The following is a 125,268-nucleotide window of genomic DNA, read 5'->3' on the forward strand; positions in this document are numbered from 1 at the left end:
TGCCTTGCTCTGCCAACGCCATCTTTCACGCTGGCTCTTCTTGTAACGGGCTCTCCGCTGCCATTCTCACCACGGGGACAGCTCTCCCCGTGTCGCCTCGATCCATGGCCCAGCCCTCCACTGTCTCTCTTTCAAACGCCAACTCCAGCGCTACTTCTAGTGTCTTTGGCCGTTGCAGCATTACTTGCTCTCTTAGGCCTCGCGGCACGATTGCCTGGATGAAGTAATTTCGGGCTAACTCATCCAGTGCTTCTGGCGGCAGCCGGCTGTATACGCGCCGGCTGAGGATCTCAATGTCTGTTGCCAGCGCCCGCAGCGACTCCCCTGGTCGTCTACGCCTGTTACACAGTTCCGCGACCACGATGCCTTCTTCTTTGCATTGGCCGAAACGCCTCCTCAGGGCCGCCGTCACCACGGCTAAGTCTTTTGTATCTGCCATTGCCGCCACACACGTTATAGCTTCGCCTTCGAGGGACACCACCAGATGACTGGCTCTCTCTTCCCTCGACCAGCCATTCATGTCCGCTGCTACGTTAAACATCGTGCAATATGGCTCCCACTCGCCTTTACCGTTGTATTTCGGCGGCGTCACTTCCTTCTTTCCCCGGCGGCCGCCGTCCCGTGTCGCCTCGATCCGTGCCCCGTCCTGGTCACTGGCTCGCAGGCTAGCCTCGCCGGGCCGCGGCATAGCCTCCATGGCTACGGCGGCAACGTCAACAGGCTCGGTCTTCACTCTCACCAGCCCCAGGTTTTCCGCTCCCTCTCCCGCTTCGCTGACCCGCGGGCCAGCTTCTCTGGGCCGTAGGATAGCTTCCGTGGCTACGGTGACAGCGCCGTCTAGCTCGGATTTCATCCTCACCAGCACCCGGCTTCCTACTGTCTGCTCCGCTTGGGTCGCTGTAGTAGCGGCTGCGTCTACCCAGTCATCCTCCTCTTCGGACGCCAGGCTGTCTGCCCCGGCTCTTTCTTTTCCCGCCTCTCGTTTGATTCTTCTCCGCTCTTTCTTCAGGAACTTGTTCACCATCTCGCCGATTCTGGAGGCAATATTCACCATTTAACTTCTGACGCCAATGTAGCGTTCCTGGTATTGAAGAGGCAGAGGCTTATTGCTGGTACAGGGTTCTTTATTCACAGTTATTCATATTTACAACTCTTGGCGGTTGTCACGCTCATAGCTAGCAGCTTCTCTCTAGGCGGTATCCGGAGACTGCCCGCGCATGCTCAGTCTCCCCCGGAAGTCTCCCACCAGCATAGTGTTCCCCCCAGTAACACTCCCACACATCAGTTCCTATCTGTAGTCGAGACACTTCCATTGCTCACCACTGTATGTGTAACACTGATTCGCTACAATATTGTGGAAACTAAGCAAAATTTTTCGTTTTATTTTTTTCAAGATAAATAGCTAATGAAAAGGACCCGAGGTTCAACTCCCGTTGAGTTACTGTTTAGAGAGGCTGATTATAGGGGCCAGCGCTACCGCAGCTGACCACTGCACATGCAGGAGATATGAAGCAGAGAGGGTGATCATGATGACTGGACTGCAGAGACTGGGACAAATAGAGGCCAGTGTGAAGGCTATAATGGGATGTGTGGGAGTAGTGGAGGGGAAGAAAATAGTGGTCAGTTTTTTGAGAGGAACTGGACTGTTAAAAAGACTGTAATGGAATAGGGGAACAGTGGATGTATTAGTCCAGAAGGAGGCGGTAATGCAACATTTTGGATGCCAACCGCCGTAAAACTAAACAGAAGAAGAAGAAGAAGAAGAAGAAGCTGACCACTGCGAGGTTCTTTTGGCGCTGTAACGTTTCCAAAAATCAAAAATGGCGGAGGCTGCTGGGCGCTGATGTTGCAATGGGGCAATATGGAGCTGCCATTTCTTTCCATAAAAGTTCTTTGCCATGGGTCCTTGCGGGAGGAAGTACAGTCGCGTCCAGAAAGGCGGTGAGCAGCAGCTAGCATGTCAGCTAGCAGCGTCCGCATGCATAACCTCTTCTATAAAAGCCTTAACAACAACACACGCTATTTGCACAACATTGCATTTAGCTGAAGCGTCGAGAAGTTTCCTCCCAACGACACAGATGTGACTTTATGTCCGGCTTTCCCTTCTCCCATCCCCTGAGCTGCAGCTGCAGCTGTATCCGCCCCGGGCTGGGCTGTGTTGAGTTAGCTTAGCTTAGCTTAGCATGCTACTCATGGAGGAATTCCTACAACTTCCACCTGAAGTTTGGATCTGCATCTTTCGCTTCCTGACCACCGAGGAGAAGCACACCGTCCGCCTTTGCTGCAGGTAACCTTAGCTTCCCAAAGCTCATTGAAACCCTTGAAAATTTCTGAATTTGAACTCGAAAAACTCATTCAAGGCCTTGAAAGTTTTTGAAAGTAGACATATAGACATGATCATTAAAAGTGCTTGAATTTATATATTTTGTGCAAGAATGGAAATTGTGATATAGTGTTATATATATATATATATATATATATATATATATATATATACACTTAACATGTAACTAGACATGAAACAATATGAAAATTTCACATCACGATTATCGTGATCAAAATGATCATGGTTAAGGTATTATCACGGTATTCGTAAAATAATTGCTGAAGATGTTCAAAAAGTACTGAGACTTACTGAAATAATTTACAAAGCAAATGCTTATTATAATAATACGTTATAATAATAAATTTTGCTTGTTATTATTATTATTATCATCATCATCCATCATCTCACTGTCTTGTCTGTCTCTCTCTCTCTCTCTCTCTCTCTCACACACACACACACACACACACACACACAGTCACACAGTCTACCTTCTGTGTTGGATTTGAGTAGATGCAATGACTCAAAGTTTTGAGAGAGAAAATCGTCAATTTTAGTTTTAGGCAAAATCGAACGGCCCTAGTGTGAACTAGGGCTGGGCGATATGAGCAAAATCTCATATCCCGATATAGGTCATATAACGATATACATCACGATATAGCGTATTTTCTGTAAATTTATAGTTTATATAAAATGACCATATGGCCATTTATTTATGTAGCGGTTAAACCAGTTAAAATTGACAATGTCAAACTCCACAAACTGGATACATGCATTCAGAATACAGATATGCATGGCTATTCTATACAACACAAACAAATGTATAATTAGTCGCAGGGCAGTAGAATGAAACACAAACTGAACCACACCAACAGCTCAATTTTTAAAGATTACATGAGAGCAAAACGGGTAGAATAAGTTATGTATAGTAGTTCAGTCCAGTTCTCTGTTTGTTTATAAAGGAACAAAAATGCTCCACTCCAGAATTTCCCGGTTATCCAACACAACTCTCACCCAAGGAAGCTAAAGCTAGCTAGCGCAAATATGGATCAAACGTGGACTTAACACAGCGCAAATGCCTGGGTAGTCTAGGCGGACGGAGTGGAGGTAGTCTTGCAGTGCCAGCCGTGGAAGCTTGATGACGTCGATGATGGGTCTGACTACGTGAGACTAGAGTGGAGCTAACTTTTCCCTGCTCTTTCTACTCACCGGCTGATTTGTGCCACTCATAACATTGTTGACAGAGTCTGGTGCATGTGTAACCTGACGCTGCCAGATGGATGAGTTCGTTCACATTTGTTTCACAACCAACATCCATCTGGGTTCGGCCAAGCTACATTGCTGAAGAGGGCGGTCACTTTTTTCAAGCTACTAGGCAGGTGATTGGATGGACCGTCTGTCTGTCACCGTCTGGGCTTGCCAACGCCAACCACTCAGATCGACTTCCCTTCATGACGTAGCAGCGTGTGACTTGCGTGAATGGCTAACGGCTAGCCATTCACTAGCCTTACAGCTAGCTGATGGCTGCTAATAAGTTCCCCCAGCCTAGCAACGGTCTGAAGGCTATCTCCCCAAATTCTACAACAATGTCTTGTTTACTAACGTTCATAGTTGATAACGTTACAGCAATACAGTTACGGTTTTGTACTCACTGTAAGATCAAGTGTTTAACGTTTATGTTAGCTTATTGTTTTGAATAGAATGTTTGACTAGCTCACTGGACCTAGCCTCGGTAGCCGCCGCCATGTTGAATAGTGAAAGAACTACAAACGCACAGGCGCCTCTCGGTGGCGTCACACCCGGTCTCGCCTAAAGCCCGCCCGTAGCACACGCTGATTGGTTCGCCTGGGTGGCGGCCGATTTAAACTCCAATCTTGAGCCGGATCCAGACGGAGGTGGGATTGTGAATTTGTGGAATAATGCCGCCCCCATCTGGCGGAGTCAGGCTAGTGCATGTGTGCACATGAGTAAAAAAGAAAACAGAATGATGAAAGCACAGCGTCGTCCAAATGACGGACAATATTGCCATAAAGAGTGTGATTTGCGGCACGGCGATATAAACGATAGAGCTTCATATTAAACGAAATACATTTTCTATCGTCCAGACTAAATATATCGTCATATCGCCCAGCCCTAGTGTGAACAAGGGCGTAGCTTAGGGCTGTTCGATAAATCGATTTTGTAATCGAATGAATTAGTTAGGACGATGTTAAAAAAATGAAAATCGTAAATTCAAATTTTTTAACTAGGGTAATTACGTTACGGTGGGGCGGCTCTCTGTCATATGCGTGCTGTAGCAGCGTACATGACACTACTCGTCTTTTCTCCCCGCTGTAAAGTCTCTGGGAGGCTGTGACTACTGCTGGCTACTAAAGACAGCAGCAATGAACTTATTTCAACCCCTCCAAAAAGCAGTGTGTGAGCACTGAGCAGCGTGTTGCACTGCAGGGCGGGCTGTGCAAGATAACGATTACCACAAAACACACACGCGCGCGCGAACAAAGACGTTATCACTGGACGCTGAAATTTTGCCATTAGTTCACATAACAACACGTGAGGCCACCGAGTAACGTTAGGACTCACCTCCAAAAGCGCAAATCCACCAGTGTCAAGTGACTGCAGTTAGCAAGCAACAGCCAGGAAGTTGTGCATAGCAAGTTTGGCTAAAACAGGAAGTTGGGTTGTTCTGCCTTCAGAGTAAAAGCGTAATTTGTCACTTATGAAAAAAAGGGGAGAAAAAGAGCTCTGCAAGGCAACAAATGTTTTAGAGAAGTATAATAGTATAAAAAAATCGAAATCGAAAATCGAGTTTTGAGAGAAAAAATCGTCAATTTAAGTTTTAGGCAAAATTGAACAGCCCTAGCTTAGCTTACCTTGCATTCACTGTAAAGTATTGGGTGATGGTCACGGAGATGGCTCGTAAGATTCAAAGTGTTGCCCTCCATTCGCAGCAATTTTCTTGTTGCATGTTCTGCAGACAGACAGGGTTACCATATTCCACCAAGTGTCCCTCGGCAAATTTGACCACACATCAGATCTAACGTTAGAGCCTTAGATATACCGTAATTTCCGCACTATAAGGCGCACCTGAGTATAAGCCGCAGCAGCAAAATTGACTGTTTGTTACATATATAAGCCGCACCGGACTATAAGCCGCAGGTGTTTTAATGTTTAATTACCATATGTAAGGGTTCGTGCACAGAGGGGATTGTCAGGAAAGAGATGGCTGTTTGAGGAAGCTCCCATTTATTAACATTTCAACAAAACAACATAACACAACACCACCTGTGTTTTTTTTTACAGTGCACACAGTGTCCGCGGTGTGGTGAAAAGAGGGCAAGAGAGGAAATTAAAACAGAAGTGGATTTATAGTTAGAAAGAGTGCTAAAGAAGAGAGAATTCCGTTTTTTATTTTTTTATTTTTTATTTTAGTTACTCACAGTACTATTGACCAGTCCAACTCAAAAGATATTCGGCAGTTTCACTTTGAGCTCTCGTTCCGCCGCTGTCCATTAATGGTTATGACGAGTCTCGCTGGGTACAGTACGCCAAAGCGATATCCATTGACTTTAACCTTTTCGATGATGCTGTTGTATGTTGCGCGTTTCTGTTGCACCAACGCGGAGAGGTCCTGCCGGACGAAAAAGCGCGTACCCTCCCAGGTGAGGGGCTTCTTCCCCGCAGCCTGGAGGATGAGTTGACGGTCGGGCCAGCGGAGTAGGCGGATGAAGATGGCCCTCGGTGGCAGGCCGGGGTCTGGACGTGGCCGAGGCGCCCGGTGTGCCCTGTCCACCTCTGGTGGTTTCTCGCCTTCCTTCAGGTCCAGGATGTAACACAGGATTTTGCCAAGGAAAGCGTCCATGTCACCAATCTCAGCTCCCTCTTTTACATTGATCAGGCGAATGTTATTTATTTTACTCCTGCTGATTAAGTCATCAACCTGCGTGTGCAGGGTTTCGATTTGTTTTTGCATTTTATCCATTTTCGGACTCACTGTGTTGTTTTTGTCCTCCAGTGTGCTGATGCGCTTTTCCGCATTAGAAACTCTGTTCACGGTTGCCTTATTTTCTTTAGTGAGTGAGTGGATGGACTTCTGCACGTTTTCAAACTTGTTTTCAAGCTGCTCAAACCTCTGAGCGATGTCGGACTTAATCGATAGTGTTTCACGGAGTAAAAGTTTAGCCCAAGCCGGTGTATCTCCAGCCTCCAGCAGGTGAGTCATTTCCTCATTCATGGCGGTGATTGCTTCGTCTTTTTCTTTCTGCTACTGGTTTTCAGTCTTGTGCTTCTTCCAGCAGACATTCGCCCCACTCTTTAAAGTTATTCAGTTGGTTCTGGTCACCTTATTCATTTTAGATCAGATCGCTAAAACATATTGTTTGGTCTGGTGGAGCAGCTGTCTAGCTGAGCGCCATGTTCACCGTGCGATCACGTGATGCCGGTTGATTTCCGCCAAATGATGTGCAGATGAAGCTGTGTAACCTGTAAAATCCATAGATTTTGGAGGTCCCCGAGTGGCCGTTTGCTGAAAAAATCCATAGATAAGCCGCACCGTTATATAAGCCGCAGGGCCGAAAAATGGGGAAAAAGTCACGGCTTATAGTGCGGAAATTACGGTACTCCCGAGTTGAGGCAGACACGGACAGCTGCGGACACCGGCACAGACGTGTAGCATAGTAGTTCTGTTTGTATATACTCGTTTCTGGACTTCGCGGACGGGATGAGCACATGAAGAAAGAAACCGGTAACCGTTTCATCTCTACGTGTAACACACCACAGTTGAGAATACTTCACACATTCAAGCTTCTCTCTCTTTAACAGTTGTTTTTGAGCTTCTGTAAAGCCTGCTTGTTCTCATTATAAACATTCTCAGTGTTGTAACTAAACAGGCGTTAACTGTCTCAAACTATGCCATATTGGCTCCTTGAATTTGAGGGAATTGGGCCCGGAAAGTGCTTGAAAATGTTTAAGTGATGTTTAAGAAGGTTTGCAACCCTGCAGGTACCTGCAGCTGCTGATCGACCACCCCTCCCTGTGGAAGGACTACACGGTGATCCTGTCCGACGTGCGGCGCTACAACTCGGGCTTCTGGAACATGCTGAGCAGCCGGAAGATCACCCGTGCGGCTGTCAAGCATCTGCGGCGCAGAGAGTGGCGGAAGCTTGGGAAGTACTTCGCTAACATGAGTGCTATTGTGTTCGTGGATGGCGGGCGGCTGTACAAGTCCAAGTACCTCTACCACCTGACTAACTTCGCCGGTCTGAGGGAGCTGGCTGTGCGGAACGCCACCTGGTACAAGTTCAAGTTTGTTTATTTATATAATCCCTTAGCCCTAGCCTCGACGCGAGACTCAGCCTTCATTCTTCATTTGGAGTCTCGAAGTAGCACCCCAATTGCAGGCTCCTCTAAAAATGGCCGTGCATCTTCATACATGTAGCAATGACAATAAAACAGTTGCCTGCCACACAGGGCTCCAGACTAACTTTTTACACTAGGTGCACCGGTGCACCTTACTTTTTAATTTAGGTGCACCAGCACATAATTTAGGTGCACCCACATTTTTCACCACGCCTTTTGGCACCGCAATAATACGTTTTAAGCGTTACCTTCTTTGTCATGTTGTATACATATTGGCAAATTATTAAATGATACGCTCAAAGATTTTCATGTCAATAAATGTCTGTTAAAGTAACTATCACCAACTGAGTTTAACACAGTGAGGATTGAGCCTATGGCCCACTGATGGAAGCCTTTGCATTTTAAGTATTGCAGCATTTATGAACTGGGTGTCTGTGATGTGATTATCACCTTACATTATGCTCCTAAGTTGAAAAAGTTAGGAGCACATTTAAGGACACAATGATTACTCTACCATTCTCATGATGCACTATGAATTTCTTACCAGAATGACTCAATGCAGCTCATTGCTATTGTCATTGAATTATCACTAACCATTTATTTAGTCATCTGTAGTTTGCCTAACATTATGTAATGGTGGTCATGATTGTGAATGTTCACCTTACTGTGTGATTAGTGTAGTGACATATGGCACAGTGTGCTGTGAAATGATCTCACTGTGCACTACAGACAGTGAAAAACCATAGCAGATAGCTGCTCTTACAGTGTTTCCCATACATAAAGAAATTTGTGGCGCACCGCCACAAAAGGATGTTGACCAATTATTATTATTATTATTTTTTTTACAGTGCACCTGAACGCAACATGCAAGATACCCGCTGAATAAGTGTCCAAATGTTCATGTCATTCTGGCCAATACTTCTGTTATAGCATTTCAGTCTGGAATATGGAATATCTTTCAATAATCTATGATTTAGTTGCTAAATTGTCAAATACCGCCATCTGCTCGCTACCCAGGCACTTATGAATGTACTTAACCTAACTAACTATCCGGTGTGCACAACATTGTCAGCCTAAACTCCGGCTGACACCCCAAAAACCTACAATCCGCTACAGAAAAATGTATATTGTTTGTTTATTAACTGGCCCCTCGCCTTCTATCATTTCACGAAAGTGGCAAAGCAAGTTGAGTATCCCTGACCTATAGGGAGAAAGTTAGTTTGTCATTGTAAACCCACAGCACAGTAATGATGACATGTTCTTCATAGATCTAGCCTTTTAATTTTGCTCTTGATCTTTCTCAAAGTACACCAAATTCATGCATTTTACTTTAAAATGTAAAAAAAGAATCTGGCGGGGGGGCATGCCTCCGCACACCCCTAGGGGGTCTGCGGGCCCCCACCACAAATACTCAAAATCCTGTGGGAAACACTGTCTTAGATGGTCTAACATTAACAGACAGTATTGTCATATTGTCAACAACACATTTTAGTGATCTTGAATTACATGTTGGGTAACGTTAGTAATCCCAGAATTTGCTTGATCGTTAGCTAGCATCCCGCTAGCGATGCTAACAGTAGACACTAAGATGTCATTGTCATGCCAGCCAACCTAACGTTAGTCAAAACTCGTCTGCTGAAGCCGTAGCTTTGTCTCCCGCGTACAAAACCACCATCTGACACATTTTAATTCCATCTGTTTGTGACTCCGATTCCGGTACGAGTGAGTCTGGCCGGCCGGTCACACCAGTAATGGATGGCTGGCTGCAGACCGTCCTGTCTTGTACTAGTGATAAGGACGATACGACTTCCAGTCGGATTTTCAAAATAAAACGATTCTGCCCAACTCTAAAGCACTCAGAAGCAATTGAGAACGTTTTATTTTTGTCTTTCTATGTGAGAGATTTAGATTGACAGCGCTGCATGCTGTCGTGGCACAAGAGCTGGGCGAGAGAGAGAGAGAAAGACGCTACAAATTCCAATGTGCACCAGTGCGTATAAATATTTTCATAACACGCACTGGTTGATTTTAAGGTGGGAAAATGCGTGTAAATACACACACTCTGGAGCCCTGCTGCCACACAAGGTTGTTGTCCGTCGGACAGGAGAATCGGTGTTCCGAAGTATTGCGTAGTTTCCAATACCGAGCCCTTCTAAACATGCCAGAATCTGTAAGCGTCTTTGACTCCTTGAAAAGCGCTATATAATACTGCATTCAAGACAACTCGGAGCACAACTTTCAATTCAGATGTCTTCTACATATATTAAGCTATTTCTGTGCCAAATTTGGCACTTTTATCACTAAATGAACAATAGCCACACTAATAGGCCTATAATGTACACATAATATAATCAAGTGACTAATTACTTTGTAAAAGTCCAGATAATTTTGAAAGAGTATTTTTATTTGGTTCTTCTCAGGCTTACTAGGATCTATATTATGTCTGGTATTGCATGTAGGTCCAATGGGATAGGAAATGTTGACAAACCCCTGGTCGCCATTTTGAAAAATGCCTGCCACGGCCACCAGGGGGCGAATTTGTGATGGCCCAATATCCTGTTTTGTTCAGACTCAGAGTATATCTATAAACACATCTGCAAAATTTGGTGCTTGTATCACAAAATGAACGTTTGGTCTCATATGTTGAGCTACAGCTGGCAGCCATTTTGGAAAATGGTCATAAAAATGCCATGTCTTCTACATTAAGCTATTTCTGTGCCAAATTTGGCGCTTTTATCACAAAACGAACAATAGCCACACAAATAGTAATGTAATGTACACATTACCGATTACTTTGTAAAAGTCCATATCATTTTGAATGAGTATTTTTATTAGGTTCTCAGGCTTACTAGGATCTATATTATGTCTGTTATTGCAAGTGGGTCCAATGGGATAGGAAATGTTGACAAATCGATGGTGGCCATTTTGAAAAACTAGGGATCTCGCGCACTACGTGCGCTCGATTCCTAGGCTCGGCCGCTGGTGGCCATTTTGAAAAATGTCTGCCACGGCCACCGGGGGCAAATTTGTGATGCCCCAATATCCAGTTTTGTTCAGAATATATCTATGAAGTATGAACATATGTGCAAAATTTGCTGCTTGTATCATCACAAAATGAACGATTGGTCTCATATCTTGAGCTACGGCTGGTGGCTATTTTGGAAAATGGTCATAGAAATGCCAATCTGCAATGCCCCAATATCCAGATGTCTTCTACATATATTAAACTATTCCTGTGCCAAATCTGGCAGTTTTTATCACAAAATGAACAATAGCCACACTAATAGGCCTATAATGTACACACATAACATAATGAAATTACCAATTACTTTGTAAAAGTCCATATAATTTTGAATTACTTTTTATTTGGTTCTCAGGCTTACTAGTATCTATATTATGTCTGGTATTGCATGTGGGTCCAATGGGATAGGAAATATTGACAAATCGATTGTGGCCATTTTGAAAAATATCTGCCACAGCCACCAGGGGGCAAATTTGCAATGCCCCAATATCCAGTTTTGTTCAGAATATATCTCTGAACACATCTGCAAAATGTTGTGCTTTTATCACAAACTGAACGATTGGTCTCATATATTGAGCTATGCTGCCCCACTTATAGCTGACCATGCTAATGTCTGTCTTAGCTTAGATTTGCTGTTTATTCTTTTTTCTATTCTTTTACTTTATGTTTTTGTATTTTAATTATTGTGTGTCATGTGATGTATACTTTGTCGTGGACCCCAGGAAGAGTAGCTGTCGTCTAGGCGGCAGCTAATAGGGATCCTTTTAATAAACAAATCAACATAGCCAGATGTAGGCCAGCAGCCAGCTGTCATTTGACACCAGAATCATCTAAATCTGCCTGGACAGTGAAATTCTATGGTAAAAATGGCTGAAATGGCAGCCATATTTTAATATGGCAGCCATTTTGAAATGTAAGTGGCATAAATCTGGCTTATCTGTGGTCATAAATGTATGGTTTGATAGCAAGAACATTCATATTGGACAATTCTACACAAAGTTGCACCCAAAATAGTATTTCCGTTTCCGTTCGTGAATTTTGTGTGGCTAATCCCCAAGGAATATTTGTGCTAATTTTGTTACTTCTTTCCACTTGTGAACAATTTTACATTAGAAAGAGGGAGACGGCTAGCCAGAGGTGGTCGAAAGACCAACGAATGGGGAGAAGAGGACAAGCCCAGCGAGCACAAAATGTTTTTTCAACGTTGATTTTTAGTTTAAATCTGGGTGATATTGGGTTTGAACGTCTAAGACCTAATTTCACCCTCTTTTCAACCGGCTAAAATGCGGTTACAACGTCAACGTGTCAAAAAACACAATTTGGTTAATCATATTGTTAAAACATTTGTTGTAGCTTGATATAGAGGCAATATTGATAGTGTGTGAATTGGCATTTGTCCAATTTATTGTCTAACAGAGTTGAAATCTGGTCTACACGAAAACTACTATTTCAACGCATTTTATGTCGCATGAAATATCATAAATATGGGACTATATAGGCTATGTGGTGCCAGCAAAAAGCTTCCAGGACACAAATGGTTAATACTTTAGTGCAATACTATAAAATAATGAATTGAGTTCCTGCAGCAACGCGCATGCGCAAGTACTTGCTACTAGCTGTGACTGTGACTGACTAGACCAGGGGTGCCCAAACTTTTTTGACCCAAGATCTACTTTTCAAGTAGCCAGCCTCCCGAGATCTACCAGTCCAGTTTCAACATCGCAAACGCACACACATCGTTTCCAGCCTGCAGTAACTAACCTCACAACACTTTCTCGTTGTCCCACAACCACTTGACATTAGGGCTGTGAATCTTCACTGGCCACATGATTCGATTCGATTACGATTCAGAGGGCTACGATTCCCCCAATACATGATTTATTTTTTCTCACTTTACAATACAATTGCATTGTATTATGATCCATAATTAAAATAAACAACTGCATGTACTTCCATTATATTTTTATTTTATTATAAAAAAAATAAAAAAAAATCCCCTCAATGCCATGCGATCTACCACACTACCTTCGCGATGATCGACGTATTGGGCACCCCTGGACTAGACCAAAGCAAGTCTGCAGCACCGGTCTGCACCAAGTGCAGAACGAGGTGTTCTGGGCACGCTATGTTATTGTAACAGACTGTATAGGCTACAAGGCTCTGTGTCCCCACTGAGTTGCCGGTGTTAAATTAAGTTATAACCTCTGAAGCCCTCCAGCCTACAGACTAGCCTACATAGACGCACACACACAGTCAACATAATTTTAGTCTCTTACATAATATAATAGTCTGATACACATGATATAAAATTTCTCGGTAGTTGTACGGTTGGGAGAAAAAGCAGTGCCGAATGAAACTGCTGTTTTGCGGAAAAGTAAAGCGCTGAAAATTGTCAAAATAGAGCGTGCATGTACACAGATATCGATTTGTTTAGGTGGGCGTTGTTTTAGGTGCTAAATTACGTTTTAGTTGTTGACCCCCATGACTTACAGAGAAAAAGCTGGTGAGGCTGCTGCTCTGGGTGCTGGATCTCGTTCGACGCTGCGCCCCGCTTCAAGACCACTGTACCTAATTAAGTTAGTGTATCTTACTAGCTGATAGGACCCCACTTCAAACAAACCGAACTATCCCTTTAAGGGTAGGGAAAAATATGTCATGTGCTGGCGAAGTCACATCACTGACTTTGAAAGATTGCATAGCCAGTGGCAGTGATGAAGAAGACGTTAAGGTTTTATTGTCTGTTTTTGAATATTGTGCCAGAGAGTTTCAGTGTGTTTTATAATATAACTAGTGCAGTGCCCGTTCCCCCCATGTACCGCCCCGTGGGTGCTCCCCCCCTACACACTGCACTCCGTGAGCTCCCCCTAAGCGCACTCCCCAAGTTCAACTGGTCTACATCAGTGTGCAGCAGAATTGTAGATGTCTTCTGGAATAAACAGATGGGCCACTTTCACCTAGATCTGTTGGTGGGTTCTTTGTGAGCAGCAGTTTCCTGAAATGAGTGATGGCATGAGATATCTAAGATTCATTCAAGAAGCAGATAACATAAAAGCCTGTCTAAAGCCCTTTTCCCACATGCGTACCGGAAAATTACCTGTAAGTCAATATCTGACATTTCCCTGAATTTCCCTTCACACCTCAGCGTTCGCATGTGGGAATCTTAAGTCAAATAGCCGGTATGTTGGGGGGTGGGGCGGGGGGCGGGGGAGAGTGGCCTGGGGTCTGTGCTGCAGGCCACTCAGGCCAGTCAGAAAAAAACAACAAACAAACATGGAGCCGGCGTCCACTCTTTTGATAATATTGCTGATGCGCTTTTTCCTCAAACGTAGACAGCGACGCAGACAAATTAAGGCGAAAATGGAAAGGGATATACTGTACGTGCGAACAGAAACAGATTCATGTTCGCTGTCTTCTCCGCTCAACATCGTGCAGAATATGAAGATAGACTAAACCGGGGACAGATCATGACAGTGTTATGTACCTCTGCGCTGCTGCGTGAGACTAGAGCCGTCTGGAAGCGAGAGAGACCAGGAGGGAATTTATTTTGGGAAGATGCTCTGAACAATTTTGACGACGTGGAATGGAAGCGTCATTTTCGCATGTCCCGGTGTACGTTCGACTACGTGCTGAGTCTGGTCCGACCCGCACTAACGGCCGGAACACACATCTTGCGTGTGCTGTGCGTCTGCGTGGCGTCTGCGTGTCGTTTTCATTTCGGCGCCCATGTTAACAGGTTACAGCAGCCACACCACCGGCATCAGACGCGCGTCTCAAGCGCGTGTCTTGCGAGCGTGAGACGCGCGTCATCTAGAGAATAGAAGCGAAGCCTATTTTTTCCTTTTACCGCGCGCGTGTCTCTAGCGTGTCTCTACACAAATAGACACAGAAAGACATTAAAATGATATTTTACAGGGGCAGCCACAGCCAATCAAGGCTCGTTTTGATTTGAGACGAGAGGATGAGCTGAGCTCACAGCTGCAGTTCTCCTGCCCTCTGAAAACTACATAGGCTACAACGTGGCTTCGTTCCTCCCCTCCCCACCACACACACACAGACACACACAAGTCATACTGCCTCGATTCTGAAGTGAGCCCAAGCGATCTTCAGTTAAAATCATCATTGTATTGTTTATAGCAAATTTAATAAAAGGTAAACTCTATAGGAAGATAGTTGGCAGACAGGCAGCAGCGCAGCAGCTGCACGCACCAGCCACGCTGCCTGTGTGGATGTCGCGGGCGTGCCAGCCGCAGCAAGCACACCACGCACACGCCACGCACATGCAAGATGTGTGTCCCGGCCGTAACACGCAAGATCACCCGGTGGCGAAAACCACTGGAAGCGCGTTTGCGACTGGCAATAGTCATTTGGTGGTACGCAACATCAGGGGAATATCGAACAATCAGCTGTGTATTTGGTGTTGGACTGTCTACTGTATGCACTGATAGCGGAAAATGACTGGACCCCTTTCTCACCTGTCTGACTATCGCGGCATAGCGCTCTTCTGACTGGCTCAAAACTGGTGAAATGGCCGCGACGACGGGCTCGCGCTTATACCGGCACGGCGCCTTTCCCACATGCAGGCACGTTGCGGTCATTTTGCGGTACAAAGCGCATGTGGGAAAAGGGCTTTAGTTTAAAGCCCACTCACCACGGCAAGGTGCAGGCTCAGAGTGGATGGGATCAGACCAGACACAAACAGGACAAGACAAACCCAGAGAGGACTCATACGTATAAGCCGCTTTCAGACATGCCTTGGAATTCGGGAGTCATCTAGAGGGCATCCGGATGGTGGTATATGTATGAACACATTTTGGTGAGCTATGCGCGCTCCCGCGATCTTCCTATCCGCAGGTAAGTGTACCTCCAGCCCTAATATCGGAAGCGGATTGTCCATCCCCCCCCCCCCTCCTCCAGAGCTCCGTGAAGTAGCCAGCTCAGTGAGTGCATGAGGACAGAGACAGAAAGCCAGCGTGACAGATTATTATTATATAAATAGTCGATGTGAATCAGCGAGCAAAAAAAACATGTTGTTTCAGTTTTTCCAAATGAAGCTCAAACCTGCTCCGTGTGCTACATGTTGCTGGATTGAAAGGCTCATGGCTCTGATCTGATTTCATTTCTGCATAGCTTCGCACAGCACACACATTTAATGAGCATTTTTGGACGCAAGGGTCGTCCCGCTTCCCTGTATTGGACATCGCTAGGTAGGGTATCTGGATCTGGTTGCGTTCATGCCTTTGATTTAACGTTTAGACAGCGTTTGTTAACTCATTGAATGCCATGGACGTCCTTCGACGTCCAATTAAATAGTGACGTAGAGTGCCACGGACGTCCTTCGACGTCCAATGCGTTTTTTGACGGTGGGACGTCGATCAAAGCCTTCCGCAGCTCCTGTACAACTATAGTAGCTATTGAAGGTGTATAACCTATTTTACGGACTCATTAGGTGGCGACAGTGCTTGCTCGGTGCAGTCCAGATTAGAGACAGGTCCGAGAAACAGCCTAAAAGCCGTGGATCAAAGACAAACCGATGCATGCTCCCAGAGCCATTTGCTCTGTCGCGGGAGCTGACATTGGCTCCGAACAGGAGTCAATCCGCGCTCACAACTGAGCCCCTCTGTCCCTGTCTGTCTGTCTGTCTGTCTGTATAGTTTCTCCACCCGATTAGCAGCCAGGAAAGCAGCCCCTGACGCCAAACCATTCAGCAATCCGGGTTGGCTCTTCCCTGCTGTGGCGCTGAGAGCCGACAGCAGCACACAAACGCAGCACTCCGAAAATATAATGGTTGCGTGAGGCTGTGTGCAGTGTGGGGAGGAGTTTACGGGGGGAGGGGGGGAGGGGGGTGGTGCACGCAGGGCATCACACAACAACTACGTCACTACATCAGAAAATATTATCTTCAGACTCAGTGAATGTGCTTGAAATGCTGCATTTCACAAAAGGCGGATTATCTCAGCTAATAATTTGAAAAGCCTGAAAACGCTGAAAACAACCTATCTTCTCCGGCTCATAACTAAAGAACGGAAAATGGTATCAATAAACTTTTTTTTGCTGATGATACAATAGAGCCAGCTCGTTCTTGTGCGTGTTCGGTGTTTACATAGTAATATCACACAATATTCTGTGGGCCTCGAGAAATCACTGAAAACGCTCTGAAAACTCTGGCACTGGGAGCATCCGTTCTCCAAAAGTGGCTGGCACTCAATGAGTTAAGATTCACGTGCAGAACCGCAAATTCCAACTAGCGTCACGTCAGGCAGTATAAAACGAAAACTTCCGGGTATAACCTTCGCAATAATGGCAATTAAATAAAGTAAATGCACGTGTAATGTTTTTTTGTGTGTGTGATCCGAAAGATACAGAACAGAGATAAACTGGAAGAATATCTGCTCCCTTCGAAAAGTCCATTTTAACCCATAGTGAGTCGACCGTTCGGATTTTTTGTTACCAAGTAATACAACATTTATTTTATTTTGAAGGAAAAAACGTCTAGCTTCCTGTATTCTGTATAATTCTAGTAGGTTTGATGCATTTTAGGACTGAACATAGCAAAGACCTGTTTTCTACGACGCTGAAGTTGGCATCCGATTCGCAGCTCCCGATTGGAATTTTCCAGTCCACCTTAAAAAGTGGAATAACGCCTCTAGATGGCGTGGTTCGACCATTTTCAAGCGAGTTCATGAACTGGAAAACATAGGTATATAGGAGGGATATGTTTTGAGAATACATTATAGAATGAATCCTGCATTTTGTTCATTTTTAATGTTGCATGCAATTCTTATTGACCTCAAAAAGGTTCTCCTATTGGTGTAAACAGCTGGAAAAAAGAGTTGATTTCACAGCTTTTGCCCATCTAGACTGCATAAAACCACGTCCAACTCACAGACCATTACACTTGTTCTTGTCAAATCTGGCCTAGATTATAAAGGGGACATTAGACTCTCATTGTGGCACAGTGTTTGATTTGTGAAACATATCGCTGATTTGTGAAAATGCTATGATTGCAGTTTTCAGCTGATTTGGATCATCTAGACCACACAAAACCACGTCCAACTCACAGACCATTACACGTATTCTTTTCAAACCTGGCCTAGATTATAAAGGGGACATTAGACTCTCATTATGGCACAGTGTCTGATTTGTGAAACATATTTCTGATTTGTGAAAGTGCTATAATTGCAGTTTTCAACTGATTTTGAGCATCTAGACCGCATCAAACCAGGTCCAGCTCAAAGACCATCACTCTAATTCTTTTCAAACCTGGCCTAGATTAGAAAGGGGACATTAGACTCTTATTCTGGCACAGTGGCTGATTTGTGAAACATATTTCTGATTTGTGAAAGTGCTATAATTGCAGTTTTCCGCTGATTTTGAGCATCTAGACCGCATCAAACCAGGTCCAGCTCAAAGATCATCACTCTAATTCTTTTCAAACCTGGCCTAGATTACAAAGGGGACATTAGACTCTCATTCTGGCACAGTGTCTGATTTGTGAAACATATTTCTGATTTGTGAAAGTGCTATAATTGCAGTTTTCAACTGATTTTGAGCATCTAGACCGCATCAAACCAGGTCCAGCTCAAAGACCATCACTCTAATTCTTTTCAAACCTGGCCTAGATTATAAAGGGGACATTAGACTCTCATTATGGCACAGTGTCTGATTTGTGAAACATATTTCTGATTTGTGAAAGTGCTATAATTGCAGTTTTCAACTGATTTTGCCTATCTAGACCGCATCAAACCAGGTCCAGCTCAAAGACCATCACTCTAATTCTTTTCAAACCTGGCCTAGATTACAAAGGGGACATTAGACTCTCATTCTGGCACAGTGTCTGATTTGTGAAACATATTTCTGATTTGTGAAAGTGCTATAATTGCAGTTTTCAACGGATTTTGAGCATCTAGACCGCATCAAACCAGGTCCAGCTCAAAGACCATCACTCTAATTCTTTTCAAACCTGGCCTAGATTAGAAAGGGGACATTAGACTCTTATTCTGGCACAGTGGCTGATTTGTGAAACATATTTCTGATTTGTGAAAGTGCTATAATTGCAGTTTTCCGCTGATTTTGAGCATCTAGACCGCATCAAACCAGGTCCAGCTCAAAGATCATCACTCTAATTCTTTTCAAACCTGGCCTAGATTACAAAGGGGACATTAGACTCTCATTCTGGCACAGTGTCTGATTTGTGAAACATATTTCTGATTTGTGAAAGTGCTATAATTGCAGTTTTCAACTGATTTTGAGCATCTAGACCGCATCAAACCAGGTCCAGCTCAAAGACCATCACTCTAATTCTTTTCAAACCTGGCCTAGATTACAAAGGGGACATTAGACTCTCATTATGGCACAGTGTCTGATTTGTGAAACATATTTCTGATTTGTGAAAGTGCTATAATTGCAGTTTTCAACTGATTTTGCCCATCTAGACCGCATCAAACCAGGTCCAGCTCAAATACCATCACTCTAATTCTTTTCAAACCTGGCCTAGATTACAAAGGGGACATTAGACTCTCATTATGGCACAGTGTCTGATTTGTGAAACATATTTCTGATTTGTGAAAGTGCTATAATTGCAGTTTTCCGCTGATTTTGCCCATCTAGACCGCATCAAACCAGGTCCAGCTCAAAGACCATCACTCTAATTCTTTTCAAACCTGGCCTAGATTACAAAGGGGACATTAGACTCTCATTCTGGCACAGTGGCTGATTTGTGAAACATATTTCTGATTTGTGAAAGTGCTATAATTGCAGTTTTCAACTGATTTTGCCTATCTAGACCGCATCAAACCAGGTCCAGCTCAAAGACCATCACTCTAATTCTTTTCAAACCTGGCCTAGATTACAAAGGGGACATTAGACTCTCATTCTGGCACAGTGTCTGATTTGTGAAACATATTTCTGATTTGTGAAAGTGCTATAATTGCAGTTTTCAACTGATTTTGAGCATCTAGACCGCATCAAACCAGGTCCAGCTCAAAGACCATCACTCTAATTCTTTTCAAACCTGGCCTAGATTACAAAGGGGACATTAGACTCTCATTATGGCACAGTGTCTGATTTGTGAAACATATTTCTGATTTGTGAAAGTGCTATAATTGCAGTTTTCAACTGATTTTGCCCATCTAGACCACATCAAACCAGGTCCAGCTCAAATACCATCACTCTAATTCTTTTCAAACCTGGCCTAGATTACAAAGGGGACATTAGACTCTCATTATGGCACAGTGTCTGATTTGTGAAACATATTTCTGATTTGTGAAAGTGCTATAATTGCAGTTTTCCGCTGATTTTGCCCATCTAGACCGCATCAAACCAGGTCCAGCTCAAAGACCATCACTCTAATTCTTTTCAAACCTGGCCTAGATTACAAAGGGGACATTAGACTCTCATTCTGGCACAGTGGCTGATTTGTGAAACATATTTCTGATTTGTGAAAGTGCTATAATTGCAGTTTTCAACTGATTTTGCCTATCTAGACCGCATCAAACCAGGTCCAGCTCAAAGACCATCACTCTAATTCTTTTCAAACCTGGCCTAGATTACAAAGGGGACATTAGACTCTCATTCTGGCACAGTGGCTGATTTGTGAAACATATTTCTGATTTGTGAAAGTGCTATAATTGCAGTTTTCAACTGATTTTGAGCATCTAGACCGCATCAAACCAGGTCCAGCTCAAAGACCATCACTCTAATTCTTTTCAAACCTGGCCTAGATTAGAAAGGGGACATTAGACTCTTATTCTGGCACAGTGGCTGATTTGTGAAACATATTTCTGATTTGTGAAAGTGCTATAATTGCAGTTTTCCGCTGATTTTGAGCATCTAGACCGCATCAAACCAGGTCCAGCTCAAAGACCATCACTCTAATTCTTTTCAAACCTGGCCTAGATTACAAAGGGGACATTAGACTCTCATTCTGGCACAGTGTCTGATTTGTGAAACATATTTCTGATTTGTGAAAGTGCTATAATTGCAGTTTTCAACTGATTTTGAGCATCTAGACCGCATCAAACCAGGTCCAGCTCAAAGACCATCACTCTAATTCTTTTCAAACCTGGCCTAGATTACAAAGGGGACATTAGACTCTCATTATGGCACAGTGTCTGATTTGTGAAACATATTTCTGATTTGTGAAAGTGCTATAATTGCAGTTTTCAACTGATTTTGCCCATCTAGACCACATCAAACCAGGTCCAGCTCAAATACCATCACTCTAATTCTTTTCAAACCTGGCCTAGATTACAAAGGGGACATTAGACTCTCATTATGGCACAGTGTCTGATTTGTGAAACATATTTCTGATTTGTGAAAGTGCTATAATTGCAGTTTTCCGCTGATTTTGCCCATCTAGACCGCATCAAACCAGGTCCAGCTCAAAGACCATCACTCTAATTCTTTTCAAACCTGGCCTAGATTACAAAGGGGACATTAGACTCTCATTCTGGCACAGTGGCTGATTTGTGAAACATATTTCTGATTTGTGAAAGTGCTATAATTGCAGTTTTCAACTGATTTTGCCTATCTAGACCGCATCAAACCAGGTCCAGCTCAAAGACCATCACTCTAATTCTTTTCAAACCTGGCCTAGATTACAAAGGGGACATTAGACTCTCATTCTGGCACAGTGGCTGATTTGTGAAACATATTTCTGATTTGTGAAAGTGCTATAATTGCAGTTTTCAACTGATTTTGAGCATCTAGACCGCATCAAACCAGGTCCAGCTCAAAGACCATCACTCTAATTCTTTTCAAACCTGGCCTAGATTAGAAAGGGGACATTAGACTCTTATTCTGGCACAGTGGCTGATTTGTGAAACATATTTCTGATTTGTGAAAGTGCTATAATTGCAGTTTTCCGCTGATTTTGAGCATCTAGACCGCATCAAACCAGGTCCAGCTCAAAGACCATCACTCTAATTCTTTTCAAACCTGGCCTAGATTACAAAGGGGACATTAGACTCTCATTCTGGCACAGTGGCTGATTTGTGAAACATATTTCTGATTTGTGAAAGTGCTATAATTGCAGTTTTCCGCTGATTTTGAGCATCTAGACCGCATCAAACCAGGTCCAGCTCAAAGACCATCACTCTAATTCTTTTCAAACCTGGCCTAGATTACAAAGGGGACATTAGACTCTCAAATTGGCACAGTGTCTGATTTGTGAAACATATCGCTGATTTGTGAAAATGCTATGATTACACTTTTCAGCTGATTTGGAGCATCTAGATGGCATATAACCAGGTTAACTTCAAACACCATCACTCTAATTCTTTTCAAACCTGGCCTAGATTATAAAGGGGACATTAGACTCTCATTATGGCACAGTGTCTGATTTGTGAAACATATCGCTGATTTGTGAAAATGCTATGATTGCAGTTTTCAGCTGATTTGGAGCATCTAGATGGCATATAACCAGGTTAACTTCAACACCATCACTCTAATTCTTTTCAAACCTGGCCTTGATTACAAAGGGGACATTAGACTCTCATTATGGCACAGTGTCTGATTTGTGAAACATTTATTCTATTTGTGAAAACTGAAAAAGAAAATGTTGATTTCACTGGTTTTTTTACCACCCAGGTCCAGATCAAACACCACTACACTCAGACGAACAGCTGCACCTCCAGTCATCAGTCCGTCAAGCTCCTGAACTTCGTGGATGACACCACCCTCAGAGTTGACCATCTGGTGACTTGGTGCAATCAAAACAACTTGGAGATTAATGCTCTAAAGACACTGGAAAGATGGTTGTGAATTACATGAGGAACATAGGCCCACCTACCCCCATCACCCTGGTCGACTCGCAAGTTCATAGTTTGGAGTCCTTCCGCTTACAAAGCTCAAACCCCCCCTCTTATTCCCCAACCACAGCAGGCCTCAACAACAGGCTAGAAACCTGACACGGAACATTAAATTACAACATTAAATTATAAAGTAGCTGCAGCTTGACTGCATATGTTACATGAACATACAATAGCCTATTGTTGCTTCCCTCACAAGAATATTTTTACTCTGTCCTTTTCATGTGTATACCATGCACCTTTCGAAGTGGAAATTACAATTGCCCACTCCAGACCCTCTTAATACATAATGTATAATATGTAATCTAGTCCAGAGTCTAGTAAGAGTTCAGGAGCTTGACGGACTGATGACTCGAGGTGCAGCTGTTCGTCTGAGTGTAGTGGTTTTTGATCTGGACCTGGGTGGTAAAAAAAAACAGTGAAATCAACATTTTCTTTTTCAGTTTTCACAAATAGAATAAACATTTCACAAATCAGCCAGTGTGCCATAATGAGAGTCTAATGTCACAAATCAGCCACTGTGCCATAATGAGAGTCTAATGTCCCCTTTATAATCTAGGCCAGGTTTGAAAAGAATTAGAGTGATGGTCTTTGAGCTGGACCTGGTTTGATGCGTCTAGATGCTCAAAATCAGTTGAAAACTGCAATTATAGCACTTTCACAAATCAGAAATATGTTTCATAAATCAGACACTGTGCCATAATGAGAGTCTAATGTCCCCTTTGTAATCTAGGCCAGGTTTGAAAAGAATTAGAGTGATGGTCTTTGAGCTGGACCTGGTTTGATGCGGTCTAGATGCTCAAAATCAGCGGAAAACTGCAATTATAGCACTTTCACAAATCAGAAATATGTTTCACAAATCAGCCACTGTGCCATAATGAGAGTCTAATGTCCCCTTTGTAATCTAGGTCAGGTTTGAAAAGAATTAGAGTGATGGTCTTTGAGCTGGACCTGGTTTGATGCGGTCTAGATGCTCAAAATCAGTTGAAAACTGCAATTATAGCACTTTCACAAATCAGAAATATGTTTCACAAATCAAGACACTGTGCCATAATGAGAGTCTAATGTCCCCTTTGTAATCTAGGCCAGGTTTGAAAAGAATTAGAGTGATGGTCTTTGAGCTGGACCTGGTTTGATGCGGTCTAGATGCTCAAAATCAGCGGAAAACTGCAATTATAGCACTTTCACAAATCAGAAATATGTTTCACAAATCAGACACTGTGCCAGAATGAGAGTCTAATGTCCCCTTTGTAATCTAGGCCAGGTTTGAAAAGAATTAGAGTGATGGTCTTTGAGCTGGACCTGGTTTGATGCGGTCTAGATGCTCAAAATCAGCGGAAAACTGCAATTATAGCATTTTCACAAATCAGCGATATGTTTCACAAATCAGACACTGTGCTATAATGAGAGTCTAATGTCCCCTTTGTAATCTAGGCCAGGTTTGAAAAGAATAAGTGTAATGGTCTGTGAGTTGGAGCTGGTTTTATGCCGTCTAGATGCTTGAAATCCACTGAAAAATGCAATTATAGCATTTTCACAAATCAGCAATATGTTTCACAAATCTGGGAGTGGACCATAATGAGAGTCTAATGTCCCATTTGTAATCTAGGCCAGGTTTGAAAATAATTAGAGTGATGGTGTTTGAGCTGGACCTGGTTTGATGTGGTCTAGATGCTCAAAATCAGCGGAAAACTGCAATTATAGCACTTTCACAAATCAGAAATATGTTTCACAAATCAGCCACTGTGCCAGAATGAGAGTCTAATGTCCCCTTTGTAATCTAGGCCAGGTTTGAAAAGAATTAGAGTGATGATATTTGAGCTGGACCTGGTTTGATGCGGTCTAGATGCTCAAAATCAGCGGAAAACTGCAATTATAGCACTTTCACAAATCAGAAATATGTTTCACAAATCAGCCACTGTGCCAGAATAAGAGTCTAATGTCCCCTTTCTAATCTAGGCCAGGTTTGAAAAGAATTAGAGTGATGGTCTTTGAGCTGGACCTGGTTTGATGCGGTCTAGATGCTCAAAATCAGTTGAAAACTGCAATTATAGCACTTTCACAAATCAGAAATATGTTTCACAAATCAGCCACTGTGCCAGAATGAGAGTCTAATGTCCCCTTTATAATCTAGGCCAGGTTTGACAAGAATAAGTGTAATGGTCTGTGAGTTGGACGTGGTTTTATGCAGTCTAGATGGGCAAAAGCTGTGAAATCAACTCTTTTTTCCAGCTGTTTACACCAATAGGAGAACCTTTTTGAGGTCAATAAGAATTGCATGCAACATTAAAAATGAACAAAATGCAGGATTCATTCTATAATGTATTCTCAAAACATATCCCTCCTATATACCTATGTTTTCCAGTTCATGAACTCGCTTGAAAATGGTCGAACCACGCCATCTAGAGGCGTTATTCCACTTTTTAAGGTGGACTGGAAAATTCCAATCGGGAGCTGCGAATCGGATGCCAACTTCAGCGTCGTCTGTTTTCTTTGTAGTGCTTGAGACTCGAGGAAATCGATGCATCTGGGCGTGAGTTGTAGTGTTGTTTAATTAATTACTAACGTTATGCACAAACGATTATATGCTGTGAACGTTAGGCAGTTATCGCCCATTATGTATTTTTAGCAACTTGTTTTCAGACTGCATGTCGTGATAGTTTGTTGAATGTTGAATGCCAAATTTCCCCCGCCCCCGCCCCCTCTCTACTTTACAAACTCTGTGGAGGTGCTACTCATGTGTGAAAGCAACATGCCTCATGCCTGAAAGGGTACACTTCACGTATCATCCGGGGCAGGCTCAGTGGGAAGCAACCCTCACCTGATCCGGAGTTCATGTCTGAAAGTGGCTATACAGACAGATAGCCTGGGTAAACCCAGCCTCCACGTGACCTATGTGCTATCAGTCACGAAGACTTTAGGCTACAGGCATAGCCTGTGACGTCACATTGAAGGCTGGGTTTACCCAGGCTAAAAGACACACCTTAATTGCTTATTGATATTTTTGTCATTATGTTAATACTTTAATCCAGTGGGCGGTTCAGTCCGGTATCACACCAGTGCTGGGTTCCTGTTTCAGAGGATCCAGGTTTTGTCCCACATTACCCCCCCTTACCCCCGAAAAAGTGTCTTAATCAGAGCTAAAAAAAAATATATATATACAGTAGATAAAATGTATTCATAAGATAATGGGAAAATAAGATCAAATTAAAATAGGAAATACAATAAAGTACTTACACAGGGTAGGCAATACAGGAATCTAAGTTAAAATTAGATTAGTTAAGACATGAAGATAAGAAGCGCCATAATTGACCATGAAGGAAATACTTGAGCCATTAACAACATGCTGAATGGAACCGAAACATAGGGTAGATTTATTTTTTGGTCCCCTGATGCTTCATCTCTCAACTGGACATCTCTTAATCAGAACTAAATAAATACTGTACAGTGAAATATACTGAAAATGAAATAAAATTTGAAAAGAAAGGAAAAGTTAGATCAAAACAAAGTAGGATAAAAAGAGAATAAAGTACTTACACAGGTCAGGCAACAAAATAAATAAGGTAAAGTGAGATTAATGAAGACACAAAGATCAGAAGGAACATTATGGAACAGAAACACAGGATAGAGATTTTAATTGTTATTGCAAAAAATTGGTCCCCCATTTCCCACCTTTTTCTCCCAATTAGACAACATTTCTCATAACTAAATATATACAGTAAAAAATTAAGATAGAAAGATAAAGGTAAAATAAGATAAAAATAGAATAAAGACTGAGTACAATTGTAAACACACTGTGAATGTAATGCCTTTCACTGTAAAGAAGACACTGTTGGTGTTGAAATGTCAGGGAGTTGATGTGCACCAAATAAAGATCGTAAATAAATAAGAAAGATCCCTGTGCTTCAGAGGCCTCATACGGCAGGCCAAGTAAAATCAAGCTACCGGGATGGCTGACACTGCTCAGCAGTTCACAAACCGTAATGTGAAGAACAACTCTTAGACATTAACAACCCCAGACACTTCAGGAGGACAATACTGCTGGCTTGTATCAGCCCGCTCAGCAGTTTTTCGGGAGGACAACACTGCTGGCTTGAAACAGCCCGCTCAGCAGTTCACAAACCGAATTCTGTATAACTCTTAAGCCCTTTTCCCACATGCGCTTTGTACCGCAAAATGACCGGAACGTGGTCTAATGCCTGCATGTGGGAAAGTCGTTGTGCCGGTATAAGCGCGACCCCGTCCCCGACATTTCACCAGTTTCGATCCAGTCAGAAGAGCGGTATGCTCTTAAGGGGACGCAAGTGGAAACGGGTCCAGTCATTTTCCGCGACAGCGGTCCTTCAATCATGGGCGAGGAGTAGCCTACACACGTTGCTTAATGTTCCAGCGGGCATAATCTAATCATTCGCGCACATTAAAGCAAACTGGCGAAATGATCTTGTGATAGCCTAATAAGAGCAGTATGTCAGCTTGCTGATTTCCGAAGGCAACCCCGGACACATCAAACGAAGCCAGTCTGTAAAAAGTGCTTCAACGCGACGCAGGTGAACGGATAAACATCGAACCAGCAACTATTTCTCTCAGACACGGATCCCAACTTCTTCAAAGTGCATCATCTAATCATTCGCGCACATCAAAGCAAACTACTTCCACATTTCGCTTTGTGCATTTGCTTTCTCTACATACATACAAGCGTTGAGCAGCTTGCAAGCCTTTCTCGCTGTGTCTGTCCGTGGCTGCTGCTCTCGAGCAGAGAGGGGAGGGGGTAAATCGGCTGTGTTTATTACGCTGGCGGCTTGACGCTGCTCTTAAGTCAAACGAGTGTGATTTATTGTGTGACAACTGACAAGCGAACTTATTTCGAGTTTTGCCGACCCCCCAAATAAGCTCCCCCCTCCCCCCGCCCCCCCAACATACAGGAAAAGCCTGCGAGCCGAAGTGTGAAGGGAAATGTCCGATATTGACTTACAGGTAATTTTCCGGTACGCATGTGGGAAAACGGCTTTAGAAATACCTAGATGCTAACACCTTAAATTACTTCAGGATCACAATGGGCCACTAACAGTATAGAAATTGAAATACATCTAGATGCCAACAACTTCAGACACTTCAGGAGGACAGCACTGCTGGCTTGTAACAGCACACTCAGCAGTTTTTCAGGAGGACAGCACTGCTGGCTTGAAACAGCCCCCTCAGCAGTTCACAAACGTTCGCTACCTCAGTTTTGTCAGGACCTCATCATAAACAACATCGCTGCTGGCTTGAAACAGCTCGCTCAGCAGTTCAGAAATGTTACCTACCTCAATTTTGTCAGGACCTCATCATAAACAACATTGCTGAGAAAGCAGCGCTTCTTTGTTTCTTCATCAAGAGCAAGAATGCGAAGCCCGCTTGATCTCCAAACCCTTTTGGCCGCCACGTAGAACTGACCGTGGCTGAAGAAGTCTCTTTTGCAGAAGACCCCAACACGCTGTAGCGACTGCCCTTGAGACTTATTCACAGTCATGGCGAAGCAGGGTCTCACCGGAAACTGCCGATGGGTCAGAGTAAAGAACACCTTATCAGATGGGCATAGGGGGATGCGTGGAATGAGTAGTCTGCGTCCAGCGTTGACACCAACCACAGATTTTACAACCAAGACATGGGGCAGGATCTGCTCGATGAGATACCTCGACCCATTGCAGTGTCCGTTTTGCTGGTCGAAGTTTCGAAGTAGCATGACCACCATTCCCACCTTTAGAGTGATAAACAATCAAAATTAGATTTTCTTTTGTCTGCCTATTTGTTTGGTGGAAAGTTGTTCTTGGACATGAAGTTGATTCAATGTGAGAAAAAAGTAGCTTTGATGTAGCAAGCTGCTTTTTCCACGTTGCTCGTAGCTTAGCTTGCTACATTCTCTGGGGATAGCTTCAATGTAGTTTAGCTATATTTAATCGAGAGTAACTGATAGCTTAGCTTACTACATTTTCCAAGTAGCTTGCCCATCACTGTATGTCAGCTAGCTTATAATGAAGATGTAAGAGTTTCTATCATTCATTCTCTTCGCCCAGTTATTCCTGTTCAATCTCCACAGGCTTATAGAACATTTAGCAAAAATTCAGCCATAAATTATCTAATTACTCAATCAGCTACAACAACCCAGTCTCACATCAAATTGTGTATTAACAATAGCAACATTGGTCCACAGTGCAATTGCTGTAAAATTGTTAGATAGCAACGTTGTTGTTGTTTTTTCCGCCGGTGTACATAGAATCTCAACATAAATTTGAGTGTTGACTGTAACCGCAATATAAATGCACGTTTTGCTGTTTGTTGTCCCTATTTTTTACCTTAAAAAGTAGTTGCCACTGATGGCAACCAAAGGCCAAGAATTTCTTGCCAATTTCTCAAAATGTTTGCCAATGGCAACCTGGCAACCCTTAGGGTGCTTTCCCACTTGCACCCCGGTACCGTTCCCGAGTCCCTAAATTGACCCCAGTTTCAGAACATTTGACGAGTGTGAACGTTGCGTACCGTTCCGTTGTGACAGGATCCACTTGAAAAGGTGGTCTGGGGAGTGCTTTGGCGGGCCCAGGCACGGAACACTTGCAAGTGTGAAAGTCAACCGTTCCGAACCACATAGACAACAAACGGGCGACGATAAACTCCAGGCATAGTTGATAATGCGAGTGCACTCTGTTCCGTTTCCGAGCGCGGAAGAAATGTTGTAATGTGAAAGCTGACCAGCGGGGGAGAGGGTCAGGGGGGCAATCGTTCCCGAGTGCGGAACCGAACGGAACGAAAGCAATCGTTCCCAGTGAGAAAGCAGCCTTAATGTCAAACCCTGTTCCAGTATTGATATGTTGTCCCACCCCAAGGTACGAGCCGCTGCTGGGCCAGACTCTGACGGACTTCGCGCAGCACCAGTTGACACACCTGAGTGTGTGCAACGTGCGCCTGCCATGCACGGTGGCCTTCATCGAGTCGGTGTCTCTCCTGGTGAACCTGCAGTACCTGCTGTACCACCAGCAGGGGGATGGCTACGGGCTGCTGGACGGCGTGCGCCCCGTGCCCCGCGACGCCTTCCACAACATGCTGACCAAGCTGAAGAAGCTCAAGCACCTGTCCTGGGGCATGAAGGGAGAGCCCAATGTCCCACTGCCCGACGACTACCTCAGCCCCACCAACCCGTACAGAGGTGAGCCACAGTCCCTTTATAGAATCCCACAGGAATGAGTCTGGAAGACCTGGATGCTAGCACTTCCGGTTCCTTGGGGATTTTGGTTAAATGCTTGAAATAAGGTCTCTGCGGTCAACAAAAGTTTATGAAACAGTGACGTTTGTGTTCAGCAAGATAATCTTCACTAGTGAGGACCACTTTTATGACTTTTGAAGCATAAATGCGATTTTATTAAATGACAATTTTCACAAGATGCTTCAAAAGTGAAAAAACGTCAGCGTGTGGTCGTGTTTAAAACTAACTTCACCGTGGTCCTGTTTAAAACTGTGTGCATGTGCGCGCGTGTGTGTTTGCTGCTCCAGAGAGTGAGTTAGCAATGGCTACTCATGTGAGTCCCTCACTAGTGGATTACTCATTTTCCCGGACTTTTCCTCAATCCTCTGGACTTCACCCTCCCCTGACTGCACTCATTCAATTCCCCTCGGTACCGTGAGTAGCTCAACAACCCCTCCGTGTTTACTGCTATTGCTAACGTTACATCCCACTCACTCACCCCCTCCGTGTTTACTGCTATTGCTAACGTTCCCCACTCACTCACCTGTCAACTATCGCTATGGCTCCCCTACTAAACCCTCTCACCCTTCTGCGGCATGGTACACCCTGGTCTCCCTACTTGTCTCTCCCCCCCCCCCCCCCCCCCCCCCCCCGCCTTCACTACTCCCCCCATGAACTACTATTTCTTAATAAATACTTACCGGTTTAGTTCACCATTTCATCCCCATCCCCACGTCCCCAACTCCTCAGAGAAATAACCTTCCCTAACACAAAATCAATTGACCCCTCCAACTTTCAGACCTGCTTACCAAAGCTCTCACCCTGGACCCAGCCTCCACCTCACCTGATGATCTCACCAATTTTCTCAACAACACACTGTCTGCCTCGCTGGACTCACTCGCCCCCTGAAAAACTAAAACCGTCTCCTTCAACACCTCTGCACCCTGGTTCACACCTCACCTCCGCACTATACAAACTGGCCGCCAACTGGAACGACTATGCAAGAAAACTTCACTCACTGTCCACCTTGAAGCCTATAAACTCCACCTTTCCACCTACAAAGAAGCCCTCACTGCTGCCAAGTCTGCCTACTTTTCCACCAACATCAATGACCCCAGCCATAATCCTAAAACCCTCTTCACCACTGTCAATAACCTCCTCAAGCCCCGTACCGACACCCTCTCTACCTCCATCTACATCTGACCTGTGCAATTCTTTCCTTCAGTTTTTTTGCAGACAAAATCACCACTATTCATCAGTCACTGTCCCCCGTGTCTGACCCAGCAGCCCCCATCCCAGCCCCTCTCCTCTCCATCCCTCTTGACCTCCCTACTCCTCCCCCACACTGCCGTCTCTCCCGGTTCACTCCAGTTGCCCCCTCCACTAGGGCTGGGCGATATGACCAAAATCTCATATCCCGATATAGGTCATTTCATATCCCGATAACGATATACATCACGATATAGCATATTTTCTGTAAATTCAATTTATAGTTTATATAAAATGACCACATGGCCATTTATTTATGTAGCGGTTAAACCAGTTAAAATCTTGTCAATGTCAAATCCCACAAAGGATACATGCATTCAGAATACAGATAAGCATGGCTATTCTTTACAAGTTGCAACACAAATGTATAATTTGTTGCAAGGTAGTAGAATGAAACACAAACTGAACCACACCACCAGTTCAATTTTCAAAGATTACATTAGAGCAAAATGGGTAGATTAAAAGTTATTTATAGTTCAGTCCAGTTCTCTCAGTTCGTTGATAAAGGAACAAACATCCTCCACTTCGGGATTTCCATGTTACCAGTTCAGTTCACTCAACAAAAATACTCCACTCTGGGATTTCCTGGTTATCTAACAAACACAACTCAAGGAAAGCTATAAGCTAAAGCTAACTAGCTAGCTTTAGCAAGCTAGACATTTGGTTGTCTGCTCCTCAATGGATTTCCTTGGGATGACAAGAGGATGAGAGAAGACATTTTGCCAGGTTTAACATTACGAGACACGCAAATATCAAACAAGGACTTAACACAGCGAAAATGCCTGGGTAGACTAGGCGGATGTAACTTCTCCGTGCTCTTTACTCACCAGCTGATTTGTGCCACTCGGCTTGTTGACAGAGTCTGGTGCGTGTGTGGACGTGAGTAAAAAAACAAACACAGAATGACGAAAGCACAGCGTCGTCCAAATGACGGACAATATTGCCATAAAGAGTGATTTGCAACACAACGATATAAATGATAGAGCATCATATGAAACGATATTTTCTATCGTGAAAACGATATATTTCGTCATATCGCCCAGCCCTACCCTCCACCATCTCCAAACTCATCAGTTCATCCAAACCCACAACCTGCTCCCTTGACCCCCTTCCTCCTCGACCTGAGTGCAGCCTTCGATACCGTGAGCCATACCATCTTGCTGTCTAGTCTCAAAGCTCTCAGTATCGAAGGCACCGCACTCAGTTGGCTCCAGTCCTACCTCTCCAACCGCTCTCATTTCATTTCCCTCCACAATCACTCCTCTGCCCCCTCCACAGTCACACATGGTGTCCCTCAAGGTTCTGTACTCGGCCCACTCCTCTTCATCATCTACATCCTCCCCCTCGGTCATATCCTCTGCCACTTCAACCTCAACCTCCACTGCTATGCCGATGACACCCAGATTTACCTCAGAACCAAATCCCCCCACAACCCACCCCTCTCCCATATCAACTCCTGCCTGTCTGCAATAAACGTCTGGATGCAACACAACTTTCTACAACTCAACAGTGACAAAACTGAACTACTCCTCATTGGCTCCAATCCACCCTCAGCAAACTCAACAACCCCTCACTCACCATCGACTGCACCACTGTTTCCCCATCTCCTCAGGCACGCAACCTTGGTGTGATCCTCGACCCCACCTTTTCCCTTGAGCCCCACATCCACCAAGTCATCAAATCCTCATTCTACCATCTCCGCAACATTGCCAAGATCCGGTCCTCCCTTCCTCATCCTGCTGCCGAAACACTCATCCACGACTTCATCTCCTCCCATCTCGGCTACTGCAACTCACTTCTCTATGGCATCAACTCCACCCTCATCAATAGACTCCAACTGGTCCAGAATGCAGCCGCCCGACTCCTCACCCACACCAAATCCTGGCACCACATCACCCCAGTCCTACAACAACTCCACTGGCTTCCCGTCTCTTCCCGGATCACCTACAAAATCCTCGTCCTCACATACAAAGCTCTTCACCAACTGGCCCCCCCACATCTCACCAACCTCCTCTCCCCCTACCAACCCTCCCGGGCCCTCAGATCCACCTCACCAGTTTCGGTGACAGAGCCTTCTCCAGGGCAGCTCCCAAGCTCTGGAACTCTCTCCCCCGGGACATTAGAGAATCAGAGTCCCTCACTGTATTCCAATCCCGCCTCAAGACCCATCTCTTCTCCTCTGCCTTCTCTTAAGTTCCCCCTGCATATCCCTGTGTGTCTTTGTCGTGTGTGTCCATTGTCTGTTGCACCTTCGTCGCCCCGCCCTTTTAGGGTTTAGTGTAAAGCATCTTTGAGTCCTTGAAAAGCGCTATATAAATCCCATATTTATTATTATTACTACTTGCGACACAGGGGGGACTCGCATGAACGCAACACACCATGGAGCGAGCGGCCGGATCGATTTCACAACACAGAGAGAGGGCATGGCTTCCTTCACAGCATCACTCACCTGTCTCATTACATATTAGGCCTGGGTATCGCTGCTGATTTCCTGATTAGATATGATTCTGATACACAACGTCCAGATTTTCAATTCGATAAAATTCAATATCGATATTTATGTTACAATACCAATTTTGCTTGGATATGAAAGACATTCTTAAAGAAATCGTCTAAATCAGTGATACTCAACTTGCGGCCCGGGGGGGCAGATGCGGCCCGCGATAGGGTGCCAAGTGGCCCCCTGGCCATTTTCTAATTCACAATGAAAACTATAAAGTTCGAGTGAGCTCCGGCGAAATTCTCAAATATCAACACCACCACCACCACCACCCGGGTACTTATACCCATATGCATGGCCGTAACTAGCTATGAGGACGGGGAGGTCCGGACCTCCCCTAATATTTCAGAGAAAAAAAAAAAAAAAAAATTTTTTATAAAACAATCTGCATGGAAAAGCATGAAAAACACGGGATCGCTTTTATTTTGAAACAAAAGGCAGGTCAGGCAGGAAGTCATCTGACGCCGCGTCCGCGGTAACTTGATTCCGAGAGAGCAGCAGCATGGTGGTGAGTGATGACTGTCTGTCTGCCTGGCGAGATAATTGAAGGTGAGCGAGCTGCGAGACAGTGAGCGAGTGAACGACAGACAGTGAGTGACACTGACAGATTTTTTAGCAACAACCAAGAAAGTAAGTGTCTAGTCTGTCTCTTAAGTAATGTTACCTGTGTGACACGTTGGGATGCTACTGGCTAATCATGCATGTTGCCAATTGCCAAGCTCCCGAAGTCAGGTATGCAGGTGGCTATATGCATGGTTTCAGTTTCATGACCCAATAAGTAACAAAAAGAGGTGGTGTAAAGTTAAAAACAACATAATATATTTTATTTTATTTTTCAATCGTTCCTATCAGGAATAAATAAATGTCCCTCTGTATGTTTTTTTTATTATCGATGATGACTTTGTGTGTTGTGTACGGCTTGGGTTGTGTACCTGTGTTTGTAGGTGTCATTTTGATATGAATTTGGCTAAAACAGTTTGTGTTTGTTAGTTACAATTATGTTGACAGGAGAGCTGAGCAGGTGGTGACATGAAAGAGAATATACTGAATAATGACATCACAACAGTATAATCCTATTGTTGATTTAAAATGATATATTACTCTAAATATGGCTAAAAAAGGGGGAAAAAACCCTCAAATTTTTTTCGGCGCCGCCCTTGCGGGCGCCACCGAATCCGCCTCCCCTTGCTGGACCTCCCCTATTTCGGAACTCTGGTTACGGCCCTGCCCATATGTACTAACTAACTTAACTTAACCTATCCTGTGTGCACAAAATTGTCATACTAAACTCCGGCTGACACCCAAAATACCTACAATCCGCCACAGAAGAATTTATATTATTAATGTTTGTTTATTAACTGGCCCCTGGCCTCCTGTCATTTTTGCAAAAGTGGCCTCCGGGAAAAGCAAGTTGATTATCCCTGGTCTAAATTGTACAAGGAACCCTCCTACCTGCTGCATTATAAAAAATAATGTTTACAGATGTTTACCAGATCTTATTGTATTAAGAACCAAACCACGTGAGTCTAACAGGGTTAAAGCTTCAAGTATCCACAGGAAAAGGCATTATATTAAAAGATCGATATTGTGATTTATGAATCGATATCAGTTCCTTCAAATGAATATCGATTCGATATTGATATATAATTTTTTAAAGCCAGCCCTACTAGATATATAGTAGTGGTTTGCTGACATCCAGTAGGGCTGAACATGGTATTTAGTGCCTTTTAAAACATTTGTCCTCTCCTCCAGGTCTACCTCAGTATGGGGGCCCGGCCCTGACCAGTCTGGAGCTGGTGGATTACCCAGAGACCATGCTGCCGCACAGCGCGCTGAAGAACCTGTCCTCGCTGCACTCACTCACCATCAGATATAAGTACATGAGAGACGGCATCGAGTGTCGCCTCAAGTCCTGGCTCAGCCCGCTCTGCCAGCTCACCACGCTCACCATCATCGGTCAGTCAGATGTGTTAATTTTCTATAAAAACGGTTCACTGAAATGTGTTTTTGAAAACATCTGATGCCTGTAATAAGCCATGCAGCTGCTGACTCACTCTTTGTTTTGGATTTACGTTAGTTTAAAGTCCCTGGAAACCAAACAATGTTTTGAGTTTGTCACACCCCAGGAAAATGTATTAAATACCCAATTGAATGTCGCAAATTATGTAAAATTAGGAGCACCAATCTCTATGTTCTCAATGCGATTCAACTATGCTGTTCTCTGCTTCAGACTGTGTGTGTGTGCGTGTGCGAGGAGTGGGCTTCCTCAGATACTCTGACTCTGTTTTCCTCCGAGACCCATAGACGACGTAAAATCATCGAAAATAGTCCACCAACAAAAAACATGAGCATAATGTGTTTAATGTACATACAAAGAACTGTCGCGATCAGACTTTTGAAACGCGCATTTAAAGAAAGCGATGTGTGTCTCCCTGGAGCTGAGGTCTCTCCTGACTTAATCTCTCCAGACAGACTTTCGACTTGCATCGAAAATCTGTCGGCAGGCTCCATCAAAAGGTGTGATCAGACAGGTTTCATTAGAACCCGACTAGCATCAGACAACATGCGTTGCTTGTTGCATGTCATCCATGCTGCCAGAGACATCGACTCACCCTGTGCTGTTTTATCTTTAGATGCCGAGAAAGCATTTGATCGGCTAGAATGGGACTATATATGGGGCAGTGGTGGCCCAATGGTTAGAGAAGCGAGCTTGTGACCGGAAGGTCATCGGTTCAATCCCCGGGACCAGCAGGATAAATCTGGGTGGGGAAAGTGAAAACGCAGCGCTTGCCCCGCCCTCATTATCACCACTGAGGTGCCCTTGAGCAAGGCCCTCAACCCCAACTGCTCCAGTGGAGCTGCTCAGTGGCCAGCAGATCAGACTGTGGTTGTACTGGTCAGCTTCCAGGTGTGAATGTGAACAGGGCACTCTCAGTGAGACTCCCCCTGTATAAATGAAGGTAAAACAAAACAAATATATGGATGGTTCTTGAGAGGTTTGGTTTTGATTCAGATTTGATAAAACTCACTCAGGTACTTTATGGTAACCCCTCTGCTATGATTGTCACAGGCAATAACATCTCCACTCAATTTCCCATCTTAAGTTCTTGCCGTCAAGGCTGTCCTTTTTCTCCATTTTTATTCGCTCTTTCGCTAGAACCCCTAGCTCAGACAATTAGACAACACCCTCTCATCTCACCTATCATATTCAATGACACTAGTCACCACATTGCTTTGTATGCAGATGATATATTGTTGTTTATAGATAATGCAGCCCATTCTGTCCCACACATTCTAGAGACCTTCAGAGATTTTAGTACTTTATCTGGTTATAAAATCAATTGGTTGAAATCCTCGTTTTTGCCCTTAAACTCAACATTTGACCCGGCATCACTTCCCTCTCACATCCCTGTAGTAAAAAGCTTTAAATACTTAGGGATTGAAGTCTATCCATCCCTAGCCAACATCACTACCAATAATTTTAATGGCATTTTTAAACGTATAGACAGGTGGTCACACCTCCCTCACTCACTGCAGACCCATGTCTCTTTTATTAAGATGGACATCTTGCCTCGGGTGAATTCATTTTCGTCTATGTTACCCCTACCTCCTCCCACTAATTATTGGGACAAAATACACTCACTTGTCTCCAAATTCATATGGGGGGGAGGGCCTCCCTGGCTCAAGATGTCTACCCTGCAACGGCGCAGATCTGAGGGTGGTCTTTCCATCCCAAATTTCAAACACTATTTTTGGTCATTTGTACTTCGTCCCCTCTCAACATGGTTCAATTCAAACTCATCAGCCTCTTGGAGACCTGTGGAGGAGAGGCTTGCCTCCCCCCACAGGCTACAGGAAAATATCTAAAACAGCTCAAAAATGGCATTTGAATAGCCCAATTTTTAATAACCACTCACTACTTACTGGGAACGCACCCTTTTCTTTTTCTGCTTGGAGTGATAGAGGCATACATGTCTTTAAAGGCATTTTTGGTGAAAATAGTCTCCGCACTTTTGATGATTTACGCAATACATATAACCTGCCTGGATTTCTCTTTTTTTTCCTGTATCTTCAGTTAAGGTCTTCTATAAGGGCATATGGTGTTCCTTGGAACACACAACCCACTCCTCACGTTTTACATAACATTTTAGATAATGAAAGTCAAACCAAGAGCTTAGTATCTACATTGTATTCTTTGTTGTCTTTGTCTTCTTATAAACCCCTGCAAGTTCAACAAGTATGGTCTAGGGACCTGAATCTTCCTATTGATGATTAATCTATTCTATGGAACAAAGTATGGGGGTCAGTGGTGGAATCCTTTAAGAACCCTGATCATCAACACATACACCTAAACTTTATTCATAGAACTTATCTTACGCCAAGAAAACGCCACACAATGAAAATGATCCCTTCCCCACTGTGTGACCTTTGTCCTGATGGTCATATAGGAACCTTTATGTACATGTATTGGGAATGTATTGATGTAGCATCTTTTTGGAGTCAGGTGGCCTCCACACTATCAGATGTGATGGGAACTGTAATTCCATGCTCACCAAGAGCTATGCTTTTAAATGACTTCCAATTTTCATATTCTGGAAAACGTGTGGTGTTAGCAGGTTTGACAGCAGCCAAAAATATGCTGGCTCTTCGCTGGCAACTGTAGTGGCAAAATAAATGAAATGCCTTGTTTCTCAGAAGAGGAAAAAACTAATCTCAGACACTCAAAATGAGTGCCTGAGATGTCAGCTATGCGTGTATAGATCATAATTAAACAGAGTCAACAATGATCAACAACCAATCAATAAGCAGTCAATCAATTATTTTACTCTCACACAACCTCCTCACACACTTACACACACACACAGTGGTTGAACTCGTATCTTGATATAATTGTTATTGAGCTACCTGTGGCCAGAATGCATGGTGCAAATTAGAGCACTATCATACATATATGCATATAATAAGATAAAAGAGATAAGAGGGTGAAGTATTTGTTTACTTTTGCTTATTAATATAATGCTTTAACAACCTATAATTTGATATAAATATGTTGCTTCTGTAACAGTCCGTATATATTTGTTGATTTATATTTTGTGTCAAACAAGTAAATGTCTCAGGAGATTGGGGGGTCGCCACAGGGAGGTTATGAGGGGAGAGCGAGTTCAAACTTGCATAATGTGCCTGTATGTCTTCATGTCCACACATGTATGTAGCCTATCTACATATACTTATATAATGGATGTTAATATCTTGCTCCCCTGAAAGAAAATAAAAAATATTTGATCACAAAAAAAGGTGTGTAACAGCGCATCCACGCATGCTGCGCTTTACCCGATCAAAATGAAGTGAACGTGACCGGTGTGTTGTCAACACTTACCATTTTCAACGTATAGCAAGTTGCTACTTGCTACTAGCAACGAGCTAGAGTTGTTATTGTTGTTTCATGGCGACGGCCGGATTTGAGAGCGACACCCAGAGAGCGGAAAAGAAATGCGTTAATGGGCAGAGCCGGTCGGTTGGAGCCAATGGTAGAGCTTGCAGGGAGCGGAAAGCGATTTTCTTCCGTGCCTCTTGAGTTCCTGTTGCACCACATTGAAACGGGGCTGCCCCCAGAGGTTAGAGAATGGGTTCCCAGATTGCTCCTGACTTGCTTCCTCAAATGCTGGCCGAATCTCAGCACTTTGCAACGGCCTTAGCTCAGACTGAGACTCGATAGAGGCAGACTGAGCAGGCTGTGGGGGCACAAAGGTTTTGTAAGAATGGACAACTGGAAGCTACTTTATGATTGGATATGCCTTTATGACGGGATAAGCTAGTCAGTTTTGAGCCATAAGAAACACTGCCCACTTCAAACCCTGCCTCAGCACACAGTGAAAACTGGGAAATGGCGATATTTAGGATTTGGGTTGAGGCTAATCTCTCATACTTTTTTTAGGCTTACAATTAGTCAGATAATACCCTAAATAGTTGGAAGGTTCTGGTGCATTTTGCTTGCCAGGGTCTTTAAAAGTTTGTACATGAAGTTCCAGAGGTGGTGAGTTGCACTGCACGCACCTGATTTGTGTAAAGTAGACTTTAGCTCAACTTTATACAAATGAGGAGCGGCCACCCTAACAAAGAGTGTAGAAGCCAAGAGACAAAATCTGTTGCCTTATTGACAACAGCGCTGCTGCCATTTTGGACTGAAAACGCCTCCTTGCTCCAATGGGACAACGGCACAGAACCATGACAGAGAGACACAGCATGACCGGGAAGAACACAGGCCATTTCAGTAGAGGTATTTTCTACTGCACTTTTTAGGCGGGACGTTTTACTGCCGTCATTATGGTAGTCTCTTTCAGGCCAAAATTGCCAAGGCATAGCTCTGCTCCTGTGCGTTGATGTTGCAATGGAACGATCTATTTGCTTTCACTTCTTGGCAATGTCAGTTCTTTGACCCTGACGTTCCGTCTCTCCAAATGCATACCAGAATCTACAAGAATGCATTGCACGCCCGCCAACATACACAATGAATGGCAAGTGTGGAAATGACGGGTCCTGCGGCTGCTGCTGCTGCGGGCAGAGCAGACAGCGCTGATATGCCAAAATAAACTAAATGGGTTTTATTTTTATATTACAAAATAAAAACAAACGTGTCGGTGGGCAAGTAATGTATTTGTCGTATGCCCAACCACCGTCTAACACCAGTTACCGCCACAAGCTTACAGCTGGAGACCTATGGTATGCTAACTACGTTACTGCATTCTGAATGTCTGTCTGGTAACGTTGGTGTGTTATTGGAGTAGCTAGCTAGCTAAACAGCCCCATGCTCTCCCTCCATTCTTTACATGCGTAAAGTTAATTTATTCAAAGCAGTTCAGTGTATTCCTAAAAAAGATGTCAAAGTGTCATGTGCTGTGCTGCATCCTCTCCAGGTGGTAACTCTCTGGGGGCCTACACGAGCACCATCCCGGCCTCTGTGACGCGGCTGACGCTGCGCGTGGCCATCACGCTGAAGGACATGGACTCCATCGCTCCCAAAGTCCCCGGCCTGCTACACCTGGACATCGAGCAGAACCGCTCCAGCGGGAGTCTGTGTAGGAGGATCCCCATGCTGTTCCCCCAGCTCAGGACTCTCAGGATACGGTGAGAATGTTTGGTCACCCATACGCCTACAGCTCAGTGCAGCATACCACTGAAAAGGCCACCTCCCTACTGAAGAAAAACGTTTCTATTAATAACGGGAAGGGGGTTGTCACATGTTATGCTCTATCACCACCATCTCACTACTATAATAAGGCGAGGGGGTGCGCGGCACGGGGCCCACAATTGCTCATCTGCGCATGCATGAAGCGCATGCCAGTTGAGTGGGAAATACGGGCGAGAGCCACTTAGGCTACATGACAGTGAGGCACGCTAGAAATGATGTATATTTACATTTAGATTTTGTTATTTAGTTTAGTTGATGCTTTTGTGAAAACGTAGGTTATGTTCAGTTGTTGAAAATTGTTTGTGGTGTTTTTATTATTACTAGAAATATCGCACATGCTCATTTCTAGCGTGCCTCGCACGCTGAACTTCTGCTTCCGCAGAACAGAACCCCCCGGCCCCCGGCCACCTTATTATAGTAGTGAGATAATAACCAGAAATATTGAATGCTCATTTCCACCCCAGGGATGGGAAAAGCCTGCTGTAAGCTTCTCTTCTCTCTTGTCCCTCAGGTTTTGAAAGCCTGCTGTAAGCTTCTCTCCTCTCTTGTCCCTCAGGTTTTGAAAGCCTGCTGTAAGCTTCTATCCTTTCTTGTCCCCCAGGTTTTGAAAGCCTGCTGTAAGCTTCTATCCTTTCTTGTCCCCCAGGTTTTTCCGTCGGGAACCGGAGAAGGATCTCCTGAGCCTCCACCGGCTGCGGCACCTGGTGCAGCTGGAGCTGCTGGTTGAGCGCTCCTACATCCTGAGGGACTACCTGAACGGTCACCCCTGGCCCAGCCCGGGCGTCCAGGACCTCATCGGCCAGCTGCGAGCTCTGTCCCACAACCGCATCAGCATTATCACCACCATGAGACAGAGGAACGTGCTGCGAGACTGCGACTGCATGTGGGAGGGCGACTGAGATGGGGAGACTGTGAAAAACCCAGTGGGACGCTTTTCCTGATTTGAGAAGAGGATGGAGTCGCCACCAGAGCCTGAACCGGAGGTGGAGCCATGCAGCAAAAAAAAGATATATATGTCAGAATTGTAGGATCGAATGCTACGATTTGAAAGTCGCAAGAGGCGCTTTTCTTCTTTGAAGGGAAAAGGTGTTAAAGACAGCCGCCTAAATAAGGTGCACTTATGTTTTCTTTAATAACATGAAATACCCTGAACATAATAACCGCTGGATAGTGTCACAGTTATCTTGAGGTTAGAGAGGCAGGAGTGTGACCCAAAGCTTGCTGGTTTGAGTCTCCACATCATCTGGATGAAATGTGAACGACAAATGCAGTCACCCTTGAGCAAGGCATTGTAATGCCCAACTGGTCCGGTGGAGCTGCTCAGTGGAAACCAATAAAAGGCTGTGGTTGTACTGGGCAGCTTCCCAGTGCGACTCTGTGGAACTGAGTGAACTTCACGTCGCTGAAATTCTGCTCAGCCAGACCGTTTCCTCCAAGAAGAAAGGTTGAGAACCAGCGGGTTATGACATGCCCCTCTTCAGGCTCTTGTGATGTCACTGTCTCATCCTTCTCCTTCCGTTTGGCTCGGAGGTCAGAAATGTATGGCTTTCTAGCAGCACTGTCTGCAGCAGCTGTACCGTCACTTTAAACAGCTGTCCCAGGTTAGTGAAGATACTGGAGCACAGAGGAGCTTAATCTGAACAGTCAAACCAGTTCTTTATACAAAGTACATTTTCCTCCTGTAAATAATTCCCTGTTGTCTTTTGAACTGCTTTTACCATCTAACTAAAAGCTTTACTAGTGCCTAGGGCTGCAGCTACTAGCAATTTTCATTTTTGAATAATCAAAATTACATCAAATATTCAAATAACTACAGTATCATCATGACCATCCTTCAGAATGTCAGAAATCTATTGTCACTTTATGACTGAATGCACAAAAGTTCCATAGACAGTGTAATCTGTCAGCTAAACATGATGGAACCAATAAACCAAAATGAGGGGGGGGGGGTCACATGGACATCTTGAAGGAATAGGAAAAAACAGTTTTTCCATTCAATTTGTTGAGATGACTGGATTTTGCAGAGCACTCACTGCACTTTCAATCATGTTTCGTGCAGTAGTAATGTTTTTTTTGCCACTTTTCCCCTGCCAGAAGACTGAGCAGAGAAGTGGATCAACATAAATGCATCGGCGCCCTCATGTGGTACAACTCTAGAATTGCACGCGTTGTAATGTAATGTTATGTCATTTGCCAGACAGTCTATGGAGGGGATTCGGATCGGTCACCCGGTGATGGGTTGCAAATCAGACTAGAAGAGCACTGGGGGGGGGGTCCTTGCCCAGTGGCTCACCTGGTAGAGCGCGTACCGCAAAGGCAAGCCTGGAACCCGGGTTCGAATCTGACACGTGGTCCTTTGCCGCATGTCATCCCTTTATAACTGGGAACTGGTAATCTTACGACTTCAAAGGTCATGAGCTGGGACGGTGACATCACCAGAGCTGGTATTTCCCATTCCAAACTCGTAGGCGCCTCAGCAGCCCCGACCTCAAAAATCCAAGATGGCTGCGCCGCGCAACAACAGTAGTTATAATCATAGTAATGTTGTTTAGCACTTCTGTTTTGTTTGTGTCTCATTAAATCAGCTGTACACACAGCACTGCATAACAGCTATCTGTGTGGACATGAGGCTGCAGTGTTTGTATCCGCAAAATGCCATGTTATCAACTGTTATTGCTAACAATGGCTAGCCTGGCTAGCGACTGGATCTGACCAATGAACAGTGAACTTCCCAGCTCAAGTTTTCTGCAAATGGAATGCTAACAAAACGGATGTGACGTCATTTAGCCTCCACATCCCAGTTATTTTGCAATAAAGGAATGCGCCACTACTGTCCTATCAATTAAAGGCAAAAATGCCCCCAAAAATGTATCTCTTTAGAAGAGCACTCGGAGAGCGAAGACTTCTGCTAAGGCCAATTGTGTGTGAGGCATGTTTGTGAGTCAGATCCGGATCCACTCCAAAATGTAATGGGTTCTTCCATGGCCTGTGCTACAGACTTCCACCAAGTTTCATGAAAATCGAGTCAGTAGTTTTTCCATAATCCTGCTGACAGGCAGACAGCACGGAATACATATCAAGGTACCCGCGGGGTCTTGAACGTATTAAAAAAGCACAGAATTTAATATTCTCAAAATAAGGCCTTAAAAGTATTGAATTTTGTTTACAAAGTTCTTATAGTTGTTTGTCTTTCTTCTAGGGCTGCACAATTAATCAAATATTAATCATGATCAAGATTTTGGCTTCCCACAAGCATCAAAACAAGAAAATTGAGATAAAACGTGTTGCATTCCATTCAACAATGTTGCTCTGGTTTTGCCTTGTGTTGTAAATCCAGCAGCGCACCCCTTTCCCTCACAGTGGTTCCTCCAAAGCCCAAACATGCTGTGGTACGTGTGGTTTCAGCTCCAGTCCAGAACAGAGACCCAGCACGTTTGTGCGGTCAGGAGAAGTGTTGCCAGATTGGGCGGCCTTCCGCCAATTGGGCTGTTTTGGGCTGCTGCATTGTGTGGGGAGGCATGGGTGGTTTTTGAACAGCCTTTCGGGTGAAACCATCAGTTGTATCTGGCAACATGACTCCGATGGCTTGTTGATTCCTCCTCTCCTGACTGCACCATTCGTCTATTTTCCATGCAAGCAGGTAATGCTAGTAACGGACAAGCCCGTCTTTTATTGTCACACGAACACCACAATACATGCATGCGGCCACAACACACTCATGCTGACGGTGGCCGGTGAAAAGTGTCCTCTGCATTTAACCCATCCAGGCATGTCCTTTCCTCCGGGGGGCAGGCCAGGAGCAGTGGTCGCTTTCTCGTACAGCGCCCGGGGACCAACTTCGGATGTTGTCGTCACTGGTCGGATGACGATGACAATCTGATCTTCTGCATGTTTTTAGTGGGGGGGGTGACGTTATATACGGAGGCCCCCTCTGAGGGAGCACGGGGAGAACATGCAAACTCCACACAGAGAGAAAGGCCCTTACGACGAGATACCCCACCTGGGCAGTAGGCACTGAAGATATGGGGGGGAACACAACCACAGCGCCCACAGTGTCCCAGGCGAGAATCGAACTCGGGACCTTCTGACTGTGAGGCGACAGCGCTACCGACTGCGCCTCATCTCAATCGAGCCTTTTGATAAGGCTACATTAGCCCGTCGCTAGCGTTAGCTTTGAGTTAAGTTTTAAAAGTCTGTTAATGGACTTTATCTTTATTGTTTATTTGAGCAGGGACAGTACACAATAAATCCACTTATCTGCACAGTTCTCGAGGGGGATCTTGCTGCAGACCTTTTCTGCTGTCGGTCTATGAGTCAGACCAGCAACATGCGCTCAGGTCTGCGTCGTCAGTAGCCTGAAGTTCTCTGTAGTGTTATAATCTTGCCATACTTTAATCTCCAGGCTTGTCGCCGAAGTGCATACAAAAATGTAGCAAAATGGGAGAGATGTAATAGAAGAAGCAGTTGAAGAAAAATAGAGGGGTGGGGGCATGGGTGGATTCAATGGGGGGGGACCAGGCCTTTTTTTCCCTCACCATTGTAAATCTCCCATCTCACTGGCTGAATATGATCATCCACTTTGACAAGCATCACAGGTATCTCTTTGATAAAGCTGTGACAGGGGGGCCTCTGACAGGGCCTTGCTGCAGCCGCCCCCTCCCTCTGGAATGCCCTCCCCAGTCACGTCTGACAGGCCAAAAACTCATTGTCTTTCATACTCATGTCATCTTTCCAAAAAAGCCTTCAAAACCCACCTTTTCACTGTTGCTTTTGACCTATAATGTTTTTCTCTCATCTATTTTAATATTTTCTCTCTTTATTAAAGTTGTTTTATCCTGTATTTGTATAGTGTCTTTGGGCACGGTCAAAAGCAACAGTGAACAGTGAAGCGCTATATAATATACATTACATTACTAAACATACATTCATGAGTATTAATGTTCTGTAATTCTACTTATATTCTAATATTTCCATTCTTATACTTATTAAACAATAATTACAGAGAGACCATAATGATACCAGCCTTAAAATCAGATATTCCTCTAAATCTGGCTTGAAACAGGCAAAATTTCAAATGGAAAACAGCCAAAAAAAAATCACCGGCGTGTGAAGACTCCCAGGAGTGGCCCCCCAAAGCTAAAAGTCAAACTCCGCCTATGGGTGGGGGCTCTTAATGTGACAAATATGCATCTTTTTAATTGTATGTTTAGAGTACACACCCCCTTCACAAAGTTATTGTGTGGTAAATATGAAAGTATTATAATAAAACATTTTATTAAAAAAAAAAATCCATACCATACATAAATCTTAAAATCCATACCGTTTATCCATTATATCCTTCATACTTTTGCCAGTATGGCAATGAAGTTGGCATTAAATGTCATTCTCGGTGGTATTAAAAAGGTCTTAAAAGCCTTAAATTTAACTTGGGGGTACCCTGCATAACCTCCTTGGGAGGTAAATATAGAGATTATTCAAAAATGGAAATTATATTTAGATAAAAAAAAAATATATATTTATTTGATCTTATATTCATTGCAGCCCTAACTAGTTACACTAGCTGGAAATTGGTGGCAGCAGCTATGGATACTGCATCGTAGCGCCGGACTGAAACCGTGCAAAGGAAAAAGAATTATGCTTTTCAGGAAGGAAAAAAAGAGCACTTATTTTCTTGTCGATACTGCCGGTGTATTTTTTGAAATGATACCAACAGGCTTTATTAGATCTCAAGGCTCATAAAATGTAGTCGTCATATCAGTGTTTACTTGAACTTTCAATTCAAGAAAGAAAAGCAAAAACAAAATTGAAGTTGCATGACCGAGCGCAGCACATGAGTTCATGCTTTGACTTGTAACACTTGAACTGTAACAATACTGAATTCCATTGTTCCCATTGAAACCAATAAATCTGGAAGCCTACATGGTGAGATGTTTGTCATTTACAAATACACAGGGTGTGAGTTAATAGCCTAGGTAAACCCAGCCCCCACGTGACCTGCTCTCTCAGTTCCCAGTCACTAGCCACTAGTCACCTAGTGACTGAGAACAGGTCTGAGAGCAGGTCACGTGGGGGATGGGTTTACCCAGGCTAGTGAGTTAATGCAAGCTGCATTGTCATTTCTGAGTCTCTGGCACCTTCGAGTTACGGTGGCCTCTTAAAGCGACACAAACCTGGAGAATGAGGCTTTTTAGCCTTTGTTTCACTTTCCTTACAAAATCATCATAGACACTGGCCACACTAAAACATTTTGTCAGTCAATGAATTGAAGCATATTCCACCATTTATCTCACACAAAATAGCTCCAGTCAATTATGGAACTCAGAAGACATATTGGGGAAGAGATTACAGTAGCTGTAACCATATATCTTTATATAATTTGTTTTTGTGTGTGTATCAGTGTTTATAAAACACTCAAATCTCTCTCAAATCAAGCAATCTGATTGGTTCACAGCTATTGTATAAATCCAGTAACCCACTCCAATAACCCATGGCCATGGGTTATTGAGTTGCCATGGCAACTCTCTTACTAAAAGGCTTTGGTTACCTCAAATGACAATGTAGAAAAAACAAATGGCGGAGACAGCTGTCAGATCCTTGTGAATCGATCTTCGCTTATAACTTTACTAATACTTCGCAGAAAATTATGTTTTGTACAAGAATAGACGCGGGCTAATGTCTTCTTTGCAAAAAAAAGGCTGTTAACCCCGCATTTAACCCCGTAACGTTAGTTGGTGTCGGGCTTTGCAGAAAAGCTCTCAGCTTCTCAGCAAGCGCTGAGAATGCAGCGCTGCGCTCGAGCTGCGTGTTGGGCTTTCCAGAAAGCTCTCAGCTTCTCAGCAAGCGCCAGGATTGGCCAATGTCAACTTCAGTCTCCAGAACGATCCAATCAAATCACCCGCACGTTCTTGCGGTCCCGCCTTACAGTAGTGTTTCAACTGACTCTATCAGAATGACATGCCAGTCGGACTTATAGTATTATTATTATTATTATATTATCATACTTGGAAACCGCGGCCGAGTGGGATAACTGCTGAGCAGCGGGATATATGCCACAACACACGCTGCTCGAGTGCTATATTGCTTAAATATATAATCATTACTTATTTGATTATTACGTATTTATTGTGCGCTTAGTTTCTTTCAGGTGACGTCAGGATTCCAGGTTCTTCCCCTTTATGCCTCTGCCGGCGATAGCCAGGCCGGAGGCATTATGGATTCGGTTTGTCCGTCCGATGTTCGTTAACGCAATATCTGAGGAACGCCTTGACAGAATTTGGTGGTCAAAGTTCAATGTCACTGTGACTGACCTCACGAACGCCATTCCCAAGTTCGTTAACACGATATCTCAGAAACGGCTTGACGGAATTTCTTCCAATTTGGCTCAAACGTCGACTTGGATGCAAGGATGAACTGATTAGATTTTGGTGATCAAAGGTCAAGGTCACTATGACCTCTCGAACGCCATTTTCAAGTTCGTTAATGCGATATCTCAGGAATGTCTTGATGGAATTTCTTCCAATTTGCCTCAAACGTCCACTTGGACTCAAGGATGAACTGATTACATTTTGGTGGTCAAAGGTCAACTGTGACCTCACAAATGCCATTTTCAAGCTCGGTAACGCCATATCTCAGTAACACCTTGATGAAATTTCTTCACATTTGGCTCAAACGTCAAAGTCTGGACAGACATGCATGTCGACTGCTCACTTGTTTGGCGGAGGCCACACAACACAATTGTACTTGACCAATTCCCCCTGGTGTCCTAGTCGTTGCTCCACCCCCTCTGCCGGTCTGGGGAGAGTTGTAGACTAGCTCATGCTTCCTCTGATACATGTGCAGTTGCAGCCTCTTCTTTTCACCAGCAGGACATAGAGCGTCGGAGGATCATGCTATTCCTCCCAGTTCCCCTCTGCCCCGACCGACGCTAGTGCAGGGTTTCCCAAACTTTTTTGGCTTCTGACCCCGCATCACAAAAATCTAGGGACCCCACATGTTCAAATTCCAACATCGGTAATATCATCAGTGATGTCACATCTAACAGTATGCTGACTTTTTATTCAGAATTCTGACTTTAATCTGAGAATACAGATTTTTTTCCTCCGGATTCTGACATTAAAATCTGAATGCTGACTTTTTTCTCAGATTTCTGACTTTAATCTGAGAATTATGACTCTATTCTCAGAATTCTGACTTTTTTCTCAAAATTCTGACAGTAAACTCAGAATTCTGACTTTTTTCCTCAGAATTCTGACTTCTTTCAGAATTCTGACAAACTCAGAATTCTAACTTTATTTTCAGAATTCAGATTTTATTATCAGAATCCTGACTGATCTAAAAAAGAAAAAAAAGTGGCCCTAATCCTCTTTGGTAGTTTTAAATTGTGTGTGGTGTAAAAAAAATTCAAAAAAAATCAGGTGACCCCATTTAAATTCCAGGCGACCCTACTTACGGTCGCGACCCCAAGGTTGGGAACCACTAGTGCAATGACCAGGACTCATATGGCTTCCCAACCGCAGACACGGCCAATTGTGTCTGTAGGAACATCTGACCAAGCCGGAAGTACCGCTGCCAGGAATTGAACCCGGGTCTCCGCAGTGGTAGCTGAGTGCTTTTAACTCTACACTACCCAGCCCCCCTCAAAAGCATGCCAATTTAAAGGATTTTTTGTTGCGGCCAACAGGGCCAGCAACTCCTAAGTCACACGGTTGGTTGGTCAGCCCACAAAAAGTTCACCACGCTTGAGCAGTTTTCACCCTAGGAGGCTGAAATTTAGCATGGAGGTCAAGTGTATGTGTGAAGGTGTGTGTTTGTGTTCAAGCTAATTGGCTGGGGCGGGGGAGGCGCAAATTTCACAATGGAGTGGATGATGTCACAATGGGGTGGATGAATTTGCATATCTGGTCTCAGCGATTGATAATTCGCTTTTGTTTTTCTTTAAGAGTGGAAGCTGTTTTCCTTATGTTTCTTAAGAGAGTAATTCAAATTGAAGAGAAAAGAACGTAAAATGGTCCTCCTGGCCTTGCTGTAGGTAACATTTTGATAAAACACACAGACTACATACAAGAAACTTCTTTTATTACCAAGGTTCAGTTTGTTTCACAGAAATACATTGAACCGTACATTACGGTATGTACAATCAATATGAACAAAAGAGAAAGACTTATGAACTATTTGCATGTCAACAAAATCAGCCACAGGATGTGACCGGTTCAGCAGATCAGACATGAAATCAACAAGGTTCAACAGTCTCACTGCTCCCATATTGGGGGAAAGGCTTTCTACCGCTCTCTCTCTGCCGCTCTCTCTCTGACAAACTTTGATTACTTGTTTATTTGACTTTCTCTCTCAAGAGCAGTTGTATTCAAGTCCAAGTCGAGTCTTGAGTCCCCATGTGTTTAAGTCCAAGTCCAGAGTTACTGAACATGAGCGTGAATCAACATGTAGGACGGAGGAACACACGTGCCTGCCCTTGCACAAAATCTTATGCCAAATGATTACATGGTCTTATGCCAATTACATAATAATAACAATAATAATAATAACTATCAATGAACAAGTCTTGAGTCCTCGTCTTGTCTTGACGGAAATACAAAGGCCTTTGCATCAAGGCAAAGGGCAGCTACTAAAGAATCTTAAGATATAATATTGGTCTCTGCATAATTTTATTTGTGTTATACAGTTTTGATGTATTTACTATTATAAAAAAAAAAAAAAATAGGTAAAAATAAAATAAAGCAAATGCATGTGTCCAAACTTGTGACTTGTATTGGTAGTTTATGCCAGTCTTCTGGGTGACAAGACAAGAGTCAAAATGAGACCGAGACAAGTCCAAAATGTCAGATCAGAACTAGTCTTGCTTGGCCAGACAATCTCCACACTTTCTTTAGCACTGTACCAGCGCTGGAGAGAGTCTGGCTCCACCTACTCTCATTCTGGTATAGAGAGGCAAAGTGGAACGTCACTTCCTGCTTCAGCACTGTACCAGAGATTTTCATCCGCCATTTATTTTCCCATAGACATGTCGTAAAATGCTTATAAAATAGTTGTACTTCGTTGAACCAAACGGTTCAGCTAACGCTATAATCGGGAGAGACCATAGAACATTTCACTCGGACCAAAACTTAAAAAAACAACATAGAAGAAATATTTTCTTTAAACCCGCATTTTTTTTACGTTTTGGTCCCAGCGAATTGTTATGCGATCTCTTCTGTTTCTAAATATATCTGTACCGTTTGGTTTGAACGAGTAAAACTATTTTTATACGCATTTTACTAAATGTGTATGGGAAAATAAATGGCGGATGAAAATCTCTGGTACAGTGCTGAAGCAGGAAGTAGGCGGTCACTTTGCCTCTCTATTCACCTTATTCTTTGCCCACACATGGACGCTTCCACATTACGTCATTTCGTAATAGTATTTCCGTTTTAGACTTGCCAAAAACCCCACAGGCAAGATGGCCGCCCACACTCCCCTCCTAAACTGGCAGAATTACTCCTCCATAAACTAACATATCTTGGCCAATAAGTATGTAACATACAAAATAAAACAACCCGTAATATCTTAATTTTATGTAGAATGCAGAGGACATGTAACTCTTTAGTTAAACTTGCATTCCAGGAATATTGTGCTCTAAAGATGACGTTAGTGGCTTGAGACTGTTTCGTCCTGAAACCCACACGTTTTGCGCCAGCGTAACCTATGTGGGATTCGAAATAACGCATCCGAGATAGAAAACGTTATGATAGCCACGTTATAAACAACAAACTAACGCTGGTGATCCGTATGGAAACAGTGTTACTCGAAATGGTTAAAAGTTATATCAATTTGGTCATTCAGTGGCATTTTACTGCCATATAACATAACTAACTAGCAGCTATTAGCCACAGTAGGCAACTAGCGCTGAACCGGAAGAACAAATACGTTTGCGTCGAACGCGGAAGAGAGAAAAAGTGGGCGTGGTGAATAAGGTGAATAGGGGAAAGATACCAATTGTTTTAATTTAAACCAATCACAATAATCTTGGGCGGGGCTAAGTCCAGCAACGGTGTTCTTGTGAAATAGCATCAGGGAGGAACTTGTTTTGGTGGAACCAAATTGGTAAATCCCCGAAAAAGAAAAACAGTAAAAAAAAAAAAAGTATGCAGAGCATGTAAAATTAGCCTTTTTCAGAGTGTAGGAAACTCACAGGTTGATTTACAACTGTAACTCATTCATAATATTGGCTACATGATGAGGACGCTACCAGCTGGCATTTTGCCCTGTGTTCAAGCTCCACCCCCTCTCCACACCCATTATTGCAGCCTTTCACACAACTCGCCCGCCCCGCCTGCCAATAAAAGGAAGTGAACGCAAAGAAATTACTCTGAAACACCAGCGCAGACACTGCGTGACACCAACAAAAATGGCGACAAACTTGACATCACATTCCCAAGCCCAATACCCGCACGGCCTACTTCCGTTGAGTCAGAGTAGGTCAAAACTGAGGCCAGACTCCAGCACTACACCCCTGGATGATTCCCTTCATTTACTTTCAATGGAGCTCAGAAGTCCATCAGGTGGGTCAGAGGGTCTAGAGACTTCAGGACGATCTCTTGTTTCTGGCCGTAGATGCCCTGCTCCACTGTCACGCCCGCCTGGCCTGACGCGAGCTGCCGGCAGGCGGAGACCAGGTTGGCGTAGAGCCGGGCGGCCCACCAGCGCTCGCACCCATCCCTGTACTGCACCCTCCCCCCGGCCACCGGCTCCCCGAGCAACGAGTCCTGGGGGAGAAATAAAACACTCCCCGGCAGCTCCAGAATCGACACCGGCTGCTTGGCGTCGTTCCGGAAGAGTTTGGCGTTCATCAGAGTGTCGGCTGTCAGAGAGATGACACAGAAAGATCAAGGCCGGATGTTAATGTGAGAGAATCATGTTTGCAGAATGCTCTGTTAATTACTCAAGAAGAAACAGTCAAGTGGGACATCTGGGAGTGTAGAGGTAAAACAGTAAAGATGCGGTTGCGCTCAGATGAAAGTCAATTATAACATAGGTCAAGAAGAAGTATTCTAAACTAGAAAAATTGAAAATAATTCTGCACACTGGTCTGTTAATTAGACCACTAACATTCAGTCAATAAAATCCTCATCATATTAAAGCCCCAATATGTAGAAAGCTGCTGAGCAGCACCAACAGCGGTCTCTGCTGCCACAAGTGGTCATTACAGGATGCTAAAGATGCTATACTGTACTTCCCTGTTTGTACATTCAGATATCAGCCTTATTTTACCGTGTCTGCTTGTACTCTTACTCTCTGCAGTGTTTATAACTGATCCACCAAAGAAATAGCTGCAAATATCGTGTCGACTTGTTTTATTGAAGAATAAAACATCCGCTAATGATGCTATGCTAACTCAGAGTGATAAACACATTTCACTTCCTATACGTTCTTCACAATAAAAGCGTCCCGTTAGTTTGTCAGCGGAAAGCTTTTAATATGAAGGAGCCGCAGCAGGAAATGGAGATACATCCAGGTAACTTGACATGCTCCGGCCCACTCACTAAAGTTACATGCTGCAGGAACATGCATTCAGGGCACAGAGTGGGAATGATAGAGGCGTCATTCTCCCCATTAGAAGTCAGTGAACCATAAAAATTATTTAGAAGCTGTTACGCTTAAGTAGTAACATTTTAAGGTAAAATAGTAACATGTTACATGTTAAGGTAAAGTAGTTAGATATTGGGGCTTTAAGTAAGTCAGAATGTGTGCAGCCTGCAGAGTAACATGGCAGCTCACCCATCTGTTGAACAAGCTTCTTTGGAACAGCTCCCTGGAAGAAGCAGACGTACACCACCATGCCCTGCTGGATCTGAGGACAGAAGTAAAGCAGTCTGTCACTAAATGGTATGTCACTAAACAGTCTGTCACCAAACAGGTCTGTCACTAAACGGTCTGTCACTAAATGGTCTGTCACTAAATAGTCTTGTCACTAAATGGTCTGTCACTAAACAGACTTGTCAATAAAAGGTCTGTCACTAAACGGCCTGTCACTAAAAGGTCTGTCACTGACTGTGTTTACATGGACATGAGTATCCTGGTTATCCTGGTTTTGATCATATTAGAGATATGGTGTTTACATGGAACTGGTTACTGATTACTGCATGCTATTTGCGCAGACACATGTGATGTTTACAACACACCAGATGTGGTTCGCTTGTATTGGGGAGTGATGTCATTCACCTTTTTTGTGCCGAGAGTGTGTGGGATTCCCTCTTCACGATGGTCTGTCCACGTTCGCGTGCTGCTTCTTTCTTTCATTTTAGTCACAACACCTTCGTCCTGTAGTCTGTATACTACAGACTTGAATAGGTCAGCATTTCCATGCTTTCTCCCATCTAAACTGCCAAGTGTATTTAATTATTTTCATCGCCGAAAGACAACACTCCGTTTCCTCCGTGCTCCAGAAATGAGACGCATCACTTGGCTGAAGCCACGCCTGCGCAGGTCTGCGGCGGTCAGAAACCAGGATAAGATGTATACTGTACATGCAACAGTATCCTGGTTTCTTTTGGAGTACGCCAGGTAGAATAATTAGGTTTCTAAAAACCTCGGCACATAGAGGTCACGTGGAGGCTGGGTTTACCCAGGCTACAGGAAGGGTGCAACGCACTTTATACTGCACGGAAGAGAAAGACATCTATCTTCTTGTCTTACTATCGGAAATATGGCAAATAGGCGAATGCCCCATAATGTTTGCGTGTTCCTTTAATCGAGTAGCTTTCCATCTAAGCTCGCAGGGGTGTCAAACTCATTTTAGTTCACGGGCTACATGCGAGCCAATTTGGTTTCAAGTGGGTCAGATAACGAAAATAAACGCATAATAACCTATAGCTCCAAATTTTCACGTTTGCAAAGTCATCCTGTGGGCCAGATTGGACCCTCTGGCGGGCCGGTTCTGGTCCCCGGGCCGTCTGTTTGACACCCCTGCTCTTTGTGTGTATTTGTAATACAAAGTGTCAGTAAAATAGATCACTCTGCACTCATTCTAAGTCACTCTAAGATAGATAGATAGATTAATAAATAAATAAATAAATAAATAAATAAATAAGTAAATAAATAAATAAATAAATAAATAAATAAATAAACAAATAAACAAACAAATAAATAAACAAATAAATAAAAATTAATAAACAGACACAAAGCAGCCCACCTGGGCCCACTGTGCCTTGGCCCCACCCAGCGCCGGTCTGACCTTCACCCTGGCCTCACAGCACTGCTGCAGCACTGCACGAGCCTGGAGCCCCCCAGGCCGCACCACACAGGGAGGGGAACTGCAAAGACAATGGGGACAGGGGGGTGTCTCAGACACAGAGGAACTTTAAATCACACAGATTTTTTTCTCCCCCTTTTAGCTCATGCCATCAAAACCATACACCTATTTGACAACTTACACCAAAAAATGTCAAAAACATTATTTTCTTGTATTTTCATGTCAAAACCACATTACTTTTACTCCCCGCATTATGTCCCATTCCAACATCCTGTTTCAACAGGAAATGCCTCGCATTAAGGAAGCGAGCTGCTCTCAAAACTCCGTTTGTGACTTCACCTGTCCAGCTCAGGAGTGGCTTTGAGCTTTGTGTGGGCAGAGCAGGCGACAGAACTGGAGCTCCTCTTGGCTGAGGAGTCCGTCTCTGGGTTTCTCTTCCTCTTGGCGGGCCGCTGGGCTGTGCAAGGGGGCGGGGTTTGTTTCTGGGTTTGGGTCTGAGGGGGTGGGGTTTGTTTTGGGGTTTGGGTCTGAAGGGGTGAGGTTTGTTTTGGGGTTTGGGTTTGAGAGGGTGTTTTTTTTTGGGGGGTTTGGGTCTGAGGGTGGGACGGGAGCTGGGTCCCACTGGCGTCTTGCTGAACTCTGGATTTTGGCCCTCTCTGGGGCTGTGGATTGGCCGGGAGCTCGGGCTGAGGCTTGGTTACCACCTGAAAGTAGAGACGGGCATTTTAAGTAATTCCATTTGAGTACTCTCCTTCTATTATGAAGAAGTAACTGGGTACTTGCAAAAAACAAACAAACAAAAAACATGGGTGGTCAGTGTGGAAACAAGCAAGCGGCTGCGTAACCAACATTTGGCTCTGGTAGACAGTTAATTTTCATAGGCTATATGCCTGTAAGAACATCTACTATCGAATTGTAGCGCAGAGATAATCTGCTGTGTAGGGGCTGTTCACATAATACCGTTTGTTGCATGGAAAAAGCACTGCCTGGTGCCCTTTTTCTGTAGAGCGGATATAATATAACATAATATTATATACATATATGGATTAGCTTAGAAGCTGTTAGCCTTTCAGTAATTCACTCAAATCCAAGAGTTGGTGCGCTAAACTCAATAGCGCACCTGTGCTGAGTGCTGCCAGTTTGGACTTTTTCAGCCTTTCAATAATTTACATTAAGTTAATCAGCTGGTTAGCAAAGGCAAAGGCTTACCAGATATTTACAATACATGCCAGGGCTAATCCATACTACAATTTACAGTAACGTATGACGTAAATCCACTGATTACCACGTTCCATTTCTTCACCGGTCGGTGACAGTTCGCCCTTCGAGGTCTGTCCGGAACTTTCTGCATATTTGTTATGTCTTGCAAATGTTGTGGGAAAACAGCAGTGGAGTCAAGTAACGTTCGTAAACTAGTGCAACGTTTTGCATGAGTTTTATCAGCACTGCCTTATGGAGAAGCATGTGTCTGTCTTGTTTGCACTGAGGATTTCCTGTTGCCGGATTCCCACAAACAAAAATAAAAACACGAATATCCGAACGGCTGAAACGTTACTCGAATACTAACATTATGGAGTACCCAAGGGCTCTTGCCCTGGCTCACCTACCTGGAAGTGGATGCGGCGCTGCGCTCTGGTGCTGCTCGGCTGAACCGGAGACTCACTCGCCTCGATCTGGACCTCAGACTGGACCTCCTGCTGGGAGATGCTCTCAAACTGGTTCTGGGGCTGAGAGCTGCTGGTCTCCCGGCTAGTCTGGACCTGGGTCAGGGTCAGGGGAGGGTCTCGTCCCGTCTGGACCTGGGTCAGGGTCAGGGGAGGGGTGGCGGACTGGGAGGAGACTCTCCTAACAGCCCACACCCTGGTGATGAACGGGCCCATGGGAGCAATGGGCTGGAGAGGGTGCACATGAGACTTAGGCAGAGAGAGAGACAGAGAGAGGGTTCGTACAACTTTCAAGTAAAATTCAAGCACTTTAAGGCAGTGGTCCCCAACCACCGGGCCGCAGACCGGTACCGGGCCGCAATGCATTTGGTACCGGGCCATGAGCCTGGTTCACACACACACAATGTTTTTTTATATATATATATTTTAAATAAACAGGCTATAATATTACTAGGCGATTCCTAGGCTTGTCCGCTGTGCGGGCTCGTTATCACCCGTCCTGCAGCTCGCCAAGCTGAAGGACGTACCTGGGTTATGCGCATTTAGTACGCCGGCGGTTGGAGAATTGCACAGTTTTACTTCTCTATAACAGTATGTGCTTTGCACCATTTATTTCTCTATCAAAGTAATGTTATTTAATGTAATGTTTGTAGCTTCTTTGTGTTGCTTTTCTTGGCCAGGTCCCACAAAAACTATATGTTATTTCAGTTATACTTAGGTAACATTAGTTACTCTCCTAGAACATTTCCATACACTACCATTCAGGTTTGACACACCATTTTTACCATTTAGAATAGACATCAATCTCTAGTAGAGACTCCAATTCAATCATTACTTAGCCACCCTAACATGATAGGGGAATTGACACCGGCTTCAAACCCATGGGTTAACCTCTCACTTAAAGTGTGGAGGCAAGTGGTCAAGAGATTTCGGATTCAAAGAGAGATTAAGTTACTCAGCTGGCCAGCGTACGACCCGGGTTTTGCACCAGCCTCTATGGACTCCAGATACAAAAGATGGTCTCAAAATGGAATAACAGCCCTCTGTGGAATAGTGGTGAACGGGGAAATAGATAGTTTCCAAAATTCCAAAACCTGTACCAGAAATATGACTTAGACCCCAAATCAGACTTTTTTAGATACCTTCAGCTTCGCAGTTACTTCTGGACTAACATTAAAGATGCAAACACCGGGGAAGTGTCAATGATAACCAGAGTATTGGTTATTACATGGATGCTTATAACTCAGCGAGTAGTAAGGGTATCATAAGTAAATTATATCATGGTATTCGGTCTCTGAATAAACACTCTACAGAGTACATAAAGCAAAGGTGGGAAAGGGAAATGCAAACAGATATAACAGAAATCATGTGGAGCAATGTCTGGGAAATTCAAACCACTTCCACAAACTCTTTAACATGGAGAGACTTTTGTTGGAAGAATATAATTCGCTTTTTTATCACTCCAAAACAGAAATCTAGACAAATGGGGACTCCACTGCCCTGTTGGAGATGTGGGGCAATAATGGTGGACCATGCCCACATATTTTGGTCTTGTCCTGAGTGGGCTATTCTGGAAGGAGGTGTCGAGGATAATCTCTGACACGTTGGGCTATGATGTTTGCTTTTCTTTTCCCACCTTATACCTCGGACTAGTTTCTGGGGATACCGAAAGAAATGATCTATATCTCCTGAAGTTATTTCTGGCAGCTAGCAAGAAGGCCATCACGAAATGCTGGCTTCAGAAGCACCGCCCCCCGGTGGATATGTTTATAAACATTGTAGAATAGGGAGGTACGGTAGTGTAGTGATAAGCACTATCGCCTCACAGCTCGAAGGTCGTGGGTTCGATTCCCACCTGGGGACGAGGTGAGCGCTGAAGGAATGCGTGCCCGTCCGTATGTCCTCGAGTGCCGCCTCCATCGCCCGGGTGGGGGTCGGCAAAAACGGCCTTTCTGTGTGGAGTTTGCATGTTCTCCCCGTGCCTCCCGGGGGTTTCCTTCATATAGGAACCCCCTTCACAAAAACATGCATTGTCCTGGTTGCTAGTGTGGTTCCTCCTCTCATCGTTAAGGGCGCCTGTTCAGGGGGAGGGGAACTGGTTGGAATAGAGTGACCCTTCCACGTACTATGTCCTACCGGTGAAGAAGCTTCCCCTGTCAGGTGAAAAGAAGTGGCTGATTGACTGCCCATGTCTCGGAGGAGGCATGGAATCAGTCTCGGCTCTCCCTGAGCGACAGAGGATGAAGTAGCAACCAGGATAAATATATAAAATTAGCACTAATGGGGATAAAAATGGGATAAAAAATCGGGGGGAAAAAAAAGAAAAAAAAAATAAACATTGTAGAACAACTGCACAGAATGGAGCAACTAACTTTTAGTCTGAGGTTACAAAAAGAAAAAGGGGAATCACTCTGGTACAAATGGACAGTTTTCCTAACTCATAGAACGGAGAGGTCTGGGCCCTCTTGAGTGGGGGACAGAACGGACGAGGTGGAACATCAGCCTCTTCTCCACTGTTTCTGCCTGGAGCCTGTCTGTGGACTGTTCTAAGACAAGGGTTGCCAGGGACATCCTGCCGGCCCCTGGGCCAGACGTTGGACATGCCTGTTAAGTGAAATGACTCTTGCTATTACCCCGTTTTACATTTACTTTTTTCTTTTTGTCAAAATGTATTGTACAAAGTGATGTGCTGTGTATGTTGTGACCTCTCCTGACCTCCTGTTACATGTCTTTGCAAAAATGATGTAAAAATAAAAGTATTAAAAAAAGAATAGACATCAAAACTATAAAATAACACAAATGGAATAATGCTGTGACCAAAAAAGTCAAACAAATCAAAGCTATCTTATATTTTAAATTCTTTGAAGTAGCAGGCCCTGACTTCATGACATTTTTTCACAACATTTCATATTATTTTGAAGCAGCGGGGACCAAGATTTAGCAGCAGGGGGGGGCCGCTGCTGCTAAATGTATATAGCAGAAACCCTGTCCTTTATACTCTCAGCCATCAATGCATATTCATTTCTTCATTTTACCAGCTGTTCATATTAACTTTGATTGTATGTTTTGATCATGATTATTAATGCTTTAGAATTTCCAGAGTAAGGGATCAATAGAGGACTTATCTAGCTATGTATGGCGACTTCAAATGTTAAAAGATGTTTGGTTTACACGAATGATTGTGTAGATGAAAGTCTAAATTATGTTGAAAATCAAGCTTTTTTCAAGGAGTACATTTGAATTCAAGCATATTCCTAACCTTAAATACATAATGGTTCAAATTAAGCATAGACAACAGAGGGACTGGAGGAGGAACTGACCGTTGTGTCCCTTGAAGGCATCGCTGGCTGCCACTCTTCATCACCATCATCACCACTGACAATAACACAATCTTCATCATCATCATCCTCATCATTTCCACTGACCAGATAGAGACAGAGAGAGAGAGAGAGACAGACAGACAGACAGACAGATCATGACCTCAAACAAATTCAAACATTAACATTAACATTACATAACTAGTATCTACAACACAAGTGGTCAACAGCCAGTCATGAGTCCAGGGTTTTCCCAGTCATTATAATAATTAGGTGCAGCGCCAAAAAGATTTTGTGCAGCACCCAGGGCAAATAAACTGGAAATATGGGGACAAAATTAATAAATAATAAAAATAACTAGACCATCTTGCGATGGGCTCACATCAGCCAACTAAAAAAAAACAGTATGTGAGCCAGGGGCGTAAAGTGGGGGGGGCTAATGTGGGGGGGTAGGCCCCCTTGCTCGGATCATGCCCATTTTCGAAGTCAACCTTAATTCTTATGTCAACTTCACACCTGTAAAGTTTTGTGACTGCATCTTGCACCATTCTGACGCTATCGCGTTTGCAAAATCCAAATCTGTCCACAGACAGACAGGCAGACACCTGACAAAGTACTAAAAACGTTTTCTTCCTGCTACAATAGAGCCCCTTCTAAACATGCAGTGAGATCCGGATTATAACCAGCTGCTAGCCGGTCGGCCTGCATGTTTAGAAACAATTAGCCGCCTTATGCGCACTCCCGCGAGTGCGGGTCATGACCATCTGAGCCCCTAGTACAGGATCCGCATTATTACCGGCTGTTGTTTAACACCGGCAGCTCATGTTTCGGATCATGTAGCTGTTATGTCTGAGTGGGCGGGTGGTGGGGCACTTTACAAACCATTAATCTCCCAGTGATCATTATTTTCATGAATGGACGTAGTGTTAGTTACGTGGCTGGATTATTTGGAAGAGAGTCAAATTAGGTGAGTAAACAAGTAAAAGTTTAATCGTCTCTTTGTCCCCCATCTGCCAGTTTAAAAATGCAACAAGGAGATGATAGCCTACTACTATAGCCTACTGCATATAGGGTGACCATTATGTCCCGATTTGTGCGGGACTGTCCCGCATTTTCACGGTTTTTCACGCATCCCGCAAATTGAGACGTTGTCCCGCATTTTGATTAGCAGGCTCCAGTTTTCACATGCGCATTTATAAAATGTGGGTTATATGAATTGGCTGTGTGGAGAAGGGGAGGGAGGACTAACATCACGGGGGCGGGCTGTGTCTGATGTCATCATGTCAATCAAACTGGGGTACACGGGGGCTGGGATCAAATGCACGTTAGGGTACGCCCACCGACAACGACGCGGAAACAAACAGCAAGCCGATATGCTGCAGATTTGATGCGGAATATTATGAAACATGGAGAAGGAAAGGGAGGAAACTGCGACAGCAGCAAAGAAAAGGAAATGCAGCTACAACAAGGACTGGGGAAACTATCCGTGGGTGAAGCCAGTGCAAGGCGATTCTCAGAGAGTTTTTTGCGACATTTGCCAGAGTCAGTTTTCAGTTTCACATGGAGGTGAATACGACGTGAAACGACACAAACAATGCGAGACTCACAAGAAACGTGTTGCTCAAAAGGAGGCTTTCCAGTCTATGGATACGTTCCTACTGAAACCCAAACAAGATTCCAACACAGATAAGGTAACAGCAGCTGAAAACACTTCTCTTAAGTTAGGGGTTCCTTAGGGGTTCCTTGAGGGTCTCTAGGGGTCCCCAGATATATATATATATATATATATATATATATATATATATATATATATATACACACACACACACAGATCCTTTCCAAAAAATTAGAATATCATGGAAATACCATGGATGCAGCGGTCATCAGGTCAGAGTTGTGAAAGTTGCATTTAAATAAAATATATTAAGTTTTTAGTTTTTTAGTTTTTTAGTCTCTTATGTGCTACTGAATCAACGAGAGGGCAAAGCATACTGTATGTTATGAGCTAAGGGGCAGAATTGAAATGTTTATTTTTTAAGTTAGATAGACGTTTATATCAACATCTTAGACTACCTCGATGCACCGGTAACATGTCCCACATTGTCCCACACAAACGTACTCTTCATCCCACATCTGGTTAGTTGGGATCTGCATAGGCTAAAGTACCCGCTAACATTCACGTAGCCTATTAATTAATTCATCGTTCGGGCAATCGCTTATATCAACAAATTAAACGAGCAAACTCACGGTTTCCTCAAGTGCTGCAAACGGCTTGAATTGTTTATTTTCCTCCCGACCTGTCTGTCTTGTAGGCTATGTAAAAATGCAAGAGTTGCATCAGCCTATATCGAGACATAGGCCTATAGCCTAACTTTTGTGGGGAGAAATAAATTGAAAACTAGTCAGATATGACTTGAATGCCACTTGTAAAATCACCCACAGTGATTGACATCGGTGCGACCACTATTTTGACTGGGCGGCTGTTGGGCGATGTAAGAAAGGCAAGCGCTCATTTTTGGCACATTGCCACCCCTCGTTATTGCCTGAATGGTTGGAATGGATCCTCTGTTAAAACGGTATGTTTTTGAATGGAGTTTGGTTACAGATTCGCTAAAGCCGTTTCCATATCACATTTATTTTTATCGATACACGCTACCGCACCCCCTCCCCCCGCCCACTCTACTCGCTATCGGCAGAGAGAATACGGACCATTTCCAGCTGTTTCTAAACACAGACTCGTGGGTCTCTATCGTTGCATCGGCCTATGAACGTTGCATCGGGCTATGAACTGCGCCCAATGCCAGACGCAGAGCAGATTAGTGGGCGTGGACCGGCACACTCGATATTTTGGTATCTATCGGCGCTACACGCGGCCTTAAGCATTATAACCACGCCTTTTAAGTGTAAAATTATGCACAACCTGCTCATTGGAGAAGTGCAGTAAACGAATCATAAGCTTCCCTTTTAACTCATTGAGTGCCAGCCACTTTTGGAAGACGGATGCTCCCAGTGCCAGCCCTTTCAGAGCGTTTTCAGTGATTTCTCGAGGCCCACAGAATATTGTGTGATATTACTATGTAAACACCGAACACGCCCAAAGAACGATGATACTCTATTGTATCATCAGCAAAAAAAAGTTTATTGATATCATTTTCCGTTCTTTAGTTATCAGCCGGAGAAGATAGGTTGTTTTCACCAAAAACAGACGTTTCAAATTAGAAGCTGAGATAATCAGCCTTTTGTGAAATTAAGCATTTCAAGCACATCACTGACTCTGAAGCTAATATTTTCTGATGTAGTGACACCTCAAAAATAATTTCCTTCAATAAAACAGTGAAAACAAAGGAATTTTGTTTGTCAAAATAATATTTTTTAGCTGCAACCAGCAGCGCTGGCCCCTGCGTGCGCAGACCCTACACTTTCTTGCTGGTCTTGATTTACTGCTGGTGGGCATCAGATATTCTAGCTTGCCAATCTGTCCATCGAGCCTGCTGTCTGGGTCTGTCTGTGTCGGTGTTGTATGCTGCCCTGCGTGCCCCCCCCCCCCCCCCCCCCCTTACCCTCAACTGCAAACCCCTCCTCCGTGGTTGTGTCTCTGGTGGATCTGGTGGCTCTCTGCTGCGTTTGCTCTGCACTGAAAACCCAGCTTTTTCACAGCGTTCCGCGTGTATTTGTCACCGGCTCCCAGCGCTTCCAACTGAGAATAATAACAACTCCACAACTAATCATGTGAGGGGCTATCGCAGCGGACACGGAGGGGCTCAATTGTGGGAGCAGATTGGCTGCTGCAGGCACAGCTAACGTTATGCTTCATGCATATCGATGCATACCGATGCGGTTTCCGTTTCATCACGGGGCTTCTTCTGCTGTTTTTCCTCACCTTTCTCTAATCTGGAGAGCACTGTCGCCACCTAATGGGTCTGTAAAATAGGTTATACACATTCAACATGCCCCAAATTTTTACAGGAGATGTATCAGGCTTTGATCCACGTCCCACCGTCAAAAAACGCAATTGACGACAATCGTCGTCATTGGCACTCTACGTTACTATTTGAATTGACGACGATTGTCGTCATTGGCACTCAATGAGTTAAGCTCCAATTCCACGGAGCGATCCAGGCCAGCTTCAGAAAAGCCGAGGGCTCTGAGCTCCCCCCTCCCTATTTCATCCCTGGCTGTCTCCATATATATTATTCCATATTATTATGCTTCTCAAAAACCAATCTCGCTGCAGTTTAAATACTGCAAGCATGTAAATACGCTACACTATAGCAAGATCAAAGTGAAAAGAATGTTCTAAACGCATCGGCTAGAAGAAAATAGCCTATCCCTATGTCATGATGAGATTAGATTGGTGAAAATTTGTCCAGAATTATATCGTTTTGCTACATTTTCTTCTCTCCTGCTGCACAGGTAGGATGATGCACATAAATATAGCCTACATTATGTAAAGTCATTGCATAAATGTGTTTTTATTGTAAAAGTAAATGTGAAGTAGGATTCAATTTATTGGAGCGGACATCACAGTAGGACATCACAGTACAACCGCGTTACGGCTGTCACTCATCTAAATCACGTAAAATCTGCGAGGGATATATATACCCCCAGGATGACATATATGTTTCACATAGGGTTGTGTTTTACGGAACACATAGGGTTGTGTTTTTCCATGTTTTATTTGGTCCAATATTGAAATGTTCTACAATTGCATGTTGTGTTAACACGTTAATTGCCAACAACGAGTTGAGTCGTCAAACACAATCCAGCTGTTCACTGCCACCGACGAGTTGAGTCGTCAAAAAAAAAATATTTTTTTTTTTGACGGTGCTACGTGGATCAATGCCCCCCGCGTCTCCTATGGAGATATTGGAAGTATTGAATGTGTATAATCTATTTTACCGACCAGCTAGGTGGCGACGGTCCTCTCCCGACAGATATAAAGTCAACCAAAAGCAGCCGCCTCCCGCGGCTGCTTCCTCCAAGGAAGGAAATCAAGGAAATGGCTTGGCGATTTTACAGTCAGAAACGAACGAGCCTCATTCTCATACTGTAGGCGCCGGCGGGGACGGTTTCGCGCTGCTGCGGTGGGGGTTTCCTGAAATGGACTGTGTGGCTACTGTCCATGGTGGGCAGCATAAAGCCTAGAGTCGCACGGGGCTTCATCGGGGCTCTCAAACCCAAGAGACGAGTGAGACCTACAGTATCCACACTCGCTGCCAGGGAGGCAGGCTGCTCAAACTCCCTGCCAGGCTCCCAGCAGCAGAGCACTCACTTGTGACAAACGCAGGCTGAAAGCCACTAGACACGCCCACGGAGGGAGGAGTTGAAGGAGAGGGCGTTCGGAACTATATTGTTTGGATGTCTGATCTCTCACTGATGCCAAAAATAAATGGTTAAAGTGACTGTTCTGCGTGTTTGATTGAATTTCACAAAACTGCGATTATCTCAGCTTCCTGTCTCACACGCTAAAACCATGCTGTACTCAACGGCTAATATCTACATAACTACTAAGTCTACAAACTAACTCTTTTAGACAGAGAAAGCACACATTCTATTAGTACTTTTGTGAACTTTGTGTTGACAAACTCCAAGCAGAAAAGAATCCTCGGCTCTTGTAAAATGAGCCAGAATCCTCAAAAAAACAGCTTGGCAAAAGCTACCTACAGCAAAAAAAAAACGGCTGGCAGTCAATGTGTTAACATTAAACATTATTTCTATCTACCTTTCTATCTATTTAGGCTCATTTGGTTGCTATTTATTGTCCAAATGTATTAGCCTCAATGCATGCTGGGAGATTTCACATGTGTGGCTTTGGCTTTGGTAGGCGAGCCGGCACAGCGAACATTTGTTTGGGCAGAATGATATTGTTTTCTCTCGCCTTTTCTTCTCCCCCACTGCACAGGTAGGATGATGCAACAGCCTCTGAATGACAGGGGCTCAAAACTGTCATGTTATACAAAACTGTCATGTTGTTATACTACGTACAGTATAACAACTTTTTTTTCATCTTTCAACTTTGTGCCTGTCTGAGCGCGAGAGAGAGGGAGTGAGAGAGAGAGAGGGGGAGAAAGTGTGAGATCGGCAGAGGAGAGCTGTGCGTGGAATATCCGCGGCGCACTGAATAAGGCCTGGTTTTCAAAAGCGCAAAGTTTAAATGAAAGCGCTAAATTAACGCCAGGTGGGAAGATATCGTTAGGCCGGTATTTAAGGCCGAAACGCCCATTCTGGCCTATTCTGGCACTGCGCCACGCCTCTTCGGCGCATTTCGGGGCCTAAAACCATGTGTATATCTTCCCGAGGCAGGCGCAAGGTGCGTTTTTTTGCGTTTAACGCCAGTTTTTGCGCCTAAGGCCACTGGGAAGATAGGGCCCCTCATGTCTAGAAAGGTAAAACCGGAAAATATCCTGCTCTGGCTAGCCGGACATGATCCAGACTTCATGTTTAGAAGAGGCTTACGTGTCTCCAGGACCACACTTTGCCATGATCACTCTCTCTCTCACTCACACACACACACACACACACACACACACACACACACACACACCTGTCTAAGTCCAGATGTATCTGTGGGGACCCTCTTTCTGGACCTTGTGGTTCTGGGTGGTTGGGGGGTTTCTTTTTGTTGGTTCTGGAGCAGTGGGAGCAGCTGTGGATCCAGCGCTTCACATCGGGCCTCATGGTTTTCCAGAAGAACCTGGTGGTGTTGGTCGGCCCATACATGTTATTGATGTACAGTACTACAGAAAGAAGGTGTCTCTGTGATTTTTTTGTTCTTTTGCCAAATACTTTGATTTTAATACTTAAAGGAACACCCTGCTGATCTTCAACCAGCTTTGTATCATTAGAAAATCAGTAGTATATCAGAAAACGGTAAACAGATTTGCAGTCATTCATTTAGTTTGACAGTTAATGAGAGTTGAGTTGAGTTCATTTGAGTTAAAGTTGAGCTGAAATGGCATTCCAGAGTATTTAACTTCCTTATCGTGACGTGACGTATTTCCAAGTGAAACGTTGATTGAAAGCGGGACCAGAGACTGGGACGAAATTGGCTGGTCAACAGGCCGCTAGAGAGGCGGAACAAAACGCTTGGGGTTTAATTGTACAGCTGAAAAGTGGGTGCGTCACTAGCGTCAGAACAAACCAAGAAGGAGTCCGACAGCAATGAGTTGTACGCTAGCCTTGCTAATGTTAACCTCCATTCAGTTGTGAAGGACTACTCGCCCCCTTCATCTCCCCCATTACCAGAGCAGGCAGGCGTACTCCCCGAGCTGCCGGAGGCGGAGACGAGGGAGAGGACGACACCTGGGAGTGGGGCCGTAAATGTTTGTCCCCCCCACCCCCCACCCCCATCCCCCCTGCAGAAAAATTAGTTGATGGAGAATGACAGTTGGAGATTGTTACATTCTGACGAAGATCCTTGGGATCGAAACGTAAATAAATTGACCAGGAGCCTTTAAAATCCAGTGTGCGGACTCTATTTGTTTTTCTAATTATTATTCATTTGTCCAGCACCTGACTTTTCGTAGATGTGCATGCTCTCCTGTTTTTTCGTTGGAGATTGTTTGACAGTTGTCGAAATTTGATAGTACTTGCTGATTCCATTTTGAATGAAGAAAACATGGTTGAATTTTGATGTGGAAAAACCAAAGAAATTGAATTTATTTAGTTATTCTTTTTGGCATACATTGTTAAAGGCCGGCTTTTCCGTGGGGGATATGAATATATATTAAATCTCACGCCCCTAAGGTTTTCAAATCCGTTGAAATTTTTGAAATTGGTTGTTTACAGCCTGAGATATCACCAGAAATCCACTCTGTGTGTGGGGGGGGGTGGTGGGGGGGAGGTGCGGGGACTCGAAATACTACATTTCCCACAATGCACTGGGCTCGCGTGGCCTTCGTTTCCATGCCCACCCCTCAGGCGTTTGGCTGATATCAAACTCCAGTAGGTGGCGGTAATGCACATATGTGTTTGCCAACCGCCATAAAACTCAAAGAAGAAGAAGACATGGAGAGAAGACATGGAGAGAAGAAGAAATAAATCGAAAATAAATCGAAAATCAATTGCCTCCAAATTGCACGAAATTTAAACTGAAGTATATATGTCGGGAGATGTCTTCATAAAAAAAATTTCATGCATTTTAAGGCATTTTCGTAGGAGTTACGCGCATCTGATGTTGTAACTATTTTCTGTAAAAGTGTGTAAAAACGGGTACATTGCTCAGCGTTGATTTCGTTACTTCAACCCACCTACTACTAGATGTAAAATTTGACGAGCTTTCCAATGCCGCCAGTCACGTGTCTGTCCGTGCTTCCGTTCCCGAGAAAATCGTCTCTTTGCAAGGAGCTATGGAAAGCTAGCCTAGCTACAGCAGGCTAGGCGGTCGAAAAAGATGGCTGCCTTTTTGTTTTTCTTCAGACCTCTGAAGGGGCGTGGAGGACCTCTAGAGGCGGGACCATGGCTCACAACAGTTGTAGTTCATAGGTGCACGACTTCCGCAAGGCGGACTTGGGCCAGATGACGCGAAACGCGTCGGCTGGCCCAAAAAATATGTGAGAGATGCTTGATATCTCTGGGAGTGAAGCTCCAATTTCAAAAATTTCAACGGATTCGAAAACCTTAGGGGCGTGAGATTTAATATATATTCATATCCCCCACGGAAAAGCCGTCCTTTAAATAGGTGCACTCTATGACCAGGGATATGATCTAAAATACTTAAAAAGTACTTTTTCATTTCAGCTCGACTTTAAGTTGTGCATGAATGACATTAATTGAGCAAAAACTAGCTGTATTAATTGTGTTTCTCATAATGTAATAATGGCCTTCATCTGATTGAGGAAACTACTGGAATAATGGACTTATTAATGTGCATGTAAAATGATGAAAGAGGAGAGCACCTCTCGTTGAGCAGCCGGAGACATTTGTTGAGGTCGAGGTGGTTTAGCTCTGTGTGATAATCCAACATGGCCCCCTCCACTTCCTGTCTGCTCCTCAGCACCAAGCGCACCCGATCTCCCATCACCACGTGCAGCCGGTCGTCTAGAAAACCAGGGGAGGTGTTAGTCTGAATTCACATTGGCTCCAGCAGCCAGTGTTGTAGTCGAGTCGGACTCGAGTCTGAGTCTTGGACTCATTTTCAGGACTTGCAACTCGACTTGGACTTGAGCACTGATGACTTGGACTTGAGCATTCATGACGAAGACTCGGAATTGATAAAGACTGTTTATTTCCAGTTTTTTGTAATAATACTAATAATTTTAATCTGACACTGCCAGATTGTTTGTTTTCACATAAACATATTGGAACCAGTCGCCAGGGAAAGCATTTCAAAGGGCAGGCATTTTGAAAAAATACCTGGCAGGTGATTGGATGAACCATCTGTCTATCATGTCTATCATGGGCTTGCTCTCGTTGTCGTCACACCTAAAGCCCGCCCGTAGCTGCCTCATAGGATGCTGATTGGTGTGAACCACTGGTGGTTCAGATTCAAACCAATAGATTGGAGCGTGGCAAGCGCTTGCCCCTCCCTCATTACCACCACTGAGGTGCCCTTGAGCAAGGCCCTTATCCCCAACCGCTCCAGTGGAGCTGATCAGTGGCCAGCAGATCAGACTGCGGTTGTACTGGTCAGCTTCCAGGTATGAATGTGTGTATGTGAATGTGAACAGGGCACTCCTGAAAAAGAGAGCATTGCTCTCAGTGAGTGGACGAAAAAGCCACCGTCCGTGCTCCACTGTTTACAGTCTAAATAGCAACTTGCACCGCGCCTTTCCAGTAATTTTTCACTGTTGTTGTAAGACGAGTTGACGTCTTCTATGCAGTGTGTTTATGCATTAACGTTATTAGCAAATAGCCGAAATGGACGCGGAAAAGGAAGTGGCGGTGGCAGGAGAGGCGCGCTGTACAGGAAGCTGGGAAAAACGGTAGGGCTGTCCCAGAGTCTATTTTTCAAATAAAAGTTCCCAGATTGATCCTGTACCTACACCGGCAGCAGTGCTTCATTTCAGAGCTGAACTATTGGGGCATTGCTTTAAAACTGGGAAATGGGAATGTGACCGTTCAAAGGTCATGAGCTCGAACGGTGACGTCACCAGTGCTCGTGCGCAACAACAGTAGTTAAAATCGTAGTAAATACTGTTTATTAGCACTTCTGTCTTGTCTGTGTCTCATTAAATCAGCTGTACACACAGCACTGTCTAACTTCTATCTGTGTGGTCATGTTGCTGCAGTATTTGTATGCGCAAAATACCTTGTTATCAACTGTTATTCCTAATGATGGCTAGCCTGGCTAGCAACCAGATCTGACTCGTTTAAACGGATGTACACAATTTGTTGGAGCTATTGGTTGTTTTGGTGGTATTTAATAATAAACATTTATTTTGTTATTTAGTTTTGTAGAATAATATTGCTAAATTGGGTTGATTAGTATTAGTATAATTATTTGGTTAATTTGAGCACTTATTAAGCTTTTATTTTGAAGGTGCTGGCAGCTGGGGTGCACTCAGGTGAACTTACTTATATGGGCATACAGGTAGACTCAGTCAAGGCACCGGGAGGGGTTTATGGTTTTTTACCAGGGCAAGAGAGGCGGCAATCTTTTGTTTGTCTGTTTGCTTGGAAAATGGTGAATAAATCAACAGAAACGCTATGCCTGCCTGGACAATTGACTTATTTTTCCCTGCGTAAGATATGATTCATTCCTGGTCCCAGTGGCTTTGATTTTTAACATGTTTAGTTTTTTCTTTATTTTTTATTGTTTAACAAAGGACAAATAGCCACTACACAATTCAACAGTGAATTTCCCAGCTCCCAGTTTTCTGCAAATGGAACACTAACAAAACAGATGTGACGTCATTCAACCGCCACATCCCAGTCTGTTTGCGATAAAAGAATGGGCCATATAGGCTATGTGGGATGAGCCCCAAGTGTGTGTGTGTGGGTTCTATACGTATATTCAGTTGAGGGTTGTTTGTGTACAGATAAGGCAGTTTGTCTAAGTCTGTCTGGATGAAGGGTGAGGGCTTCACGTACCTTTGATGATGAACTTCTTGCAGAACCTTCTGAAGGTGTTCTTCTCCACATAGTTGAGTCCTGGAGGATAGACCGCAGTGCGGATGTAGCGCTCCGCCGCATCGTACTTGGCAAAGTACATCTGCTCACAGAGTAGGAGATAAGGAGAATATAATCATTGCACGTTTTTGTTTTCAGAAATCCACCCGCTAATATTCCCCAATGTCCCCATCCAGAATCTTTCCTGGTAGTCCCAAACCCCCCGTCACCCGAACGTCTTTTCACAGCAACCGTTCTGAAGTGGTAACGCAGGAAGTAAAGCAGGTGTAACCCTAACCCTTTCCACTGCAAATGATGTCCACAAAGGAAAACTTTGTCAACATCTGTTTTATCTAATGAGATAGCTTCCAGTCTGTTCATCTCACTTCGATCATTTTTATTGCAGCAAAATCGTCAAGCAGACAGACTGACCAGACTGTCAGAAATGTTGCATGCACCTGACAATTTCTATCATACAATATCGCGATACTTTGCATTCATGCGATACAATATTTTGCCACACAAAATATCGTGATACTAATGCTGTATCGATTTCCCCTCCACCCCAAGTACCGGTGCCTGGGCGGAGACCTGGTGCACGGGGTCGAGCTGGGTGGGTGTGGACTGGGCCTGTGGCCCTCTGGGGATGCAGGCAGAGGGCACGGCATCCGGCTGCAGGGTGACCCTCTCCCCGCTGCGCTGGAAGCAGTCATCTGTGAAATGTGCCGAGCAGACGGAGGAGCGGAGCCGTGGGTGCCAGCTGGACCGGCCCACATTCTGCAACCATCGAGCTAACAGGGCCGGGTCGTGATGAGGAAACCTGGAGGTAAGGACAGATGATGGATGGATTGGTAGATAAATAATGGAGTACCGCAGGAATGAGTCCGGAAAACATGGACGGTAACACTGTTATGACTTTTGAAGTGTGAAAATCGCATTAAAAATGTCATAAAAGTGGTCCTCATTTGTGAAGATTATCTTACTGAACACAAAACTTTTGTTAACCACAGACCTTATAGAGCAGAGTCCGGAAGTAGCATGTTGGTGCTTCAGGGGAAAAGTTAATGGGGTTTTATAATGGGGATTTCACTTAAATGCATAAAATAAGGTCTGTGGTGAACAAAAGTTTATGGGAGTGGTAATTTGTGTTCAGCAGGATAATCTTCACAAACGTGATTCACTTTTATGACTTTTGAAATGTAAATGCATTTTTTTTCAACACGGTTTTCAGAAAACACTTCAAAAGGCATAAAAGTGATTCACGTTTCTGAAGATTATCCTGCTGAACACAAATTACCACTCTACCTCAGTGCTCTAATGTTTTGGCTCCAGGGGATCCCTGACAATATAACTCCCGGGGCCCCCCTATGGCTGAAAATGGAGGCAGCTAGTCTGCAGGAGGATCGACAACGTTTTTGTGTGAGAGGTGAGGAGTGATGCCTGACAGCTAGTTTGAGTGATAAGTGAGGCAGGCGGAATGACAACATTTCATGTGAGATGTGAGGAGTGATGCCTGACGAGTGAGGACTGATGATTGACGAGTGACGCCGTATTGTGCGATGACTGACGCGTGAGGAGTGAAACAGTAATGCAGGAAGAATGACAGCGTTTTCGTGTGAGGACTGAAGGTGTTTCAGAGCACACTCGATGATTTACTATAGGAGACATGACAACTGACAACGCTTAGACTGAGGAACGATAGCCTATACTCTGACGGACGAGGGTGCCCTAAAATGGTTGCCGTACAGGTGCCATGTGTCGGAGAGCACTCTGTCTAACGCTTTCTGGTCCTGCCCTTCACTGAACGGATTTTGGGCCAGAGTATTTGAATGGTACTCTAAAGGCCGTTTCTCACTGGTGCGGTGCGGAATGCGTTGCGATATGCGATGCGAAATTTCGTGCAGATTTTCCGCATTGCAAACTATACACACAGGTCCGGGTGCGAATTATTCGCATTCCCACGTTCATTTTCCGTCGGCGGAAAAACAGTGAGCAGAGACCACAATGCAGTCAAGCAGTAGTAGTAGCAGTGATGACGACCTGCTCCTCATTTTGCTGAGAAAACAAACGAGAAAGAGGAAAAGAAGGTTCTGGGTTCACCCAATTTTAGAGAGGCGCACAGAACATGGCGAGTTTCATCAGCTGGTCGAGGAGCGCCTGTATCACAGTCGCTTCAGGCATTCTATTTCAGAATGGGAGTTGAGCAATTTGAGGCTCTGTTGGGGATGATAGCCCCTCACATAATGAGGAAACACACAAACTACCGCAAACCTATCGACCCTGAACAACGACTGGCAGTGTGTTTGAGGTGAGCATTTTCATGCAATTTATTTTGTTTACCGTCTTTTGCTTTAAAAAAAAATCACGATATACGAGGGATCAGTGTTTGTAAACAAACGGCGAAACTGGGGGGGACGTTCACGCTAGGAAGGCTATAGATATCCTGTAACGTTACAGTAGGCTATGAACACAAATTGAATCATCACCATGCCAAACAGCAGCGCAGCTCCATACTACAATGTGACGTCAGTTGTAAATAAAGGATTTCATTGGTCAAACGTATCTTGCCGCATCCGAAAATCCGCGGAAGTCAAAGTCCGTGCGGAAAAATAAACCCCCGCACGAATGTTCCGCCTCGGTGTGCAAGGTTCAATTGCAACTCATTAAAACATTTTGTTGCGAATCTCCGTGCCGAATATTCGCGCGAAAATCCGCACCGGTGTGAAACGGCCTTAAGGCTTACAAAATAACCCTTCAACCAGAGGCAGAACTCACCATCTTCGGCTGCTCAGAGTCCTCCTTGGACTTCCCTACGGCTGTGCAACAGTCTCTGGCACAGGGCACAATCGTTGCCAAGAAACCCATCCTACAGGAATGGAAGTCCCCCTCTCCAACCTCCTTCCAGCTATGGCTGACGGACATGCTCTCTGTTATACGGATGGAGAGACTCAGATTCTTAATAAAAGGACCAACTCACTCGGGAGATTTCTAGCTGTTTGGGACCCTTTTCTGGCCTACCTCGACGAGGTCAGGGGCGATGGGTGATTCACCCGGCTGGTCTCCCACAGAACAAACAACAACAACAACAACATTCACCACGTTGTGATGTCGGAGTGTGTGTGTTTCTATGTTTTGTTTTTGTTTGTTTGTTTGTTTATTTGTTTTTTGTTTTCTGTTTGAGTTTGTTTGTTTTTGTGTACATTCCAAATTGCATGTTATCAATGGCCAGACGGAGCGGGCTAACCAGGAGATGGAGGCAGCGCTTCGTTGCATCACCGCAGCGAACCCCTCCTCTTGGAGCTCACAGCTGCCATGGGTGGAGTACGCCCACAACACACTCCCCAACTCCTCTTCCGGTATGTCTCCATTTCTCTGTTCTCTGGGCTACCAACCTCCTCTGTTTCCAGTCCAGGAGGAGGAGATCGCTGTCCCTTCTGTCCAGGCCCAGATGCGCCCTGCCGCGCTACATGGAGGCGTGCCCGCGCCGCCTTGCTCCAAGCCTCCACCAGATCCCGGGTCCAGGCCGACCGTCGCCGTGCTCCAGCCCCCGCCTACGTCCCGGGTCAGAAGTTATGGCTTCTTTCTAAAGACCTGCCTCTCAAGGTGGACTATCGGAAGCTCGCTCCTCGCTACGTTGGCCCTTATGAGATTGAGACTGTGATTAATCCCTGTGCTGTCCGGCTTAAGCTGCCTTCCTCCCTTGGACGAATTCATCCCACATTTCATGTGTCCCGATTGAAACCTGTTCGGTCCAGTCCTCTCGCCCCTCCCACAGCCGCCCTTCCTCCTCCTCGGATGATGGAGGGCGGTCCAGTCTATACGGTTCGCCGTATCCTGGATGTCCGCCGCCGGGGTCGCGGGTTCCAGTATCTGGTCGACTGGGAGGGTTATGGTGCTGAGGAGCGCTGCTGGGTCAGCTGGTCAGAGGTCAGAGTCAGCTGGTCAGAGTGTGCAGCTGCTGCACACTCATCCGGGACTTCCGCCGCCAGCACCCTGACCAAGCCAGGCGGTTGCCAGGTGGCACCCGTAGAGGGAGGGGTACTGTCATGCCCTCAACATCCTCTGCCTCCTAGTTTCTCTCCCCCCTCCCTTTGTGTTTTGATTATAGGATTGGAGCCAGGTGTGTGGGAGCTGCGCCCCAGCTACCACAGCTGCCACTCATCACATCACTAATTGTCTGCTCTTCATATACCCGGCCCAGACTCCAAGACAGCGCCAGATTGTAAACTCACAGCATGTCAGTTTATCTCCAGTTAATGCTCCTGCCTAGCCTAACCTTTTCCTTGGGAATACACAGCCTGACCTCTGTCTCCTGTTCAGGTTCCTCCTGCCCGGACTCCTGCCGCCTGCTCCAACCTGCACCTGCTGCCTGTCTGTGCCTACCTGGACCTCCGCCTGTCTGTTCCCCGCCTATACCTGCCTGGACCTCCGCCTGTCAGCCCTCAGCTTTCCTTCGGCCTGCTGGACCAAACTCCATTCAAATAAACTGCAAACTTGTGAACTTGACATCTTGCCTCTGTCTCTGCCTTAGAGTCCGAATACCCACGCCTAACATCTAGTATCTATGGTAGCAGTTCACTCTGGTTTTAAAAATTAGCCCTCTACAGACTGTGAAAGACAGTAAAGCTGTCCATGTCAACTTTTTTTCTCATGCACACAGCCGTGACCCACTCATAACGGCCCCACGACCCACTTTTGGGTCCCGACCCACCAGTTGAGAAACACTGCTTATAGCGGGCTTTCAGGTGACATATTGGAGGCAGCCATATTGGAGGTCCTCAGGTCTGTGATTGTGTCTATACAATGTTTCTGCAGTACCGGAGGCTACAGTTTCAGGACTTCTGTCTAGCCACTTAGTTTCCTCTCACAACCCCTCCCCATCACTAAGGGTGTACCCCAGTGATCGCCCCCACACTCTTCTCAATTTATATAAATGATATTGCATGCTCGGTTATAAAGTCTTCTATTCACCTCTATGCTGATGACACTGTTCTCTATTGCGTCGGTCCCTCCCCAGATTTAGTACTCACCTCACTCCAGGATAGCTTCCGTAAGGTCCAGCAGGCCGTTTCCTCCCTCAACCCCCTGATTAACACCAGCAAGACCAAGGTCATGTGGTTTGGGAGGAGGGGTTCTGCTGCACCCCCAACTGGCTGCGACATCACCACCCTTGAGGGGGCTGTTCTAGACCAGGTCACGGAGTATAAATACTTATGGATCTGGCTAGACAGCACTCTGTCTTTCTCTCACCACATCACCAGATTACAGTCTAAGGTCAAATCCAAACTCGGCTTCTTATACAGAATGCGCTCCACCTTCACTTCCTCTGATAAACTCACTCTGGTTCAAATGACAATACTTCCCATGTTTGATTATGGTGATGTAGTCTACAGATCTGCATACAAGACCTCACTCCATAAACTTGATGTCCTCTACCACTCTGCTATCCGGTTTGCCACCAACGCCCCTTTCAACACTCACCACTGCACCCTTTACTCCTCTGTCAACTGGCCATCTCTGCACTCCCGTCGTAATATGCACTGGTTCACGCTCATTTACAAAACTCTCCTTGTCCCCCCCCTACCTGTGTCACCTGTTGCAAATTACATCTACCGCTTACAATACACGCTCTGCTCAACACATTCTCCTAAAGATTCCAAAAACAAACACTGTACTTCAGGGGCGGAGCGACCCTATCAGCCCAGAGGGGGCGAAGCTTTTAGGGGGGCCTTGCAGCCGGCGGTGAAGAAAAATTTGCCTTTTTTGCATATTTGAATCTCTGTTTTAGCCATATTTAGTGGAATATCTCATTTTAAACACACCAATGTTATTGTCTATTGATTGAATTCCTCTCACACTCACACCACTGACTTTATTAAATAAAGTCATTTTAAGTCACAACTGTAAAATAGCTGATAGCCCCTATATCCGAAAACACAATTTGTCACTCATTGAGCCAAGTAATATTATGTCCAAGAAAGCCTACAGTGAAGCCACTTTACAGACAAGCTTGTTCTGAAGAAGAAAAAAAACAGGTTGCCAGCCAGGCCTTTTCAGATGTTTCAGCACCGAGGCACAGCCCTCGGTTCAGCACCACCGCAGATGGACAGCGACAGGCTGTCACAGACAGCACCCTGTCTGCCCCTGTCTCCCTCTCTCTCTCACACACAGACAGGCGTGGACTGCATAATCGGGCACGTCGGGCCAATGCCCGGTGGCCTGGCCTGCTGTACTTGGTCAAACCTCATTCAGGTCTGCTGCTGCCAGTGACTGGAACAACCTACAGAAAACACTCAAACTGGACACTTTTATGGCTAAGTCAGCATTCAAGGACTCTATTATGGACATTCTTACTGACTCCTGCAACTTGCTATTTTAAAGCATGGCACCCATTCTTTTTCTTTCCCCCTTCCCCTGCTCCTTCCCCACCTCTCCTTCTGTTCTCTCTTCCCCCACATTTCCCATTCCCTCCCCACCTCCTCCCTCTCCCTGCTCTCTCCTCCCCCACATCGCCCACTCTCCCTCCCCCCTCCTGCTCTCTCCTCTTTCCCCCTTTCCCTGCTCCTTCCCCACCTCCTCTACTCCCCAACATTTCCCATTCCCTCCCCACCTCATCACTTTCCTGCTCTCTCCTCTCTCACATTCCCCCTGCTCTCCCTACCCTGCACCCTCCCCACCTCCTCCCTTTCCTGATCTCTCCTCCCCACTATTCCCCCACTATTCTAAAGCATCGCACCCATTCTACCCTAAAGCATGGCACCCATTTTATCCTATATTTCTATATTTCTCTATCATATGACTGTTCAATGTGCTATTATTACTACTGTAATTTGCTACTGTTGTGTCAGCTAGCCCTCCTCTCCCTGTTCTCTCCACATACTCTCTCATACTTCCCCTGCTCTCCCTCCCCACCTCCTCCCCTTCCTGAACTCTCCCCCCACACTATTCTAAAGCATGTCACCCATTCTCTTTCTTTCCCCCTTCCCCTGCTCCTTCCCCACCTCTCCTTCCTTCCTTATCCTCTCCTCCCCCACATTTCATATTCCCTCCCCACCTCCTCCCTCTCCCTGATCTCTCCTCCCCCACATCCCCCTGCTCTCCCTCCCCCCTCCCTTCTCCTGCTCTCTCCTCTGCTCTATCCTATATTTCTATATTTCTCTATCAATTGTTCAATGTGTTATCATTACTACTGTAATTTGCTACTGTTGTGTCAGCTAGAATTAGGTAGACCTATTTTCTGTGAAGCCCTCTGGGACATGCTTGTGAATTAGGGCTATACAAATAAACTTGACTTGACTTGACTTGACTCCCTTTCTGTTGGCTGATTGGTGTCTGTCCCTTTCATGTTGTCCCTCCCACTGCTATCTTGCTTTTTGCCTCTCGCGTGTCTGTCTTAATGCATGTGTATGCTACTCCTTGTTTTCTGTTCTTGTTCTACTGTTCTGCTTGTTGTCGTGAGTATAATTGGAATATACGCTGCAAATGTTGTGACTGTATATTGCTTGATTGGTATATTTGGATGTGTGTCCCTTTGTCCTTTTAACTTTTTAATATTGCTGTGCTACTAGTTGGGTTTGTAAATGTCTGCATGCTGCTGTCATTTAGCTACAGTATGTCGGAAATGCTGTATGTGTACCACTACTTTTATCTGTTTATGTTGAAGTGTTTAGATGGTTTATGTACTGTTGCTCTTTTAAAGATTTAACCTGATTTCTTTTTTCAGCCCCCCCTCCCTTCAAGAGGCTTTGTCTCTTGCCAGGGTGTCATTGTAAATAAGAATTTGTTCTTAATTTGTTCTTTATTCCAGCAGGTCAGGTAAATACTACTTTCTGTCTAACTACTTATCATTTTAAAGGTTTATTCCACCAGGACAGGTAAATACTACTTTCTGTCCAAGTACTTCATTTTAAAGGTTTATTCCACCAAAAACTACTTTCTGTCTAACTGACTTATAGGTTTAAAGGTTTACTCGCTGAATACCCATGCAGTGTATCGGGCTGCACAGCCATGACGCACCATGAGGCATCGCTCGAAGAGTTTGCAATGCAGTCGCCTCTCTCTCTCCAGAGAGCTAATTTCAACTCCGCTCAGGTGTGCACTCCTCCACTCTGGAGCTCTCCATGGTGCTGAACCTGTCTTGAGTCATTTTGGCCAATAATTTGCCATTTTTGCCCATTTAGTCAGCCCTGTCTGATTTGGCAAATTGTGTCTGGAATTGGCCTCTAGTACGCATCTCTACTATCTCCCCCCCTAAACAAGTGTGCATTAAACCCGCTAAAGAGACTTCCAGTCAAGTAAGTTGGCCTCTTTTGCCCATTTTTGTCAACCCCCCCCACACACACTACCAAGAGCACCTTGTATACCAACAATCTCTCTTTTGCCTGTCTTTTACCTGTTTGTGCTCAGACGGCTGATTCTCCAGTGGGCCGCCATGATGGCGCAAGGGGATTTGTGATGTAACTAAGGCTGCTACAGTTATGCATTGTTGTACGCAAGTTAGTCACTATATCTCAAGTCTAAGTCGAGTCTCAAGTCCCCAGTGTTCAAGTCCGAGTCCAAGTCTGAGTCACCAAAGAAGAGACTGAGTCGATGTCCATTACCTGAGTCTGAGTCCAGAGTTACTGAACATGAGCGTGAATCCACATGTAGGTGGAACAAACTGCCTTGGCACAAAATTTAATAATGTAATGATCAGGGATTCCGTTAGCTGGAAATTGCAGGCTTTTAGCCGGTATTTGTTGCCGTGGACGGCAAATTAAAAGGTCACCGGCTCAAGTAGCCGGTTGGAAATGTGTCAAATAAATAAATTCCTTATATAAAATAGCCAAATATTGTGTGACCTATAGCCAGTGATGTTGCCATAAGCTACAACTTAAATATAGACTTAAATATTATATATTTTCGCCCCGCTGTTATGTTGAATGTTTGGTGAAAAAGGGAAAAAATACAGCAGGTGCTCTTAAACTGTAATGCACCATGCAAAAGCCGCACCTGCAGCATCCCACGGCTGACAGCGCTTTGGCTTGACACAAGAGACCAAAATGTCAACGTAGACATCCCTCGGCCAGTTCATTTTATGTAACGATGGTCCAGAACAAGATCCAAACAGCCATGAGAAGCCGCCTCAGTGAGGAAAGGTTGGGTTGATAAGAATCGCTAGTTGGCTTCAGCTTTGAACATGCAGCGGAGCGCTTATCAGCGAAGAAACTGCTGCGGGCGTATTGTGAGAAAAGCAGAGACAGAGAGGTCCTCTGACAGGTTGTAAAGCTTATTATTATGTCTGTTAATTTAGCCTACTAATGTCAATGTCGTTTCAGCATAAATAGCCTACTATAACCTCAGTTGATTTGCCATTTAAGTATTTAATGAGCATTTAAGTATTTAATGAGCAGCCTTAATTTATTAGTCTGAAGGACTTTTTGGAGCATCATCTCAAAGCTGAAAAACTGAATCCCTGGTAATGATATTACACAAAAAAAAAAAATTAATATAAATTAATAAGTCCAAGTCCTCGTCTCCAACTTCTGAATCCGAATGCATGAATGCTCAAGTCCAAGTCGAGTCATGAGTCCTGAAAATGTGCCCAGGACTCGGACTCGACCCGAATCGGACTTGGACTTGACTACAACACTGGTTTAAGGACTAACAGAAGTGAAGTTGTGTCCCGTACTTATGGAAGGTGAGGCCCAGACCTCTCTCCACAGGGCCGCAGAGGTTGGTGCAGTGTAAGACGCTGCAGCGGAGCCACTTCCTCTGGCTTCTTTTTTGGCAGGTGGGACAGTTTCCGATCCAGCGAGCCAGGTCCCGGCTCATAGTGGCCCAGTAGAACAGCTTCCCCATGGCCCGCTGACACATGCCGTGACTGCAGTGACCCTGGTTGTCATGGAACTGTTTCAGGATGGAGTTTACCTGCGAATGGGATTAAATCCAACATCGGTACAATCAGGGATTGGTTGGTCACAAGTCATGTCCCAAGTCATGTAGATTACCAAGTCAAGTCCATGTTATTAATGTCAAGTCCCAGGTCTAAATGTAGATTACCAAGTCAAGTCCATGTTATTAATGTCAAGTCCCAAGTCTAAATGTAGATTACCAAATCAAGTCCATGTTATTAATGTCAAGTCTCGAGTCTAAATGTAGAAGAGCAAGTCAAGTCCATTATCAATTTAATATCTTAAAGAAAACTAAATATCTTGGACTTTTCAATGCAATATGATTTTGATAGGATAAAAACTTGGTAAGAGCACCATGAATTTGATTTCTATAATCAGTTTCAACTTCAATAATGCTTCAGTTTCCATCCATGGAACGGGCTCAGAGCAGTGGTCCTGAAGTTCTCCTTATGATCACAAGTCTGATTTTGCAAACCAATAGCCATAGCCACCTCAGTCTTACAAAGGCTTGAATTGAAATGGATAAAATCTGGAGATTATTTCCAGTCCGTACCTCCTCTCTGCTGCGCAGTACTCTGACAGGAGGAGAGACTCGTGTGTACATCAGCATTCCGTCTGAAATGGAGAAAAGAGGAAAAATTACAACAGGTTTTAAATTGCTGCCATTTTTTTCAAGGCCTTTCAACTTCATTAGACAATATATACTGGAGAGCAACAGAAAACGTGAGCAAGAACGGGAATGATATGCAAATTAAATTACTAGTGCTCTCCCCTCCTTTAAAACCTGTTGCTGTGCCCTTGAGCAAGGCATTGTATCCCCCATGCTCCAGTACAGCTGCCACTGGTGAAACAGTAAAAAGCCTGTGGTTGTTTGTGTGTGAATAACTGTGAACCCTCTCTCCCCCTAATACTACGATGATGTATGTTTTGTAAAAAGGGTGTCTTGTAATCCCATGTGGGATGGGCCAGAATTGGGGTGACAGAAATAAGAAATAAAAACCAACTAACTAACTCACTCACTCACTCCACAAGCCGCTGCTGTCAGAAGGAAAAGTTGAGAAAATCGTCTTTTTCTCTCTCTTTTTTCTCACCTTTCAGTCCGAAGCGCCTTGACATCCTCCTCAGGGAGCTTTTGTTTTGCTTGCTCAGCCGAGGTAAGATCCTGTGGTTCAGATACCTGCAGAACCACAGCGCAAACACACACTTTGAAGACTGAAGTTAGATCCTGTGGTTCAGATACATGCAGAACCACAGCGTAAACACACACTTGGCGACTGAAGTTAGATACCTGCAGAACCACAGCGCAAACACACACTTGATGACTGAAGTTAGGTATCTGCAGAACCACAGAGCAAACACACACTTGACGACTGAAGTTAGATACCTGCAGAACCACAGCGCAAACACACACTTGATGACTGAAGTTAGATACCTGCAGAACCACAGCGCAAACACACACTTGACGACTGAAGTTAGATACCTGCAGAACCACAGCGCAAACACACACTTGACGACTGAAGTTAGAAAACCTGTTGGAGTGAAAGGGGCACCACGCTCACACCAAAAAGGTAATATAAAAAAAACATCAAACAAGTTGATCTCATCTCATTTCAATTTTTATGACTGCAACGGTGCATTTAATTTGTCATCTTTCTTTGTTTGATTATGTTGCAGTAAAATCATCCATTAGTACTCTTGAGGCTATTTCTGTTCTGCTGGTTCCAGCGGTGGTGCCATCATTACAAACTCATGTTGCGTGACCAAGACACAGAACTTTATTAAAAAAAATCTAGTCCAAATCCCAAGGTCTCCAAAGATACCAAACATGTCAGGCTCAATTACAGGTAAATGTGTAGAAAATTAATCTCAGAGATGTCTAGATTCTAGATTTTTGTAAAATCTAGACGCTAGATGCGGGTAAGGTCAAACCAACGAGGCACCGGTAGAAAGAGAGATCAGGTGATTCTTGCGTACCTGGCTACCTGGTCGTAGGATATGAACTGCGGCTCTGCGCTGGGCTTCCTGGGCCCATCTGCCCTCGTTGCTGTCTGGAAGGTTCTGGAGTCAGTGGCCGGAGGCGGGAGGCAGTACTGGTGCTCCAACAGCTCCACAGGCAGGTCGCAGGGTCCTAATGCCCGTTCTGTGTCAGGCAGGTCGCAGGGTCCTAATGCTCGCTCTGTGTCAGACGCAGCGATCAGCTCATCCAAAGACAGGACATCAAGCAAGGCATCATCTGCGGCGTGGGGCAGCTGGAACAACAGGTCAGAGTCACTGAAGGTCCGTGACAGAGGAGCCAACCTGTCATGACTAGGGATGGGGATCGTTCATTTTCATTGATATTGATACCATTTTTGAGGCTGCTTAACAATCCAAATCTTTATTGATACTTGATACTGATGATAGTCTGTATGTGTGTTTGTACGTGTCTGTGTTTTAGGTGTGTGTGTGTGTGTGTGTGTGTGTGTGTGTGTGTGTGTGTGTGTGTGTGTGTGTGTGTGTGTGTGTGTGTGTGTGTGCGTGTGCGTGTGCGTGCGTGACCTGTCACCTGGTCATCCTGTATGATGGGGTTGACAGTAGGAATGGCGTCGTGGGTGAGTGTCAGTGTCCCCTCCTGGTCGAGTGTGAAGCAGGCGGGGTCAAAGTGTCTGGAGCAGAGGCAGGAGCTGGAGCTCAGCGAGCCCTCGTCCCTCTGAGCCGCCGCCAGCCACTTTCTCCTCTGCTCGGGGTCCTTCGGAAACCTGCAGACAGACCGAGACCGATAGTTAGCTTATCATATTTTGAATGGTAGTCATTGGTACTGGTTAGCCTACCTCTGTTAAAGTGATAATACGGAAGATTTCAGTTTTCTTGTCTCTGACAACACCTATGGCCATGAACAGTAATTGCAGATGAGATCCACACAGTGGCGCATATGTGATGTGAAGGGTATTTTCTTCTTCTTGTTAAAGGAACACTCTGCCCATTTTCAACCAGCTTTGTATCATTAGAACATCAGTAGTATATCAGAAAACTGTGAACGGTTTTGAAGTCTGTCATTTAATTTGACAGTTATTGAGTGTTAAAGTGTGGACCAGTGACATCACTGGTCCACACTAACTCAAATTAATAACTCATTAACTCAAATCAACTCTCAATAACTGTCAAACTATTCATCATTCATCTAGTTTGACAGTTATTGACAGTTGATTTGAGTTAATGAGTTATTAATTTGAGTTAGTGTGGACCAGTGATGTCACTGGTCCACACTTTAACACTCAATAACTGTCAAATTAAATGACAGACTTCAAAACCGTTTACAGTTTTCTGATATACTACTGATGTTCTAATGATACAAAGCTGGTTGAAAATGGGCAGAGTGTTCCTTTAATACATTCAAGTCGGCCAGTGGGGGTGGTAATGCAACGCTTGGACGTCAACCGCGCACGTATCTCAAAAGAAGAAGAAGTTGGCCTGCGGTAGTTAGCAGAGCTATATAATAGAAGAGTTGTGACATCTCATTCACTCCAATGGACCAGTTTTTGGATTAAGCAGCAGAATGGACAATTTGTGATGTACGTTTGAAAGGGTAAGATGTTTAAAGAATCAAATAGTATATTATCAGTTTTATTTTATGCATTAAAATGTAGCATGAGAGCCCTTCCTGGCTATACCCCCGCTACGTGAGTCATGCATTTTGGACTTCCGTTGGCCCACTCTCTCTTCTAGATTACTCTGGTAGGACGTTACTGTAACAGTGTTGCCAGATTGGATAATTTCCCTTGCGCCGTTTTGTGTGCGTTCTGGCAGTCTGTGGATGGGAAACCATCACCTGCATCTGGCAACACTGGTAGTCAAACTTGTTCCTACTCCACCCTGCCACAATTCTGCTGGGTGAGGCGAAACACAAAAACTATGCACCTCTTGTCATATCTTTCTGTTGTTGTTTTTTTGGGGGGGCGGGGAAAGTGTCGCCACAGACACAAGTTCATAAATGTTGCAATACAGAGAGATGCAAGGGCTTCCATCAATGGGCCATGGGCTCAATCACCATTGTGTTAACTCACTTGACGATAGATAGTGACTTTACAGACATTTATTTACATGAAAATCTTCCGTATTATCACTTTAAGTCACCAAATACACATTCCAACAGCTCCAAAACACTCTTATGTACCGTACATGTTGTGACTCATGCCATGACAGATTTGCCCCTAAATTTCTTCTTAATTACATCCAATTTGTGGGTGTCATATTTCTACACATTTCTCCACTGCCGCAGAAAACATCACAATATTTACTAAATGTAAAATATTACTGGTAATTTTTGAATAAGGTAAACAGAGTGAATAGAGGGAACAGAGTGACGTGAGTAGAGGAATATAGAGTGAATAATATAGTGAGCAGAGTGAATAATAGAGTGAACAGACTAGAGTGAATAATAGAATGAGCAGAGTGAATAACAGTGAGCAGAGTGAATAATAGAGTGAACAGAGTGAATAACAGAGTGAGCAGAGGGAATGATACATTGAGCAGAGTGAAGAATAGAGTGAACAGTGAATAATAGAGTGAACAGACTAGAGTGAGCAGAGTGAATAATAGAGTGAGCAGAGTGAATAATAGAGTGAACAGAGTGAATAACAGTGAGTAATAGAGTGAGTACAGTGAATAACCGAGTGAGTAGAGAGAGTGGACCTGTGGAAGCTGAGGTCCTGGCTGCTGAAGCTGCTGCTGTCACAGGCGTAGGCGATGCAGAGAGTGACGGGCGGCTCACTGGCCCGGCGCCGTCTGGCCCGGTCCTGGCACACCGGACACGCCTTCACATAATGCTTCACTGACGCCGTCACACTGCCCCAGTAATACAGAGACTGTAGAAGAAGAAGAATATCTGTCACACTGCCCCAGTAATACAGAGACTGTAAAGATATGTCACTCTGTCCCAGTAATACAGAGACTGTAAAAAGATATGTCACTCTGTCCCAGTAATACAGAGACTGTAAAGATCTGTCACTCTGCCCCAGTAATACAGAGACTGTAAAGAAGAAGATCTGTACTTTACTTTACTTTACTTTAATTCATTTGGCAGACTTTTATCCAAAGCGACTTACATCACATTTCAATACAATTCATTCAGAGAAATACAAACAATGAAAACATAACTAAAACCATACTGTATATAATCAATAAGGGTTAACCGATTCCGGAGGGACCCAGGTGTAGGGATGGGAATCGAGAACCGGTTCTTGTTGAGAACCGGGTCCCAGTGGATCAATTCCTTGGAATCGTTAGCCAAAATCCTTAACAATTCCACTATCGATTCCATGCGCGATGACGTCACACGCTGCGACACGCACGCAACGCAGCCTTGTTTTGTTTACAGACCGCAGCCACCATGGCGTCTAGGCAGAAGCAAAACGATGACCACAGTGCCACTTGCAATGCTTGCAAAACCTCTATTTCGTCAAAGGGGGGAAATACTAGCAATATGCAGAAACATTTGTCCACACAGCATGCAATAATTTTGGAGGAATATCACGTTTTTGATGTGCTACGGAGTGACGATAACGTGGCTAACAGCAGCACGGCTAACGTTAGCGCGCCATCTGTTTATAATGGAGAGTAAACTCCTCCAGACCCTGTCGGCTGGTAGGCGCTCTAGGTCAGAGGCTGCAGCGAGTACTTCTTGTGCACCTCTAGCCCCTCCATTCACCCAGGCAGGGAAGAGTAAAATGACCGAGGCGAGGGTAAACAAATGTCACCGTCCGAGCAGTGACTAGTTTGTCTGACATGCCAGCTAAAGTAAAATGTCAAAGTTGCATGTTGTTATAATTCTAACCACTAGTTCTGTTTCATTCATTCCCACTATATATTTTCTATAGGGAGATGACAAAGATGCTCCACCCAAAATACAAACCCCCAAACAGAGCCAGTTTAACAGACACTGATCCCTGCTTGGTATGGGATTGAAAAGAGCAATCTGATCTCAGAGCTGAATAATAATTCATAATTATAATAATAATAATATAAAAGAAAATTAATGTTAATAAACCCGTTTGTAGTCTTTTTTTTCCCTTGCCCAATGAGAATCGATAAGAGAATCGATAAGGAATCGGATCGATAAGCAGAATCGAAAATGGAATCGGAATCGCTAAAATCTTATCAATTCCCATCCCTACCCAGGTGTAGCCCGAAAAGGTAAGTTTTTAGTCTCCGGCGAAAAATCGGCAGTGTCTCGGCCAGCATGACGAAGGGGGGAAGTTCATTCCACCATTGCGGAGCCATGGAGGAGAACAGTCTTGAACGAGACAAGCGTTCCCCGGGGCCACGTAGCGATGGAGGGGCGAGGCGAGCCGTGCAGGTGGAGGAGCGGAGGGAACGGTGGGATGTTTGGAAGCTGACCAGGGATTGTAAGTAGAGCGGGGCTGACCGGTGAACTGCACGGTAGGTCAGTACCATGGTCTTGAATTTGATACGGGCCAAGATGGGGAGCCAGTGAAGGTCACGAAAAAGGGGAGTGACATGGGAGAATTTAGGTAAGTTGAACACCAGACGGGCAGCAGAATTTAGAATGAGTTGGAGGGGTTGGATGGCCGAGGCAGGTAGCCCCGCCAATAGGACATTACAGTAGTCAAGGCGGGACAGGACGAGTGCCTGGATCAGGAGTTGAGCTGCCTCCCTAGTGAGGAACGGACGGATCTTTCTAATATTATACAGTAAAAACCTACAGGAGCGGGCGGTTGCTGAGATGAAGGCTGAGTTGGATAGCTGGTTATCTAAAGTTACACCAAGGTTCTTAACAGTATTTGACGGTAGTATAATGATGTTGTCGATAGTGATGGAGAGGTCAGAGAGTGGACAATCTTTCCCAGGGAGGAAGAGGAGCTCGGTTTTGTTAAGGTTAAGTTTAAGATGATGGGCAGTCATCCAGGAGACAATGTCCTTAAGGCAGGCGGCGAGACGTGACTGGATTAGGGCAGTGGTTCTCAAATGGGGGTCCGCGGACCCCCAGGGGTCCGTGGCACTTTGCCAGGGGGTCCGCGAAAAGTTTTCAGGTAAAAAAAAAATTTAATTAAAAAAAAATGCTACATGTTACTTATTCCTTCTCAAACTACTTCCTACATGGTGCTAGTCTATCAAAATATCTTGGCTGTCATTGATTGTGTTGCATAGTGGTTTTCTGGATTGTTGACAAATTGTGATATTGTAAGTCGCTTTGGAGCGTCTGCTAAATGACGTAATGTAAATGTAATGTAATAAAAAAATAGATATATATATTTTTTTTTGCAAAATCTTCATAGTTCAACGAAAATAGTTTATGCTTTAAAACTAAAATGGTTAATTACATTCTAATAACAAACCTATCAAATTAAAAGTCAAGCACGTTACCATGGAAACAATTAAGCTTAGCCCAAAATCACAAATCAGAATGAGGGGGTCCCCGGTATATTTTCTATCTTGTAAGGGGTCCTTGGCTGAAAAACATTTGAGAACCTCTGGATTAGGGTGTCGGAAGGGGGAAAAGAGAGGAAAAGTTGAGTGTCATCTGCATAGCTGTGGTAGGAGAAACCGTGGGAAGTGATTATGTGACCAAGGGACCTAACATATAGAAGGAACAGGAAGGGGCCGAGGACAGATCCCTGGGGGACACCCGTGTTCAGAGTGCAAGTTTTAGAGAGGGACCCACGCCAGAGAACCTGATAAGTGCGATTGGAGAGATAGGAGGTGAACCATGAGAGTGCAGAACCAGAAATACAGAGATCAGTGAGAGTGGAGAGAAGGATGTGATGATTAACCGTGTCAAAAGCAGCAGAAAGGTCAAGAAGGACAAGGACAGAGGAGAGGGAGGAGGCTTTGGCTGTGTGGAGGTCATGGGTGACTGAGAGGAGGGCTGTTTCCGTGGAGTGAGTGGGCTTAAATCCAGATTGTAAGGGGTCCAGGAGGTTGTTTTGAGTGAGGTGGAGAGAGAGTTGTTGACATACTGCACGTTCTAGGGTTTTTGAGATGAAGGGGAGGAGAGAGACAGGGCGGTAATTATGGAGGGCGGTGTGGTCAAGGGAAGGTTTTTTAAGGAGGGGCTTGACTCTGGCTGTTTTCAGAGCGGCCGGGACAGTACCAGAGGACAGGGAGGAGTTGATGAAAGAAGTGAGGAAGGGGGATAAATCAGAGGAAATGGTTTGGAGAAGAGGGGAGGGGATGGGATCCAGGGGGCAGGTGGTGGCAGGATAGGACATGAGAAGTTTGAGGACATCATCGGGGGAGAGGGGAGAGAAGGAGGACAGGGTGGTGGCAGGGGGTAGAGAGTTATAGTTGAAGATGGGAGAGTTGTTATTAGTGGCTGGGGGGGGGAAGGAGGAGGTGATGTCATCGATTTTTTTGGAAAAGAAAGTCATGAAGTCGTCAGCGGAGAGGGAGGAGGGGGGAGGAGGGGAGGGAGGGTTGAGGAGAGAGGAGAAAGTGGAGAATAATTTTCTGGGATTGGAGGCAGAGGACTGGATTTGGGAGATGAAGAAGGAAGATTTTGCAGAGGTGACAGCGGTGGTGAAGTTAGATAGGATGAGGTGGTAAGCGGAGAGATCTGAAGGGTCGTGGGATTTACGCCATTTCCTTTCGGCTGCCCGAAGCTCTGCTCGATGGATACGCAGAGCCTCGGACAGCCAAGGCGCAGGGGGACAGGATCTGATAGGTTTAGAAATGAGAGGACAGAGTGAGTCAAGGGCTGAGGAGAGGGAGGACAGAAGACTAGTAGCGGCAGCATCAGTGGATAGGGTAGAGAAGTGTTCGACTGAGGGGAGGAGAGAATAACCGTATCTGTCACTCTGCCCCAATAATACAGAGACTTTAAAGAAGAAGACCTGTCACTCTGCCACAGTAATAGACCTTATTCGATTGACGTCACTCACGTACTGGCACGCCCACCTCCGCCATATTGTCGACATAACGCAGCAGCTCTCAAGTGACAGCCTATGTGGAGCAGCGTTTATAGGAAGCTAGCCGCTGTTAGCGTTACCTGTATCGTTCCAATTGTGTTCGGATGGTGACCTGCGTTAGGCATGGCTGTAGTAATGACAGCAATAAAGTCCCTGTGGTTTGTTTCGATCTCTACCGTCCTCAGACGTGAAGGGAGCGAGACTGGGGATACGTCAGCAGCACAGGAGATGTCTGTGGATAGTTAGTTGAGACAGGTGAAACTTTCTGACAGCTCCTCACAGCAAAGTATGTTCACCTCGTTCTTTTGTTTATTTATTACAGGCATTAACGGCTGCATCGGCAGCATACAAATAACAACTGTGGGGTTTTTATTGGTGTCATTACCATCGCTATTTTGTAATGGAACAGAAACGACAATAAGGCTGTTACTAGTAGTCAGCTGCAGCGCTGTGTGCGCGCAGGATGGTATGTCAACAATATGGTGCCGTCCAGGGTTAGCGAATAAGGTCTATACAGAGACTGTAAAGAATAAGAAGATCTGTCACTCTGCCGAGTAATACAGAGATTGTAACGAAGAAGATCTGTCACTCTGCCACAGTAATACAGAGACTGTAAAGAAGATCTATCTGTGATGTTGCACACCGGCAAAATATTTGGCTTTTGCTTGGGAACGCTCTGCCTGAGATCAGACTCACAAAATATATTTTCTCTTTTACATTTAGCCTTTTTCCATGCTATAACAGTGGTTTTGAAAAGTGCAATATAAATAAAGTCTCACAAAAACAAAATCCAGGAACACAGGAAGTCTTGCCTGACATTTCCTTAAAGGATGGGTTTTCCGTGGGGAATATGAATATATATTAAATCTCACGCCCCTAAGGTTTTCGAATCCGTTGAAATTTTTGAAATTGGAGGTTTACTCACAGAGATATCAACCGAAATCCACTCTGTGTGTGGGGGGGGGTGGTGGGGGGGAGGTGCGGGTGCGGGGACTCGAAATACTACATTTCCCACAATGCACTGGGCTCGCGTGGCCTTCGTTTTTATGCCCACCCCTCAGGCATTTGGCTGATATCAAACTCCAGTAGGTGGCGGTAATGCACATATATGTTTGCCAACCGCCATAAAACTCAAAGAAGAAGAAGAAGAAGGCTTCGACAATAAAATATACAAAGAACAAGAAATAAATCGAAAATAAAATTGCCTCCAAATTGCACCAAATGTAAACGGTAGTATATATGTCGGGAGATGTCTTCATAAAAAAAATTTCATGCATTTTAAGGCATTTTCGTAGGAGTTACGCGCATCTGATGTTGTAACTATTTTCTGTAAAAATGTGTAAAAACGGGTACATTGCTCAGCGTTGATTTCGTTACTTCAACCCACCTACTACTAGATGTAAAATTTGACGAGCTTTCCAATGCCGCCAGTCCCGTGTCGATTAGTGCTTCCGTTCCCGAGATAATGGTCTCTTTGCAAGGAACTATGGGAAGCTAATATTAGCTACAGCAGGCTAGGCGGTTCAAAAGATGGCTGCGTTTTTGTTTTGGTCAAGGCCTCTGAAGGGGCGTGGAGGACCTCTAGAGGCGGGACCATGGCCAACAACAGTTGTAGTTCATAGGTGCACGACTTCCGCAAGGCGGACTTAGGCCAGATGACGCGAAACGCGTCGGCTGGCCCAAAAAATATGTGAGAGATGCTTGATATCTCTGGCAGTGAATATCCAATTTCAAAAATTTCAACGGATTCGAAAACCTTAGGGGCGTGAGATTTAATATATATTCATATTCCCCACGGAAAACCCATCCTTTAAAGGATTGCTTTACCGGTAATAAACTCACTTTGTATCATATATAATCTCGATAATGTAAGCACGTGGGCAGTGTTTTACATTCTCTCTCCGTTTACCTCATGGAGAAAATGATCCTGCTGCTGCCTGCAGAAACTCCGCCCTCACCAGCTGCAAGTCAGTGTGACACGTTGTAACGTAAAACGCGTCACAATGGAGCACTTTGCCAGGGGAGGAAATGGGAGATCTTCATGAGGAAAAGAGAGAGGTAATAACTGCCCATGTGCTTATATTACAGAGATTATTAAATCATTAAAGCCATCCTTTAATGTTAATGCACAAAAAAGAGAAAGATTGTTCACGAGTCCCAAATCTCAAGTCCAAGTCGAGTCTCATGTATTTTTAGGACGAGTCTCAAGTCAAGTCTCTAGTCACTGTGTGTGTGACTTAAGTGCAACTCGAAGCCAAGTCACAAGTCCAAGTCCCCATCTCTAGTATTTAGTGTGTGCATTGTGTTTCTGCCTCCTCACCAGTATGAGCTTGATCATCGGCGTGAGGCCGGCGTGCTCGTTGTCGTCATGGTAACGGCTGAGGATCTCCTGCACGCCTTCCTCGTCCCGGATGACGCGGAGGAGACGACCACGGTACAGACGCCACAGACAGCCGTCTGTCACACAGAGAGAGAGGAAGAGAGAGAGACAGGCAGACAGACAGATAGAGAGACAGAGAGATAGGGAGAGAGAGAGAAAGATTTCCTGAGCTGTGAGTTAGCCGCAGTCTATGTTGCTGCCTGCCATAAACTGAGCAGAGTTAGCAGCAGTCTATGGTGCTACCTGCAATAAACTGTGCTCTCTAGTGTCTATGTTGCTGCCTGACATAAGCTGAGCTGTGTGTTAGCAGCAGTCTATGTTGCTGCCTGCCATAAACTGAGCTGTGAGTTAGCAGCAGTCTATGTTGCTCCCTGCCATAAACTGAGCTGTGCGTTAGCAGCAGTCTATGTTGCTGCCTGCCATAAACTGAGCTGTGCGTTAGCAGCAGTCTATGTTGCTGCCTACCATAAACTGAGCTGTGCGTTAGCAGCAGTCTATGTTGCTGCCTACCATAAACTGAGCTGTGCGTGAGCAGCAGTCAATGATGCTGCCTGCCATAAACTGAGCGGAGTTAGCAGCAGTCTATGTTGCTGCCTGCCATAAACTGAGCTGAGTTAGCAGCAGTCTATGTTGCTGCCTGCCATAAATTGAGCTGTGAGTTAGCAGGGGTCTATAGTTGGGTTCCATCCAAAGGTATGGCAAATTTTAATCGAATTTTCAGAAAGTCGGCAAAAGAAAATGCGAAATAATCCGCGTTTCCATCCGCTGCTATTATGCGAATTATAGAGCTGTCAATCACCTCGTGTTTGAGGCTGTCTGCCTCTGCTGATCAGCTGCTAGATAGAGCAGATAGTAGTGAATACAATTTCATTCAATCCTAGAAGTCGCATTAAAGTTATTATCCCAGTCTTCTTCTGTTTACCACGATGGGTATTGTGCTGCATATTTACCATGGCATTATTTACCATGGCATTATTTACCGTGTGTAGCCCTGTAGGCCAGGGCTATTCAACTAAATTGTGCAGGGGGCCACATTGTCAGAAACCTAAGGGACCGGGGGCCGGACCGTTCCCCGAGCCATTATATACACTTATATGTACATTATATGTACACTTGACACAATGCGCCACCACAAGCTGCGCTGGAACTATTATTAAGTAGGGGGTGCTGTAAGGAATGGAATCTCGACGCAGCGTCGAAGAAAATTTTATGTTTTTTGGACTTTTATCGATATTTAGAAGAATATTTAATTTTAAATTAACATTAGGATTATACTGTTGTGATGTCATTATTCAGTATCTTCTCCTTTTCTATTATTAGTATTAGTATTAGTATTAAATACTGAGTATCTTATGAAAAACTATTAATATTGCATCTTTTGTGTTTAGCTCCGTCTCACAGCATTGTAACATTGTAGTGCAGCAAGAAAGGAAAACTACTGTAAACATTTGAACCATATTTCTTGTTTAGAACCTATAGCTAGCGACATCACACATCTCCTGAAACACCATTTATAATGCATCTTTCTTGATTAGCTACATCACATCGCCATCTCCTGAAAAACATTAATATTGCACCTTTCTTGTGGCTACATCACAGCATCTACTGAAAAAAATGTATAGTGGATCTGACTTGTTTAGTTCACTTTAGATTCACATCACATCTGAAAAACAACCAGTCGAGTGTAAAAAGTAAATGAGGTTTAATTGTAAAAAAAAAAAAAAAAAAATGCTTTTTTTTCTTTTTCTTGGGAACTCACCGGATTCGGCCCGCGGGCCGCCAATTGAATAGCCCTGGTGTAGGCTAGTATACGGCATGTCATGTTTTGCAGTAATCAAGGCAAACTGCATGGTTTTTGAATGGAGAGACAACGGAATATCTGTTATAGGGGATTCAGGGTTAAACCCCCCTCTGGAATCGTGTTGTAATGGTACGTCCCAGTAGCAACCAAGAAGTGTGTCCAGGCGCCCAGTTGTAATCATAGGTTGTAATACAGATCTTGTCTTTTACCGTCTTGTTATTTACACCAACATAGCGTCAGAAGTGGCTAGACCTGAACATAGATGGATGGAGGGTTGCCGTGCTACACCGCGGCACCCGTGAAGTTGTCAAGAAAAGAAAAGAAAAGAAAAGGAAAGGAAAAGAGGCAAAGACGAGTGGAGCAGCAGTCGCTAGCAACAAGCTAAGCTAACAACAAGAGCATCACCATGGCATCCAGCATACCGCCACCAGAGGAGATGAAGTTGAGTGGCGATCTCGCAAGTAACTGGGACAATTTTAGAGCAGAATTCGAGGTCTATGCACTGGCATCGGGATTAAATGAAAAAGAAAAGGAAGTACAAGCAGCAACCCTGCGAAGAGTGATGGGCGGTGAATGTCGCCATATATACAAGCATAATTTGGGACTTACGGCGGAGCAGGGGAAGGACGCAGAAGTTATTCTTGATGCTTTGGAGGGATATTTCAAGTCAGCTAGGAATGTCAGATTTGAGAGATACGTTTTTGGCAACTGCAAGCAAGATGAAGGGGAACCCATTGATGCATTTGTAACGAGGCTGAGGGAGAAGGCTGCTTCCTCTGAGTATGGACGACTCAGGGAGGAACTGATAAGAGACGGAGTGGTGCTGGGTGTCAATGATGAGAGTGTGCGCTGTCGCCTGCTTAGAGAGAAGGAACTCACACTGACATCAGCCATTGAAATATGCCGGGCTGCAGAGATGACAGACATCAGGATAAAAGCAATGACACAGGACAGGCCGCTGGAGACAGTGCATGCAACAGATGGTCGTCGGATGCGAACTACACCCAGGCAGGAGCGCTTTGACAAGTCTCAAAATCAGGCACCAGGCGCAAGCGCAAGCGCTACATGCAGATTTTGTGGCAATGTGCACAGGGCAGGTGCGGACGTGAACTTTGCCCAGCATAAGGCAAGAACTTCCGCAATACAGCAGACACTGAGGTCCATGAGGACGCGGACAGGACCAGCACGAAAGCCCACATCTACGCAGCAGAGAGCATAGGTGCAGTTCAGGGACGTGGGAAGAAATGGTTCACCAATATAAAAATAAATGGGGGGTCTCAGAGGTGCCAGTTAGATTCAGGGGCGACTTGTGATGTGATGAGTATACAGGACAAGAGGAGACTGGCACCTGAGGTGAAATTGTTACTGAGCCAAACTGGGTTGGTACTGTATTCAGGCCAATCAATGCGTTCCATAGGGATATTCAAAACAGAGTGTGTAGTTAGGGGCAAAACACATAAGCTGGATTTTGAGATAGTGAGAAGCAAGCAGAGACCCCTGTTGTCAGGCGAAACCAGTGAGCGCTTAGGTTTGATGCGCTTCACCATCCCTCAGGAGCTTCTTATGGTGGGGAATAGCAGGTCAGAGCCATTAACCAGGCAGCACCTTGTTCATACTTATGATGACGTTTTCAATGGCCCGGTTGAGTCAGTCCCAGGGGAAGTTCATTTTGAACTAGACAAGAATGTAGCCCCAGTGCAGGCTTCTCCACGTAATGTTCCAGTGGCACTCAGAGATGCAGTCAAGGCTCAGCTGAACAAACATGAGAGAGATGGCCACTTTAGCTTCAGTGTCAGAGCCAAGTGAGTGGATTAGCAACATGGTGATAGTCAGGCAGCCAGAGAAATTGATGATCTGCATAGACCCCAGGTAACTAAATCAGGCTTTGAAGAGATCGCATTACATAATGCCGACCCTTGAGGACGTGCCATACAAACTGCCCAAGGCTTGTATTTTCACCCTTGTAGATGCATGTGATGCCTACACTTCTTACAGTGTAGGCTGGATGAGGACAGTAGCTACATGACCACATTCTGGACACCTTGGGGCAGAAAGCACTGGTTAAAGCTGCCATTTGGTGTGTCAGTGGCGCTGGAAGTATACCAGCGGAAGCAGCATGAACTACTGGCAGGGCTTAGTGGTGTATAACCCATTGCATACGACATAGTAATAGTTGGGTGCGAGGAGACAGATGGGGATGCCATACAGGACCATGATGCAAAACTGACAGCGCTCATGGAGAGGTGCAGAGAGGTTAAACTGAGACTGAGTCTAAAGAAACTGCAGTTCAGGGTAAAACATCGAAAAAGAGTGTCTGAGCAATGTGAGCATTGTGTTCACATGCCAGAGATTTCACTACTATCTGTATGGGCGAGGGGAGATCACAGCAGAAACAGACCACAAGCCACTCATCTCAATCTTCAACAAGCCCCTCCTCACTGCACCCAAGCGGCTCCAGAGCATGCTGCTCACACTTCAGAACTACAGCCTCAAGGTAGTGTACAAGCCAGGCCAGACATGCACATCAGTGACACATTGAGCAGAGCCACGGCTCCACCACAGAGAACTGACATGAGATACACAAAGCATGCAGTTTGTAGTCTGGAAAAGGAATGGGACTTTGACCAAGTCACGTCTTCACCCACACACCCAAAATCTAATGGAAAGGCTGAGTCAGCTGTGAAGATAGTAAAGAGCCTATGCAAGAAGGCAGCCAGTGCAGGGAATGACCCATGGATCGCCATCTTACAGTGGAGGAACACGCCCACAGAGGGTATGCTCAGCAGCCCAGCGCAAAGACTGATGTCTCGGAGGCTGAAGACTCCGCTCCCACTCGCTGACACACTCTTGGAGCTGAGAGTGATCACTGGAGTTCCAGAAAAGCTGCGGGTAAAACACAGCCAAGTTCTGGTATGACAAGTCGGCCAGAGATCTGCCTGAGTTGTGTATCGGCCAAAACATCAGGATGAAGCCTCTGCCTGGAGACAGGACGGGCAGGTGGAGGAGAGGGGTGTGCCTGCAACAGGTGGGCCCCAGATCGTACTTGGTGGATGTTGAGGGGACCGGCGTAATCGGGTGGACGTGCAGCTAGCAGAGAGGGAAGCAACCAGACACTACGCTGAGCAACACAGCATGCAGCACAGCAGCCCACCCGACGAGCAACACGGCAGTCCACCCGACAACGCAACATACAATAATGAGGACCGTGACACAAGCGGACAAGAAATCAGGCCACTCAGGTGGAGTGGCCTGCACCAGCCCATAGGCAACACACCACCTACGGCGGGGCATAGGACAGGCAGTGGCATGCTGGTGAAAGTGCCGGACAGACTGGACCTATAGATTAGACTCAAGTTCTGAGCTAAAGTTTTGATGCTGTGTGAAAAGGGCCTGATAGTGGTTTATTATCCAACTTCACCTCTGCTGTCTCAAAAGCAAAAACCTCCTTCTTCATCTTTGAAATCTAGTCCTCTGCGTCCAACCCCAGCAAACTGTTTTCCACCTCCTCAACCCTCCCCCTCCCTCTCTGCTGATGAATTTGTAACCTTCTTTACTAAGAAGGTGGATGACATCAGCTCTTCCTTCCATCCTCCAGATACCATTAACAGCACTCTAGACCAATCCTGCTTCTCTGCCCCCTGTCCCCAGGTTTACTTCCTTCTCTCCCCTTTCTCCCGGTGAGGTGCTTAAAGCAGGACTAAACCCCAAAACACTTGTTTTCAGCTTTTAACCAATATATATGACTTTGGGGGTGGTGTGTGAAGAATTCTGGTCAAAATTTCCACATTTGAGACCAAACTGTTGCCATTGTACCATTTGTATCATTTTCAGCCGCATAAGTGCCCTCTATGGGTTGAACACTGCTTTTTTTTGCCCTCAAATGAATGGGAGATTTGATACGTTGTGATGTCACGATGAACCAAAGACTATGGGATTTCAAGATAGTTACTCCCCTACTCCCCCTGTACCCTTTCCCGGCTCCTCACAACTCCAAGCCTAATCCCATGATGTCACAAGCATTTTCCTACCAATATGGCGCTACAATACACACAGCTCATTGGCTGTTTGTGTCACTTGACCTGTTAATCACCTGTTAATTGATTACAATCGCCTGTTATTTTCCTACCAACTCCTATGTAACACAATACTATCAATAAACGCCACTATAATCGTAAAAGGAAGGAAATGGCATTGTGTTGCTGTAAATCATTCCCAACCTTTTTCATACTAAGGAGCCCTAATTTAGTTAGTTCACATTAGGGCAATGGACCCCCATATGATGAGATTTGGTCTCTCAGATGCAAATCTGATTTATTTTTTATTTTTTTATGTAGCCTTTATGTGAATTCCATATATATTAGGTTGAGAGATAACAGAGAATCCTGGAATCCTCTCAAGGACCACTGGTGGTCACCGGACCCCAGATTGAGAACCACTCAACCACTTTGATTGTGCAGAGAGAAGAGAGAGAGGACTCTTCTGTGCCCCTTTTTCGTGGTTCACTTTTGACGGGGAGGAGAAGGCATGGTGAAGTGACACTCACCTCCGACTTATAGGCTACTGAGCTGCTGCTGCACTGACGCTCTGCCCGCCTGTCTGTGACAAGCGGCTTGCCCAGTCGTATGCAGCGGTTCGCGCAAACAGATGCGGGATTCCCACAATCCTGTATCCAATTTCAGTTTTGTGAGGGCGAGCGTCCTAGCCGAACTGGCAGGAGGCAGGAGGCTGTTTCACCTCTATGAGCAGCCGCCAGCCGGGGCCTGAGGAGGAGGGAGGCGGGAGGGGGGAGGGGGAGAATGTTCCAATACCCCGCTGCAGCTCTGCTGTGCGCTCGAGAGGAAAAAGCAGAGGTGCACTACAACTTTTGACAAGAATCACGAAAAAGGGAGAAACGAAAATTAAAAACGGATTTCATGGCGGGGTATATGGCAAGTTGGACAAGGGAATAACGTGGAGAAATCTCGCATTGTGATTACATGAGCGTGTTGAGAGCGGGGGGTTTGTCCTATTGTGCTGTGCTGCGGTAACCAGGCTCGCGTCACTAGGCTCTTTTAATGATACTTAGACACGCTACATACACACAAATGGGAGTCAATGGAGTCAATTTCTATCACTTTCAACCATTTTGAGCAACGCTGTTTCCATACAGGCCACCAGCGTTGGCTAGTTGTTGGTATTTATAAAGATATTGTAGCTCTCATATAATTTATTTTCGAGGCGGTGGGAAAACTGTCATGGCGTCGATTTCCGGAAAAAAATCCTGAGCTGAGCACAGCCAAAGAGTATAGTGAGAGAAGAGGAGCCGTCATTTCTTGGTTTTTCCCATAGGTTTTTTCAAATCAAGCATCATGCCGTTCTGCCAGAAATCTGGGGCGTTTAGTCCTGCTTTAAACTCATCAGCTCTAACCGAGCCACCTGCTGTCCCCTCAATCCTATCCCTTCCTCTTTCCTCCAAGCCTCTGCTTAAGAAACCCTCCCTTGACCCTACTGCTATTCAGAACTACAGACCTGTCTCTCTTCTCCCATTCCTTTCCAAAACCCTCGAACGAGCAGCTTCCGATCAACTTTCTCGCTATCTCTCCCAGAATGACCTCCTGGACCCTCTGCAGTCCGGTTTCAAGGCTTCTCACTCTACTGAGACAGCTCTGCTTGCAGCCACAGACGCCCTTCACACTGCTAAGGCCTCATCCCTCTCCTCTGTCCTTGTCCTCCTTGACCTGTCCGCTGCTTTTGACACAGTCAACCACCAAATCCTTCTCTCCATCCTGTCTGACCTAGGCATCTCAGGATCTGCACACTTCTGGTTTGCTTCCTATCTCTCTAACCGTTCATACCAGGTCTTATGGAGAGGATCTCTCACCAGATCCTGCCCTCTTACCACCGGTGTCCCCCAGGGCTCAGTCCTGGGCCCCTTGCTTTTCCTTCTCTATATCAGATCTCTTGGCCATGTGATCTCATCTCATGACTTTTCTTATCACTGCTATGCCGATGACACTCAGCTTTACCTTTCCTTCCCCCCCTCAGACACCCAAATCGAGGCACGCATGCCTCAAAGACATCGGTGACTGGATGTCTGCCCACCACCTCAAGCTCAATCTTGGTAAGACAGAGCTACTCTTCCTCCCAGGGAAAGACTGCCCTCTCACAGACCTCTCCATCTCCATTGGCAATACACTGTGCTTCCCTCCCAAACAGCTAAGAACCTTGGGGTGATCCTTGACAACCAGCTGTCTTGCTCGGCCCACATTGCTGCGACAGCACGCTCCTGTAGGTTCTCCTTGTACAACCTCCGCAAAATCCATCCGTTTCTCACCAGGGAAGCGACACAACTCCTCTCCAGTCACTTATCATCTCCCGCCTGGACTACTGCAACGTGCTTCTGGCCGGCCTTCCTGCCTCTGACATCCGACCGCTTCAGCTCATTCAGAACGCTGCAGCCCGTCTGGTATTCAACCAACCCAAATTATCCCATGTCACTCCCCTCTTCCGGGACCTTCACTGGCTTCCCATCTCGGCACGCATCAAATGCAAGACACTGGTTCTGGCCTACAGGGCAGTACACCAGACAGCCCCTCTGTACCTACAATCTATGGTCAGGCTCCAAACCTCTAACCGCTCCCTCTGCTCCTCCACCAGTGTAGGATGCCTCGCCCCTCCTCCACTACAGGGGTTCAAAAGTCGCTCATCCCGTTCGCGACTCTTCTTGTCCCTGGCACCTCAATGGTGGAACGAGCTCCCACCTTCGGTCAGGACGGCAGGATCACTGTCGATCTTTCGGGGAAAGACACAAACAACACAAAAGACGCAAAAGACACACCTTTTCAGGCTCCATCTGGGCCCTTCTTGAACTAACATCTTTCTCTCTCTCTCTAAAGAAAAGAAAAGAAAAAAAAACTTTACCACTATTCCTTCGGAAGTTGTAGCTGTCATAGATTGTGTTGCATAGTTGATTTCTCTATTGCTGACAAAAATGTGTTATTGTAAGTCGCTTTGGATAAAAGCGTCTGCCAAATGACGTAATGTAATATATGTAATGTAATGTTGACACACACACACACACACACACACACACACACAAAATGAACTAGAACGACCGCAACGCGGACTTATGCCTCCGCCATGAGTTCATTCTGGAGTCCAAATCGCCATTTGAGGCAAATTGGAAGAGATTCCGTCAAGGCGCTCCGGTGATGTTGCGTTACAGAGCTTGGAAATTGGGTGTGTGAGAGGTCACAGTGACCTTGAACTTTGACCACCAAAATGTAATCAGTTCATCCTTGAGTCCAAGTCGATGTTTGAGACAAGTTTGATTAAATTCCGTCAAGGCATTCCTGAGATATCGCGTTAACAAGCTTGAAAATGGCGCTCGAGAGCTCACCTTGACCTTTGACCTTTGACCAACAAAATCTAATCAGATCATCCTTGAGTCTAAGGCGATGTTTGAGGCAAATTTAATGAAATTCCGTCAAGGCATTCGTGAGATATCGCGTTAACAAGCTGGAAATGGCGTTTGAGAGGTCACAGTGACCTTGACCTTTGACTTTTGACCACCAAAATGTAATCAGTTCATCCTTGAGTCCAAGTCGATGTTTGAGACAAGTTTGATTAAATTCCGTCAAGGCATTCCTGAGATATCGCGTTAACAAGCTTGAAAATGGCGTTCAAGAGGTCACAGTGACCTTGACCTTTGACCACCAAAATCTAATCAGTTCATCCTTGAGTCCAAGTCGATGTTTGAGACAAGTTTGATTAAATTCCGTCAAGGCATTCCTGAGATATCGCGTTAACAAGCTTGAAAATGGCGTTCGAGAGGTCACAGTGACCTTGACCTTTGACCTTTGACCACCAAAATCTAATCAGATCATCCTTGAGCCTAAGTGAATGTTTAAGGCGAATCTGATGAAATTCCGTCCAAGCGTTCCTCAGATATCGCGTTAACAAGCTTGAAAATGGCGTTCGAGAGGTCACAGTGACCTTGACCTTTGACCTTTGACCACCAAAATCTAATCAGATCATCCTTGAGCCTAAGTGAATGTTTAAGGCGAATCTGATGAAATTCCGTCCAAGCGTTCCTCAGATATCGCGTTAACAAGCTTGAAAATGGCGTTCGAGAGGTCACAGTGACCTTGACCTTTGACCTTTGACCACCAAAATCTAATCAGATCATCCTTGAGCCTAAGTGAATGTTTAAGGCGAATCTGATGAAATTCCGTCCAGGCGTTCCTCAGATATCGCGTTAACAAACATCGTACGGACGTACGGACAGCCGTACGTACGGACGGACAACCCGGATCCATAATGCCTCCGGCCTGGCTATCGCCGGCGGAGGCATAAAAAGGGACAGGCCTGAATTTGTAATAAGGGTTGCATTCAGTCATAATGTAAATGTTATCTAGAAAAGGGGAGATGTTATAGGGGATTCAGGGTTAAACCCCCCTCTGAAGTCGTGTTGTAATGGTACGTCCCAGCAGCAACCAGGAAGTGTGTGTATGTTATGTCCAGGCGCCCAGTTGTAATACAGATCGTTACTAGACACACGCTACAGTCTCCCGTCTCGTTATTTACACCAACAATATTGCTTAATCTGTTTCCACTGCACCTATCGCATTTTCCTTTTATTGATACACCCAACTTTTCCACCTCCCTCAAGCATGAAAACTTTTTTGCGATATTTGGAGGTTTTTGTGAATTTTGCAGCGTTTCCACGCAGATCTTTTATGCGCAAATTGAAATTTTGCATAAAAACAGGTGGATGGAAACCTGACTTATGTTGCTGCCTGCCATAAACTGAGCTGTGAGTTAGCAGCTCCATGGACTGAGGGACAGTAGGTGGGTTTCCATCCTCCCGTTTAACTCCCAATATTATGCAGAACGTAGTGGATGGAAATCTGAAAATTCTGTTAAAATTTGCGATACCTTTGGATGGAAACCCAACTAGTGAGTGACAGTCACCTGACACACAGGTAAACTCTACCTTTATAGGTGAAGTGTTTGCTGGCTTTTGTGATGACATTCCTGCTGATCTTGGTTGAATCTTGAGGAAAGGTTTTTGTCCGGAGGTAGCGCTCGATATTATCCATGTGGGCAAACCCAGGCACAGGCATCTGAATATGGAGAGAGGGGAAGAGGGAAGGTGATTCTTAACATTTGTCATATCATATCAAGGACCCCTAACTTAGTCTACATTAGAGCCACAAGATTTTGTCTCTCTGACCATAATCTGAGAATATTTTTTATATATCAGGGGTTTTCAACTAACTGTGAACCTGGGACCACCATTCTGACTAAGAAGCCACCTGAAAGGGGTTGAGATTACATGGAAACTACATTGTTGAATGCATGGTGAGGGACCACCTGCAATGCCTTCACGGACCACCAGGGGCTGCGGACCACCAGTTGAGTATCAGTTGGGTACCGAAACCCAATACCACTATGGTACCATACCGAATGCAGAATTAGGCTTTTGACTTGATTGATTGATTGATTGATTGCATCTTTATTGATAATGAAAACATATACACAATACATACATAGACACACCATTATCAAAAGGATATAAACGCAATAAAGCTAGAAGCTTATTTCCATTGCGGTCCTTAAAGGTGTCAGTGTGGAATATGAGCTGATGAATGAATGTATGGGTGCGTGTGAGTGTGTAAGAATGAGTGCATGTTTAAAGTGCATGTGTCAGAGACTATGGGGGATGCGTGGGTGTGCCCACCACACTAGGGGAAGGAGAAACATAGGGGAGAAATATAGTACACAATGATAAAACAGTACAACAGGCAATAAAATAGTCAGTAAAAAAACAATTAAACCCAGGATCTACTGCTCCTATACCAGCTCTTTACAGAAGATTTGAAAAAAGAAAAAGAGACACTAGTCTTAATGTTTATGGGCAAGCTGTTCCATAGCACAGCTGCTGTGTAAAGGAATGAGCTCTGCCCTATACACCGTTTACACCTGACTGGGATAACATTCGGTGGAGCTCCCCCCCGTGACGTGACCGTGCACGTCCCTGGCTTTTATAAAATTATTTGAGAGGTACCTTGGCACTACATTACTGACTATCCTGTGGACCATGCAAAGTTTGATCTGGTTTACTCTCTCCTCTACTCTCTGAGCCAATTGAGGCTGTCAAAATGAGACTGTAGAATTTTTTTGATTGATATCTTTATTGATTAAATAAATGCAGAATTGTGCAAGACAATACAACAAAACAATATTGATGAAAAGGAGTAAAACACAATAAAGCCCGAGGGCTTGTTTCCATTGTGGTCTTTTGTATGGGACAAGTGGAGTGAGTGTATGTGTGCATGTGTGAGCGCGTGTGTGCGCGGGCAACATAAACAACAAATACATTAAACAACACTTCTCAACATCAATCATTCCTTTGATTCAAGAATGATTGACCTTGGAGCCATACACTCGAATGGTTATTAAACAACAACAAAAATGCACCAATCAATAAATAAAAAGAGAGACCAGCTCATATAATAAACCAAAGACCTACCATGGGTTCAAATGCTGCAAGCATACAGGAGACAGAGGAAAATAAAAGGTTAGGAACCCATTTGGGAACCAACCAGCCATTTTTTCAAGGCGAGCTAAAAAGAAAACCTGGAATTAAGGGTCTTTATAGACGGTTTTCACCAAAGCGCAACCCCACAGCACTTCCTTTTTCTCAGCATTCGGCAAACTGCAGAAATATTCACTCGACATCGTTACTTTTGTTTTCGCCGCTCAGCTAGACGGTTTTCACGGAATGGTCAGTCCAGCACTTGAATGTTTTTTTTTCTTTTATGTCCATAGCAAACACTGCAACAGGAAGTGGGCAGGGGTTCAATCTATACTCTCAGGGAGTTTGTTCCATAAAATAGCTGCTGAATAAGAAAAGGTACATTTACCCATTAAAGATTTAAATTTGGGGCGAACAATGTTGGAAGTGCTTCCTCTTGTGGAGTAGCCATGTACATCACTGATTTTACAGAAGTAGTCGGTGAGATAGCGAGGAGCCTCCCGTTTAAAAATCCTGAAAACCATGCACAGTTTGATCTGAGAAACCCTCTCTTCCACTCTGAGCCACCTAAGGCTAAGGAAGTGAGAGGGGAGGAGATGGATTCTGGGATGCAGTTTCAGGATAACCCGTATTAGTTTATTTTGAGACGTCTGTAGCCTGTTTTTGAGTTTCATGGTGATTGCCGTGAACCAGGAGGAGCAAGCATAGTCAAAATGACATTGAATCAGAGCATTTGCCAAGGTTACAAGGGCGCTATTATCTATGATGGATGAAATTCTGGCTAAGAATTTGGATTTTTGATTTACTTTGGAAATTACTTTTAAGGCTATGCTCTCTCCAGAGAGTTTGTTATCTAAAATGCAGCCAAGGTAAGTAATCTCCTCCTTCGTGGAAACAGCTACGTCACCAACCATAATTTTAAACCCGGGGGACTTTTTTAAATTAAAATTTGACCCAAATAAAATGGACTCCGTTTTCCCAAGATGAAGTGATAATTTGTTGTCCGAGAGCCACACCAACACTGTGAAGCTCACTGCTCAATTTCCTTTCGATCTCCCCCTGTCCTTGTGAGAGAACAGGAGGGCGGAGTCGTCCGCGAAGAGGAACAGGTTGCAGTCACAGGCCGATTTGAAGGTGAGTCCTGGGATGCAGTTGTAGAATGAGCCTGACTAATTTGTTTTGTGCTGTCTGCAGTCTTTTTTTCAGTGTCATGGTGGTGCTGGTGTACCAGGAGGAGCAGGCATAATCGAAATGACATTGTACCAGGGCTCCTGCTAGAATTTTCAACGCTGCCTTATTTATAAATGTCGAAATTCTAGTCTGATTTACCTTGGAAAACACTTTGCTCTCTCCTTAACTTGCTGTCTAGAACACAGTCCAAGTAGGTGACCTCCTCCTTGGCTGAGACCTCCACATCACCCACCATTACACTGAACCCAGGGGACCTCCTCAGTCTGACATTGGAGCCAAAGACGACCGCTTCGGTTTTCCCTAAATGAAGGGATAGTCTGTTGTCCACTCACCAGGAGCTGATCTTTAGGAGCTCCTGGCTGAGGGTTCTCTCAAACCCTCCCTTGTCTTGATGAGAGACAAGGAGAGCAGCATCATCAGCAAAAAGAAACAAATTGCAGTCACAAGCTGACTTCATGTCATTAACATATAATAAAAATAAAAGGGGACCCAGAATACTCCCTTGAGGGACCCCACATGTTGGCTGGCGTGAAGTGGACATAGTGCCATTCACTTCGACCACTTGCTTACGGCCCCCTAAGTATAACCTCACCCATCGCACTGCCAAATCCCAAGGCCTTCAATTTAAATAAAAGTATGTTGTGGTTCACAGTGTCAAATGCTTTCTGTAAATCTAGTAGGACCATGCCACACAATTTACCATTATCAACTTCTGTTCTAATTAGATCTGTCAGGTAGAGTAAACAGGTGTCTGTGGCGTGAGATGTCCTAAATCCAGACTGAAACTCGTACAGAAGGTTGTTAGTTGACATGTATTCATTGATTTGTTCAAATATGATCCTTTCCATCACCTTTGACACCGTGCTTAGGATCGAGCCAGGACGATAATTTCCCGGATCCAATTTATTTCCTTTTTTATAGAGAGGAATAACTCTAGCTAACTTAAGATCATTTGGAAAATGTCCTTGACTGATGGACATATTTACAATAAAAGTTAAGCAGGGAGCTATGGCCTCAGCTGCATCCTGCAGGATGGCGGGGATTTTGTCCTGTCCTGTTGCCTTAGCAGGGTTGAGGGCCTTGAGCTTTTTTAAACAGTTTCCTCAGACACACTGCCTGGACATCTTTTTGTTGATAACACCTCTCCACATGACTTTCACCATAAGTGTCTGTCGGTCTGGGCAAATTATTAACTAATGTATTTGCTATCCACCTTATTTTTGGCGGCCATTTTGCCTTACGTTAACTATGGGTTCTATTTCCGGTGTAACCAATTTAGATAATCCCCAGCCCCCGACAAAAAACACGTCTAGAGGATTTTACCCTTTTACAGCAGAGCCATTCTGCTCTGCGTTCGGGTGCTGGGATAACGTAATGCATTGTGGGTAGTCGGCTACTAACTGTGGCTAATGTTAGCGGCTAGCTAGCTATGTTACATCGCAGTAAAACGCCACCAAATTGATTTAACTTTTAACCATTTCGAGTAACACACATTTCGAGTTTCCATACGGACCTCCAGCGTTGGTTAGTTGTTTATAACGTGACCATATTTATAACTTTTATAACGGACTCCAGCTTCCGGTTTATAATTCGGGTCGCGGCAACAATGAGTCACGCTAAACCGGACCTTGTACCCACGATTCTTTTTTACAGTGGGGCATTCAAAAATGAGGTGGATAGTATTGAAAAATGTATTTAGACTATTCGCTACATTAAAATGACCTGTTATGAGCGTGCCTCGTATGTCTAGACTCATATTTTTTGCTTTTGTTATAAGCCTGTTTCTATTTCGGACGACTTGCAAAAACCTTAAGTCTCTGCATTTATCCCATCCAGGCATGTCCTTGCTCCAGGGGGCAGCGAGGAGCAGTGGGTAGCTTTCTTGTGTACAATGCCCAGGGACCATTCAGACGTTGTCGTCACTGGTCAAATGACGATCTTCTGCATGTTTTTAGTGAGCTCCATACCAATGTTGTATGGAGGAACCCCAAGGGAGCACGGGGAGAACATGCAAACCCCACACAGAAAGGCCCTTTTGACAAGATAGCCCACCTGGGCAATAAGCACTGAAGACACACCCTCAGCGCCACAGCGTCCCAGGCAGAAATCTACCCCAGGACCTTCTAGCTGTGCCATGCACCGTGCTCACTCACTCACTCTGCAATGTTATAGTCTCTCTCTGTCTCTCTCAAGCGGAAAACATGCTTGTGCGTCAGCCTTGACTTGGAGCCTTGCCAACGACAGCTAGACCTATACACTCGAACGTCAGCTTGACAAGGGGTCGCAGCCCCAGCAAAATGAATAAATTGTCTGATTTCACTAGGATTTCAATGACTAGAAGTTAGCCCAATGAGAGAATGTAGTGCATATACTTGGTAATAGCTTTCACTCTCTCTGTTTTTTTTGTTTTTTTTTGTTTTTTTACCTTTATTTATACAGGGGGAGTCTCACTGAGAGCAATGCTCTCTTTTTCAGGAGTGCCCTGTTTCACTAGCCGTTTCACACCCATTCCCACATGATTTTAAAATGATAAAAAAAAAAACGATTAAAAACGATTAAAACGATTAAAAACAATTTAAAAAACCCCGATTTCAGACGGCAGCCCGTCTTTATTGTCACACGAACACACTACAACACATGCATGTGGCCACTACACACACTCATGCTGACGGTGGCCGGTGACATATGTCCTCTGCATTTGACCCATCCAGGCTTGTCCTTTCCTCCAGGGGGCAGGCCAGGAGCAGTGGTCGCTATTTCTTTCCAGCGCCCGGGGACCTTCATTGGACCATCATTGGACCAACTTCAGATGTTGTCGTCACTGGTCGGATGACGATCTTCTGCATGTTTTTAGTGGGGGGTTATGTACGGAGGAACCCCCTGGGGGGTACGGGGAGAACATGCAAACTCCACACAGAAAGGCCCTTTCGACGAGATAGCCCACCTGGGCAGTAGGCACTGAAGATATGGGGGGGTCACAACTCCAGCACCCACAGCGTCCCAGGTGGGAATCGAACCCAGGACCTTCGAGCTGTGAGGCGATAGCGCTTACCACTGCACCACACACATTCATACCTGGAAGTCTGATCTGCTGGCCACTGAGCAGCTCCACTGGAGCAGTTGGGGTTAAGGGCCTTGCTCAAGGGCACCTCAGTGGTGGTAATGAGGGAAGGGCAAGTGCTGCCTTTTCACTTTCCCCAGCCAGATTTATCCTGACGGTCCCGGGGATTGAACTGACGACCTTCCGGTCACAAGCTCGCTGCTCTAACCGTTGGGCCACTGTTATCTCCCATCTACATTATATTATAGTACTTGTGCTGTTCACGTCAGGCCTTCATATACTTCCGTGGCACACCCCTCGCTGAATGCGCTGAGGGGTGCGCAGCGGTTGGCGAGCCTGCCGGCGCATCACTCTCATCACAGCATTCAAATTTTGCATTGGGGCTAGACTTTGGGGAGAGTTCTATTGAAGTGAATGGGGCAGGCATGGAAAGTCCCACAAACCATGATACAGTATCTGTGTTGTTTCACCTTTGATTGAAAAATGCTTCATTGTTTCCACAGATTGCAAAATTTGAATGCTGTGATGTGAGTGATGTCTCTTTTCCTTCTTTATACAGGGCTTAAAATTCGCCGTGGGATTGCGGGAATCGAGCATATTTTTGGCAATTCTCGCAGATTTGTAATTTATAATGCGGGAGAAGTCCCGCAATTATTTGTGCGCCAATGTCTATAATGTTAAGCCAACGGTGCGGAACGAATGTTGCTGAATACGGATGACTGGTCGGCAGGCGCGGACTGCATAATCGGGCACGTCGGGCAAATGCCCGGTGGCCTGGCCTGGCCTGCAAAAAAAAAATATATATTTTTTTTTTTTTTTGGTGCCCGCAGTCAGGCCACTCACTGAACAGCAGGCCAGGCGCCGCCTACTAGTTTACTAGTGGTTTTATTACTTTATTCAGGGTTAAAGTGGGTGCATCTCATTGTAAAATTGGACTCGGCCCAAATTGGGCTTCAAAAGGCCCAAATCTGGCTTCAAACGGCCCAAATCATGCTTCAAACGACCCAAATTGGGCTTCAAACGGCCCAAATTGGGCTTCAACCAGCCCAAATCTGGCTTCAAACGGCCCAAATTGGGCTTCAAACGGCCCAAATCATGCTTCAAACGAGCCAAATTGGGCTTCAAACGGCCCAAATCTGGCTTCAAATGGCCCAAATTGGGCTTCAAACGGCCCAAATTGGGCTTCAAACGGCCCAAATTTTTCGCCGCCGCCCTTCGGACGCCGGCACGTGCGTCGGCCCGTATCGGCCTGGCCTGCTTGGTATCTAATGCCCGGCCTGAATTATTTTCCCAGTCCGCCCCTGCTGGTCGAACACAATAGAGGGCGGACTGTTAGCTGAACATTACCTCAGGCAGCGGTGTAGCCTCCCCGCTCAGCAAGCAACAAACTGCTTGTTGTGACCAAATATCCCTGGATTCAAAGCACTTCATACTCCCAGAGCTGGCGTAATCCATATAAAAAACCCTCATGTTGAAACGTCCAGGTTTTGTGTCGGTCGGTGGTTCCAAAAACAGCCGGCTAACATTACGGCGGGCAGTTAACCGGAGCTAACGTTAAATTGCAGGCAGGGTAAGTCCCTCTATAAACCATTATCTGTGTCGTTTCACCTTTGATTGAAAAAAGCTTCCACCTGATTAAAGAAAACGTGTAATATTTTATGTAATACATAAAAACAGTAAAAATCACATAATGCCTTTTTCTTTAATCTGGTGGAAACATTTTCAATAAAGTGAAACGACACAGATAATGGTTTATAGTGGGACATACTTCCCATACCTGCCCATTCACAACAATACAACTCTCCCCAATGCAAAATTCGAACAGTTTTGCCAGTAACATGACAGAAAGGCAGATGTAGTGAGCAAAGATGGATGATTTAATATTCCATAGTTCTGACCTAACCAAATCTAACTGACATCACTATTATGAACACAAAACAAAGAACACTTCTGATATAATATGATATGAGTGTTTTAGTAGAGTGTATCACTAAATACAAAAAAAATAAAGGCTTTGATAGAACCGAAAGCATATGGTTGCTTAGTCTCCAGATAAAACACAATGACGAAAGGTGTGCATAAACTACAGGTTAAGAACTTCTTTTTTTAAATACAAAAATGTGAAATTATTATCGCTTTTCGGACAGGAGAAGCAGATATGTGTCGGTTAAAGAAGTATCGGCTGAACAAATCCCCCCCAAAATCTATAAATCACCCCTATCTGAAGAACATAAGGGGGGGGGGATCCCCACCTTGTCTGTTTGTCAATCAAGCAAGGAGGCTAATGCTGAAGTTTAAAGAGGGACTAAACCCCCCAGATTTCTGGCAAAACTGTATTCTACTTGATTTGAAAATTCAAGTATAGTCCTTTGTACCCTGGCAGAATTCCTAGCCCATAAACTAATTAATAATTTGTCCAATAAGTATGTACCATACTAAATAAAACAAACAGTAATGTCTTAATTTGATGTATAATGCAGAGGACATGTAACTGGTTCGTTAAACTCGCATTCCAGGAATATTGTATTTACCGCACTGCTTCTAAAGTTAACGTAACTGGCGCATGCCTCAGAGAGCCTGGTTGTCCCCGAACCCACTCGCTTTGAGCCAGAACACACTCGATTTGGGGGCGGAACACCAGGATTGCCCAATGCCAACGCCCAAAACTGTCAAATCAAATCATCGACAGAGACGCTATGGCCCTCCTCCCAACCCCTCTTTCTTTTTTTGTATGACAGGCAGTATTTTCAGTGTATCAGAGATAGAGAACGTTATAAATATAGCCACGTTATGAACAACAAACTAACGCTGGTGGTCCGTATGGAAACAGTGTTACTCGAAATGGGTAAAAGTTATATCAATTTGGTCATTCAGTGGCGTTTTACTGCCATGTAACATAACTAACTAGCCGCTAACATTAGCCAGAGTAGGCGATTACCCATGAGGCCTTGTGCTGTTAAAGGGCTCGCGCTAAAAACGGGTCCATTGGAGTGAATGGAGATGTTGCAACTCTCCTGTGGCTCTGGCGTGAACTAGAGTTGTCGTGCGTTCCTTTATCGCAAAATAACTGGGATGTGGAGGCTAGACATCACATCCGTTTTGTTAGCGTTCCATTAGCAGAAAACTTGAGCTAGGAAGTTCACTGTTCATTGGTCAGATCCAGTCGCTAGCCAGGCTAGCCAGGCTAGCCATTGTTAGCAATAACAATTGACAACATGGCATTTCGTGGCATTTTGCACATACAAACACTGCAGCCTCATGTCCACACAGATAAAAGTTAGGCAGTGCTGTGTGTACAGCTGATTTAATGAGACACAAACAAAACAGAAGTGCTAAACAATATTACTACTACTGTTGTTGCGCAGCGCAGCCATCTTGGATTTTTGAGGTTGGGGCTGCTGAGACTCCTACGAGTTTGGAATGGGAAATACCAGCTCTGATGACGTCACCGACTCACCGCCCAGCTCATGACCTTTGAAGTCGTAAGATTACCAGTCCCCAGTTATAAAGGAATGCACGATAATGCTCACATGAAAAAAACTTTTTTCACATGAGTGAGAAAGGGGGGAGTACACCGTCACCGTGACATCAGGTTGTAGACAGAATTTGAAGGCAGAGAGACATGAGAAAGAGGGAGCAGGTTATGGAAAGCAGAGAGACAGAGAAGGACGCTGAGAGAAAGAGTACAGGAGGAGACACACATGGAAAAGAGAGACCAGACAAGCAGAGCCACAGTAGTAAAGATGATATATTAATCTAATGTGAATCTAATGTGATGTGTGTCGTTATTTATAGATCTAGCCTCTTAATTTTGCTCTCAAAGTGCACCAGATTGAAGCATTTTACTGTAAAAAAATGTTCATCCCCCTAAAATGACCTCGGTATTTACAGAACCCTGTATACGGCCCTGCACACACACACACACACACACACACACACACACACACACACACACACACACACACACACACACACACACACACACACACACACACACTTTCTCTCTGTCACTCTGTCATTGTCTCATTTTAAAATAACTGTTCATTGAAGAAACATAAAGAGTCGAACTCTACCTCCCTCCCTCTCTCTCTCTCTCACACACACACACACACACACACACACACACACACACACACACGCTACAATCTGATTGTGTGTGTGTGTGTGTGTGTGTGTGTGTGTGTGTGTGTGTGTGTGTGTGTGTGTGTGTGTGTGTGTGTGTGTGTGTGTGTGTGTGTGTGTGTGTGTGTGTGTGTGTGTGTGTGTGTGTGTGTGTGTCACCTCGCAGCAGATCACTCGTGTTTGGGCAGCAGAACTCCGCGTTACACCAGCTGCTTCCGGCAGACAACTCGCTGACTGACAGCTGCTCTTAGGACCAAAGGGCTGTGGAAAAGCACGTGACTTGTTTTACTGTGTGATATTTGACAAATAATTTCCCTAAACGGAGTCATTTGATGACATACTGCTGGAGAAAGTTGCCGTTTGGTCGTGGGCTTCAAGCTAGCATTTAGCTTCCGGTGTGGATTTTTCAAAATAAAGGTTGTAGTGTTGAACTAGCCTACTGCTGTAAATGTGACGAATGTACAAAACTGTTGTATGGATTATCATAAATTAATAAAACTACTTAAATAACTAGCGTGTTTTTAAGCTGTTTTGAAACTATTTTCTGATGTTTTAGGCTGAGGGCAGTTATTTAGCCTACTTGAGTCCATGTGTAGCCTATTACCCCCCTGTGGTACAAGGATGGTGGCACACTATGTATTGATAGTGATGTCTATTGGTCAGCCACCACTAGGCCATACAGACAAAATAATAATCATGTTGATATTGAGGATATACGTAGGGACACTGGAGTTACTTCCGGTCTGTTGCTGCGCAACGAACGGTAGCGTGGGGGGTAGCTCTCATTGTTGAATGGGAAGTTTCCCCCGATTCCGAGTCCCGGTGCTGCCCATGACGCGCGAGTGTCTCTACGCCTATCACATCCACACACAAATCTTTTACAAATAGGCCTATTCAAGTTTCACTAATTTTAACATAATATTTTCTAATTTTATTTATTTATTTATTTATTTATTTATTTATTTATTTATTTATACAGTCAATGTTTATTGTTTAGAACTCACATTGTGAGCAATTTTATTGAGTGTGTCCTATAGAGACAGTCCGCATGTCTGGGAACGCCCATACAGGCTCTAGGAACGCCCACAATAGACGCTGGGTTAGCCTGGGGGCGGGGTCAGGGTGGGGTAAATTCCCCATTCTATCCATTCAGCAAAGTTAGAATTTAGCTGATAGCCCAGCCCAGGCAGACACGATCGGGGATTTAACCACCACAGTAAACGCACATCTGAGCAGTCTTCTTGTGTTCTGCTCTAGAACCCCCAAACATGTAGTTTAGAGCCACAGCACCGTCTTTTGGTGAGTCAGCCCATGAGATATATTGGCGGTTTTACCCCACTCGCGCGCCAGCCGTTTAACATTTTGTGGGCGTTCCCAGACATGCGGACTGTCTATGACGAGACGTGGCCTCAACCTATACGAGGGATCAGCCGAGCAGCATTTTGGTAGGCTAAACAAACCGCGTCACTGGGTGGCAACGGCAATGGAACCCTATGTAGCCCAAGTGGTGCAAGGTGTGAGGGTCTGACTCTAGCCGGTTAACTCTGCGACAGACAGTTCACACAACTTTAACACGACATGCATATATTATAGCTACATGAAACTCTTGAGCTACTTCTGATCTCACTCAGATGTCAAAATATAAGCGATATGATGTAGTTTTTGAGATATTAACGTTTGTTTGGCACAACTCATACTATTAACTGCCGCGGGGTTTCCCATTTCTGGGTGTCAAGTGACGTCATGCTGATTCGTCCTATTAACCATTCATAAAAACAAACAATAGCATTAAACGTTTACCTGGTCCTTGTTTTTCTGTTGTTTTTGTGCTGCCTGTCTTGTGCAAACATTTTGAAGTAACAGTGAATTAAGATATTCTCATGAGCCAATTATATTATCAATGGCCAATTCGTATGCTTTTATTTTGAAGGCAAAATCGCTAAAGTGGAAGTGCTGTTGCTGCGAACTGCTGCTGCTCAAGTTGTGACGCAGGTTGTAAGCAGCGCTGTAACCAAACATTCTGAATGCTGACTTCCGCTTCATAAGAGACAGCAGAGCCCCTCCTGCCGGTCCGGAGGGAACAGGACTCGAGACATTAATGCTTTCTCTCTCCCACACTCTGCCACCTCATTTTTCAGAACCGAAGGTTGGGGGTCGGTGGTGGCATGTCGGGGGAAAGAAACAAAGGGCTCTCAATTAGACCAAAATACAAAATAAAAAGCGCGAAGGTGCCCAGTGAGCACAAACCGGGATTTAAACGTTGATTTCTAGTTGAAAATTGGGTCTGAACGTCTAAGACAGGGGTCCCCAAATTACTTTTCACCAAGGGCCACATTTTGCTGAGGGCCGAGGGCAGGGGCCCGAAGAAAAATTGGGGGCATTTGAAGGCAGGTTTAGAGGAATAACTCATTTTAAATTAACAGTTGTGATGTTATTATTCAGTCTTATTTGATCCTTTTCTCACTCACTCCTACTGTATGTCACCACCTGCTCTCCCTGCAGGGCTTGAAATAAATAAAAAATACCACCTGCCAATATGGCTGCTATATTTCAAAGTTACCACCCAATTAGAATTTCCACTAGCCAAAATGTTTTTCTTGAAATAAACGAGAATATGTGGGTTAATTTAAGCATAAGTATCAGTAAGTGGCTGGGGATTCTCAAAGCCTGTTGAGGGTCACACAAGAACAAAAATGCACTCTTGAAGCTAAATAAAACCAAACCAACCAAAACCAACGAGTTAATTATTAAAAAAAAATTAGGCTACTTCAATGTAGAACAGTCATTTCTTACACATGAGATTACCTACTTTTAGCCTTTTAGTCATAAAGATTATTGAAAGATATTCCATATTCCAGACTGAAATGTTTAAACAGAAGTGGAGTATTGGCCAGAATGACATGAACATTTGGGCACTGGGTATCTTGCATGTTGCGTTCAGGTGCACTGTAAAAAACCAAACCAAACCAACCAAAACCAACGAGTTAATTATAATTTTTTTTACTTCAATGTAGAACAGTCATTTCTTACACATGAGATTACTTTTAGCCTTTTAGTCATAAAGATTATTGAAAGATATTCCATATTCCAGACTGAAATGTTATAACAGAAGTGGAGTATTGGCCAGAATGACATGAACATTTGGGCACTGGGTATCTTGCATGTTGCGTTCAGGTGCACTGTAAAAAACAAAAATGCGCGGGTCACACAGGGGCCACCAATTGAATACCCCTGGTCTAAGACCTAATTTCGCCCTCTTTTCAACCAGCTAAAATGTGGTTACAACGTGTCAAAAACACAATTTGTTTAAACACAGAGGCCATTTACACCTGGCATTAACATGCGTTTTCTGCCATCAGATTGCAATCCGATTGTATTTTATCACTTGAAAGTACAGGTGTAAACACCCCCAAAACGCATTGAAGAAGGATTGCAATCTGATCGGCCAAACCACCTCCGGAGGTGGTCAGGGACGCATTATGACAACATTTAACACAAGTGTAAATGCAATGCGTCCTCTCAAAACGCATTCAGCAACTACCATACGGAAATACACCGCACCGGTGTGTGCCCTCATCTCGCCGCTGTGTCAAATGCGCACACACACAGGCAGCCTGTCACCGGACCGGCTAAAAATTCTCTTCCCCCCCCCCCCCGCTCCGCTTTTGCACAACACTCTCTTTCTGCTAGGTAGCGTTGCTTCAAAGTTTTGCTGCGGAGGTTTTGCCACGGCTTATCGAACCCTTTCTCCCTCATTTTCCTTTCATTTTCCGCTCCTTTTCCAAAGGAGAAGTGTTGATATAAAAGAGAAATTATGCTCTCAATTGTATAACGTTGTAATTTAGGATGTTACCTGAACGCAACACAGGTGGTTACAGCCAATGACATGCACGGAAAACGTATGTATGTGTGTGTGTCTCGGACCCAGTGTCAAACAGCTCCATGGGAGAATAACCTACAGAGAAAACTGCTATATCGACACGTCTGAAAAACTACCTCATGAGAGCGCAAAAGCTTTTTGCAATATTTGGGAGGTTTTTCGAAATTTACGTGTTTGCATTACCCGATTTTTATTGCGATATTTAGTATTGGAAACACGGCTTACAGACAGGCCAAGGACAAGAACAAGAAAAGTGGCAGGGGCAGAGCAACGTGTCCTTTTTATAAAGAAATAGATGCAGTGCTGCGTGATCGGCCATCGTTTTGTCCAGGTGAAGGGGACGTTCACTGTGCATTTGAGCTTAACAATAACCTCTATTTCCCTGTGCATGTATGCAAACAAACATGCATGCACACGTTCAGGGGGCGCGCGCGTGATGACGTTCGAGCTGGAGAGCAATCGGATTGCAATCTGTTCACCCAAAACGCATGTTAGTGCCAGGTGTAAATGGAATCAGGCTGAAGTGATAAAATACAATCGGATTGCAATCTGATGGCAGAAAACGCATGTTAATGCCAGGTGTAAATGGCCTCATATTGTAGCGTATCGCTAATTCGCTCAGGAACCGGAGACTTGTAGTTGGTACAGGGTTCTTTATTCACCGTTATTATCTTACAACTCTTTGGCGGTTGCTACGCCCATAGCTAGCTAGCTGCTTCTTCCTTAGGCTCTCCCTAGAAGCCCCTCCACGCATGCTCTGTCTGACAGGAAGTCTTCCCCCAGCATAGTCTTCCCCCCCGGTAACACTCCCACACATCAGTTCCTAGCTGCACACGGAAACACCACATTACACGTAATTACCTGGATTACCTGGATCGCTACAATATTGATAATTTGTTAGTTGTAGCTTGATAGAGAGACAATATTGATTACTTTAGTGTGAAGGCATTTCTCCAAAGCAACTGACTAAATGTGGTCTACACAAACACTTCAACACAGTCACATGAAATATCATAAATATGGAAAGGGCTATCTGCTGTCAGCAAAAAGCTTCCACTATAATGGTTCATGCTTGAGCGTTGAGCGGTAATTCTGTAAAATGAAATGAGGAATTGAGTTACTGCAGTAACGCGCATGTGCAAGTACTTAGAGCTCGAAAGCCTGCTCTGCGACTAGACCCGACTGACCGGGACACAGAATTGAATCAGAAGCAACAGCACCTGGTGACTTGGCTGGATGAAGTGCGGAACGAGGTGATTCACGCTATGTTATTGTAACAGACTGTATACGAGGCTTTGTGTTGCATTTAGCCTGTGGTACAGGTGTGCACAAAGCGTCCGACATTGTGTACGAGGTTTATGTGCAAGGTGCTCAGTATGTTTTCAGTGATTGGGTTAGCTCACTTGGTAGAGCAGAGAGTTAAAACTGGGAGATCGTGGTTCAAATCCTATGTGGAGCATTCATTTTTAAACATTTTAATGTAGTTTTTTTTAACAGGATATATAATGTATAACAATGCTGAATGCATACTGTGTACATAAATGTGTGTACATAAATCAGAATAGCTGAATATCCCCATTGTGGTAACCAGGATCCTGGTGAAATATCTAAATGTGAATGTTCAATCAACTGCAAATAGTGCAAATAGTGGATTTGACTTGATCATTTTTTCAACGGTGACCCTAACCTTTTTTTAATGTCTTTTCTACGGAAAAATGCTTGCTGGGTTGTTTGCAACCACGTGATTCCGATGACACCGATGGCGTCGCTGGGGGGCAGCTCTTATACTTTGAAAGCGAGTCTGTAAGAGGGTTGGATGCCGCTCCATGCTGCAGGTATCGCCAGAAGATTGTAAAACATATCACCTCTTCACATACAGGAGAGAGAGGTAAACATGCTTTTCAAAAAGCTGAAAATAAGGAAACCAGCTGGACCTGACTCCGTATCACCCTCTGCCCTGAAGCACTGTGCTGACCAGCTGGCCCCAGCTGACATCTTCAACACAATTTTTCTGCTTCAAAACATCAACCATAATCACCCTCCAAAAAAAGACAAGGACCTCGGCACTTAAAGACTACAGACCCGTGGCCCTTACCTCTCTGGTCATGAAGTCCTTTGTGCGCCTTGTCCTGTCCTACCTTACCATCACAGACCCACTCCTGGACCCCCTGCAGTTCACCTACAGAGCCAACAGGTCTGTAGAGTAAACGGTGCCCTCCACTACATCCTCACACACCTGGACAAGGTTCCTGTAGCTGTAGCTCAGGAGGTAGAGCGGGTCGTCCACTAATCGCTTTGGATATAAAGAGGTCGGTGGTTCGATTCCCGCCTCCTTCAGTCTGCCTGTCGAAGTGTCCTTGGGCAAGATACTGAACCCCAAATTGCCCCCGATGGTGTGCCAGCACCCTGCGTGGTAGCCTGCCGCCATCGGTGTATGAATGCGTGAATATACCTACTGATTGTAAAGCGCTTTGGATAAAAGTACTATATAAATGCAGGCCATTTACCATAACCTATGCCAGGATCCTGTTCGTGGACTTTAGCTCTGCCTTCGACACGATAATCACAGCCCTGCTACAGGAGAAGCTCTCCCAGCTGGGTGTGCCTAGTGTCCTAGAGAGAGAGTGGCGTCAGCGGAGGACCAAAATGCGAGACTCATTAGCCAATGAACAGCCAGGAATGGGTCTCGCGCTACTTTTGCATGCTAAAATAAAGCTGATAATGTACAATTTGATTCAAGGGGGGGGAAACCCTTTCAAAGTACAACACGAACTGTCTATTTTGCTGCAACTCGACAGTGCTACTTTTTTTACTCAAGAGTTCCACTTTCTACTTCCTGGAAAAAAAACGGGTCCATTGGAGTGAATGGACATGTCGGAACTCTTCTATTATACGGCTCTGGGTGTGCCCAACTCCATTTGGGCGGTGATGGAGAATGAAATTCCAGAGCCAAAAGGTAAACAGTGAACCACTTGAAGGAAAACCAGTTGTAATGAAATGATGGAGCCAGGAGTCAGAAGAAGTCGTCTGATATGATGTATTGAACATAGATCTTGGCCAAGAGATGCACTCTTGTATATTCACGGATGGATACACAGGCTTACATACATTGAACAGAAAGTCAAAGACACTTATAGGACACACATCAGATAACATGTCTTGACGCACATCAGATTACATGTCATGACGCACATCAGATTGTCTTGACGCACACTGGAAGGCCATTCAGTAGACTCAATCTATCTGTTATTCTGGCCCTGCAAAGAGAGCACTGTGGCAAGGTGACAGGGCACAGTGTGCGATCGAGAGGAGCTGCAAATGTATGGTACAAGTTATCTAAATATGACGTCTATCTGTGTATGTACACAGGTCATCTAACTATGAAATATGTCTGTGTCATAACTATATGTAACTAAAATGGAAATGTATATGAATATATTAATAACTAGTGATTGTCCAAATAAAGGCTAATGTGATGTAAATTTTCTCCATCAGGCGGTGTCCTCTCTCCATACTTCTTCGGACTGTACACCAACAGCTGCACCTCCAGTCACCAGTCCGTCAAGCTCCTGAAGTTCGCAGATGATAGCACCCTCATAGGACTCATCACAGATGGAGACGAGTCTGAATGCAGGAGGTTGACCTTCTGGTGACTTGGTGCAGTCAAAACAACCTGGTGTTAAATGCTCAAAAGACTGTGGATATGATTGTGGATTACAGGAGGAACACTGCAGCCCAACCTTCCCCCAGATGATAGCACCCTCATAGGACTCATCACAGATGGAGACGAGTCTGAATGCAGGAGGTTGACCTTCTGGTGACTTGGTGCAGTCAAAACAACCTGGTGTTAAATGCTCAAAAGACTGTGGATATGATTGTGGATTACAGGAGGAACACTGCAGCCCAACCTTCCCCCATCACCCTGGGTGACTCCCCAGTCAACATTGTGGAGTCCTGGGATCCATCATCAGCCATGACCTAAAATGGGAGCTGAACATCAGAGCTCTCACAAGAAGGCACAGTAGAGGATGTACTTTGTGCAGCAGCTGAAGAAATTCAAAGTGCCAAAGGCAACGATGGTGCACTTCTATACATCCATCATTGAGTCCATCCTCACCTCCTCCATCACCGTCTGGTATGCTGCTGCCAATTTTAAGGACATTAACAGACTGCAGCGCATCATCCAATGTGCTGAGAAGGTTATCGGATGCAACCTGCCATCCCTTCAGGCCCGGCATGCAGCCAGGACACTGAAGTGGTCTCGTAAGGTCATGGCTGACCCCTCCCACCCTGGGCACAAGGTCTTCAAAACACTCCCCCTCGGCAAGAGACTGAGGTCTGTCAAGACCAGAACCTCTCACCACAAGAACAGCTTCTTCCCAACCGCCATTGGTCTCACCAACAAGGCCTGAAAGATCCTTCCACCAAGGACCGTACAGTACCAACACCCGCCACAAGCCCCATTACCTCCTCCTGAACCCAGCTGAACCCACCCCCCATCAAACATCACTTTGCAGCTACAGCAGCTGGTCTTCACTCGTTACTTAAATAGCTGCTTCTCCTACCAGAACTTTACACCATTAGGTTACTCTTGTTAACTACATTGTGCACCGCTTAGATTCAAGATTCAAGATTCAAGATTTTTATTGTCACTCCGTAGTACAAGTATCACGTGTGAAATTCTTGTGCTGTAGACTCCGTTACATCATAGTGCAAAAAATAAAAAAATAAAAAATAAAAACAAGAGGCAACAAGCAATAAAGCAGTAAGACACGCCACAGACAGTGGCGTATTCACTGCACATATGTGCAAATGGCATGAACATACTTTAAACATAATTAAACATAATAACATTCTGTTAGGTGCAAATAGCATATACCTAATTAAAAATACTATTGAACATTAGTCATACGTGATGGTAGCAGCTGCAGTGCGGTACAGTACGGCTACTACACTATTTGTATATGTTAAGGAGTCTCGTGGCCTGCAAGAAGAAACTGTCTCTCAAGCGATTTGTGCGTGCTCTTGGGACCCTGTATCTCCTCCCTGAGGGTAGCAGGGAGAACAGACTGTTGTGGGGGTGGTTTGTGTCTTTGATGATCTTCAGGGACCTCCTGAGGCACCGCTGGTTGTACAGATCTTGCAGCTCACATCCTGTTACGTGCTGGGCCGTGCACCTCACCCTTCTTAGCGCCCTGCGGTCCATGGTGGTGCAGTTCCCGTACCAGGTGGTGAAGCAGCCAGTCAGCAGGATTTCAATGGTGCCTCTGTAGAAGTCCCTGAGGATTTTCGGCCTTAGCCCGAATTTCTTCAGGCGCCTGAGTCCGTGTAGTCACTGTTGGGCCTTTTTGACAACAGTGGAGGTGTGGTTGGCCCATGTCAGGTCCTGGTGGATATTGACTCCCAGGTACTTGAAGCTGTCCACCCTTTCCACCACTGTGCCATTGATGGTGATTGGGGGGTGTGCGCGCCCCCCCTTCTGTAGTCTACAATGATCTCCTTTGTCTTGGAGACGTTCAGAGAGAGGTGGTTGTCCTGGCACCATTGTTCCAGGGCCTCCACCTCCTTTTTGTAGGCTGTCTCGTCGCTCCTGGAGATCCGCCCCACGACCGCTGTGTCGTCTGCAAACTTCACGATGGTGTTCGAAGTTTGAGTCGCCACGCAGTCGTGGGTGTAGAGGTCATACCAGAAGGGGCTGGAGACCCCTGTGGCGCTCCTATGCTGATGGTCAGTGGGGAGGAGGTGAGGTTGCCCACTCTCACCACCTGGCGGTGGTCTGTTAGAAAGTCCAGGATCCAGTCACCCATTGCTGTGCTTAGTCCCAGATCCTTGAGTTTGCTTACCAGCCTGGAGGGTACTATGGTGTTGAATGCTGAGCTGTAGTCCACGAACAGCATTCTCACATAGGTGTCCTTCCCCTCCAGGTGGGAGAGGGCAGTATGGAGCATGTGTGCTACTGCATCCGCTGTGCTCCTGTTGGGGCGGTATGCGAATTGTAGCGGGTCGTGGTCCGGGGGGAGTGTGGGGCGGATCTGTGATATAACCAGCTTTTCGAAGCATTTGCTGGCTATGGGCGTGAGGGCTATTGGGCGCCAGTCGTTGAGGCTGGTCACTTTCTGCTGTTTGGGAATGGGGGTGATTGTTGCTGTTGCTTAGACTGTAACTCATATGTAATTTAATGCCTAGGCTGTAAATTTATGTAAATTCACTGCCTATTTAACGCCCATTTAACTCGGACTGTAAATTAATGTAAATTAATGTAAATTAATGTAAATTCAGGGGGCGATTCAAGCGCCACACCAAGAGTTCCACCGAAGGCAGTTCTCGCCACCCAGGACTCCAGCATGAGAGTCGATCTCGACAGGAAGCTCCAGTTTCCCAGGGAGATCACCAGCACGAGCCTCCGCCCGGACATAGTGATGTGCTCCTCATCGAGTTAACTGTCCCATGGGAGGAGGGGATAGAAGCTGCCACTGAGAGGAAGAAGTTGAAGTATTCAGATGTTGCAATAGAGTGCAAGGAGGCGGGCTGGAAAGCAATCATCTATCCGGTGGAGGTGGGGTGCCGCGGCTTTATCGGTGCATCAGCTGTTCGCCTCATAGGGGACATGGGAACTGGAGCAAACCAGCGGAAGGCCCTCAAAGACTTGGCTGAAGACGCCGAAAGGAGCAGATTTTGGCTCTGGTTGAGGAGGAATGACAAGTGTAGGGGAAACACCTAGCACAAGGTCTTGCTACAGGGAGACGTCCCTGCTGCTGGTCCCCCACCGGGAGACGTTCTGGGTTTGAAGTAGCGAATCGTTGTAGATCGGTGGTACCTGGCTGACGGCCCTGCAGCTTGCCGACCACAGGGCACTGGCAGAGGTGCTTCAGGCAGAAATGCCGTAACAGGCTAACACCTACCTGTATAATCAATGCATATTGTGGTAATAAAAGTGATTCTGATCCATATACAATGAAAAGAAGCAATTTTTCGAGCAACTTGTCAGATTTTGCTAGTGCCTATGTAGCCTGCTGCTGGTTGCCACCCAGCATGATCACATGGTTTGCAAACAAGCCAATAGTCTCACCCCAGTCGCCATCTGACGTGATGTCACCTGAAAACAACCTATATAGGACTGTTATGCCCAGCCTAGGGGAAACCAGACACAACATAAAAACGTGACTCCCCCCCCCCTTCCAATCGCTCAAAGATGACCAGGCCACAGTGATTGCAGTCCACTGTGGTTGTCGTTTGTTTACTGTTTGTCGCATTTGTTTGTGCCTCTCTTGTTGTGGCTGTGTTGCTTTTGCCTGTTTGTCTTGCTGCTTGTGTGTGCTACTCTATTGTATTCAGTATTGCCTGATGTTGGTCTACAGTAGCTAGGCTACTTGCCTATTGCTTGTATGCTTCTTATCTAATGTTTGCTCTTACACACAATACTTGTAATGGATGTGTTGGATATGTTTGTGCTGTTGTAATTTAATGTTTTATTTTATTTATTTATTTATTTATTTATTTATTTATTTATTTATTTATTTATTTATTTTTATTATTTTTTTATTTTTTTTAGATCCTACCCCTCTCCCTCAAGAGGCTTTGCCTTTTGCCAGGTCACTATTGTAAATACGAATTTGTTCTTAATGACTTGCAATGACTTGGTTAAATACTTGGTTAAATACTTGGTTAAATAAAGGTATAACAAAATGCATAGAGAACTCAACAGTCATGTGACATTGTGACATTACCTTGGGTTCCGGAAGAGAATTTCACCATTCATTTCACCATCACTTTTCAAACAATTCTTATCTAAAGAGTTGTAAGCCTGGAACCGAGCCAACCGGCCAAATAGAGAATCATGACCACAAAAGATTTTATTCAGAGTTGAAAAAACATTGAAAAATGGGGGGAAAGTGCTGGGTACAAGTGTGTACATATCATAAGAGTGAAGAAACTACTCATCCCATAATCCATTCTGGCATTTCCGGCCAATCAGATCAGCGGATGATTGAGTGACAGAGCGTTTGTGGGTGGGACCAGCGGTCTCATGCATTTACCTATGTGCTTCTCGGATGGTTCGATTTTCCGAGTTGGCCAGTCGTTCTTCCGACGTGCAGGTGTTCATGTGTCAGAATGATCAGAATATGGAAACCATAGCAACCAGCGCCAAAACATGGATGCTACGAAGATGTGTGGTCTGTAATCCCCAGAGTGTTTAAAGAGAGCGTTAATAGCGGTTTCGTGCATATGTAATGTCAAGTCGGCAACTTGTGCACCAAAATGTTCACAGAGTTGCTGACTTGTTCCGACTTGAGCAGCCGTTCATGTGAATTTTCCCTCTTGGAATCTCGTTTTTCCGATGACGCAGACACCACATGAACGCACTATTAATGGCACCATTACAGCTATTAGCTCCATAACGTTAGTATACATTACCATGCATTAATGTGAACGAACTGGGAAACAGATTTAAAAAATAAGACGAAAAAAGCATCTTGACTCGTAATAGTTGAGATAATATACTTTCAATCACTCAGTGGTGGTGGTTTGAGTCTTTTATTCAGCAAGCTGTGACCTATT

General features: G+C 44.8%; 2 protein-coding genes across 2 annotated transcripts; one reads left to right on the forward strand and one right to left on the reverse strand.

Moving 5' to 3' along the window:
- Positions 1 to 1,946: 1,946 nt before the first annotated feature.
- LOC310773458 (uncharacterized protein) lies at positions 1,947 to 45,145 on the forward strand. Its single transcript, XM_083633342.1, has 6 exons — positions 1,947 to 2,287; positions 7,325 to 7,615; positions 29,371 to 29,690; positions 35,248 to 35,451; positions 40,410 to 40,620; positions 41,331 to 45,145. The coding sequence occupies exons 1-6, from the start codon at positions 2,184 to 2,186 to the stop codon at positions 41,581 to 41,583; spliced, it is 1,383 nt and encodes a 460-aa protein (XP_083489468.1). The 5' UTR covers positions 1,947 to 2,183; the 3' UTR covers positions 41,584 to 45,145.
- A 4,634-nt stretch (positions 45,146 to 49,779) lies between these two features.
- LOC310773123 (uncharacterized protein) lies at positions 49,780 to 113,095 on the reverse strand. The gene is made up of 19 exons (XM_083633039.1): positions 112,989 to 113,095; positions 102,911 to 103,040; positions 92,076 to 92,212; positions 85,524 to 85,696; positions 83,398 to 83,590; positions 82,827 to 83,101; positions 81,944 to 82,029; positions 81,406 to 81,467; positions 80,630 to 80,868; positions 71,533 to 71,779; positions 70,942 to 71,062; positions 68,808 to 68,949; positions 66,455 to 66,604; positions 59,914 to 60,013; positions 56,537 to 56,821; positions 55,269 to 55,633; positions 54,870 to 54,990; positions 53,456 to 53,528; positions 49,780 to 52,538 (listed from the first exon to the last, which is right to left on the reverse strand). The coding sequence occupies exons 2-19, from the start codon at positions 103,038 to 103,040 to the stop codon at positions 52,225 to 52,227; spliced, it is 3,213 nt and encodes a 1,070-aa protein (XP_083489165.1). The 5' UTR covers positions 112,989 to 113,095; the 3' UTR covers positions 49,780 to 52,224.
- Between the last annotated feature and the right edge of the window lie 12,173 nt (positions 113,096 to 125,268).

This window comes from Poromitra crassiceps (assembly GCF_964638095.1).
Source record: "Poromitra crassiceps genome assembly, chromosome: 3".
Classification (NCBI taxonomy): domain Eukaryota; kingdom Metazoa; phylum Chordata; class Actinopteri; order Beryciformes; family Melamphaidae; genus Poromitra; species Poromitra crassiceps.

Excerpts from the sequence above, each read along its gene's own strand:
- LOC310773458 (XM_083633342.1), top strand. The coding sequence starts at position 2,184 with ATGCTACTCATGGAGGAATTCCTACAACTTCCACCTGAAGTTTGGATC. Across the intron at positions 29,691-35,247 it reads CCCCACCAACCCGTACAGAG|GTCTACCTCAGTATGGGGGC; the intron begins GTGAGCCACAGT and ends CCTCTCCTCCAG. Across the intron at positions 35,452-40,409 it reads CACCACGCTCACCATCATCG|GTGGTAACTCTCTGGGGGCC; the intron begins GTCAGTCAGATG and ends CATCCTCTCCAG.
- LOC310773123 (XM_083633039.1), bottom strand. The coding sequence starts at position 103,040 with ATGCCTGTGCCTGGGTTTGCCCACATGGATAATATCGAGCGCTACCTC. Across the intron at positions 83,102-83,397 it reads CCATCATACAGGATGACCAG|CTGCCCCACGCCGCAGATGA; the intron begins GTGACAGGTCAC and ends CTGTTGTTCCAG. Across the intron at positions 60,014-66,454 it reads ATACATCTGGACTTAGACAG|TGGAAATGATGAGGATGATG; the intron begins GTGTGTGTGTGT and ends CTATCTGGTCAG.